The following is a 144179-nucleotide window of genomic DNA, read 5'->3' as shown; positions in this document are numbered from 1 at the left end:
TGGTATTATTTGAAAATAAGAGTGAGAGAGTGACAGGAACTGAAGCTCAAGTTAGGAGCCTGGCCACAGAGGGCTTTGTCTTGATGCTAATGGATTTAAAGATCATCCTGTAGGTGAGGTAATTCAAGATAAATAATCTGGGGAAAAGATAAAGATGGTAGAACAGAGACAAGTGGGCTGCAGAGATTATTTTAAGAGTCTAGATAAAGATGATAAAGGCCTGAATAGAGCAGGATTAAGAAGAGAAAACAAAATTCAGTAAGTAGCTAGAGGGTAAAATCTAAAGGGCTTGATAATGGTTTAGATTTAGGGAGAAGGGTCATTCTAATTCATTAAGTCAAGTATTTATTGACTATCTCCTATTTTTCAGCTACTGAACTAGATAGGAGAAATAGATGATAGACAAGCATTATCCCTGTTCTCAAGGGGCTTATAGTCTAGTGGGAGAGATTCTAGTGTGAAGCAGAACATGAGAATAAATATAACTTTTAAATCCATGGCTTGGATTACTGAATGGATGATAGTGCTATTAACTGTGAAAGAAAATACAGGAGAAGGAAGTAGAAAAACAGATATCAAATATTAAGAAATCGATTATAAGGCAATGCATAAGTAATATAAACTACAGTGATAGAATCTTATTTCTTTGAAATTAGTGCTTGAAACTAAATGATCTCCTAAAACTAATTTTCTATCATTCTACATTCTTTATTTATAAGAAAACTCAAAATCCAAAGCTTCAAAATAACAGAAAAAAATAATTTTTCTTCTTTAATATGGCCCCTTTAATTTCTAATAAAATAATTACTAAGAAAATTATTTCAAACATTGAGCTCCCTCTAGTGAACTAAAATTGTGATTTGCCTTGCCAATTTTAGAGCCTCACAATTATTTTCAGAAATTCAACCTGTCTTAGCTATTGCTAAATATTGAGGGAGCACAGTACAAGGAGATGATTAAAATGGAATGCACTGACCAGGACTGAGATTATGGAAAATGGAAACAAGTTAAAAAATTTAAGGAAACCGAGAGCTCATGGGCAATAACAATAATGAAATAGAATGGTCTACAGGATTCCTCTTGGGAGACAGCTCTAAGTGTAGACTGAAAAATTCAGATTTGATTTAAATATGAAAGAAGGCATTTCTATAATAATACAGAAAATTATCTAAGCATAATGTTGGAAAAAATTATGGCAGTTGTACACATCATAGAGTAGAATTTTGAGGAGTGAAGGCAGGGACATCGATGCTATGATAGGCAATTAGATGACAGGATCATGAAGTGACTAGATAGTGCAGCAGAGGCAGGTTCAGTGACTCATCTCACACAGGAAATATCATCTAGAAAAAATGGATAAGAAGGGAGTAACTTGTTCCAGAAATGTACTTATATTTTACAGGGCTCCAGTTACATTATTTGGAAAATGTCACACTTGAGAGATGCCCCTCCACAAAGAAGGCATAGCAAAATTGTGGGATGTAAAATGAACATGTAAAGCTTCACACACAGATCTCATCCAGAGAAGCAACACACATGTAAAAGGAAGAACAAATAATAAATCTTATATCTGAAAGTACTATGAGAGTATTGAAGACTTAGTAAGTGAGATTTAGTAAGAGTCATCTGGAATGACATCACATTCACTGCAGAAGTGTTGAGGAATTGGAAAACCATGATTATACTATCAACACAGAGTAATCACTTGCATCAAGAAATGCCAGGATTTCCAGATCATGAACAGAAGAAATGGAAACAAAAGCACAAAACATACCCTATAAGTGACAATATACTTCAATGGCAAAATGTCAAGACACTGAAGCTTATGAGGTTAAGTCAAGCCAAATTTCCTAATTCATTATGTTTGTTTTAAAAAATGGTGGTCTGGCACATAGGATTTTAGAAAAATATGTAATGTCAACTTAAATATGATTTGAGTTCTCAGTTTTAGAATTACTGTAGCCCAAAAAAGTTTTTTTTTAAGTTTCAATTTTCTTAATGGTGCAGAAGAAAATGTGGGTGATTTATGAGGTATCTATATGAAATCTGGTCAGCTTTTATATAACAAGAGTAATAAAGCCATGTTGACATTAGCTGTGCTGTTAAAAAAAACAAAGAAGTGAATTAGCTTTGTTGGCCTCAGCCCAGATTGCTTTTGTATTGGCCAAATTTATACAGTGAATAACACATGGCAAGATAAGAATGTATTTTATGACTAAATACAACATAAATACACTAGTAATAATCACACATTGGTAAAAGAGTTGTATCAGATTGTATCGTAGATAAGCATAGTGGCTCCCAAAAGCCAAGGTTATATTGACTGCATGGTCATTTGGGAACATTTTAAAAATCCAGATAATTTGGTCCTGCCCAAGATCCAGTAGTTCTGGAATAGGGCATGGAAATCTGTATTTTTTTTAAATCTCCTGCTCATTTTTATGCTCAGTCATGTCTGATAGTCACAGTAATAGAGACCTGACTGAATAAATCAATTAAAGCTCATTAGAAGTGGGCCTTGAGCAGCAGTTCACTCACACAATAGTGTATCAAATATTGTTTACTAAAGATTAACTATTTGCCAGGATCTAGAAATATAAAACTAAAAGGGCTGTATAGTTTACATAAAAGAGGTATATACCAGATGCCAGAGAACTCATGAAAGAAACATTTATATCAAAGAGGATAATCAGAATCATTTCCTGGAGGAAATAAGGCTGCAACTGAAGTTTGAAAAATAGAGTAAAGGCTTTAGATAAAAGAAAGGAAATTGTCCAAATGAGAAACCTTGCCATTATGGTTTACTATTATTCAGGGCAACCAATAGTCCATATAGAAGCTTTGTGTGATTTAGAAAAGCTCTTCCTTCCTCCTGGCATACCATGCCAAGCACACAATCAGGTGAGCTGAGCTCTCTTTAGTCGTCAGCATCCATTCATCTCCTAGGATGTCACTCTAGTGCAAGGTGCAACTTGCAGAACTGAGCACAGCATTCCTGTTCTTTTGCCTCAATGTCACATTCCACCACTCCCCCTAGTAGTCTTTTATTTTTTTTTCTAAAGTTGCTTTGAGCCTATACACTTTTTGCTATATCCCCAAAGCCAACATACAAACCCCTAATACATGGATCATTTTCACAGCATCCTCACTACCTTTCCTCTTGTATCTTCTGTAACCTACAATGCATCCAGACTGAAACTTGTCAAAGTCAAATACAATCAATCCTCTATCTCTCTACTAAAAACCAGACGATGGCTTCCTATCACCATAGGAAAAAGTGGAAGGCACTTTCATGGATATCTCTTCAAGAGTATACAAGGCCTGTCATTACTGGCTGGCTCTCTGCTTAATTCTCTAGACTCCTTTATCGTTAAGTCCCCCTTTACTACAAATGTTTGCCAGCTTCATAAAAATTGTTCTGATTCCTCTGCTTCTTTGTGCATGCTCTTCCTTCTCTGAAACCTTCAATTTCTTAACGTGGCCAACCTCCGCTTATATTTCAGGTTTCAGCTTAGATATCACTTTTCCTGGTAAACTTTCCCTCCCCCACACAGTGGGTTAGGGCCTTCCTTCTGTGTCCTTCTTTGCCCAACACTACATTTTTCTTTCTATAATATGGCATTTATGCTATACTGAAATTTAACATAACTATTTGTCTTCCTGATGAGGCAATAGTGCCAAATGGATAGGCAATGTGCCTAACTTACCAACTGTTGTGGTGCGGTTCACCACATGCCCAGGGCACAGAGGCTATTTCATAAATATTTATTAAATTGTATTAAATTAATCATTAGTAAAGCAATTAACATGGTGTCTGCCACATAGTAAGGGCCTCATAAATGGTAGCTATTATTATATTTTTATTTAAAAGACATCGTTTGGGGTGCCTGGATGGTTCAGGCCACTGAATGAGACAAGGATACTAAGAACTACCTCAAGCTGCCACCCACCTCCCCTTCTACTACCCTTTGTTCAATTCCCAGAGTTAGAAGTCTCTCATGTTTTGTCTCCATCTCTAATTTTGGGGTGCACGTGTCCTGGCATCTGTATCATTGGGGTAAATCCCCAGTAGTGCAATTGCTGGGTCATAGGACAGCTCTAGTTTTAACTCTTTGAGGAACCTCCACACAGTTGTCCAGAGTGGCTGTACCAGTTCACATTCCCACCAACAGTCCAAGAGGCTCCCCTTTCACCACATCTTCTCCAACATTTGTTGTTTCCTGTCTTGTTTAATTTTCGCCAAACTTACTGGTGTGAGATGGGATCTTATTGTGGTTTTGATTAGTATTTCCCTGATGGCAAGTGGCAAGTGATGTGGAACATTTTCTTATGTGCTTGTCGGCCATGTGTGTGTCTACTTTGGAGAAATTTCTGTTCATGTCTTCTGGCCATTTCATAATTGGATTGTTTGTTTCTTTGGTATTGAGTTTAATAAGTTCTTTATAGATCTTGGATACTAGCCATTTATCTGATACGTCATTTGCAAATATCTTCTCCCATTCTGCAGGTTGTCTTTTAGTTTTGATGACTGTTTCTTTTGCTGTACAGAAGCTTTTTATCTTGATTAAGTCCCAATAGTTCCTTGTTGCTTTTGTTTCCCTAGCCTTCATAGATGTATCGTGGAAGAAGTTGCTGTGGCCAAGTTTGAAAAGGCTGTTGCCTGTGTTCTCCTCTAAATTTGGATGCATTCTTGTCTCACGTTTAAATCTTCCATCCATTTTGAGTTTATCTTTGTGTCTGGAGTAAGAGAACGGTCCAGTTTCATTCTTCTGCACATGGCTGTCCAATTTTCCCAGCACCATTTATTGAAGAGACTGTTCTTTTTTGAGTGGATACTCTTTCCTGCTTTGTCGAATATTTGTGGACCATAGGGTTGAGGGCACATTCCTGAGTTCTCTATTCTGCTCCATTGATCTATGTATCTGTTTTTGTGCCAGAACCACACTGTCTTGATGATCACAGCTTTGTAGTACAACCTGAAATCTGGCATTGTGATGCCCCCAGCTTGGGTTTTCTTTCTTTCTTTTTTATAATAAATTTATTTTTTATTGGTGTTCATTTGCCAACATACAGAATAACACCCAGTGCTCATCCCGTCAAGTGCTCCCCTCAGTGCCCGTCACACATTCACCCCCACATCCCACCCACCTCCCCTTCCACCACCCCTAGTTCGTTTCCCAGAGTTAGGAGTCTTTATGTTCTGTCTCCCTTTCTGATATTTCCCACACACTTCTTCTCCCTTCCCTTATATTCCCTTTCACGATTATTTATATTCCCCAAGTGAATGAGAACATATAATGTTTGTCCTTCTCCGATTGACTTACTTCACTCAGCATAATACCCTCCAGTTCCATCCACGTTGAAGAAAATGGTGGGTATTTGTCGTTTCTAATGGCTGAGGAATATTCCATTGTATACATAAACCACATCTTCTTTATCCATTCATCTTTCAATGGACACCAAGCCTCCTTCCACATTTTGGCTATCGTGGACATTGTTGCTAGAAACATCGGGGTACAGGTGTCCCGGCGTTTCATTGCATCTGTATCTTTGGGGTAAATCCCCAGCAGTACAATTGCTGGGTCGTAGGACAGGTCTAGTTTTAACTCTTTCAGGAACCTCCACACAGTTTTCCAGAGTGGCTGCACCAGTTCACATTCCCACCAACAGTGCAGGAGGGTTCCCTTTTCTCCGCATCCTCTACAACATTTGTGGTTTCCTGCCTTGTCAATGTTCCCCATTTTCACTGGTGTGAGGTGGTATCTCATTGTGGTTTTGATTTCTATTTCCCTGATGGCAAGTGATGCAGAGCATTTTCTCATGTGCGTGTTGGCCATGTCTATGTCTTCCTCTGTGAGATTTCTGTTCATGTCTTTTGCCCATTTCATGATTGGGTTGTTTGTTTCTTTGTTGTTGAGTTTAATACGTTCTTTATAGATCTTGGAAACTAGCCCTTTATCTGATTCGTCATTTGCAAATGTCTTCTCCCATTCTGTAGGTTGTCTTTTAGTTTTGTTGACTGTACCCTTTGCTGTGCAAAAGCTTCTTATCTTGCGGAAGTCCCAATAGTTCATTGGGTTTTCTTTTTCAATATTCCTCTGGCTATTCGGGGTCTTTACTGATTCCACACAAATCTTGAGATGATTTGTTCCAACTCCCTGAAGGAAGTCCGTGGTATTTTGAAAGGGATTGCATTGAATGTGTAAATTGCCTTGAGTTGCATAGACATTTTCACAGTATTTATCCTTCCAATCCATGAGCATGGAAAGTTTTTCCATCTCTTTGTGTTATCCTCAATTTCTTTCAGAAGTGTTCTGTCATTTTGAGGGTATAGATCCTCTACCTCTTATGCTTTTGGGTGCAACTGTAAATGGGATTAACTCTTTAATTTATCTTTCTTCAGTCTCATTAGTAGTGTATCGAAATGCAACTGATTTCTGGGCATTTCTGATTTTGTATCCTGCCACGTTGCCTCATTGCTATATGAGTTCTAGCAATCTTGGGGTTGAATTTTTTGCGTTTTCTATGTACAGTATCATGTCATTTGCAAAGAGGGAGAGTTTGCCAATTTCAATGCCTTTTATTTCTTTTTGTTGTCTGATTGCTGAGGCTAGGACTTCTAGTACTATGTTGAATAGCAGTGGTGAGAGTGGACATCCCTGTCTTGTTCCTGATCTCAGGGGAAAGGCTCCCAGTGTTTCCCCATTGAGAATGATATTTGCTGTGGACTTTTCATGGATGGCTTTTAAGATGCTGAGGCATGTTCCCTCTATCCCTACACTTTGGAGAGTTTTGGTCAGGAATGGATGTTTTACTTTGTTAAATGCTTTCTCTGCATCTATTGAGAGGATCCTATGGTTCTTGTTTTTTCTCTTGTTGATGTGATCTATCACGTTGATTGTTTTATTTGTGTTGAATCAACCTTGCATCCTGGGGATAAATCCCACTTGGTCATGGTGAATATCTTCTTAATGTATTGTTGGATCCTGTTGGCTAGTATCTTGTTGACAATTTTTGCATCCATGTTCATCAGGGATATTGGTCTATAATTCTCCTTTTTGGTGGGGTCTTTGTCTGGTTTTGGAATTAAGGTGATGCTGGCCTCATACAATGAATGTGGAAGTACTCCATCTCTTTCTATCTTTCCAAACAGCTTTAGTAGAATAGGTATGGTTTCTTCTTGAAACGTTTGATAGAATTCCTCAGGGAAGCCATCTGGCCCTGGACTTTTGTGTCTTGGAAGGTTTTTGATGACTGCTTCAATTTCCTCACTGGTTATTGGCCTGTTCAGGTTTTCTATTTCTTCCTGTTCCAGTTTTGGTAGTTTGTGGTTTTCCAGAAATGCGTCCGTTTCTTCTAGATTTCCTATTTATTGGCGTATAGCTGTTCATAATATGTTTTTAAAATTGTTTGTATTTCCTTGGTGTTGGTAGTGATCTCTCCTTTTTCATTCATGATTTTATTAATTTGAGTCTTCTCTCTCTTCATTTTAATAAGGCTGGCTGATGGTTTATCTATCTTATTAATTCTTTCAGAGAACCAACTCCTGGTTGTGTTAACCTGTTCCACAGCTCTTCTGGTCTCAATTTCATTGAGTTTTGTTCGAATCTTTATTAACTCTCTTCTTCTGCTGGGTGTGGGATCTATTTGCTGTTTTTTTCTCTAGCTCCTTTAGGTGTAAGGTTAGCCTTTGTATTTGAGTTCTTTCCAGTTTTTGGTTGGATGCTTGTATTGCGATGTATTTCCCCCCCTCCCAGGACTGTTTTTGCTGTATCCCAAGGATTTTGAACGGTTGTATCTTCATTCTCATTAGTTTCCATGTATATTTTTAATTCTTCCTTAATTTCTTGGTTGACCCTTTCATCTTTAAGCAGGATGGTCCTTAACCTCCACGTGTTTGAAATCCTTCCAAACTTCTTGTTGTGATTTAGTTCTAATTTCAAGGCATTATGGTCTGAGGATACACAGAGGACAATCCTAATCTTTTGGTATCAGTTCAGACCAGATTTGTGACCCAGTATGTGGTCTATTCTGGAGAAAGTTCCATGTGCACTTGAGAAGAATGTGTATTCAGTTGAGTTTGGACGTAAAGTTCTGTAGATATCTGTGAAATCCATCTGGTCCAGTGTATCATTTAAAGCTCTCGTTTCTTTGGAGATGTTGTGCTTATAAGACCTATCGAGGGTAGAAAGCACTAGATTGAAGTCACCAAGTATAAGTGTATTATTATCTAAGTATGTCTTAACTTTGGTTATTAATTGATATATTTGGCAGCACCCACATTTGGGGCATATATACTGATGATTGTTAAGTCCTCTTGTTGGATAGATCCTTTAAGTATGATATAGTGTCCCTCTTCATCTCTCACAACAGTCTTCGGGGTAAATTTTAGTTTATCTGATATAAGGATGGCTATCCCTACTTTCTTTTGAGGACCATTAAAATGGTAAATGGTTCTGCAACCTTTTGTTTTCAGGCTGTCGGTGTCCTTATGTCTAAAATGAGTCTCTTGTAGACAGCAAATAGATGGATCCTGCTTTTTTATCCAGTCTGAAACCCTGCGCCTTTTGATGGGGTCATTAAGCCCATTCACATTCAGATTTACTATTGAAAGATATGAGTTTAGTGTCATCATGATATCTATTCAGTTCCTGTTTTTGTGGATTGTTCCATTGGACTTCTTCTTTTAAAGAAGAATTTTAAGAGTCCCCCTTAAAATTTCTTGCAGAGCTGGTTTGGTGTTCACATATTCTTTCAGTTCCTGCCTGTCTTGGAAGCTCTTTATCTCTCTTATTCTGAGTGAGAACCTTGCTGGATGAAGTATTCTTGGCTGCATGTTCTTCTCATTGAGGACCCTGAATATATCTTGCCAGCCCTTTCACCTGCCGGGTCTCTGTGGAGAGGTCTGCTGTTAATCTGATATTTCTCCCCATATACCTTAGGGATCTCTTGTGTCTTGCTGCTTTAAGGATCTTCTCTTTATTTATTTTTATTTTTATTTTTTGGATCTTCTCTTTATCTTTGGAATTGGCAAGCTTCACTATTAAATGTCAAGGTGTTGAACAGTTTTTATTGATTTCAGGGGGGCATCTCTCTTTTTCCTGGGTCTGAATGCCTGTTTCCCTTCCCAGATTAGGAAAATTTTCAGCTATGATTTGTTCAAATACATATTCTGGACCTCTGTCCCTTTCGGCGACCTCGGGAACTCCAGGTAAACATGGATTTTTCTTTCTCAGGCTGTCACTTATTTCCCTTAATTTATCCTGATGATCTTTTCATTGTTTGTCTCTTTTTTCCTCAGTTTCCCTCTTTGCCATCAACTTGTCTTCTACCTCATTCACTCGTTCTTCCAGCTTGTTAACCCTCATCTTTAGGACCTATAGTTTGGATTGCATCTCATTTAATTGATTTTTAATTTCTGCCTGATTAGATCTAAATTCTGCAGTCATGAAGTCTCTTGAGTACTTTATGCTTTTTTCTAGAGCCACCAGTAGCTTTATAATATTGCTTCTGAATTGGCTTTCTGACATTGAATTGTAATCCAAATTTTGTAACTCTGTGGGAGAGAGGACTGTTTCTGATTCTTTCTTTTGAGGTGAGGTTTTCCTTCTAGTCATTTTGCTCAGTGCAGAGTGGCCAAAAACAAATTGTATTGGGAAAAGAAGAAAAAGAGAGAAGAGAAAGAAGAAAAGAAAAAGAAAAAAGAAAAAAAGTAGAAAAAAGAGAAGAAAAGGGGGGGAAGCAAACAGAAATAAAAAAACAAACAAACAAAAAAAAAAAACAAAACAAGGGGGAGTATCCTCTGATTCTGTACACTGTAAATCCCTCGACTTCCCCTGGAACTTTTTTTTCAGTGCTTGGTCAATAATTTGTTTTTCCCCTGTCCGTCTAGCTGGTCTTCTGTGGCAGGGGCGGGGGCCGGCGGCTGCTGTGCTGATTTTCAGGTGTTAGCACTTCTGGGAGCTGCTCAGCCCCCCGCCTGGTGCAGGGCTCAGTGAAAGATGTTTAAGCTGTTTATCCGGTGCGGCCACTGTGAGGATCAGTGGGGGTTTTTACCCCGTGAGGCCCCAGGAGGAACAACCGCAGTGGCGGGGCCAGCTCTGCAGCCCTGGAGTCAGCCCCCGCAGTAGCTCCAGAGCTCTCTGTCTGCAGGGCCTGGAGGCTCCGGGCGGGGCCGCTGATCTGCTCAGCTGGGGCAGGAGCGTCCTCGCTGTCCTGGGCCCTCCCGGCCTCTGCCTGTCCCGGGGGAGGCCGGATCCGGGCTGTGTCCCGGCGCCCTGTGCTCCGGGGCCTGCGCTGTTGGATTCGCGCTCCCGCCCCCGCAGCCCCCTCCGCGGAGCCGCCCCCGAGCCCCCCGAGCTGCTCCGGGTCCCGCCGTGCGCGCTGCAGCCCTTAGGGAGCTCGGGGCGCTCTCCCGGGGCGCAGGTGCCTGTCAGTGTCCCCGGGAGCCCGAGGGCATCCCCGCCCTCCTGGGTCCTGCTCCACCTCCCCGCGAGCCCCTTTCCCCCGGGAAGGTCGGTGCAGCTCCTGCTCCTCCGGGACGGGGCTCTCCTGTCCTGGGGACACTCGCCCCGGCCTCAGCCCGGCTCCTCGCGGGCCCCTCCCCCTTGGAGGCCTTTTGTGTCTTTATTTCTTTTTTTCCCATCTTCTACCTTGATAGAAGCATGAACTCTTCTCACTGTAGCATTCCAGCTGTTCTCTCTTTACATTCAAAGTAATTATTGATAGACATGTATTTATTATCATTTTATTATTTGTTCTGTGAGTGGTTTTGAAGATTTTCTCTGATCCTTTCTTGTCTTGCTGTTTTTCATAGTTTACTGATTATCTTTAGTGGTGTATTGGGGGGATAGGTTAACAGAGCAAGATTCTGACTACCTCCACAGGAAAAGCAGCAAAGAACAGCCTGCATAAGCAAAGAACACCTAAGTGATTTTGAGGGGTCAGGCTTGGTGCCCTGCTAGACATACTTTCTGATGGAAAGTACAGGTGGGCCTCTTCACAAGCTGTTTGTTCTCTTTTCTCCTATGACCCTTTAGCTATCACCTCGAAACCTCTAACATGGGAAACCAAGAGATTTTAAAAAATCAGTATATTTATAAAAACACCTACTTCCCCAAACTAAAAATTAAAAGCCAGTAACAGCATTAAACAACTGCTTTCCAGAATCCTGCACATCCAGAAAGAGTCCACTGGCTTCATCCTGGAAGGGGTCATGATGGAGGTGGTAAGCATGTGCCTGCAGCAGATGGAGTCTGACCAGGTGTATGAAGGGATCACTTTCAATGACTTCCTGAAGATCTTGCAGGGGACAGATAATAGAGACCAAGATGCATGTTTGCTTCCTTAACATGGAAACCATTTCCCTTTGCCATTGACCCTCCTGTGCCCCAGAAGCTGCACTGTGCCCCACAGCCTCCCTCTGGCCCCAGGCCCCAGATATCCTTCTGCTATGGCTCTTGTAAAATAGCGGCTAATCCTGCACTGTCTAGTTTTCCCTAGGGCATGAGTACATGGGACTTTACTGTTTTTATCTCTAATAAAAAAGAAAATGGTTGGTTTGTAAAAAAACAAAACAAAAAATGAAACCTATGCTTTAGGTATATGTTATATTTTATATCTTTTTATTTGGTGAGTTTTGTGCCTAGTTTTAAAGAAATATTTATTTTTACTGCTTTTGTATTTCCTACCTTCATTACTATCCCTTTTGATTTCTCCTTTCCACTCAGAGTCCCTTCTAATATCTCTTACAAGCACTGGCTTAGTGATCGTAAATTTTTTCATTTTTTGTTTCTTTGGGAAACTATTTCTCCCTCCATTCTGAATGACAGCCTTTCTGGATAGGGTATTCCTGGTTGCAGATTTTTTTTCCCTCATTCACCATGTCACTTCCTTCTGGCTTGGAATATTTCTGCTGAAAAATCCCCACCTAGCCTTATGGGTTTTAAATATATTTTTTTCCTTAACATTATATTTTGCCAATTTAATTACAATTTGTCTTGGTGTGGCTCTGCTTTTGATTTTGATGGGAGTTCTCTGTGCCTCCTGGATCTGGATCCTGTTTTCATCCCCCAATTAGGGAAGTTTTCAGCTATTCTTCAAATAAATTTTCTTCCCCCTTTTCTCTCTTCTTCTCAGACTTTTGATGAAAACACTGACTTCCCTAAGTATATTCTTGTTTTACATAATCCTTTTCTCTTTTTAAAAAAGTTTTATTTGCTTATTTTAGAGAGGGGCAGGGACAGAGTGAGGGAGAGAAACTCAAGTAGACTCCCCACTCAGTGCAGAGCCCCACGTGGGGCTTGATCCTACAACCTGAGTTCATGACCTGAGCTGAAATCAAGAGCCAAATGCTTAACTGACTGAGCCAACCAGGCACCCCGATTCTTTTCTCTCTTTTGTTCAGCTTGATTACTTTCCATTACTCTGTTTTCCAAGTCATAAATTTGTCATTGTGTTTTCCAGCCTGCTCTTCATTCTGTCAAATGTGTTTTGCATTCATTTATTGAATTCTTTATTTCTATGTTATTCTTTATCTCTGTGTTAAGGGTCTCATTCACGTCCTCCATCCTGTTCTCAAGTCCAGTGACAATCTTTATGATCATTAATTTAAGTTCACTATCATCAGGAGGTGATGGAACAAAAACATGAATTAAAAATAAAACTGGGAGCAAACCAAAAAAATATATACAACTCAATTTCACATGAATAACATAATAATACTGGAAATAAGGTACAAATTCAAAAAATTTAACATGCTATTTAACTATATCTCTTCAATTGGGGGTAGGGAGATGAAAAGGAACACACACAAAGATTGGGGTTTTTTATAGGTATTTTTTATTGTTACATGGGTGAAACAATTCTGAGGTTATTTAGGTCTACATTTGAATTGAGAAAATGAAATGCTTTTAGTGCTCCAATGTTAGGATCAGTATTCTCACTGTGGAAGAGGAAAATATCAACATAGAATGTGGGAAGGCAAGGAAAACAATGGAGATGATTGGATTTGGAGATTCAGTAAGAATTAATGATGTCAGGCAGCCCTGGTGGCCCAGCGGCTTAGCGCTGCCTTCAGCCCGCAGTGTGATCCTGGACACCGGGATCGAGTCCCACGTCGGGCTCCCTACATGGAGCCTGCTTCTCCCTCTGCCTGTGTCTCTGCCTCTCTCTCTCTCATTCTCTCTCTCTCTGTATCTGTCATAAATAAATAAATAAAAAATCTTTTAAAAAAAGAACTAATGATGTCTAATATCCTCATAGATTGATTCTAGAAGTTATACATACATGTTATGCATATCATATATATGTATATATACAATACATATATATATATATATCTAGATTATAGGTGCACATACACACACAAATGCACGAATGCATACACATGAATGCACACATTTCTTTACTCTGTCTACTGAAAGGGCCTAGAAGCAAAGATGATACTCCAGTAGCAATGAGCACACTGAGTACCTAAGTATAGATTTCTAATTATATATTCCACTAAAATAAACCAAATTTCCTCAGCAAAAGAAATGATTCAATGGCTGAGGCAGGAAATGCAAAATGATCCTAGAACATATTAAGTCATATGTTAAAAAGTGTTAAAAGTGTTAAAGTGTTAAAAGTGTTAAAAACAAGTGATTAGAGCATGTTAAAAGGAAAAAGGAGCCAGTATATAGGAATTCTTACTGGACAAATCCAGTATACTTTGAGTCTGGAATAAAAATGGCATTGAAAAATGAATATTTTAAATTTAAAGAACTGAAATCCATGAATCCATCTTGTTAATGACTAGGTAAATACATACATACATACATACATACATATGTACATACATAAATGAGGTAGAACTTTTACTTATAGAAGTTTGCTGACTGATATAGGTGGAGGAAAAATTGAAGGAAAACAAAAATTTTCAACTATAAGAATAAAAATTAGAATGAGAAAGGAACAACAACATAATGGATTAACTGAACAATACCTTGAACTGCTGAATGAAATCATGGGAGTGTTTGTATACTCACTAAAATTTTTCTCTACATTTGAAATTATTTCCAAATAGAAAGCTTTTTTTTTTTTTTAAACTGGAAGAAAACAGAGGACATAGACACCAAAAATAGTATGTTGAATCGTATCCCTTCAAAACACACGTTTAAGTCCTAAACTCTGGCACATGTCAATATGATCTCATTTAGAAATAAGGTCTTTGAAAAAGTAATTAAGGATCTTGAGATGAAAAGCACACTGGATTAGGATAGGCCGTATATATAATGCCTGGTATCCCTATAAGAAAATGAAATAACACTGAGACACACAGAGAAAAAGTCCACATGAAAACAGAGGCAAAGATTGGAGTGAGGCAGATAAAAGTCAAAGAATACCAATGGCTCTGGGTGCCACCAGAAACTAGGAAGAGGGAAGGAACGATTCTATCCTAGAGTCTTCAGATGGAGCATAATCTTGCTGACACCTTGATTTTAGACTCTTGGCCTCCAGAACTTTGAGAGAATAAATTTGTTGTTTTGGGACAAGAAGTTTGTTATAGTAGCCTTAGGAAATTAATATATCATGAAAAATACTAGGGCTATAGAAGATAAATATCAAAAAGAAAAATAATTAGAAAGAAAATAAATATATAAAGCAGGCAAAGAGAACCAATCCCTGCACTAATGAAGTCTCCAAAGAGGAAGATAAAAATGGAACAGAATGAATATTTTAAACTATAATTCAAAACAGAAAATAATTGAATCTATACATGGAAACAGCATATCATACACCACAAAATCTGATTCAGAATAGTTAACATTGATATTTATGTTCAAAAATTTTTACGTTTCAATGATAAAGAAAGGTTCTTTCAGCAGCCAGACAAAAATTTACAATGGAAAAAGACGATGGAACAAGCATCTCTATGGTCAGGAAATAAAGGAGCAACACTTATAAGATACACAGGATAGCTAAGTTCCCAAAGCTGATTTTATATTCAGCTAAGCATTTCTTTGAGTATAAAGAGAGAATACCAACAATTTTGAACATGTAAGAACTTAGTAAAAGTTTTTTGGAAATTACTAAAGAAACAAGGACATGGACATGGAACTTAAGCAGTGTTAGATATTTTTAACCAATGAAAATCTAAAATGAAAACAAACATTGGGATAAGGGACAGAATATTATAGTTATGAATGATACAGGGGTGCTTGGATGGCTCAATCAATTGAGTGTCTTCAGCTCATGTCATGATCCCAGGGTTCTGGGATGGAGACCCGCCATTGAGCTCCCTCCTCAGCAGGGAGTCTGCTTCTCCCTTTCCCTCTGCCCCTCCATCTGCTTGTGCTCTCACTCTCTCACTCTAATAAATAAATAATCTTTAAAAAAAAAAACAAAAAAATAATGGGAAATATTAGGGAAGACATTACTGATTAATATTGATTTGTGGAGGAAAGGAGAGACAGCAAAAGAAGATACAACCATCTTGAATTAATACATTATTTGAATTCTAAAATTAAAATTAGTTTTCTTATAATTAATTTTATTACCATTACCTCATACAAAAAAGATAAGACTTAAAGAAACTCTGTGGCCATATCTATGATTACAGTATTTCTAATTCTTTAAAATTTTTTATTATAAAAAATATAAAAAGAATCCAGGGGGGAGCCCCCCCCGGGGAGCCCCCCCCCGGGGAGCCCCCCCCCCCCCCCGCAGAAGCCAGGCTAAGGTGGGGCTGCGAAAGCCTCCACGACAGGAAAGCCCAGTCCTGGAGAAGCAGTAACTTTAAAAATCCGCACCAGATTCTTCCTGGACGGAAAGGCACTTACCAGGGAAATATAGCAGATTCACAGCAAGGGTAGTGGAGCCTCCAGTCTTCCGGAGTCCCTAACAGAGTAAGAGCACCCTGGGGGAGAGCGCGACACAGACTGTGGGCCAGCTCGGTAAAGGGCTGGAATGCACACCCAGTGAGGCTTCGGGAGAAGCTCAGGCGGATGCTCCGGGTGGAGGGGGCTGCGCCCTGCTGCCTTTGGGAGCTGTGCCCCAGGAGTGCAATTCCAGCAGCACAGGCTTTGGATCCCCGGGTGCCGGGGGACACAGCCCAGGATCCTGCGCTTCCCTGGGACAGGCGGAGGTAGGGAGGGCACAGGACAGCCAGGACTCTCCTGCCGCTGGGCACCCCCAAGCTGTGCAGATCAGCACGCCCGCTGCCCCAGGAGAATCCAGGCCAGTGTGCACTGGGACACTGAAGTAATTACTGTGGGAGCTAACTCCAGAGCTGGAGAGCTGGCTGCTGCAAGTGTTGTTGTTCCTCCCGGTGTCACCCTGTGCCTGGGACGGATCCAGGCCACCAGGGAACAGGGGACTCACAGGATAAACAGTTCCCACTGAATCATGCACCTAGCAGGGGGTGGGGCAACTCCCACATGTACACACACCTGAGAATCAGCACAGGAGGCCCCTCCCCCAGAAGACCAGCTGGAAGGACAGGGGAAGAGCAAGTTCTTGAACAAGCAGTGCTAGAAAGCTCCAGGGGAAGTCGAGAGATTTACAGTATATAGATCCAGAAGATACCCCTACTTTTTTTTTTTCATTTTTCTTCTTTTCTTCCCTTTTCCAGTACAACTTGTTTTAAGCCACTCTGCACTGAGCAAAATGACTAGAAGGAAGAATTCCCCACAAAAGAAAGAATCAGAAACAGTACTCTGCCACAGAGTTACAGAATTTGGATTACAAAACGATGCCAGAAAGCCAATTCAGAAGCACAATTATAAAGCTACTGGTGGCTCTGGAAAAAAGCATAAAGGAGTCAAGAGACTTCATGAATGATGTATTGCGATGTATTTCCCTCTCAGGACTGCTTTTGCTACATCCCAAAGATTTTGAACAGTTGTATCTTCATTCTCATTAGTTTCCATGAATCTTTTTAATTCTTCTGTAATTTCCTGGTTGACCCTTTCATCTTTTAGCAGGTTGGTCTTTAACCTCCATGTGTTTGAGCTTCTTCCAAATTTCTTCTTGTGATTGAGTTCAGGTTTCAAAGCATTGTGTTCTGAAAATATGCAGGGGACAATCCCAGTCTTCTGGTATTGGTTGAGACCTCATTTGTGACCCAGTATGTGGTCTATTCTGAAGAAAGTTCCATGTGCACTTGAGAAGAATGTGTATTCAGTTGCGTTCAGATGCAAAGTTCTGTGCATATCTGTGAAATCCATCTGTTCCAGTGTATCATTTAAAGCCCTTGTTTCTTTCATGATGTTGTTCTTAGAATATCTGTCATTTGCAGAAAGTGCTGTGCTGAAGTCTCCCAGTATTAGTGTATTATCTAAGCACATCTTTACTTTGGTTATTAATTGATTGATATCCTTGGCAGCTCCCACATTAGGGGCATAAATATTCATGAATCTCGAATGAAAAAGGAGAGATCAGAAGCAATACCAAAGAAATACAAATGATCTTAAAAATGTATTATGAGCAACTATACGCCAATAAATTAGGCAACCTAGGAGAAATGGACGCATTTCTGGAAAACCACAAACTACCAAAACTGGAACAGGAAGAAATAGAAAACCTGAACAGGCCGATAACCAGGGAGGAAATTGAAGCAGTCATCAAAAAACTCCCAAGACACAAAAGTCCAGGGCCAAATGGCTTCTTCCCAGGGGAATTCTATCAAACGTTTAAAGAAGAAACAATACCTATTCTACTAAAGCTGATCTGAAAGAATGGGATGGAATACTTCCAAACTCGTTTTTATGAGGCCAGCATCACCTTAATTCCAAAACCAGACAACATCCCCACCAAAAAGGAGAATTATAGACCAATATCCCTGATGAACACACATGCAAAAATTCTCACCAAGATACTAGCCAACAGGATCCAACAATACATTAAGAAGATTATTCACTATGACCAAGTGGGATTTATCCACGAGATGCAAGGCTGCTTCAACACTCGTAAAGCAATCAACATGACAGATCATATCAACAAGAGAAAAAATAAGAACCATATGACCCTTTCAATAGATGCAGAGAAAGCATTTGACAAAATACAGACTCCATTCCTGATCAAGACTCTTTAGAGTGTAGGGATAGAGGGAACATTCCTCAGCATCTTAAAAGCCCTCTATGAAAAGCCCAGAGCAAATGTCATTCTCAATGGGGAAAAACTCAGAGCCTTTCCTCTAAGACCTGGAACATGACGGGGATGTCTGCTCTCACCACTGCTGTTCAACATAATACTAGAAGTCCTAGTCTCAGTAATCAGACAACAAAAATAAATAAAAGGCATTCAAATTGGCAAAGAAGTCAAACTATCCCTCTTTGCAGATGACATGATACTATACGTAGAGAACCCAAAAGATTCTACCCCAAGATAGCTAGAACTCAATCAGCAATTTGGCAGTGTGGCCGGATGCAAAATCAATGCCCAGAATTCAGTGGCATTTCTATACACTAACAGTGAGACTGAAGAAAGAGAAATTAAGGAGTCAATCCCATTTACAAATGCACCCAAATGCATAAGATACCTAGGAATAAACCTCACCAAAGGGATATAGGCCCTATACCCTAAAAACTACAGAACACTCTGAAAGAAATTGAGGAAGACACAAAGAGATGGAAACATATTCCATGCTCATGGATTGGAAGAATTAACATTATGAAAATGTCAAATGTTACTGAGGGAAATTTACATGTTCAATGCAATCCCTATCAAAATACCATGGACTTTCTTCAGAGAGTTGGAACAAATCATCTTAAGAATTGTGTGGAATCAGAAAAGACCCCGAATAGCCAGGGAATATTGAAAAAGAAAACCAGAGCTGGGGCATCACAATGCTGGATTTCAAGTTGTGCTGTGATCATCAAGACAGTGTGGTACTGGCACAAAAAACAGACACATAGATCAATGGAACAGAATAGAGAACCCAGAAATGGGCCCTCAACTCTATGGTCGGCTAATATTCGACAAAGCAGGAAAGACTATCCACTGCAAAAAGGACAATCTATTCAGTAAGTGGTGCTGGGAAAATTGGACAGCCACGTGCAGAATAATGAAACTAGACTGTTCTCTTACATCATACACAAAGATAAACTCCAAATGGATGAAAGATCTAAACATGAGACAAGAATCCATCAAAATCCTAGAGGAGGGCAGCCCCGTAGGTGCAGTTTAACACTGCCTGCAGCCTGGGGTGTGATCCTGGAGACCCGGGATCGAGTCCCACGTCAGGCTTCCTGTATGGAGCCTGCTTCTCCCTCTGCCTGTGTCTCTGCCTCTCTCTCTCTCTCTGTGTCTCTATGAATAAATAAACAAAATCTTAAAAAAAAATGCTAGAGGAGAAGACAGTCAACACCTTTTTCAAACTTGGCCACAGCAACTTCTTGCAAGATCTATCTATGAAGGCTAGGGAAACAAAAGCAACAATGAACTAACTATTGGGACTTAATCAAGATAAAAACCTTCTGCACAGCAAAAGAAACAGTCAACAAAACTAAAAGACAACCTACAGAATGGGAGAAGATATTTAAATGACATATCAGATGAAAGGCTAGTATCCAAGATCTATAAAGAACTTATTAAACTCAACAGCAAAGAAACAAACAATCCAATCATGAAATGGGCAAAAGACATGAACAGAAATTTCACCAAAGAAGACATAGACATGGCCATCAAGCACATGAGAAAATGCTGCACATCACTTGCCATCAGGGAAATACAAATCAAAACCACAATAAGATACCACCTCACACTAGTGAGAACGGTGAAAATTAACAAGACAGGAGACCACAAATGTTGGAGAGAATGTGGAGAAAAGGGAACCCTCTTGCGCTGTTGGTGGGAATGTGAACTGGTACAGCCACTCTGGAAAACTGTGTGGAGGTTCCCGAAAGAGTTAAAAATAGAACTGCCCTATGACCCAGCAATTGCACTGCTGGGGATTTACCCCAAAGATACAGATGCAGTGAAATGCGGGGACACCTACACCCCGATGTTTCTAGCAGCAATGTCCACAATAGCCAAACTGTGGAAGGAGCCTCGTGTCCATCAAAAGATGAATGGATAAAGACGATGTGGTCTATGTTTACAATGGAGTATTACTCAGCCATTAGATATAACAAATACCCACCATTGCTTCGACGTGGATGGAATTGGAGGGTATTATGCTGGGTGAAGTAAGTCAATCGGAGAAGGACAAACATTATAGGGTCTCATTCATTTGGGGAATATAAAAAATAGTGAAAGGGAACAAAGGGGAAAGGAGAGAAAATGAGTGGGAAATATCAGTGAGGGTGACAAAACATGAGATACACCTAACTCTGGGAAACGAACAAGGGGTGTTGGAAGGGGAAGTGGGCGGAGGGATGTGGTGACTGGGTGACAGGCACTGATTGGGGCATTTGATGGAATAAGCACTGGGTGTTATGTGTTATGCTATATGTTGGCAAATCGAAGTTGAGGAAAAAATATATAAAAGAAACAAAAAAAGAAGTGGAGGTAGCACTCACTGCCAGGGATTTAATCAATACAGATATAAGTAATATAGCTAAACTGGAATTTACAACAACAATTAGCTCATTTCTGCCTGGAACCATGGAGGGTGCAGAAGAGAAGAAGAAGAAGGTTCCTGTTGTGCCAGAAACCCTTAAGAAAAAGCAAAGGAATTTCGCAGAGTTGAAGATCAAGGATCTGAGAAAGAAGTTTGCCCAAAAGATGCTTCTAAAGACAAGGAGGAAGCTTATCTATGAAAAAGCTAAGCATTACCACAAGGAATACAGGCAGATATACAGAACTGAGATTCACATGGCAAGAATGGGGAGAAAAGCTGACAAGTTCTATGTCCCTGCAGAACCCAATTTGGCATTTGTCATCAGGATCAGAGGTATCAATGGTGTGGGCCCAAAGGTTTGAAAGGTGTTGCAGCTTCTTCGCCTTCGCCAGATCTTCAATGGAACCTTTGTTAAACTCAACAAGGCTTCAGTTAACATGCTAAGGATTGTGGAACCATATATAGCATGGGTGTACCCAAATCTGATGTCAGTGAATGAATTGATCTACAAGCGTGGTTATGGCAAGATGAACAAGAAGTGAATTGCCCTGACAGATAACACATTGATTGCCCGATCTCTTGGTAAATATGGCATCATGTGCCTGGAGGATCTGATTCATGAGATCTATACTGTTGGAAAACGTTTCAAAGAAGTGAACAACTTTTTATGGCCCTTCAAATTATCTTCTCCACGTGGCAGAATGAAGAAAAAGACCACCCATTTTGTAGAAGGTGGAGATGCTGGCAACAGGGAATACCAGATCAATAGACTTTATAGAAGGATGAACTAAGGTATCTGCCATGATTATTTTTGTAATCTGGTCAGTTAATAAATGACTACTTTCAAATGGAAAAATAAATAAATAAATAAAATAAAACAAGATACTAGCTGAGCTTGAAAAGAGCATAGAAGATCTAGAGATTCATTTTCTGGATAAATAAGAGAACTAAAAATCTAATCAGGCCAAAAATAAAAAAAACTATTACTGAGATGCAGTCAAATATGGAGGCACTAACAGCAAGGATAAAGAAGACCGAAGGGAGAATCAATGACATAGGAGACAAAATGATGGAGAATGAGGAAGCTGAAGAGAGAAAGGTAACTAATGGATCATGAAGGGGGACATCATGATGTCAGTGATTCCATAAAGCAACATAATATCCAGATAATAGGGGTGACAGAGGATGAAGAGAGGGGGAGGCAAAAGGTTTATTTGAACAAATTATAGGGGAGAACTTCTGTAATCTGGGGAAGGAAACAGGTATTCAAATCCAGGAGGCACAGCGAATCCCCCTCAAAATCAATAAAAATAGGTCAACATCTCAATATATAATAGTAAAGCTTACAAATTTCAGTGACAAAGAGAAAAGCAGCTAGTGGCAAGAGATCCTTAACCTAAAAGGGTAGAAACAGAAGGTTGGCAGCAGACCTATCCACAGACCTAGCAAGCCATAAAGGACTGGCATGATATATTCAAAGTGCTAAGTTGCGAAAAATATGCAGCCAAGAATACTTTATCTGGTAAGCCTGTCATTCAGAATAGAATGAGAGATAAAAAGAGTTCCCAGGACAAACAAAAACTAAAGGAATTTGAATCCTAAACCAGCCCTGCAAGAAATATTAAAAGGGATCCTTTGAGCAAAGAGACATACCAAAAGTAACAAGAAGAGAAAGAAAGAGAGACAATCTACAGAAACAGCAACTTTAGAGGTAATACAATGGCACTAAATCCTTATCGTTCAATAATTACTCTGAATGTAAATGGACTAAATGAGCCTATCAAAGGAGAGAGGGTATCAGATTGAAAAAAAAAAAAAAGCAAGACCGATCAATATGCTGTCTATAAGAGACTCATTTTAGACCCAAAGACACTTCCAGAATGAAAGTGAGCCATTTAGCATACTAATGGGCATCAAAAGAAAGCTGGGAGCCATGCTTATCTTGGACAAATTAGATTTTAAACAAAAGACTGTAATAAGACAGGAAAAAGGACACTATATCATAATCAAAGGGTCTACCCAAGAAGAATATCTAACAATTATAAAAATTTATGCCCCTAAACTGGGAGCAGCCAATTATATAAACAAATTAATAACAAAAATAAACACAATAATACAATAGCACCAGGGGACTTTAACACCGAACTCACAGTAATGGACAGACCACTTAAGCTGAAGATCAAGAAATAAACAACGGCTTTGAATGACACCCGGGACCTAATGGATTTCACAGGTATATTCAGAGCATTTCATCCTAAAGCAACAGAATACACATTCTTCTCTAGTGCAGACAGAACATTCTCCAGAGAGGTCATATACTGGGTCACAAATCAGCTCTCAAATGGTACAAAAAGACTGAGAATATTCCATGCATATTTTTAGACCATAGTGCTTTAAAACTTGAACTCAACTACAAGACAAAATTTGGAAGAACCACAAATACTTGGAGGAGTAGGAGGAGAATCCTATTAAAGAATGGATGGGTAAGCCAGGAAATGAAAGAAGAATTTAAAAAATAAATGGAAACTAATTAAAGTAAAAATATGACAGTTCAGAACCCTTGGGATACAGCAAAGGTGGTCCTAAGAGGGAAGTATATGATAATACATGCCTTTCTCAAGAAACAAGAGAAGTTTCAAATACACAATTTAATGTTATACATAAGGAGCTGGGAAAAGAACTGGACATAGAGCCTAAATTCATCAGGAGAAGAGAAATAATAAATATTATTGCAGAAATCAATGATACAGAAATTAAGAAAAAAAAACAGTAGAACAGATCAATGAAATTAGAAGCTGGTTCTTTGAGAGAAATAATAAGATCGATAAACCACCAGCCAGACTTATAAAAAAGAGAGATAAAGGATCCAAATTAAAAAAAAAAAATAATGAAAGGGGTGCCTGGGTGGCTCAGTGATTGAGTATCTGCCTTTGGCTAAGTTCATGATCCCAGGGTCCTGGGATCGAGTCCTTCATCAGGCTCCCTGGAGGGAGCCAGTTTTTCCCTCTGCCTATGTCTCTACCTCTCTCTGTGTGTCTCTCATGAAAAAATAAATAAAATCTTTTAAAAAATCATGAACAAAAGAGGAGAGATCACAACCAACACCAAACAATTGCAAATAATTATGACCAACTATATTACCATATACTGCTTAAAAACTTAAACAATCTAAAAGAAATGGATACATTCCTAGAAACATATAAACTACCAAAACTGAAACAGGAAGAAAAATAGGATCTGAACAAACAAAGAAATTGAGTCAGTAATCAAAAATCTCTCAACAAACAAGAGTCCAGGGCCAGATGGTTTCCTGGGGGCAATTCTACCAAACATTTAAGGAACGAGTTACCTATTTTTCTGAAGCTGTTTCAAAAAAAAGAAAGAAAGAAAGAAAGAAAGAAAGAAAGAAAGAAAGAAAGAAAGAAAGAAAGAAAGAAAGAAAGAAAGAAAAGGAAAAGGAAAAGGAAAAGGAAAAAGAAAAAAAATAAAAAGAAAAAGAAAAAGAAAGAAATGTAAGGAAAACTTCCAAACTCATTCTATGAGGGCAGCATTACCTTGATCCCAAAACCAAAGACCCCACCAAAAAGGAGAATTATAGACCAAAATACCTGATGGATATGGATGCCAAAATTCTCACCAAGATATTGGCCTATAGTACCCAACAGTACATTAAAATGATTACTCACCACAACCAAGTGGGATTTATTCCTGGGCTGCAAGGGTGGTTCAACATTTGCAAATCAATCAACATGATATATCACATTAATAAAAGAAAGAAGAACCATGAGATCCTCCCAACTGATGCAGAAAAAGCATTTGACAGAATACAGCATCATTTCCTGATTAAAACTCTCCACAGTGTAGGATAGAGGGAGTATACCTCACTATCATAAAAGCCATATATGAAAAGCCCACAGCAAATATCATTCTCAATGGGGAAAAACTGAGAGCTTTTCCCCTAAGATCAGGAACACGACAGGGATGTCCACTCTCACCACTGTTGTTCAACATAGAACTAGAAGTCCTCGCCTCAGCAATCAAACAAAACAAATAAAAGGCATTCCAATTGGCCAAGAAGAAGTCAAACTCTTAACTTCACAGATGACACAATACTCTGTGTAGAAAAGCCAAAAGACTCCACCAAAAAATTACTAGTACCATTAAACAAATTCAGTAGAGTCATGAGACATAAAATCACCACGCAGAAATGACTTGCATTTCTATACACTAACAATGAGGCAGAAGAAAGAGAAATTAAGGAATCAATCCCATTTACAGTTGCACCAAAAAACCATAAGATACCTAGGAATAAACCTAACCAAAGAGGTAAAGATCTGTTCTATGAAAATTATAGAACACTCATGAAAGAAATTGAGGAAGACATAAAGAAATGGAAAAATATCCATGCTCATGGATTGGAAGAATATAAATTGTTAAAATGTCTGTGCAAAGCAATCTACATATTCAATGCTATCCCTATCAAAATACCATCAGCATTTTTCATAGAGCTAGAACAAGCAATCCTAAAATTTGTATGGAACCACAAAAGACCCCAAATAGCCACAGTGATGTTGAAAAAGAAAACCAAAGCTGGAGGCATCACAGTTCTGTACTTCAAGTTGTATTACAAAACTGTAGTCATCAAGACAGTATGGTACTGGCACAGAAACAGACACATGGGACCAATGGAACGGAATAGAGAACTCAGAAATGGATCCACAACTACATGGTCAACCAATCTTCAACAAACCAGGAAAGAATATCCAATGGGGTGGGGGGACTCAGTCTCCCCAACAAATGGTGCAGGGAAAACTGGACAGCAACATGCAAAAGAATGAAATTGGACCATTTTCTTACACCATACACAAAAATAAACTCAAAATGGAATAAAGACCTACATATGAGACAGGAATCCATCAAAATCTTAGAGGAGCACACAGGCAGCAACCTCTTTAGCCTGGGCTGAAGCAACTTCTTGCTAGATACCTCTCCAACGGCAAGGGAAACATAAGCAAATATGAACCATTGGGACTTTATCAAGATAAAAATCTTCTGCACAGTGGAGGAAAGAATCAAAAAAAAACTAAAAGGCAACCTTCAGAATGAGAGAAGATATTTGCAATTGACATATTTGACCATTTAGGTTAGTATCCAAAATCTATAAAGAACTTACCAAACTTGGGCGCCTTGGTGGCTCCATCAGTTGAGTGTCTGACTCTTGATTTTGGCTCAGGTCATGATCTCAGGGTGGTGAGATGGAGCCCATATAGGATTCCATGCTCAGTGTAGTCTGTTTGAGATTCTCCCTCTCCCTCTTCCTCTGCCCCTACCCTTGCTTTCTCTATCTCATAAATAAATAAATAAATAAATAAATAAATAAATAAATAAAAATAAATAAATAAATAAATATTTTATAAATAAAAATTTTTTAAAGACCTTATCAAATAAAAAATAATAATAATCCAGCTAAGAAATGGGCAGAAGATACGAATAGACATTTTTTCCAAGGAAGACATTCAGATGGCTGAGAGACATGAAAAGATGCTTAACATCACTCATCATCAGGGAAATATAAATCAAAACTACAATGAGATATGACCTCACACCTGTCTAAATGGCTAAAATGAGCAACACAGGAAACAACAGATGTTGACTAGGATGTTGATAAAGGGGAACCCTCTTACACTTTGGTGGGAATGCAAATTGGTGCAGCCACTTTTAAAAGTATGGAAGGTCCTCAAAAAGTTAAAAATTAGAACTACTCTGCAACCAGCAATCATACTACTAGATGTTCTCTTTTCTTGTGATAACTTTGCCTGGCTTTTGTATCATGAATTACAAGAAATAAATGGCTTATTTTAATATTAATTGAAAAAAATGGAAAGTACAATACAATTTAGGGCTTTCACAGATACATGTATTTTGGCATGAGCTGTTCTTTGGTGTTGTCTCTCCACTATGGCAGTGGGCATAGCATGCAAAGTAAACCATAACATTCCCTTAAATTTGAAAGGATTAACTTTTTTCAAGTCTTCTCATTTTTTATAGTGAATAAAGGAATCATTCATTCACTCATTTTACAAATATCTGCCTGCAATATGTCATTAAACAGTTGGTTTGTATGTTATTTTATAATATATACATTTTATACTATCTCATATACTGTTCATAAAAAATCATAAATATTATTATCTCAATTTTGCAGATGAAAATTGAAGCTTAAAGTCTTAGACGTATTAATTGGTAGAGCCAGAACTCACTACTAAGGCTTCTGGTTTCAAATCTCGAGCTATTTTCACTTTACAGGTTGTGTTGCTCTATTTTTTTTTTTTTTTTTTTTTACAATTTAAAGTGTTCAGTAATTGACAAGATTTACGGAATAGTGTAGAAACATTTACTTGATCTGAGACAGTACAAATATGAGGACTTTTCAGAAATGCATGTTGGACCATTCAGACCTATGATTGATTAGTTTGGATTTTTTAAAAAAATTATTTGTAAAACTTTGAGAACTGGAATTCTTCTGTATTTACAAAATGATAATTATAAGTGCAAGCTGGTATTTAATGTGAGTATAAAAACATCACTCTCTGATCTGCTTGACACATTCCCTGGGTTCTGAATACTGTGTTCCATACAACTTTTGGATTATTTAGGTCCCTCCACAGATGCACTGACTACCCACAAATGAATACTGCTTTTTAAATTTTTAATTTAAATTCCAGGTCGTTTATATATAGTGTAATATTAGTTTCAGGCATACAATACAGTGATTCAGTGATTCCATACAACACCTGGTGCTCATCAAAACAAGTGCACTTATTCCCCCTATCATCGATATAACCCGTCCTCCACCAGCCTCCCTAGTGGTAACTATCCATTAGTTCTCTGTATCTAACAGTCTGTTTCTTGGTTTGGCACTCTGTTTTTTCTTCCCTTTGCTCATTTTTATTGTTGTTGTTTCTTAAATTTCACATATGAGTGAAATCATATGGTATATGTCTTTGTCTAATGGACTCATTTCAATCAGCATAATTCTCTCTGGCTCCATCCATACCATTGGAAATGGCAAGAGTTCATTCTTTATTATGGCTGGTAATATTTAATGGAATATCAGTGGATATATATATACCGTATTTTTTTTTCTCAAATATTGGATTAGTATTAAGGTTCATGTTAGGTTTGGGGTTAGGGTTGAAGTTAGAGTGTGTGGCCTGCCATCCTACAGTTCAGAGACCTCTCCAGATAATAAATCCCCAAACTTCTGCTGGGATGACAATAGAATATATCGAATATAATAGAATATGGTAGCCATCTACTGAGCTGAGATAGGGATGGGACTTTGAGCTCTACATAATCTTTAAATAAATATTCAACAGTTTCTTCTGCTTTTATCTCTACTTTCACACATTATTAGAAATATTACCAATACTTAAATGCTTGGGGTCATCTCCAGAATAAATAGGCTGCTTCTCAGCTTTTATTATCATCATGTGTTCATGAACACACTCTCTCCCATCGAGGTTGGGTTTAGCCCTAGACTTAAGGTTAGGGTGATGGTATGTGCCTGGCAGTTCAGAGACCTCTCTAAAGGGTAGGGTTAGGGGTTAATGGTATGGTTAGGGTTAGGGTTAGGTTATGTGCCTGGCCATGTACTAATTTTTTTTCTTTTTAATTAGTTTCAGAGGTAGAATTTAATGATTCATCAGTTGCATATAATACCCAGTGTTCATTACACCAAGTGCCCTCCTTAATGCCTGACACCCAATTATTCCTTTGTCCCACCCACCTCCCCTCCCGCCACCCTCAGTTTCTTTCCTAGAGTCTGTGTCTCTTATAGTGTATGTACGTCCTTCTCAATTTTCATCTTGTTTATTTTTCCTTCCCTTCCTCTATGTTCATCTGTTTTGTTTCTTACATTCAACATAGTGAGAACATGGTATTTGTCTTTCTCTGACTGACGTATTTCACTTAGCATAATATGCTCTAGTTCCATCCATATTGTTGCATATGGCAGGACTTAATTCTTTTTATGGCTAAGTAATATTCCATTATATATATCCATCCCACAACTTCTTTATCCATTCATCTGTTGATAGACATCTGGGGTCTTTTCATCATTTGGCCTTTGTGGACACTACTACTATGAACATTGGGGTGCAGGTGCCCCTTCAAATCACTACGTTTGTATCCTTTGGATAAATACCCAGTAGTGCAATTGCTGGTTCATAGGGTAGCTCTATTTTTAAAACTCTGAGGTTCCTTCATGCTGTTTTCCAGAGTGGCTGTTCCAGTTTGCATTCCCACCAACAATGTAAGAAGGTTCCTGTTTCTTCTCCCATCATCTGTTGCTGAGTTGTTAATTTTAGGCATACTGATTGATGTGAAGTGGTATCTCATTGTTATTTTGATTTGTTTTTCCCTGATGATGAGAGATGTGGAGCATCTTTTCATGTGTTTCTTGGCCATTTATATATCTTCTTTGGAAAAATGTCTATTCATGTTTTCTATCCATTTTGTGACTGTATGTTTTTTAGGTATTGAGTTTGAGAAGTTCTTTCTAGATTTTGGAAACAAGCTCTTTACCTGATAAAATATTTGCAAATCTTCTCTCATCCCGTAGATTGCCTTTTAGCATTGTTGATGGTTTCCTTTGCTGTGTGAAAGATTTTTCTCTTTTCGGTTTGTTTCCCTTGCCGTTGGAGAGGTATCTAGCAAGAAGTTGCTTCAGCCCAGGCTAAAGAGGTGCTGCCTGTGTGCTCCTCTAAGATTTTGATGGATTCCTGTCTCATATGTAGGTCTTTTCTTCCATTTTGAGTTTATTTTTGTGTATGGTGTAAGAAAATGGTCCAATTTCATTCTTTTGCATGTTGCTGTCCAGTTTTCCCTGCACCATTTGTTGGGGAGACTGAGTCCCCCCACCCCATTGGATATTCTTTCCTGGTTTGTTGAAGATTGGTTGACCATGTAGTTGTGGATCCATTTCTGAGTTCTCTATTCCGTTCCATTGGTCCCATGTGTCTGTTTCTGTGCCAGTACCATACTGTCTTGATGACTACAGTTTTGTAATACAACTTGAAGTACAGAACTGTGATGCCTCCAGCTTTGGTTTTCTTTTTCAACATCACTGTGGCTATTTGGGGTCTTTTGTGGTTCCATACAAATTTTAGGATTGCTTGTTCTAGCTCTATGAAAAATGCTGATGGTATTTTGATAGGGATAGCATTGAATATGTAGATTGCTTTGCACAGACATTTTAACAATTTATATTCTTCCAATCCATGAGCATGGATATTTTTCCATTTCTTTATGTCTTCCTCAATTTCTTTCATGAGTGTTCTATAATTTTCATAGAACAGATCTTTACCTCTTTGGTTAGGTTTACTCCTAGGTATCTTATGGTTTTTTGGTGCAACTGTAAATGGGATTGATTCCTTAATTTCTCTTTCTTCTGCCTCATTGTTAGTGTATAGAAATGCAAGTCATTTCTGCGTGGTGATTTTATGTCTCATGACTCTACTGAATCTGTTTAATGGTACTAGTAATTTTTTGGTGGAGTCTTATGGGTCTTCTATATAGAGTATCATGTCCTCTGCAAATAGTGAAAGCTTGACTCCTTCTTTGCTGATTTGGATGTCTTTTATTTTTTTTGTGTTGTCTGCTGGGGCTAGGGCTTCCAGTACGATGTTAAATAACAGTGGTGAGAGCAGACTTCCCTGTTTTCATTCCCGATCATAGAGGAAAAACTCTTAGTTTTTGCCCATTGAGGATGATATTACCTATGGGTTTTTCATAAATGGCCTTTATCATGTTGAGGTTTGTTCCCTCTATCCCTCCTTTGGTGAGAACAGATCAATATTCCTCATGAATGGAGATTTAAAATTGTAAGCAAGTAACTAATAAAACAAAAGTGATATATAAAAGGTCATATGAGGTTTATCAGAAAGTTAAAATCAGAACTACCCTACAACCCAGCAACTACACTATTAGGTATTTATCAGGAGGATACAAAAATACTGATTCAAAAGGTTACATGCACCCCAATGTTTATCAATAATATCAATGTATCAGCAATATCAACAATAGCCAAATACGGAAAAAGCCGAAATATCTATCAACTGACAAATGGATAAAGAAGATGTGATATATACGTGTGTGTGCATATTCCTGCATGTACATATACATATGCATACATGTACACATGTATATTTTCATATATACATATGCACAATGGAATATTAGTCATCAAGAAGAATGAAATCTTGCTATTTGCAACAATGTGGATGGAACTAGAGGGTATTCTGCTAAGTAAAATATGTCAGAGAAAAGACAAATACCATATGAATTCACTCATATGTTGAGAGTAAGAAACACAACAGATGAAGATACGTGAGGGAAGGAAAAATAAAATAAGATAAAAATAGAGAAGGAAGCAAACCATAAGAGGCTCAACTATAGAGAACAAACTGAGGGTTACTGGAGGGAAAGTAGGAGGGGGAATGTTCTAAATGGGTGATGGGAATTAAGGAGGGCGCATGGGATGAGAGCTGGGTGTTGTATATAAGTGATGAATCACTAAATTCAATTCTTAAAATCAATACTACTGTATAGGTTAACTAACTTGAATGTAAACAAAATATTTCAGAGAAAAAAAATAGTTACGTGAGGACTAAGTAGGTTTACCCCAAGAATTCAAGCTTGGTTTAATATTAAACACTCAATTAATGTAATTCACTATGTTAACAAAGTAAAAAAGAAAAACCATATAATAATTTCAAAAGGCGCATCATGTTTATTTGACAAAAACCCACATCTACACCTAATAAATGTCTCAGCAAACTAGGAATCAAGAGTACTTCTTCAATCTGATAAGGAGTATCTAGGGAAAAAAAATCTGCAGCTGACATCATACTTAAGGATAAAAGACTGAATGTTTTCCTTCCTAATATTAGAAAACCAGCAAGGACCGCTGCTCTTATCATTCCAATTAAAAAATCAATTGCATTTATAAACACTAAAAATGTAGAATATAAAACAAAAATTAGGCATAAGATGGTCTTCAAAATTCTTTCCCCATAGTGTACATGATCTGTATAATTTCTTTTCCTTGAAGGTGAATGAGATTGTCAAAATTTTAGTGATGGATTTTACTACCATGATTATCTTACATTTATGGTAAAAGGAAATGTGCAGATGTAGTTAAGATCCTAACAGAGATTATTTTGAATTAATCAAAATGGGTATTATCTGGGTAGATGTGACTAAATTGAGCAGCCCTAAAAAATTTTACCATGAGTAAATTTCTCCTGCGAACTCAAAGATGAAAATTACCACGAATACAAAAGCTTCAAGGAATTGATTCCTGCCACCAACCTGCATGAACCTGAAAGAGCACCCTGAAGCCTCGGATGGGAATGCAGACCTGGCAGAGCCATAGATTATAGCCTTTAGAGAGGCCTAAGCACTAGATACAACCAGGTCATGCAGGAAGGGATCAAAAAATGGTGTGAAGGAACTTCTGATGCAAAAGAGTGTATTTATCATCTTGTTTTTGGCGAATGTTTCACAAGCACACAAATATGTCAAAACTTTACAAAATTTTAAATATATGCAGCTTACTGTATGACAATTATGCCTTAATACAGTTTTTTTTCCCCCAAAGCATAAACAAACAAACTTCCAAATTTGAATTCTCTTCTCCACAAATAGTCTCTAAGAATATTTGGAGTTAGCCTTCTCACATTTGGACTTAAGCAGTAAATTTTGTTTCACTAAAAAATTCATACATTTAGAAATTCCTGTGCCAACAATGCTAAAGGTTAATGCTAGTATTAAATTTCATGGCATAATGGTGATTTAGGATGTGCTGGGCACCTTTATTGCTGTTTTCCCACCGCAAGATTTTAAATCTCATGGAAGCAGCCTAGTCAGTTTGTTAGCTTGAGGGGATTTTATAACCAATCAGAATAGAGTGAAATATAGTTTATCATTTAAAATGAAGCCTAGTGCCAATTTTATGGCTATAGCAATCTGAAAATCAAATTCCAAGACATCTGCTATTTAAAAATCACAGGGCCCTAAGAAAACTGAGATTTGATTGCCTGGGTTCAAATCTGGCTATGCTACTATCTTTATCATTTTAGTCTACTCTATGCCTCAATTTTCTCAACTATGAAATGGAGATAATATTATCTACTTTATAGCACTGTTGAAGGATTAAATAAATTAACACATGTAAAGGTCTTAGAAGACTACCTGGTAATGCTCTCCAGATTGTACAAAATCTACAGATTCTACGGCATTAACCATCAGGGAAATATAAGTTAAAACCACAGTGAGATACCACCTCAGACACACTATGAAGGCTATAATAAAAAGACATAACAGGTGTTGCCAAGAATGTGGAGTAATTGGAATCCTCATACACTCCTGGTGGGAATATAAAATGAGCAGTGTCTTTGGAAAACAGTCTGGCAGTTCTTCGGAGGGTGAAACCTAGAGTTACCATGGGACCCAGCAATTCTACGTCTAGGTATATCCAAGAGAAATGAAAATACGTTTGCACAAAAACTTATACATGAATGTTCACAGCAGCATTATTCATACTAACCTAAAGTAGAAACAACCCAAATGTCCCAAAACTGGTAAATTGATAAATAAAATATGGTACATCCACAGAATGAAATATTATTTAGAAAAGAATGAAGTACTGATACATGCTACATGGGTAAACCTTGAAAACATCATGCTAAGTGAAAGAAGCCAGCAAAATAAGACCATATACAGTATGATTCCATTTGTATGATATGAAATGCTCAGAATGGGTAAATTCACAGAGAAGGAAGGTAGATTGTGGCTGCTGGTAGATTTGGCGTGAGGGACTGAGGAATGACTGCTAATAGGTATGAGGTTTATTCTGGGAGTAATGTAATGTTCTAAAATTGATAGTGATGATGTTTATACAACTGTGAGTATCCTTAAAAACCATGAGATTATATGCTTTGAAATGGGGGAGCTATATGGTATGTGAATTACATCTCAATAAAGCATGTTAATTGGTTTAAAATAATTTGGAAAGAGAAAAGCCTGAAAGCAACAATGACAGCATTAATAATAAATTGGTTCTCCTCTCTAGTTTCATCCCCTTCTATTCACATTTTTACTCTATGCTCTATCCATAATGAATGGACGGACCCCTTGCAGTTCCCATATTATGTCCTCCTTTATAACCTGGATTTGTCAGAATAAGCTAATTGCTAGAACCATCAATTCCAAAATCCAGTGGTCTACATCATATAGCTTTATTTCTCACTCATGTAGACCTAACCGGGTGATTTAGGGATTCAAGATCCTTATCTCTAGTGGTTCTGCCCATCCTGAAGTCTTGGGAGTCTTCCACTGTATTCTCTATATCTGGCTGCGAGAACCTGTGGGGCATCAGCACAGACAGAATCTTGAGAAACTTTCTAGTGATTAATTCAGTTTTGAATTCAAGATACCCAATGTATGTTGGTCTTGGGTTTAGCAGAGATTGTTAGGTTATGATTCTGTACCTCAAATATTTTGCAATAGTGTCTCTGCCATATCTTCTGAAATAAGAGGCGATTTACTTAAAAAACAAACCTCAAAGGTAATTATTTTTAAGAATAAATATGTTCGGAGAAAGTACTGTTCACCATCTCTATTGAGGGACTTATGATATACCACAGAATAGAAGCTGGAATTATGAGAAACTTTCCTTAAAGTGCTAATTATTAAGAGTTGGAATAAATTCCTTAGACAAAGTATGACACACAGCATCTAAACTTCCAGAACCAGTGAAGAGATGTTATCAACTATGTTCCACTCCCAAATTTCTCTGCCACACTGAGGAGTGTTCCAGAGAAGCAGGACACCTTGGCTGTATTGAGAGAAATCTGAAAGTACTCACTTTTATGGAAGTCCTAAGACAGAGAATCTCTTTCATATTTTTTGGGATCATCCTCGATACATTCATTCGATAACATCGCCAGCTATCTCCTCAAAGAATCCATCTGCCTTTGCAGTCAGATTGAGCACAAATCTCAACTGGTAGCAGAACATCTTAATACGTGTAGGAAGTTCCATCCCACAGCACCTGCCATTCAGAGTGAAATTCTGACTAGGCCGGGGGTATCACGTTCCGAAGGTCCCATCAGGTCTGGCGGGCTTCGGTGGAGGCCGGGACTTGGGGCGGGGCGTCCCGACAGGGCGGAGGCCGCCGCGGGGAGCCGCGGGGAGCCGCGGGGGGCCGCGGGGCCAGGGTGCAGCTGCCGCCGCGCGGGCCCAGCTCTGTGCCGTCTGTGTGGGAGGACATACGACGTGCGCGCGACATCCTCCAGGCCACCCAGTTCCGCTCCGCACTGGAGTGAGAAACGGGAGCACGCGCGGTTCGTGGCCCTGGACCGCGGCGACGTGGGAGCGCAGCGGAGGTGTGCGGCGGCGGCGGCTCGCTGGGGGCGAGCGGGACCCCCGCTGCGCCTGAGCGCGCGCCGTGGCGAGAAGCCCGCGGCGTCCCGGGGTTTCAGGGGGGAGGCAAGGGTAAGGCGGCCGGGGGCTGGGAGCTGCCAGCTCGGGTTTGAGGCCCGGGAACGAGTCCGGACGCGGGCGGACGGCGCGCCTCGGGCCCTCGGGCCGGTCCGGGGAGCCTCGCGGCGCGGAGGCGGGGGCCGCGCCCGCGCCCGCGCCCGCGCCCGCGCCCTCTCCTGCTCCCGCACCGGACTCGGGGACGCAGCACCTGCCGCCCGAGGGAGGGCGAGCGCAGGGCTGAGCAGCACTGCCCGGTCCCGCCCGGGAGGTGGGCATCCTCGACCCCGCCCCACCGAGGCGAGGCCAGCCGAATTCCACCTGCTTTGTCTTCCCCCGCGGCTTCCAGCTTCTATATTGCCCACACCCCCTCCTCCCTGCCCGCTCCCTCCTCCCCGCAGACGGGGGAGGAGGAGAGGGGAGTCCCGGTCGTCATGACGGAGCGGACGGGAAAGGATGCCCGGGCTCCCCACGTGGCGGGAGGCGCGCCCTCCCCCGCGCCGGCCGCAGAGCCCGAGTCCCGACGTCGAGACGGCGGCCGCCTCCGGGCGAGTCAGACCTCGGACGCCCCGCGGGTCGCCGCAGCCGCAGCCGCAGCCGCAGCCGCAGCCTCAGCCGCGCCCTCCGCGCCCTCGGACCGGCTGCTCTTCTCCCGGCGCGGCCAGGGCGCGGACCCTGGCGGGAAGGCGCAGGACGCGCAGCCGCGGCCGGACGTGGCCCGGGCGGATCCGAGACTCGAAGCCGCGAGCGGGGCGGGAGCCGACAGCCCCGGGCCCCCGCGCCAGGACCGAGGGCCGCTGCACGGCGCTCCGAGCACAGCGCTGCGCCCCGCCGGCCCGGGGCAGGGCCGCAGCTCTCCGGCCTGGGAGCCCCGCAGCCCGCGGTGCCCGTCTGGCCCCGAGCCGCCCGAAGATCCCCGGGGCGCCCGCAGCAGCCAGGGCGCGGCGTGCCCGCTCATGAGCCGGCCGGAGGGCAAGGCTGGCGACGGCTGCGGGACGGCAGGTGCCCACAAGGGGCCGCCCAGGGGCCTGTCCCCGTCCCGGCAGCCGCTGCCCCTGTGCCCCGGGGCCCACGCCTGGCCCGGGGCCGCGGGGAAAGCCGCCACGCAGCCCGCTGCGCTGGGCGTGGAGGAGGAGGGCGGCTTCGCGGCCGAGGGCTCCCCGGGCCCGCTCCTCAAGGGCAAGCCCCGGCCCCCCGCGGGCCCGGCGGCCGCAGCCGGCGCCGCTCCCGCTGCGCCGGGGACGGCCCCCGGGGGCACCGCCCCGGTCCCCAAGGAGGACTCCCGCCTCCCCGCGCCCAAGGGCTCCCTGGCCGAGCAGGACGCGCCGGCGCCCGGGTGCTCCCCGCTGGCCACCACGATGATGGACTTTATCCACGTGCCCATTCTGCCCCTCGGCTCGGCCTTCCTGGCGGCGCGCACCCGGCAGCTGCTGGAAGCGGAGACCTACGACGCCGGCGCCTTCGCTCCGCCGCGGGGCTCGCCCTCCGCGCCCTGCGCCCCGCTGGCGGCCGGCGACTTCCCCGACTGTGCGTACCCGTCCGACGCCGAGCCCAAGGACGACGCGTTCCCGCTCTACGGCGACTTCCAGCCGCCGGCCCTGAAGATCAAGGAGGAGGAGGAGGGCGCCGAGGCGGCTGCGCGCTCCCCGCGGCCGTACCTGGCGGCGGGGCCTCACTCCTGCGTCTTCGCGGACGCGCCGCCGGCGCTGCCGGCGCTGCCCCCGCTCCCCCCGCGAGCGCCGTCGTCCAGGCCCGGGGAAGGCGCGCCCGCGGCCGCCGCGGCCGCCGGCTGCTCCGCGTCGTCGGCGTCCTCGCCGGGGCCCGCCCTGGAGTGCGTCCTGTACAAGGCGGAGGGCGCGCCGCCGCCGCAGGGCCCGTTCGCCGCCGCGCCCTGCAGGGTTCCGGGCGCCGGCGCCTGCCTGCTGCCCCGGGACGGCGCGGCCGCCGCTGCCTCGGCGGGGGCCGCGGGGGCCAGCCCCGCGCTCTACCAGCCGCTCGGCCTCGGCGCCCTTCCGCAGCTCGGCTACCAGGCGGCCGTGCTCAAGGAGGGCTTGCCGCAGGTGTACCAGCCGTACCTCAACTACCTGAGGTGAGGGCCCGGGGGACGGGGGCGGGGGGCGCCTGCGAGAGCATTGGTCGGCCGGGGCGGGGGGCGCCCGCGGGCACGGCGGTCGGGCCGCGGAGGGAGGGCGCCTGCGGGCACGGCGGCCGGGCGGGAGGGGAGGGGAGGGAGGGGAGCACCCGCGGGCACGGCGGCCGGGCGGGAGGGGAGGGGGGAAGGGAGGGGAGCACCTGCGGGCACGGCGGTCGGGCGGGAGGGGAGCACCCGCGGGCACGGCGGTCGGGCGGGAGGGGAGGGGGGGAGGGAGGGGAGCACCTGCAGGAACAGAGATCCCGCGCGGGGGGGGGGGGGGGGTGGCGTCTGCTGGAACAGCGGCCCGGCCTAGGGGGCTGGGAGCCTGCGGGAACCGGGGTCCGGCGGTGGGGGGGTCCCGCTGGTCGGAGTGGCCGGGGCGGGGCACGAGAGTGCTGTGGTGTCCCTTCTTTCCTCTCCCCTCCTAACTACTTTGGGGACACAAAAGGGGCGCATAATAGGCCTGTTTTGGAGCGTGCCTTCCCAAAAGTATTTCCTAGACTTTACAAATCTGCAAGATTGCCAGACAAAAGTAGCCCTGCTTTGAAGCGTGCAGCGTCGCTCTAGGTGCCCGGTAGTCCAGTGCAGTGGAAAATGCTCAGCGGCTTGGGGAGTTACGAGGTGGCGATTTCCGTAGAAGGATATTTGCTGGTTCCCAGGCTTTCTTGAAGAGGCCTTAGCGCAGAGCCCCCGGGGAGCGGTCCCGATGGGCCCCCGCTGGCCGCAGCCTAAAGCAGAACCTCGGGTTTGCACGTGTGACGCCTCAATCTTCTCACGAGTCTCAGGACTGAAGTGGCGTGTGCTGTGTCCACATCATGGATCCAAACATCGATCACTGCACTGCGCTGTGTTCTAGTATTGTTTTGGATTGGATACGACTTTTTTCGCACAGGTTTTCAAGAACATTTTCATTTACGCACTGAAGTGAAATGTTGAAGGATGTTCACTTTAAATCTTATGTGCTGTGTAGGAGCAAAACTGTCAATATATTGAACAATTCTTTAAAATGGCAAACACATATGCGTCTAAGTAAACAGTCATTAGCGGTTGTTTTAAAAACTCGAAACAAAGGCATCGCTAAGTATGATTGAACCCTTAAAACAAAACCATGTTCGTTGTTACCCAGGGTACAGTTTCGTTTGTCAAAGAGTAAATTGATTATTCTATATAAGGAGTTTTGTACAAAGATTTTTTTTTAAAGATTTTATTTTATTTATTCATGAGACACAGAGAGAGAGAGAGGCAGAGGCACAGGCAGAGGGAGAAGCAGGCTCCATGCGGGGAGCCCGACGCGGGACTCGATCCCGGGACTTGATCCCGGGACTCCAGGACCACGCCCTGGGCTGAAGGCACGCACCAAACCGCTGAGCCATCCAGGGATCCCCTGTACAAAGATTTTTTTTTTTTTTTGACAAAACCAACGGACCTTAGCTTTCCTGCACATAAACTTATATATTATCCTTTTATGTTGGTGCTGCTGATGCATAATAATTTGCAAATGTGGCGAATCCAGTAACAGTGCACCAAGTTTAATTTGCATGTCTTTTATACATTCAGTTCTATTTTAAATCCCCTTTCATTGTGTCAATTCTGTTAAGAAAACTTTAGTATTAGCTAGTGGTACACCTAAAAATAAATGGAGTACTTTGTTCTGCATTTCAAGGCCTGATTCAGATGCCAGCCAGAGCCCACAGTACAGCTTCGAGTCATTACCTCAGAAGATTTGTTTAATCTGTGGGGATGAAGCATCAGGCTGTCATTATGGTGTCCTAACTTGTGGGAGCTGTAAGGTCTTCTTTAAAAGGGCAATGGAAGGTAAGCTCCTTTCCCCTGATCCTTTATTTTTTTGCTTAATTGTAAACTGAGACCATCTATTATTTTCCCTTGCTTCTAAGAAATGATATTTCCATATAACTTAAAATAATATGTTTTAGCAATATGTTTTTATTTATGATACTCAAAATTAAATGTGGTGGATATTACAATTGCATATTCTTTGATTAGCACTTTCAATATTAGACTAAAGTTATACTAATCTTTGGGACAATGCTGCTATTGTTCACTACCTATTTAACTTTAAAGAAACAGCTTGGAAAAAAAAGAAAGAAACAGCTTGGCTCTAAGTGTATTTTTATATTCCTATCATATATGTAATATATATTACACATATTGTATTACATATATGTACATTACATATGTGTATTATATATTACATATATATTACATAAATATCTAAAATCTTGATCAAGAGAAAATGGTAAAAGTGATTGAAATTATGTATATGTACTTCTATGTGTGCATATGTATGTGACGCAGTTACAAATTTTCTACACAATTTTGTCTTTTCTCTACATACATATTTATGTAATACTTATATAATGGTAATTCTAAACAAGTTTTTAAAATTCTCTTTGGTATATTTTTATAAGTGGGTAAGAGTAAACAGTTTAAAGCAAATGAAAAATTTGGGTGTCACAGTAACACTTTCTGAAGTATTTTGCTACAAGACTTTCATATTTTTAAAATCATCTAAATTACATATTTATCTAATGATTTTGGATTGACTTACATAATGTATTTTGCCCTTGAACTTTAGTAGAAGATATTTTTGAATTTTTGCATCAACACTAAATTCTAAGCAGCCAACTACTTTTATATTTGAAGATAAAAATGCATTTAAAATGATTTCATATTGAAATTCTAACAATAAGTGCATCTTGTAGTGAACTAAATGAGTTTAGGGTTCCCTCTGAAGTGTGGAGATCACACCTAGACAAGGAACTAAAGATCTGTACACCTGCTTTTTTCCTTCTTGTTTGTGAGGTTTTTGATTTCAAGAGCCCTCTATTTGATAAGTAGGAAAGGAAGGAATGAGGAATTTTTACCTTAAGGGAACTTTCAAAGGAGTTTGATACACATATTTAATATGCACCAAAAGAATATAATCTAAAAGACATTTTAAAAAAAAGATTTTATTTATTCATGAGAGACACAGAGACAGAAGCAGGCTCCCCAGTGCGGGACTGGATCCCCAGACCCTAGGATCACACTCTGAGCCGAAGGCACATGCTCAACTGCTGAGTTGCCCAGGCATCCCTCTAAAAGACATTTATTTATTTATTTTTTAAATTTGTTTTTATTGAAGTTCGATTTGTCAAGATACAGTATAACACCCAGTGCTCATCCCATTAAATTTACTATTCTTGTAGATGCCTAACAGGTGATTATACATTTTTGATAAAAATGAAACCATTTATTAGTAGTATTTGTAATAATCCTATTTAAATTAATTCTTCTTAAAGAATATTTGCTTTGTATATTTCTAGAATATGATTTTTTTGAATGTTGAATATATTTAACTGATATTAAACATATGTATTCAGCCTCAGAAGGTTTTAATTACATTTTAAATTAATTGAAGCCCTGTATGAAAAGAGGCTACATGAGAAAATGGGACACAACTTAGGGTGATCCTAACTTTCCTATCGGTGTTATTTAATCATAGTTACAAGCAGAAGTTCTTTGTGTAGAAGGGTTGATTCTCCAGCTCATAATTTGAGTTACTGTTTCCATCTGACTTTAGTTCTGGCTTTTTGAGCATTCCTTTTGCCATAAATAGAATTTCCTTCATTCTCATAGTCTTCTTAGAGTAGTCTAATTTTATAAGTGAATGACCTCCGTAGAATCCCCTGCCTGAAGGCCAATTTTTCTCTTTAAAAAGCCCCAACTCTTTATAGATAAACAAGTCCCAAAGACATAACTTTGAGCTTCCAAAGAGCACACCACTAGCTAGTAACCAATTGTTAGTCACCGTAAGTTAGATACTATTTCATTGCAGTGCTTATAAATCAGAAATGGTGTGCACAAGTAGGTATATGATAAATGCTACTTAATTTGCAGAAGTTACTTCAAAGTGTGCATATAGAACCAAGAGCACCCTATCTAAAATATAAATGCTTTTTATAGTATTAAAATAGCATCCAGGACCACATAAAATATCTTCCTAAATTTACTCTTCGCATTTGTTGGACTACTCCTATTGGCATGATCCTGTGTTAGTCCTGAGTAGTAGAAATGAAGCACCTTTATTTGACAAAATTTACAAAGAGGAACTTTAGATCTTTATAAGTCATTCATGAAACTAGAGCAAGATTACAAAACTATACAAGTAAGTTCATTATTTTATACCTCTTAAATTTAGATTTGAGCCAAAGGTATTCTTCCCTTCATCTCTCTCTGCCTTAGATATAAAATGAGGATAACATTCGGTACTCCTGGGATATCTGGGTGGCTCAGTGGTTGAGCGTCTGCCTTTGGCTCAGGTCATGATCCAGGGATCCTGGGATCCAGCCCCACATCAGGCTCTCTGCAGGGTGCCTGCTTCTCCCTCCACCTGTGTCTCTGTGTCTCTCATGAATAAATAAATAAAATCTTTTTAAAAAAGTTAGGTACTCCTCAGAGTAGTTATAAATATTAAATGAATTAATACATGCAAAGCTTTGAAATAAATGCCTAGCATACTGTCAACTTCAATTGGTGTTGCTTCTGTTGAAAGAGCTTACAGTAGAGTTGAAGTAACGTATTTGCATGTTAGACCTTTTTGCATGTAAAAAAGAGATTCTCACTAAATATCCAGATAAACAAATCTGTAAAGTAGTTGTGTGGTTTGTGAGTTGGTGTAGGTGGAAGTTGGTTTTAGGATGGAATGTGCATATTCAATGTTGATAGGAGAAGACTTTATGAAAAATATGAACTTCATTGGTTACTAAAGGACAAGTAAGATTACTGATCTCTGGGCATTGAGGTGCGCTTTTAAGTGTATATGTCCAAAGAAAAGTGAAAAGATCAAGATTAAACTAAGACTTGAAGAGTTATATTAGGAAATCATTAAACTGAAAGGTTGGGAAGTTTAATTGCCTGTGTTTGAATGAATTGGGATAAAATCAGTGATTTAAGACAAGATAATAGTAGTTTCCGGGAATTTTTATGAGTTAGAAAGGTGTAGAAGGACTTTAACAGTTGGAGAGACATAGGTGTGAAATCTAAAGTAAGGGTAGTTTGGGACGCCTGGATGGCTCAGCAGTTGAGCGGCTGCCTTTGGCTCAGGGTGTGATCCCGGGGTCCTGAATCAAGTCCCACATCGGACTCCCTGTGAGGAGCCTGCTCCTTCCTCTGCTTGTGTCTCTGCCTCTCTTTGTGAGTAGGAGTAGTTCAAGGTAAAACTGGGGGTGGATACCAGTATGTCCAGAAGTCAAAAGTCAGTGGTTAAAATATAGATGTTGTTACCAAGGATAATAATGTTTTAACATTTTATAGAGCTTTCTATGTACCAGTGACTAAGTGTTTTATGTTTGTTTTAATTCTTTTAATCCTTATAATAGTTATATTTTCATTTTACCAATAAGGGTACTAAGGCCCAGAGATGTTAAATTGCCTTAATCACAGTTAGGAAGTGGTAGAATCAGGATTCAAACCCAAGTGGTGGGACTCCAGAATCTGTGCTACATCTGCTCTTAATTATACTACATTTCTCTTAATAGGAAATTATGTTTAAATTTCAAAGAAAAACAATAGAGGGTTTTAAAAAAAGAAAAAGTGAGCCAAATGATAAAACATCTAGGAAGGTAAAAGTGACTCCTAAAAAAGATTGCAAGATGAAGGGCGATCCAGTGTGTGATATAAATGGATGGATGATACTAACTTCACATTTAGGGATAGCTGTGAGAAGACGTAGTCAGGGGCCAAGAACCAGTTTCCTTACCTCGAGAGCCTCCAAGTTGGGAGAGGCAGTAAAATCTGTAAAGAAGTCACCTAAGAAGACTGGGTTTGTCTTGGTATGAGACAGGAGAGAAAAGAGGCAGGAAAAGAAAGAAAGAGAGAAGGAGAGAAAGAGAAGCAAACAAACCACTCAGGAAGTGAATGTATGGGGGTGGGAAGGGATGACTTCTCTTAACCTAAGAGAATGAATTAGCCAAAAAGCAATTGATTGAACAGCCCATTGCATTCCTTTACTAAGACTTGGAATGAAGCAGGAAGTGGTTAGGAATTGCCTTAATACCTTCCAAGGAGATGAAGTCATAATGACCCAACCAGTTTTATAAATGTGGGCCATGACTTTGTAAGTAAGAAAAGATCATTTCTTTTTTTTTTTTTAATGATTTTATTTATTTATTCATGAGAGACACAGAGAGAGAGAGAGAGGCAGTGACACAGGCAGAGGGGCAGGCTCCATGCAGGGAGCCCGACAGAGGACTTGATTCTGGCTCTCCAGGATCACGCTCTGGGCTGAAGGCAGCGCTAAACCGCTGAGCCACCCGGGCTGCCCAAGAAAAATTCATTTCTCATTGGCTTACCTGTGTATGTACTATGACTAGCTTAGTGCTAGGAATATGCTAGATATTTAGTAAATTTGTTCTGAATGAACCAATCATCATAAGTGATGGTGTCAAGCTCTTCTTCGGATGCTTTTTACTGTGACAGCATCTGTAGTGAATAAATTTGATGGAATATGGGTGGGCAAATATTGTAATACAGTGAAACATTGTTTAGAAGACACTAGTCTAAGTAAGTATTAATAGATTATATTACATTATTATCCTCATTTTTATTCTAAGTATATTGAGGTATAATTGATAAATAAATAAAAGTGTGAGACATTTAAAGTGTACAAAATGATGATTTGACAGATATGGTGAAAAGATTCCCCTATCAAGTTAATTAACACATTCATCACCTGATATATTAATCTTTTTTTTTTTTTTGGCAAGAACATTTAAATTCTACTCTTTTAGCAAATTTCAGTCATATAATACAATGTTCTCAACTAGTCACCATGTTATATATTACATCCTCAGACCTTATTCATCTTAAAAGTTTGTACCCTTTTACTCACCTCCCAGTCCCAGCCCCTGGTGACCATTTTTCTATTCTTTCTATAAATTTGATTCCTTTATTCCATGTGTAAATGATACCATGTGGTATTTGTCTTTCCCTGTCTGGTTCATTTCATGCATAATGTCCTCTAGATTAATCTAATTTGTTTTGTTCATGTATTAATAACCAAGTATTTATCAAGCACCTGCCATATGCTAGGCATTATGCTAGGTACTAGTTGAAAAAACAGTAAAACATGACAGACCTGGCTGGCTGCAGCCCTAGTGGAGTTTATAGTATAGTGAAGCAAGAAACATTCTATCAATTAGCATTTATATAATGAATTATAGGTGTGCTAAGTGAATAGTTTAAGGAATGCCTAAAAAACTAGAGAATTGACCCCTGTCAGAAGCTGGGGATGATGGAAAGTACCTTTTAGATTTAGAGAGACACCATCATAAGTAGACCACAGAGAAAACCGGGCAGAAATGAAATATTTTTGTGAGTAATATATTTCAAAATTTGATTAGAGTTGGTGTCAGAGTCTAAAAATGAAACTGATTTGGTAGCGTATTTTTCCTGCTATGGCTCCCAAGAGAGAAATAATGAATATTCAAAATCATTTAAAGATTTTATTATTTTTAAGAGCAAAATCAAGAGAGAGGTACAGAGATTTCCCATATACTTCTTGTCCTAGAAGCCTCCCCTATTATTAACATCCTTCATGAGAATGGTACATTTTTTGTTACAATTGGTGAACATACTTCACTTGTGAATATTTCATAATCATCCAAAATCCATAGTTTACATTATGGGTTTGTTCTTGGCATTGTACATTCTACGGGTTTGAAGAAATGTACAATAAAATGTATCCGTAGTTATGGTATGTACAGAGTAGTTTCACTACACTAAAAATCCTCTGTGTTCCATTTATTCATGCGTCTCCTCCCCTGAATCCCTGGCAACCACTGATCTTTCTACTGTCTCCATAGTTTTGCCTTTTGCAGAATACCATACAGTTTCACTTAGTAATGTGCATTTAAGTTTCCTCTATGTCTTTTTATGGCTTGATATCCCATTTCCTTTTAGTGATGAATAATATTCCACTGTCTGGATATAACACAGTCTATCTATTCACCTGCTAAAGTGTATTTTGGTTGCTTTCAAGTTTTAACAATTATGAAGAAAGCTGCTATAATGATCCATAGCAGGTTTTTGTGTGGGCATACATTTTTTTTTTATTTCTTTGGGTAAATACCAAGTAGTATGGTTGCTGCATTGTATGAGTGTTTAGCTTTGTAAGAGATCTCTAAACTGTCTTCCAAAGTGGCTATGTTATTTTGCATTTCCACCATCAATGAATGAAAAAATGGTTACATTTTTCATTTGGTTACATTTTACAAATTTTCCTTGTTGCTCTGCATCTTTGCTTGCATTTGGTATTGTCTGTGTTCTGGATTTTGGCCATTCTTTTTTTTTTTAAGATTTTTATTTATTTATTCATGAGACACACACACACACACACAGACACACAGGCAGAGGGAGAAGCAGGCTCCACACAGGGAGCCCGATGTGGGACTCGATCCTGGGACCACGCCCTGGGCCGAAGGCAGGCACTAAACTGCCAAGCCACCCAGGGTGTCCCCATGGTTTTGGCCATCCTAATGGGTGGATAGTAGTTTCTCATTGCTTTAATTTGCATTTCCCTGATGACATATGATGTGGTGCATGTTTTCATATACTTATTTGCCATCCATGTATCTTTGGTGAGATGCCTGTTAAGATATTTGACCCATTTTTTAATCTGATTGTTTTCCTTTTGTATTTTAACAGCTCTTATATTTTGGATAGCAGTGCTTTATTAAATCTGTCTTTTGCGAATATTTCCTCCCACTCTATGTCTTTTTATTCTCTGACAATTTTTTTTTTACATGGCAGAAAATTTTACTTTTAATGAAATCCGGTTTTCAGTTCTTTTTATCATGAATCATCACTTTGATGTTGTATCTAAAAATCATTAACGATATTCAAGGTCATCTAGATTTGCTCCTACGTTAATATTTAGGACTTTTATAATTTTGCGTCTTGTATTTGAGTCTGTTATCCATTTTGATTTGATGTTTATGAAGAGTGCAAGATCTATGTCTAGATTGACATTTGCAGGTGGATGTCCAGTTGTTTCAGCACTACTTGTTGAAGAGATAGTTTTTGCTCCACTGTATTCTCTTTACTACTTTGTCAAAGATTAGTTGACTATATTTATGTGGGTCTATTTCTAGGGCTTTCTATTCTGATAGATTGATCTATTTGTTCTTTTACCAGTGCCACACTATTTTGATTATTATAGGCTTATAGGTCTTGAAGTCAAGTACTGTCAGTCCTCCAACTTCAATATTGTGTTAAATATTCTGAGTCTTTTGCCTCTACATATACACTTTACATTAGTTTTTCAATAACCACGAAATAATTTTCTGGTGTTTTAATTGCAATTGCATTGGGAAGAACTCATGTCTTGACAAAATTGAATCTACTCATCCACGAACATGGAATAAATATTGTCCCATTTATTTAGTTATTTTATTTCATTAATCAAAGTTTTGTGATTTTCCTCCTGTAGATCTAGTACATATTTGGTTACATTTTTACTTAAGTACTTCATTTTGGGGGGGGCTAATGTAAATGATAGTGTTTTAAATTTCAAATGCCAGTTGTTCATCGCTAGTATATAAGAAAATGACTGATGTTTTTATATTAGCCTTACATCGTGCAACCTTGCTAGTAACAGCTCCAGGAGTTGTTTTGTCTGTTCTTTTGAATTTTCTACATAGAAGATCATGTCATCTGCCAACAAAGACAGTTTTATTTCTTTCTTCCCAATGAGTATACCTTTTATTTCCTCTTTTTGTCCTATTGCATTAGTAGGACTTCCACTACAGTGTTGAAAATCAGTGGTGAGTTGTCTTATTCCTGATCAAATAGGAAAGCTTCCAGTTTCTCACCATTAAATGGTGAGAACGCCAGTTGTAGGGTTTTTGTAGATATTTTTAAAAGTCGAGGAGGATCACTTCTATTTCTAGTTCATGAATGAGTGCTGTATTTTTCAAGTGCTTTTTCCTGCATCTATTGACAAAATAATGTGATATTGCTTTTTTTTAGCTTATTAATGTGATGGAATACATTAATTTTCAATGTTGAACCATTCTTGCATACCTAGGATAAATCCCATTTGTTCGTGTTGTAGACTTCTTTTTAAAGTTTTTTGGATTTGATTTTCTAAGATTTTGTTGAGGATTTTTGCATCTATGTTCATGAGAGATATCGGCTGTAGTTTTCTGGTGCTGTCTTTGGTTTTATATGAGGGTAGTGCTGGCCTCATTGAATGAGTTAGAAAGCATTCCCTCTGTTTCTATCTCAAAGAGATTGTGGTGAATTGATATAATTTCTTCCTTAAATTTTGGCAGAATTCACCAGTTAACTCATCTGGGCATGGTGCTTTCTATGTTGGAAAATTATTAATTCCTGATTCAATTTCATTAATAGATATAGGCCTGTTCAGATTGTCTATTTCTTCTTGTGTGAGTTTGGCAGATTGTGATCTCAAGGCATTGGTCCATTTCATTTAGGCTATCAGATTTGTGGGTATAAAGTTGTTCATATTATTCCTTTATTATCTTTTTAATGTCTGTAGGATCTATAGTTATATCCCTCTTTCATTTCTGAGATTAATAATTTGTGTTCTCTTTCTTAATTAGCCTACCTGGAGGCTTATGTTGATTTTATTGATCTTTTCAAAGAACCAGCTTTTGGTTTTGTTTTTTTCTGTTACTGACTTCCTGCTTTCAATGTCAATGATTTCTGACCTAATTTTTATTATTTCTTTTCTGCTGTAAGTGACTTAATGTGCTCTTCATTTTCTAGTTTGCTTAAGTGAAGGCTTCAATGATGGTAAAGTTTAGATCTTCTTTTCTAAAATACACGCTTAATGCTATATTTATAAATGCTATGTTTCCCTGTAAGCACTGCTTACATATAAGTATATATCACATATTTTGCTAATTTGTGTTTTCATTTTTATTAAATTCAATTTTTAAAAAATTTCTCAAGATTTTTTTCTTTGAATCATGTGTTACTTAAAAGTGTGTTGTAAGGGCAGCCTGGGTGGCTCAGCGGTTTAGCACCGCCTTCGGCCTAGAGCATAATCCTGGAGTCCCAGGATCAAGTCCCACAGAGGGCTCCCTGCACGGAGCCTGCTTCTCCCTCTGCCTGTGTCTCTGCCTCTCTCTCTCTCTCTCTCTCTCTCTCTCTGTATCTCATGAGTAAATAAATAAAATCTTTAAAAAAAAGTGTGTTGTAAAATCTCCATGTTTTATAATTTTCTAATTGTCTTTCTGTTGAAAGTTCAATTTCATTGCAGTCTAAAAGTAGATCATTGTATAATTTCTATTCTTCAAATTTGTTAAGGATTGTTTTTATGACCCGGAATATGGTTCATCTTGGTGAATGTTCCATGTGGGCTTAAGAACGTGTAATCTGCTGCTTTTGAGTGAAGTAGTCTACATGTGTCAATTATATCCAGTTGAATGATATTGTTGATTTCATCTAGCTTTCTTTTCTTTTCTTTTCTCTTTTCTTTTCTTTTCTTTTCTTTCTTTTCTCTTTTCTTTCTTTTTTCTTTTTTCTTTCTTTCTCTTTCTTTCTTTCTTTCTTTCTTTCTTTCTTTCTTTCTTTCTTTTCTTTCTTTCTTTCTTTCTTTCTTTCTTTCTTTCTTTCTTTTCTTTCTTTTCTTTCTTTTCTTTCTTTCTTTTCTTCTTTTTCTTTCTTTCTTTCCTTTTGCCCGGTGGATCGCTCCATTTCTGATAGAGAGATGTTGAAAGGTCTAAATACAATAGTGGATTCATCTATTTCTCCTTGAAATTCTATCAGCTTTTGCCTCATAATATTTTAATGCTCTGTTGTTAGATACATATACATTAATGATTGTTATATATTCTTGGAGAATCAACTCCTTTATAATTATGTAATGTTCCTCTTTATCCCTAATAACTTTCCTTGTTTTGAAGCCTGCCCAATTATACGTTCAAATTTTCATTGACCAATTCATGGATTATTTTGACTTTAGAGCTCTATAATGTTTTCTCTGTCTTTTGTAGTCCAGATAATTATCCAACAATCTCTCTCACCTTAATTTCTTCGATTAAAATTTGGGCTTTTGGGAAGATAATTTGCCAATAATCTTATTTAATTTTCTCTCCAGTAGAATCTACACTGTGGCAGTTTTTCTGTTATCCTAAAAATAAACATGAAGTAATTCACTGGACTTCTAAATTATGTAAATAATAATAAATATTCTTAATAGTAAATCCTTGAATAATTTATCTTTATGCTACATGTTTCTCAGTATAATAGTGTGAGTACTAAGATGGTTTTAAGCACAATTTTGCACTATGATCCAGTAAAGTCTCCACTTTACTGAAAAAGAAATAGTAGAAAATTGTACTGGGGATCATCTGCTTAATATTTCGCTATTTAGGGTTGCCAAATTATTAATGCTCCTTCAGAACCTGCATCTTAGCACCACTGCAAGAATCTGAGGAGGAAGGCATTGTTATCAAGATATACATGCTAATTCTAACAGCTAGTGCTTCTGCTTCAGCCTTTATTATACTTTAATTACTCAAGTAACACAATAATGCATTCTCCTCCAAAAGGTAAAACATTACCAGTAAGTTTCAAGTCCTCTTTGATCAATACCTTTAATTTGTTCCCTTCTCTACCATTCTTCTCTGCCTTAGTTTTTTTTAACGTGTGTGTATGTGTATATAATGTTTTTATGAAATACTAATACATAAAAGGTATTCTATATCTAATAATCCTTCATCATTTTTTCATGTAACAATTTGAAGCTCTGTATGTTTATTTATAGTCCTAGCTTGTTCTTTGAACTATTGCATAATACTTCATAATATGAAAATCCTTTTATTTTTAAAAATTCAATTAGCCAACATATAGTACATTACCAGTTTCGGGTGTAGATTTCACACCCGAAACTGGTGTTGTATATAACACCCAGTGCTCATTACATCACATGACCTCCTTAATGCCCTTTACCCAGTTACCCCATCCCCTACCCACCTCCCCTCCAGCAACTGTGTTTGTTTCCTAGAGTTAAGAGTCTCCCATGGTTTGTCTCCCTAACTTCTTCCCTTTTAGTTTTCCCTCCTTTCCCCATGATCCTCTGCACTGTTTCTCTTATTCCACATATGAATGAGACAAAATGATAATTGTCTTTCTCTGATGGATTTATTTGCTCAGCACAATACCCTCCAGTTCCATACACATCAGTGTAAATGGTAAGATTTCATCCTCTTTTTGATGGCTGAGAAATATTCCATTGAGCATGATACAGACCACATCTTCTTTATCCATTCACCTCTTGATGGACACCGAGGCTCCCTCCACGGTTTGGCTCTTGGGGACATTGCTGCTGTGAACATTGGGGTGCAGGTGCTCCTTCAGATCACTATATTTGTGTCTTTGGGGTAAATCCTAGTAGGGATTTACCCTAGTATGGGTAAATCCATACTGTTTTTCAGAGTGGCTGGCACCAGCTTGCAATATGAAAACGCCCTGAGCCGAAGGCAGACCCCAACCACTGAGCCACCCAGGTGTCCTGACACAGGCAGTATTCTAAGTGCTTTACTATATTAAGTCATTTAATCCTCCTAAGAGTCCTATGAGATAGACATACTGTTATTATCTGTATTTCACAGATGAGTAGGTCGCTACAAATTATAGAGGTCAAGATTCAAATCCAGGGCATCTGACTGAAACTTCTGTGTTTTGCATGTCTCTATGCTATTTCTCTAGAATGTTTTGTGTTTGAATAGATGTAAATTACTTTATAATTCTTCAGACAAAAACATGATTTCATCCAGGAGATTGGTTTTCAAATTGCGCTCCTCAATTCAGTTCCATTCCTTTTTCAAACCAGCTCTGCTTTTGTCTATTTATATGGCTTATTCTTTTATATATATATAAACATGAAGTAATTCACTGGAATTAATATATATATATATATATATGGTTTATTCTTCCACTTAAAATTATATATATGTATATATATATATGGTTTATTCTTCCACTTAAAATTTTATTTGAACAAAGGATTCTCTGCCAACATTTTCTTTTTAAATATCATTTCTCCAAGCAAGAGACCGTTAGGCCTCAAACAAATGTTTGTTCAGTACTTGAGTGAATCCTAAACAGTTCCTTGACTATTTGCTGATACCTTTTTGACATCTGTACAAAGGCAGGATGAACATTTGATCAAGATTTCAACTTCAACTGTTTAATATTTGAACAGAATATGAACTTATCATCTGAAAATCACATCTGAATTTTAGAGCTCTGTCTTTGTCAGCAAAACAAAGTAACTCCAGGGAATCTTTTATCAATCACTTCTTTAAAGGACTGATTAAAATAATTGATACTTAAGACAATCACTCTAATCTTTTACTTCCCTGGATTTTTAAACTTTATCTTCATTTAGAATGTTAGAAAAACACTCTTTCGATCTTCCATATCTGCCTAATTTGCAGAAGGGTAAATAAACACAATATCCTTCTTGTTCCTGGATGACCTTCATATTATAAACACATAGTGCATATGTCACATAATTTGTCAGCCTATTGTATTTTCCTTTTTACTCTAACTATTACAAGATAAAGAAGTAAATCTTCATGCTCAATTTTTAAAATGTAATTAGTTGTTTGGTTCTCAACTGCTGCTATAGGCTTTGGTGTGATGTATTTTATATAAAATTTTAAGGAACCATAATTTTTTGTAGCATTGTACTCAACAGTAATCATTTCTTCAGAAAAAAAATATTTTCAGTGTTATTTTCTCTTCTGTGGCAAAGTGATTTATGAGATTGGATAAGCAATTGGTGAGTGTGGACCATGAATAATTTCCTTTGAAAATATCATGAAAGCAATCACCCCAAAAGAACACAAAAATATTATATATATATGAGATATTCTTGGATCCTGGACCATGTTCCATGCTCTAGCTAAATTGTATGTTTGTTTATTGCATACTTTTCAGTTATAACAGCCATTATTATAATACTTGCTTTAAAATCATGCATTCTCAGCAGTCCATGTAACATGTTACCTTTCACACAAAAACATTCATTGTTTTGGTCTCTGTAGTTGATATGATTTTTTACCCTCAGATCCAAACCACATTTAGTTTTTATCACCTGTGTTATACTTACAGTTTTTTCTTACCTCCCTGATGGAATCTAAAACTCTTTGAATTTAGGCATTATAGCTTATTTATCTTTCGTAACCTTCTGCAGAACCCAACATGGTAGTAAAAGTACAGATAGTAAAAGTACATTGTTTTATAAACATTTATTATAATTTTCAGGGCTTCTCCATTGCAAAACTATAGCAGGCACCACTTTCAATACAGTCTGTAAGTTTATTTCTTAATACATGTACAAAATCTCTAAGCTAAAATCTTTTAGGCCAGATGTGTTTCACAATTCATATGATCTAGAATAAAACTTCATAATGAAACACATTAATATCATACAGCAAAATGTATGAACACAGCCTATAAAATGTGAGTTTGGGCCAGGTTCTGCTGCCAAATGGAAGTCAGGTCATGTGAAGTATAAATAACTAAAGCAAACACTTTTGTTAACAAGTCTTTTTGTATTTTGAAATCATAAATGAGGAATTATGACCATTTGTCAGTTCTTGGCTTTATGTAGTCAGGCTGGATTCCTTAATTCATGATGCAGGGTAACCTTAAGCTTTGTCCTGAATTATTCCTCTGAAAATGTCATTCTTTGTTGGTCCGTTTTAACTTCCTAGGATACTTGAAGGTCAAAAATGGTGTACTAAGGCCATTAGACCACACTAAGGATCAGAGGCTAGCTCAGACAATGCAGCGCTAGTGTGGGGGGAAATCAGACACTAGGTTGATGTGTAATAGTGGCCTCTTTAGAATATTCCTATGCATTCCTATGCTTGAAAACAAAGCATATCATCATATTATATCCTGTCAGTAAGCAGTTTGGTGTTTATTTTTTCAGATAATTTTCTATACATAGTAATATCAAATGGATGAAATCATTTAAACCCAAATGATATTATAGCTTTCTTTTTTACACAAGAGCCTATATTATAGATACCTTTTCACATCTGTAATATAAACAGCTAGCTCAGTCTTTTCAGATGTCACAGAGTATTTCATTGTAAGTATGTATCATAATTTATAAATCTCCTATTAACAGACGTTTGAGCTATTTCCATTTTCACAAATACTGTAGTAATAAATATCCACCTAGAGGTTACTACACATTTCTAGAGTTCTATTTTGGTATTTGGTGTTTGTTTTTTTGAGAGCTAGTTTCTAGAAATGTAATTGTTGAGGCAAGTAATGAATACTTTACATAACACCAAATTGCCCTTAACTCTCAAATGGTCATTATTCATTGTTTTATCAACCTGATTGCTAGAATGATCATTATTATTTTAATCAGTAATAGTTATTGTGCATTGAACATTTTTCATATTTCTGTAGACTGTATTTTATGAATTGTTTCATGTTTCTTGTCCTTTTTTTGGTCTTTTTTTCTTAGTGGTTTGTAAGAATATCTTGCATATTAGTAATAACATTCTTTTGACTTACACATGTATTACAAATAGTTTCCCAATTTGTCCTTTTTTTTGTCTTAAGAAAAAGTTTAGAAATGTATTTATGTAATAAAATCAACCAAATTTGGTTTGAATTCTAGATTTCATGTCAGTATTAGAAAACTTACCACTCAAGATTATAAAATATATACCTCCATCTTCCCATGCTTTTATTTTTTTACTTAAAATACTTAAATTTTTGACTTCCCTGAAATATTTTTTTTTTGTATAATAAGCCAGTAGTCCCAGGATCATTTGTTGAATACTCCAAGTGAAAATAAAAGCTTAACTCTTCTTATTTTTTTTAAAGATTTGAAGTAAGTCCTACTATTTCCAAGAAAGAATCTTTTCTTACTACTATGAGACTAAATAACCTCTTCCAGCTATTATTTTTGGTAAGTTGTGAGTTTTTGCTCACACACTTAAAAAGTTGGAATGAAAACAAAGATAATGAACATAAAACATTTAGCGTGGCTGCAGCAAATAAGTTGAAAACTTAACCGTTACTACGGCTGATTTTTAACGCAGGGCCCTTATAATACAGTAGAATCTTAATTATATTTTACAACATAGTGAGGCATAACTATGCAAGTCCTTTTTACAATACAATGTTTTTCTGCCTGCACAGTACTTAAAGAGTTCAAATTTAAACTACGTTTTTTAAATAAAAGGATATATATTGCAAATTGCTGATGTTTCCTCTGTTAAGTGTCACAGTGATATGCTACTTAGAAGATATTTAGCAGAAGGGACACTGCATCTGCCTTTTCAAGCTAAAGGCAAAATTTTTGTTAGAAAAATGAAGTAACTCATTTTTGCAAGACATCCCTTTGTGATGTAAAGATCATCTTGAAAAATAGACATCTGCAGGTGGTTCTGTTGTTATTTAATTTTTAGCCTTCCAATACTCTCCCACCCTCATTTTCAACTGATGACCGTGATTCCTAATTTTCTGATAAAACTTTCTGAAAATGCATCCACCACATGTACTCATGTAGCATCCAACCTATAATCAACTTTTCTTTTCTTCCTGTTACTAGAGATCTGCATTGCTGGTCAGGGCCAGCACTCTCCCCTCGTGCCCCAGGTCCATGTTCTGCTGTGGATGCAGGCCCCAGCAATTTTCCCCTTCCCCCTCCTTAAATCACAATTTCCCCCCCTTCTCTGGTGGAACATTTCTATCAGCATGTAAACATGCCATTATTTCTCCCATATTAAAATAGAGGCAAAATATTTCTGCTGGATTTACTTATCCTTCAACTGCCTACTATTTTTCTACTCCTTTTGCAGCCAGATTCCTCCAAAGAATTTTCTCCCATTCTTCCTTAAACCCATCCAATCAGTCTTTTGGACTGCTACTCATTCCACCAAAACTTCCCTTGTCAAGGTTACCACATGGCAAAAATCTGATGGGCAATTCTCAGTCCCATTTTACTTGATCTATCCGTAGCATTTGAAAGTTGATTGCTCCAGCTTCCTGGAAATCCTTTTCTCTTGGCCTTCAGGACACCACACTCTCTTGATTTTTCCCTACTGGCCTGTATTTGGTCTCCTCTCCTCCTTTAGCTTTTCCTATTAAAGGGCCCAGTGCTCAGTATTTGGACCCTTTACCTTTTTTATATATGCTTACTTCCTTAGAGATCAAATCTAGTCTCATGGCTTTAGATAAATCATCCTGATCTCTCTCAAAGTTTTTTTTATCTTCAGCCCAGACTACTCCCCTGAATTCCAAACTCATATATCCAACTGCTGACTTGATATCTTCATAGATGACTACTGAACATCTCAACTAACAAGTCGAAAGTTAGCTCCTATTCTACTGCATTTTAATGACGTAATCAGCTCTTTCTTATGCACAATAAAGTACTGCTTTACTCAGAGGGAGCCAGCCTTTAAGCTGAGAAGTAACATGGTCAACTTTGTTTTTGAGAAAGTTAACTCTAAAAGCAAAAAAGAAAATGGGCAGAAGGTGATGCTAGGGAGCCAGTATTAAGATTATTTAAAATACTGTTCCATCTAGATTATCGACCTTCAGTCATTTGCTGAGGAGAAACTACTTTTCATTCCCTAAAGTAGTAAAGTTAAACTGTAGAAGGCATATAGGAATTGCCCTGACCAAGAATGCTCTCCTCTCCAGGGAGAATTCTAAAAATTGTGAGAGGGGAGGGAGGGAGGATCAAGACTCTCTTTTTGTATTTTTATTATATGCCAGGTACTATAGTAGACACATGATGGTGCTCTATTCATTATCTCCTTTAGTTCTCAGGAATTGCTGGAGGAGTTATTACCATTTCTGCAAATGTAAAAATTTAGACATCAAGGGAAGATAACTTGCCTAAAGTCACACAGCCAGTTAATAGGGGAGCTGGTAATCAAACCCAGTTCTGCCAAACTCCAAAGACTAAATTGCTTTTACTAAACCACACCATTTGGCACTGTGTTTGAAGTAAAACATGCTAAAAATAGCAACTGGTTAAGACATTTATCATAAAAGCCTTAAAAATCTGACAATTGTACAGTCTTATATAACACATAAAGGATCCTAGGCTTAATGAGTAAGAAAATGCTTATTAATTAGCCACATAATTCTAGTTTTTCACAAGGCCAATTTCAGATGAAGCCAGAGTGACTCTGGAGAATTATAACAGGATCTTGTCACCTGACATGCTAAAACAGAAGTTTGAACAAAATAATGAAATTGAACATTGATAAATTCAGGAGTACAATACTTAAACAATAAACTCAGAGATGTGAGTGAAAGTACCATTTACACGTGTAAAAAGTCAGTGTTGCAGCAGAGTAGCATAATCTTGCATCAGAGTACCACAATGATTTAAGCAACCTTGTTGACAAATAGTTTTGTATTTTTTTCATATTTTTGTAGATATATACCCTGTTTCTCAATATTATGTGAAATTTTCTTAAGATAACATAATTGTGTGGGTTTTAAACTTTTGTATGCAGTTTCTTCTCTAAATGCCTACTGCTGGGCAGCCCGGGTGGCTCAGCAGTTTAGCGCTGCTTTCGGCCTGGGGCCTGATCCTGTAGTCCCTGGATGGAGTCCCACATCAGGCTCCCTGCATGGATCCTGCTTCTCTCTCTGCCTGTGTCTCTTCCTCTTTCTCTCTCTGTGTCTCTCATGAATAAATAAATAAAATCTTTAAAATAAATAAATAAATAAAAATAAATGCCTACTGATTAGCTAAATACATAATTGAGAATATCCCCTGTAACTAGTTAGATGCTGCATACAATTTGGTGTTTTGTTTTGTTTTGTTTTGTTTTCAGTTTGGTGTTTTGAAACTTAAAATATATGTAAGTAATTAGAAGAGAGGTCAGAATAGATCCAGAGGCATTGTTTTGTTTATAAGGAGAACAGCAAGACTAGCCTCAGGAAGGAGAAACTGATCCACAGTCAGAAAGAAATTAAAAGGAAATGAAGAGAAGAAGAGGGCCAAATTTTTAACAGACTTAAAAAAAGTTAAATATCACAATATCACCTGTAAGATTCTGTAAACTACTTAGTTCCTCCTTTAGAATATATCTAGAATATGACCTCTTATCACCATGATTTAGTCTTCTTTGGGTTTATTATGATAGCCTCTTAACTGTTCTATTTCCACCCTTGTGTTTTTGTGTTTTTATTATATGCCAGGTACTATAATAGACACATGATGGTGCACTATTCATTATCTCCTTTAGTTCTCAGGAATTGCTGGAGGAGTTATTCCCTTTTCTGCAAATGTAAGAACTTAGACATCGAGGTCTATAATTTAGACATTAATTTAGGCATCTAAGTCTATACTCAAACTAGAAGCCAAAATATGATGCTATTAAAATATAAGCCAGATTATGCCACTCAACTCAAAACTCTGCAATGGCACTATATTTCCTTCAGAGAAAAATCAAAGTTCTTACAGTGGTCTCCAAGGCCCAATTTGGTCTTGCCCTGTTATACTCTGACCTTCCTTTTCACTACCATTCCCTCTGGCTCAGTCAGCTCTAACCTTACCAGTATAACCAAACCCAAGTTCATATGCCAGATGTGTAAACAAAGCCAATCACTTATACATGGAGTATGCAGCAAAGAAAATGTTTATTCAAGAAGCAGCCAAACAAGAAAATAGAAGTCTGGCTCAAATATATCTCCTTGAAGGGGAAGAATCAGAGATATTTAATGACAAATGGGGAAGGATGTGCATAGAAGAGAGGAACAATGTGACTTCAAAGTCAGATAAAGGAGGAGAAGTGAGGAAGATGGCAGAGGAATAGGGAACCCTAGTTTCATTTGATCCTTGAAATTCAGCTAGATAGCTGTCAAATCATTCTGAACACCTGCAAACTCAACCAGATATTTAAGAGAGAAAAGCTGCAATTCTACAAATAGAAAAATGACCACTTTTTGCAAGCAAATTTCTTATTTTATCAACTCTTTTTTTAGTATTTTTAAATTTTCATTTTTTACATTTATATTTTTGGCATATATATATATATATATATATATATATATATATATATAGGCTTCCCTTCATTGTATTCAATGTTATTTTTGTATATATATAAAATATTTTTTCTTTACAAATTTGGGATCTAGTTTCTTCTAACAAACCAAAATACACCCAGGATCTAGTTTAATATTTTGTTCTGTTCACCTGTTTGATTTTATTCTCTTTTTTCTTTGTCTTTTTGGTTTCTAATCTCTTCTGATTAGTTTAGTGTATTTTTTCTGGGGTCATCATTGCTATTTTTGTATTTTGTTCTCCCATTCATCTATTCTTCTTCTCTGGACAGAATGATAAGATAGAAGAACTCACACCAAAAAAAGAGAAAAAGAGGCAGCTAGATGTCAAAACTAGAATTGAGAATAATGATTATAAAGATACTAGCTGGGCTTGAAAAAAACATAGAAAACACTAGAGAAACCTTTCCTAGAGAAATAAAAGAACTAAAATCTCATTGTGTCAAAACAAAACAAAAGGCAATTACAGAGATGTAATTTTAAAAAATGGAGACTCTAATTGTTAGGATAAATGAGACAGAAGAAGGAGTCAGTGATATAAAAGACAAAATGATGAGGAACAATGAAACTGAGAAAAAAGAGAGATAAACAACTACTGATTCATGAGGGGAGAATTCAAGAGATAAGTGATACCATAAAGCAAATATTAGAAAAGTTGGGGTCCCAGGGGAAGAAGAAAGAGAGGGACAAAAGGTATATTTGATCAAATCATAGCTGAGAACTTTCCTAATCTGGGGAAGGAAACAAGCATTCAAGTCCAGGAGGCACAAAGAACCCCATTCATAAAAATATATAGCTGGAAAAATAATAGTGAAACTTGCAAATTTCAGAGACAAAGAGGAAATTCTGAAATCAGCTCAGGACAGGAGGACCTTAACCTACAAGTGTAGAAACATGAGGTGGTCAGCAGATCTATCCACAGACCTGGCAGGCCAGAAAGGACTAACATGGTATATTCAGTGTGCTAAATGAGAAAAATATGCAGCCAAGAATATTTTATCCAGCAAGGCTGTCATTCAGAATAGAAGGAGAGATAAAGAGTTCCCCAGGATAAACAAAAATAAAAGAATTTGTGATCACTAAACCAGCCCTGCAAGAAATATTAAAGGGGAAACCATAAAGCAAATAGAGACCCCAAAAGTAACATAAACCAGAAAGGAACAGAGACAATCTACAGAAACAGTGAATTACTAGGTAATACAACAATACTAAATTCATATCTTTCAAAAGCTACTTGAATGCAAATGGTCTAAATGCTCCAATCAAAAGATATGGAGTGTATAATTGGAAAAAAAATCAAGACCAATCAATATGGTGCTACAACAGAATCATTATAGACCCAAAGACATATCCAGATTTAATGTGAGGGGAATGGAGAATCATTTATCATAGCAATGGGAATCAAAAAATAGATGAGGGTAGCAATGCTTATAGCAGGCAAATTAAATCTTAAAGAGGCAAATTTTAATAAGAGGTAAAGAGGGACACTATATCATAATAAAAAGATCTATCCAGCAAGAAGATCTAACAGTTGTAAATATATATGTCCCTAATATGGCAGCGGCAAATTATATAAGCCAATTCAACTCTGTAATCATAGCAATGAACAGATCATCTAAGCAGAGGATCAACAAATAAGCAAGGCCTTTGAATTACACACTGGACCAAATGGACCTCACAGATATACTCAGAGCATTCCATCCTAAAGCAACAGAATACACTTTCTTCTCAAATGCACATGGATAATTCTCTAGAATATATCACATACTCAGTCACAAATGAGGTCTCAACTAGTACCAAAAGATTGAAATTATTCCTGCATATTTTCAGACCACAATGCTTTAAAACTTGAGCTCAATCACAAGACAAAATTTTGAAGGACCACAAGTACTTGGAAGTTAAAGAATGAATGGGTCAATAATGAATTTAAAGAAGAATTTTTAAAAACTGATGGAAACAAATGAAAATGAAAACACAGTGGTTCAAAACCTTTGGGATGCAGCAAAGGCAGTCCTAAGAAGGAAGTATATAGCAACACAAGGCTTTCTCAAGAACCAAGAAAAGGGGTAGCCCCGGTGGCCCAGCGGTTTAGCGCCGCCTTCAGCCTAGGGTGTGATCCTGGAGACCTGGGATCGAGTCTCAACATCCAGCTTCCTACATGGAGCCTGCTTCTCCCTCTACCTGTGTCTCTGCCTCTCTCTCTCTCTCTCTGTCTGTCATGAATAAATAAATAAAATCTTTAAAAAAAAAAAACCAAGAAAAGTTTCAAATACCATTCCTTTTACATAAAGAGCTGGAAAAAGAACAGCAAATAAAGCCTTAACCCAGCAGGAGAAGAGAATAAAAATTAGAGCAGAAATCCATGAAATAGAAACCAAAAGAACAGAACAAATCAAGGAAACTAGGAGCTGGTTTTTTGAAAGAATTAATAAGATTGATAAATTCCCAGCCACACTTATGAAAAATGAAAGAGGAAGGAAACAAATAAATAAAATCATGAATGAAAGAGGAGAGATCACAACCAACATTGAAAAATCACAATTATAATAACATATTATGACCAACTATATGCCAAAAATTAGGCAATCTGGAAGAGATGGATGCATTCCTAGAAACATATAGACTACCAAAACTGAAACAGGAAGAAATAAAACACTTAGACCCACAACCAAAAAGGAAATTTATTCTATAATGAAAACATCTCTCGACAAACAAGAGTCCAGGGCCATATGGCTTTCTGGGGGAATTCTACCAAACATTTAAAGAAGAACTAGGGGGATTCCCTGGGTGGCTCAGTGGTTTGGCGCCTGCCTTTGGCCCAGGATGCAATCCTGGAGTCCTGGGATCGGGTCCCGCATCAGGCTCCATGCAGGGACAGCCTCTGCCCGTGTCTCTGCCTCTCTCTCTCTCTCTCTCTCTCTCTCTGTCTATCATGAATAAACAAATAAATCTTTAAAAAATAAAAAGAAATAAAGAACTAGTACCTATTTTTCTGAAGCTGTTTTAAAATAAAGAAATATAAGGAAAATACTTCCAAACTCATTCTATGAGGCCAGCATTACCTTGATCCCAAAACCAAAGACCCCACCAAAAAGGAGAATTATAGACCAAAATACCTGATGGATATGGATGCCAAAATTCTCACCAAGATATTGGCCTATAGTACCCAACAGTACATTAAAATGATTACTCACCACAACCAAGTGGGATTTATTCCTGGGCTGCAAGGGTGGTTCAACATTTGCAAATCAATCAACATGATATATCACATTAATAAAAGAAAGAAGAACCATGAGATCCTCCCAACTGATGCAGAAAAAGCATTTGACAGAATACAGCATCGTTTCCTGATTAAAAATCTCCACAGTGTAGGAATAGACAGAGTATACCTCACTATCATAAAAGCCATATATGAAAAGCCCACAGCAAATATCATTCTCAATGGGGAAAAACTGAGAGCTTTTCCCCTAAGATCAGGAACACGACAGGGATGTCCACTCTCACCACTGTTGTTCAACATAGTACTAGAAGTCCTCGCCTCAGCAATCAAACAAAATAAACAAAAGGTATTCCAATTGGCCAAGAAGAAGTCAAACTCTTAACTTCACAGATGACACAATACTCTGTGTAGAAAAGCCAAAAGACTCCACCAAAAAATTACTAGTACCAATAAACAAGTTCAGTAGCGTCATGAGACATAAAATCACCACGCAGAAATGACTTGCATTTCTATACACTAACAATGAGGCAGAAGAAAGAGAAATTAAGGAATCAATCCCATTTACAGTTGCACCAAAAAACCATAAGATACCTAGGAATAAACATAACCGAAGAGGTGAAGATCTGTACTATGAAAATTATAGAACACTCATGAAAGAAATTGAGGAAGACATAAAAAAAATGGAAAAATTTTCCATGCTCATAGATTGGAAGAACATAAGTTATTAAAATGTCTGTGCTACACAAAGCAATCTACACATTCAATGCAATCCCTATCAAAAACCATCAGCATGTTTTATGGAGCCAGAACAAGCAATCCTAAGATTTGTATGGAACAAAAACAAAAAACAAAAAAGATCCCAAATAGCAAAGGAATGTTGAAAGAGAAAACCAAAGCTGGGGGCATCACAATGCCTGACTTCAAGTTCTATTACAAAGCTGTAATCATTAAGACAGTGTGGTACTGGCACAGAAACAGGCACATGCGTCAATGAAACAGAATAGAGAATCCAGAAATGGACCCTCAACTCAATAGTCACCTAATCTTTGACAAAGCGGGAAAGAATAACCAATGGAAAAAAGACAGTCTCTTCAACAAATGGTGTTGTGAAACTTGGACAGGCACATGCAGAATAATGAAACTGGACCATTTTCTTATACCATACACAAAAATAAACTCAAAATGGATGAAAGACCTAAATATAAGATAGGTTCCACCAAAACCTTAGAGGAGAACACAGACAGCAGCCCCTTGACATCAGCTGTAGCAACTTCTTAGTAGACACATCTCCTGAGGCAAGGACAACAAAAGCAAAAATAAACTGTTGGGACTTCATCAAGATTAAAGCTTCTGCACAGTGAAGGAAACCGTCGACAAAACCAAAAGACAACCTATAGAATGGGAGAAGATATTTGCAAATGACATATCAAATAAAGGGCTATTATCCAAGATCTGTAAATAATTTATCAAACTCAACACCCAAGAACAAATAAGCCAGTCAAGAAAGAATGAAGACATGAACAGACATTTCTCCCAAAAAGACATGCAAATGGCCAAGAGACACATGAAAAAATATTCAACATCACTGGGCCTCGGTGAAATACAAATCAAAATAACAATGAGATGCCACCTCACACCAGTCAGAATAGCTGAAATGAACAAGTCAGGAAACAACAAATGTTGGAGAGAATGTGGAGATGGAGGAACCCTCTTGCACTGTTTGTGGGAATGTGAACTGGTACAGGCACTCTGGAAAACAGTGTGGATGTTCCTCAGAGTTAAAAATAGAGCTACCCTATGACCCAGCAATTGCACTACTGGATATTTACCCCAACAATGCAAACATCGTGATCTGAAGGAGCAACTGCTCCCTGATGTCCATAGCATCAATGTCCACATTAGCCACACTATGGAAAATGCCCATGTGTCCATCGACAGATGAATGGATAAAGAAAATGTGAGATATATCTATATCTCATTTATATATATATATATATATATATATATATCAGCGATCAAAGGATGAATACTTATCAATTACATCAACATGGATGCAACAGTAGGGTGTTATGCTGTGTGAAATAAGTCAATCAGAGACGGACAATTATCATTTGGTTTCACTCATGTAGAATATAAGAAATAATGCAGAAAATCATAGAGGAAGGGAGGGAAAACTGAATGGGAAGTCATCAGCAAGGGAGACAAATCACAAGAAACTCTTTAGGAAAAAACTGAGAGTTGCTGGAGGGGAGGTGGGAAGGGGGTTAGGGTAACTGAGTGATGAGCTCATCATCAGGCGGGCAAGTGATGTTATAAGCACTGGGTGTTATATACAGCTGATGAGTCACCAAACTCTAATCTCTGAAACTAATAATACCTATATGTTAATTAATTGTATTTAAATAAAAATAAATTTTTCAAAAGCAGTTAAAGGAAATTAATAAGTAGGGAAGAATGAAGTCATTTTGTTGTCTGTGCCTGCACAGTTCATCGTCTTACACCTTTGCAGGACCCATGACCAGAAAAATGACATCCTTAGCATGATCCATGGGTACAATTTTAGGTCCTTCTACGTGAGAAGGTCATTCATCAGATACTTGTGCACAGAGGTCAGTGGTTTTGACCGGCTCTGGCAGTGTCCTGTTTAAGACTTGAGTCTCTGCAAAATAACTATATCAACATTTTGTTAACATGTTCTCAAAAAAGAATATTATCTATAGAAGCATGGTGGCAGGCTGCATTCCAAGAACAAGTATACTTAGGCAAAAAGTTGCAGTTCTACTTATTAGTCCTATTAACCCTCAAGTTACTGGTTTCACTACTTTCCTGACAATCTAGGCCATCTCTCAGGGTCTTTGCAATTGGATTTCCCCTATAATTCCATTTCCTAATATTTCTCACTCACCCAACTCATTCTAGCTTCCAGCTTTGGTGAATTCCTAAATATACCAAACTTTGGTGACTGCCAGTCTCCCACTGAACAGTTACATTCTGCCACTAGAGTCTTCTCAAATTGATCGAACACCTCATTAATAGATCTGATTTAGGAAAATGCATACTTAAAATTGATTTGCTAAAAGAAACAGAAGAAATGTTTGGGTTAGAATCTGCTTTGAGTTATTAAGATAAAAGATGACGGCCTCTGTGACACAAGAACATGTGTCATAAGAAAGAACTAGATTAGATGAAAACATAGCTGGATGAGATAAGAAAATACTACAGTAAGATCCAAAAATATAATAGCTGAGTTAAAATCTATACTGGGAACCATAAATAGAATAAGTTGTGTAGAGTTCATATTTAAGGCATTACTTCACAATGAAGAAAAAGACACAGTAATGAAAATTTTAAGCCATGGCTCACTGTGGTACCAATGTGCTAAGTATTTTATCTAACTTAATTCATTTAATCCATATAACAGCCTTATATTGTGTTTATCTTCATTTCCACTTTAAAAGTGAAAAAACTAAGACTTAGATGATTTTATCAATGTATAGCTAGTGGAAGAACTAGAATTTGAGTCACAATCTATCTTACTATAAAGCGTGTGGTCCTATCACTGTGCTGTTAGATAAGGGATATGAATAGAGGGAAGATATTCAGCACATAAATAATCAATGTTTCTGAAGACTAAACTAAAAAACAAGTTAAGCAAGAGTATTAACTGATTATGGAAAGTAAGCTCCTGGGATCTTATCATGAACACCTAGAACAATGTTAGGACATAGAAGATAGTAAGTATTTATTGGACTGTATTAATTTCCACCTACTAAGCATTTATTCTGTGTCTAGTGCTACATATCTTTAAAATATTTATTTATTTATTTTAGAGAGAGAGTGTGTGTGGGGGGGTGGGGCAGGGCAGAAGAAGAGAGAGAGGGAGAGAAGCAGACTTCCTGCTGAGCCCAGAGCTCAACTGGAGGAGGGAGGAGGGAGGAGGGAGGAGGGAGGAGGGAGGTCTCCATCCCACAAACCCAACATCATGACCTAAGCCAAAATCAACAAGAGTTGGTGCTGAAATGACTGAGCCACGCAGGCGCCCCATATATTTTAACAAATTATTTTATTTAACTCCCAAACTATTATTTTATAGATCAGGAAAATAAAACTCAAGAAGTTGAATGATTTATTCAAGGTCTTATAGTTAATAGATGGTAACAGAAGTAAATTTAAAAGTTCAATAAAAAGGGCAGCCCCGGTGGTGCAGCGGTTTAGCGCCGCCTGCAGCCCAGGGCGTGATCCTGGAGACCCTGGATCGAGTCCCACGTCAGGCTCTCTGCATGGAACCTGTTTCTCCCTCTGCCTATATCTCTGCCTCTCTCTCTCTCTCTCTCTCTGCATCTCTATGAATAAATAAATAAAAAATCTATAAAAAAAGGTTCAATAAAAATTTTACTCTGTATATCAAAAGCTCTCACTGTGTCCCAAAAAATATAATGAAAAAATCTATACCTTTGCATATATTGAACACTGTTTTAACTTTACATTGAAAAGATTATACATGAGTTAAAACAGGGGAGAAAAAAACTGGATCATTACCAAGAAATAAAAATTAGGCTGACATTAGATTTCCTCTTCGAAGCACTAAATGTTGGGAATGGCAAGAATTCTATCAGGATGAGTTATTATTCTTAGATGAAAGTAACACATATTCTCACTTTTGTGTAAGGGCTTAGGAATATGTTCAACTTCTACTGAAGGACATGTTTGCCTGATACTTGGGAGAAATTGGATTCTTAGGGTGGCCTCTGGTTCAGGATGAAGTTTGGCAGTATTCTTGTATAAGAGATGGGAGGTGCCGTTATCATTCTCTCTACCCTTGCTTCCTGCCAGTGATGTAACTCTCAAGCAGTCCCTTTCAAGAGTCACATGTCCATGTCTGATGCCCAGGGCCCATGTCTCTGTTCTTAAGGGATGTATTCTGTTTCCTCCTTGTTCTCAGCCCAAGACTTTATGTCTACTTTATATTTAGGTAATTCCATGTACCTTGCTTGTCATTTTCCCCTTGGAAAAGTTAAATACCTATGTAGTAACTATCTGTTTTGTTATAAGGATTATATGAAATGAGCCATTTAAATTCCTAACATATTGACTCATACTATACTCAAAAATTTTTTTCTGGAGCACCTGAATGGCTCAGTTGGTTAAGCGTCCAACTCTTGATCTCAGCTCAGGTTTTGCTCTCAGGGTCGTGAATGTAAACCCTGTATTGGGCTCCACACTGGGTGTGGAGTTTAGTAAAAAATTGTTTTCTTTCTTCTCCCCCTCCCCACCTACCTTTTCCTTCACTTCAAACCAAACTAAAACCAAAACAAACAAAAAAAACCCCTGGGATCTTGCATGAAGATACCTTAAAACTTAGTGCTTCATTATTGTCCATCTCCCTTTCACCTTGTCAAATAATCAGTGTTCCCCTCTGACTTCTTTCCAGTTTTACCTAACCAGCCCTAGATTGGCTAATGTGAAAAACTAGTCCAAGCCTTTACCTCATTCTGCTCTTGTCTTCAGAAAACTTCAGATTCTAGAAAATATCCATAAAATTTGAAAGAATAGTATAATGAATATCTATAAATAACTATATGAAAGTAAATTGCAGGCATCATATTTTACCTTTCTAAATTTCAGAACGTATCTCCTAAGGGCAAAAACAATTTGCAATATAACCCTGATATCACACCAGAAAATTTAATATTGATAAAATAATATTATCTAATATATACTCAATATTCAGATTTCCTCAATTGTTCTCAAGGTGTGCTGTATAGGTTGTTTTTTTCATAAAGGATCTATCAAGAACTATGTATTTCCTTTGGTGAACAAGTCTCTTTCATCTCCTTTAATCTAAAAAGATACTCCCACTTTTTTTGTCTTTCAGGACATTGACAATTTTGAAGAGTCCAGGCCAGCCATTTTGTAGAAATTCACACAATCCGGATTTTTCTGTTTTGTGTTTTTTTCAGTTAGATTCAGGTTAAACATTTTGATAAGGATCATGTGCAGGCCAGTGGTTCTTAAACATTCTGGTCTTATGACCTCTTTTCTTTACATGCTTAAAAAGTATTGAGAGCCTGAAGAGTTTTTGATTATGTGGATTATATCTGTCAATATTTATCATATTATAAATTTAAAATAATTTTTTGGAACTTAGTCATTTAAAAAATAGCAAACCCATTGGATGTTAATTTTCTCTCTGCATCTCAGCATGTCAGCAGTGCCAACATTGAGAAACCTTTAGTGTAAACTCATGATTGCCTCACTTTTTTAAAAAAGATGTGTTAAAAACACATTTTGGTCTTTTAAAAAAGACCAAAAGTTATAATGAAAAGTATGACATTGTTATACATTTTTACAAGTCATTTTAATGTCTGCCTTAATAGAATGCAGCTGCATCTCGTATCTGTGCCTGCAGTCAGCCTGTTGCAATATGTTGTTTTGGTTGAAGCATATGAAGAAAATGTGGCATCATGCAGATATGCAGTTGAAAATCAGAGTATTTTAATTGTCTTTTCAGACTTGACAAGCAGTCATCATTTCCTTAGGGATGGCAAAAGGGTGATTTTCTACTTCTCTTATTCCTTCTGATTTTATCATGTGTAAATCTTTTTTATAGTTCTTTCTCTCTTCCAAAAGATAATTTAGTAATCTTAAAATATTGGAAAGCCTGGAAGATGCTTGATTATTTCCCTTTGATTATCAATTTTCAGAGTAATGAATTTGTGCCTTAGTATCCTCCAGTACTTTCCAGTGAGTATGTTTTGTTTCTTACTCTTCTTCTTTCCTTTCTTACATGTCATTGTGTACTAATGGCTTTTTATATAGACAGTATGTTTTAATCACTAGAAATAAATTCTTTTTGATGTTCAAATTGTTTTTGGTCAATGTGGCTTTAACACCGTTTCATTACCCTTCAATAACATCCAACTCTATTACAACAAAGTATCACAGGTTCAATTTGTACACTTCTTGCCACAGTCCTAGATAGCCATTCCTCCAAGGAGCTCTGGTTCCTTTCAGATCAAAATGATATTAGACAGCACTCTGGATACCACTGTTTATTACTGCTGTGGTTGTGTTTGCTTCTAGGCATTTTTAGTGGACCAACCTGGAAAACACATCTTTTTTAAAAAAGTGAGGCAATCATGAGTTTACACTAAGGTTTCTCAATGTTGGCACTGCTGACATTTGGGGCCCATTAATTCTTTGTTGTTAGAACTTTCTTGTGCATTGTGGGAGCTTCAGAGCATCCCATCCCTGGCCTGTCCTCAGTAGCACCTGCCCCTAGTTGTGTGAAGCAAAATGGTCCCCAGGCATTGCAGAACATTCCAGAGGTGGTTCGCCCTGTATGGGAACACGGCAATAATGCCTCTAGTTGAGAAGCACTAGTTTCCAATTTTATTTGTAACAGTATTAAAATAACTCTGTTATTGTTTTTATATGTATGTTTCATATTTGTGTGTGTGTATGTGTGTGTGTGTGTATTTCACAATGCCAACGTCAGCATGACCTCTAACAACAGCACACCTATGGTCTAGGTGTTGTTTCATCTTCTCTATGAAATCTTGGTCTGTTCCCATAGTTTTTAACAAAAGCACAGTCTCATTTCAGTGATCAAAATACACAGCACAGCATGAAAATCCAAATCCCAAATTCTCACCTAATTTAGTTTCTTCTTTGCTAGAGCTTAGGCCCACTGGTTAGGGCCTAAAGTTGCAAGAACCAACAAGATCACCTTCTTCTGTATTTACCATACTCACATTCCTAAAATCCCTTAATAGCTAATTTTGACCTTTTCGATATCAAGGCATAGGAAGAAAGTCCAGGTTAAAAGGAGGAACACATTTGTATTTGGCAGGTGCATATGTGACTATCACTGGACTTCTCTATGTTTGGTGGATGATTATAACTGGCTATTTCTCTAGCAGGATGCTTGGTGGGATTCATGGGATATTTCACTGGAAAGCTTCAACTGTAATCCTATAATGCAGGTGATATCTCTCTTCTTTCTGGACACTCCTTACTTCTATGCTCAGTCTCTGAACTTCAAATGATTGGCCCTACACAGAACTCCCTTTGTTGGATCAGTGTCCTCTAGTCTATCCTTTCAGGTGGAACTATTTTTAAAAAGAAATAAAAAAACCTTTTTGGGATGCCTGGGTGGCTCAGCAGTTGAGCGTCTGCCTTGGGCTCAGCGTCTGCCTTGGGCTCCTAGGATCAAGTCCCACATCAGGCTCCCTGCATGGGGCCTGCTACTCCCTCTGGCTATGTCTCTGCCTCCCTCTCTCTGTGTTTCTCATGAATAAATAAATAAAATATTTTTTAAAAAGCTTTTTATTGGCATAATTTTAGGAAAGTGCTCAAAGAGAAGTGTAAAGCTTCATGAATTATCATTAAGTAAATGAAACTATACTATTATTATTCAGGTCAAACAATTTACAAATCATTAGCTTCCCAGAAAACCTCTTGCACCCTCCAGTCATTCCCCATATGTAACTACCATCTCAATCTCTAACATTATAAATGGTTTTCACTGTCTGGGAACTTTATATCAATGGAATCATGCAGTGTTTTTCTCCATTTATTATTTTACATATTATATTTATGGACCCAGCCACGTTTTTGCATAGGCTAGATATTCTCATTGCTGTATAATAATGCATTGAATCAATAAAAGAGTTTGTTTATACATTATGCTATAGATTATTGTTTGAGTTTTCAATTTGGGACTATTATAAATACTGTTTCTTTTTTTAAAGATTTTATTTATTTATTCACAAGAGACAGGGAGATAGGCAGAGACATAGGCTGAGGGAGAAGCAGGCTTCCTCCAGGGATCCCGATGCAGGACTTGATCCCAGGACCCCAGGATCACACCTTGAGCCAAAGGCAGACGCTCAATCACTGAGTCATCCAGGTGCCCCACAAATACTGTTTCTATAGATATTCTCATACAGATCTCTCTTTTTTTTTGCATATGTACATACCTGAGTTTTGCATTTGGCTTTCCCAGGATTCTAGGAATTTTATTGGTCCCAGACCAGTATTTATTACTTGGCACAGATTCATACACCATGTGGTAGTAAAAATCACCTCTCATAGAGGCCAAGATTTTTTTGTTTAGCATATTTTGTTTTTAGTCATGGGTGGCTCTTCTCCCCACCCAAAATTTTGGGCAGATTCCTGGCTTTATCAGCATAGTCTGGATAGTGTTTTCTAGCTCAATTTTCACGAAAAGACAGCCTTTTGAGATTCTCCATTTTATATAAAGTTCAGTTCCCATGCTGTCCCCCAGTGGGACTGAGGCCACAAATTCTGGCCCCTTGTGAGTGTTGAAGCCCAGGTCTTGGCTCCTAGGTCCTGTATCTGATCTGAAACTTTTTTTGGCCACTGTACAGTCCATTCCAGTTTACCCTTCTGCCTTTCTTTTTAATTTCTGGCTTATTGAGATTTCCTACACACACACTTTTTTGTTCTAGACTGTAAGTAAACAACATGCTTTTGTCATATTTTATTCAACATTTATGTGTTTGTGGTGGAAGGGATGCCTCCATGAGCACCAGCTCATGTTGCCTCAAGCCTGTGCTTCATGAGTCATACCATACCAACTTTTTCTTGTTTGTTCTTTATCTGTTAGACATATATATTCATTTCTTCTGCCATTTTACTACCTTTCCCCCTCCCTTTCAAAGAAAGGCATGCAAAAGTGACTTCTCTCAAACCTAAGTGAAATGTGTTTACTTGGGCTTATAAGGCAACGTAAATAATATAGAATTCTTATCTTAAAGGTAAATCTCTTTGTAGGTAATAATAGATTTCATTTCAAACAAAATGAAACTTTTTTCCTGTATCTAAAATTTTAATAAATCATTAGGGATATAAAATGATCTAGTCACATTTTAATAGTGCTTTTATTTTCACAAAATATGATTCCTTTAACATAACTTGAAGTTATATTAATATATTAAATACAGAGAACAGTTGGAAATACTATTTAAGTATAGCCATTCAATAATCTCTTTTCAGGTAATTAAATACAAATTTTTCATAAATAATAACTTCTGTCTTTGCAAAGGTAGATGTTAAATATGAGCTTGCTATAGATGAACAAAGGGAAAAAGAGATAGACTCTTAAATATAGGGAACAAACCGGTGATTACCAGAAGGGAAGTGGGAAGGCGGATGGATGAAATAGATAAAGGGGGATTAAAAATACGCTATCATGATGAGTACTGGGTAATGTATTGAATCATTGAACTACTATATTGTGCACCTGAAACTAATATAACACAATGTTAATTATACTGGAATTTTAAGAATTGTAATAAAAAATAAAACTATAAAAAATAAGCTTGTTAAAGACTAACTCATGGTCTATTAATATAAGAAGGCAAGAAACTTGTTGAATTAACAAGTATTCTGTATAAAAACATTGAAAGTTGGTAAATAAAAATCTGGAGCAAGAGATTTTTTAAAAATTTACTATATGTGACAATAAGTGAAATATTACTATCGAGTTTATATTGTTGAGTAAATCATGGTTATAGCTATAGGTGAAGCACGAAGTATAATTAAGTACACATATATTCAACAAATATATATTGAACTGTTATTTAACACAAGATTTACAAAAGACCTAGTTTTTAACTTCACAAAACTTAGGCGAAACAGAAAAGCAGTATTTACAATAGTAAATTAAACATTATTAAACATTGAGTGTTTATTTGGCTACACAGAAGAAGTGTCTAGGCCTTTCTGGGATCAGTTAAGACCAGTTTGAAACATGACCAAGAGCTTGGCAAACAGATGTATTTAGAAAAGGGAGGAGAGTCATAAAGGCATGAAAGAGTTTGTGGGAAATATAAGGATGTTAGTACAGCTAGAACATCAAATAAAAGAGAATATGTAATTTAAAGGAAAAGACATAATAAATAATTACCCTTTGCTTTTTCTGCCCTAATATATATACAAAATTTTCCAAGGAGAAAAAGAAAAATGTGGTGTTCTATTAAAGATCTTTGGTAATATTGCCCCATGTTTCAAAAAGGGCAGATGACATATTCTTTCCCCTGCTTGATTAAGCAAATGTTTAAGGTACCTCTGTGTTCCTTTACCACAAAATTTGGCCAAAAGAGTGAATCTGATTTTAATGTTGAGTAATACAAAATATTAAAGGGAATTCCATAATCTTTAAAATCACCTTTCATACCTAAATATAAGGAAGCTACAAATGTTAAAAGATTCAGTCTGTGTTACAAGAATTTACTGGAAAATAAAGAGTGCCAAAATTTTTTTCCAGTTAATTAAGGTTTATATGTTTAAGCTGAGATTTGTTTTTTTTTTTTTGTTCAATCCAAGTAAATTAGATTGTTCCATGCTTTATTAAATGGAACACATTTGTGGTTCAAAATCATCATGGTTAAATAGTAAATTCATATTCCAGACCTTTTGAAGAATATGTTATTTCTCCTGCACGTATGATCCCAGAGTCACACATTTATGCACATTTCTTCTATAATTCTTGTCCCCTTTCATTCAATACTTCTCATTGTTTTAAATTGTTCTACCTTTATTATTATTTCTATTTATTGTGTTTTCTAATTTGCAGCCAAAATAAACCAGGCAGTGAAGTCAGTACAATCAGTAACATCTTTTTTCATGTGTTAGGCCCTTTAAAAGTAAGATAGTTCCAGGATTTTCCAACAGAATGAAGTGAATAGATTTTATAAAAGGTCTATTTTAGAGACTTTTAAAATTCTTTAGTCTGTATCTGTTTTCTTGAAGGTTTAGATGTCAGAAAGAAAAAAGTTTACTACAGTTTGACTGTTTTACATGACTAATACTTCTCAAAAACATGTAGTTAATCTTGAAATGATAGAAAGGTCTAAGGGCAGTCTGATATTGACATCATTAAGAAGATGCACAGAAATATTGTGCAAAAGATTTTTAAAGGAGCCCTCAAATCGATTTATAAATTGCGTTCATCTCATTAAGGCTCCTGAAGACACAAGTAAAGTTTTTTTTTATCTCTTCTTTTTTTTTAATTTATTTTTATTGGTGTTCAATTTACCAGCATACAGAATAACCCCCAGTGCCCGTCACCCATTCACTCCCACCCCCCGCCCTCCTCCCCTTCTACCACCCCTAGTTCATTTCCCAGTTAGCAGTCTTTATGTTCTGTCTCCCTTTCTGATATTTCCCACACATTTCTTCTCCCTTCCCTTATATGCCCTTTCACTATTATTTATATTCCCCACATGAATGAGAACATATAATGTTTGTCCTTCTCCGATTGACTTATTTCACTCAGCATAACGCCCTCCAGTTCCATCCACGTGGAAGCAAATGGTGGGTATTTGTCGTTTCTAATGGCTGAGGAATATTCCATTGTATACAGAGACCACAGCTTCTTTATCCATTCATCTTTCGATGGACACCGAGGCTCCTTGCACAGTTTGGCTATTGTGGCCATTGCTGCTAGAAACATCGGGGTGCAGGTGTCCCGGCGTTTCATTGCATCTGTATCTTTGGGGTAAATCCCCAACAGTGCAATTGCTGGGTCATAGGGCAGGTATATTTTTAACTCTTTGAAGAACCTCCACACAGTTTTCCAGAGTGGCTGCAGTTTTAAATAGATTTGGAGCATCACCAGCTTTTACTTATGGCAAGCAAGAGGCTGGCTGAGACATTAATGCACTTGATGTGCATTTGTTGTTTTTTTTTTTTTTTTAAGGTGTCAGTGCATAAAATTTCCAATGGTCTTTAGATATCATAGATAACTTTTATTTGTGTTTTGTTTTTTAGGGCAGCATAACTATTTATGTGCTGGAAGAAATGACTGCATTGTTGATAAAATCCGCAGAAAAAACTGCCCAGCATGTCGCCTTAGAAAGTGCTGTCAGGCTGGCATGGTCCTTGGAGGTAATGCTTATGTTTTCATCATGAATATACTGTTGAATATTTATACTCTAAAATAGTGAGTCAGAAAAATCCTAGTTTTCTTATTCACCTTTGTTCTGGCTTTGCTTTTTCTGTCATGATTATTGGTGTCTGAATGAAGCAACCATCAGTATCTTAACTACAGATTTTCATCATTTTGAGATCTGTTATGAGAAGTAATAAGACTTCATTTGTCTGTACTGCCTAGAAATTGGTGTTCTGAGAAGTTCACCAACCTCTTATTAAATTACATGGGTTGGATCTAGGCTCTGACATGACTGCCAGTGTGGCTTGATAATTCTCTAGCCCTTTCTGGGCATTAGTATCCTTATCTGTAAAATGAGAGCACTGAGATTCTTTCCAGCTCAAAAATTGATTCTGTGAATTGGTCAAATACATTGATCTTCATCTCTCCCTCTCTCTGTCAATCCCTCCCATCCTATGTCCCTTCCTCATTCTCTTTAAGTAACTATGTGTTGAGCTCTTACTACTTACCAGATACTATTCTAAGATTCTAAGTTGTGGGAGTACAGCAGCCATAAATTTTATATATATATATATACACACACACACACACACACACACACACACACACGCATAAATACATACATAAATACATAAATAACAACCAACCATCTACCCTAATGGAGCTTACATTCTGGGGAGAGGAGCAATAAATACTTATGTCAAATTATGACAAGTCCTATCAAAAGTATTATGCAGTGTGAGTAAATAGGAAGTATTAAGAAGAAGAGTCACTCTTAAATCCTTTAATATTTTCATTTCACTTAGCCATTTCTTTTATTCCCCCTTCAAAAAATATTTTCTTTTGGTTCTTCCCCTCCCCACTTTTGAAAGTTTTTGTCTTTTTTCAAGTATTCTGTTTTTTTCCTTTCTCCAAATTTTTATTTAAATTCCAGTTAAGATACAGTGTAATATTAGTTTCAGATGTAGAATCTAGTGATTCATCACTTAGAACACCCAGTAGTCATCACAATGCCCTCCTTACTCCCCATCACCTATTTTGCCCATTCCCCTACTCACCTCCCCTCTACTAAACATCAGTCTGTTTCTTGGTTTGTGTGTCTTTCTGCTTTTCTCACTCCTATGTTCATTTGTTTTATTTCTTAAGTCCCACATATGAGTGAAATCATATGATATTTGTCTTTCTCTGATTGACTTTTTTTTTTTTTGCTTAACATAATACAGTTTAGCTCCATTCACATTGTTGCAAATAGCAAGAGCTCTTTCTTTATTTAGGCTGAGTAATATTCCATTTTATAAACATACCACATCTTCTTTATCCATTCAAAAGTTGATGAACATTCGGGCTCTTTCCATAATTTGACTATTGTTTATAATAAACATTGGGGTGCACGTATCCCTTCAAGTTAGTATTATTGTATCCTTTGCATAAATACCTAGTAGCACAATTGCTGGATAATAGGGTACTTCTATTTTTAATTTTTTGAGACAACTCCATACTGTTTTCCGGAGTGGCTGCACCAGTTTGCATTCCCAATAACAGTGTAAGAAGGTTTCCCTTTCTCTGGATCCTTGCCAACACCTTTTGTTTCCTGTGTTCATTTTAGCCATTCTGACAGGTATGAGATGGTATCTTACTGGGGTTTTGATTTGTATTTCCCTGATGATGAGTGATGTTGAACATCATTTCATGTGTCTGTTGGCCATCTGTATGTCTTCTTTAGAAAATTGTCTATTTCATGTCTTCTGCACATTTCTTAACTGGATTATTTGTTTTTTTTGGATGTTTAGTTTGATAAGTTCTCTATAGATTTTACATATTAACCCTTTATCTGTCATTTGCAAACATCTTCTCCCATTCCATAGGCTGCCTTTTACTTTTATAGATTGTTTTCTTCACTGTGCAGAAGTTTTTTATTTCGATGTAGTCCCAGTAGTTTATTTTTGCTTTTGTTTCCTTTGCCTCAGGAGACATATATAGTAAAAAGTTGCTTTGGCTGATGTTAAAGAGGTTACTGCCTATGTTCTCTAAGATTTTGATGGTTTCCTGGCTCACATTTAGGTCTTTCATCCATTTTGAATTTTTGCGTGTGTTTGTGGTGTAAGAAAGGGTACAGTTTCATTCTTTCGCATATTACTGTCCAGTTTTCCCAACACAATTTGTTGAAGAGACTGCATTTTTTCCATTGGATATTATTTCTTATTTTATCACAGATTAATTTATCATTATGGGTTGTGGGTTCATTTCTGGGTTTTCTATCTGTTATACTGAGCTGTTTGTCTGTTTCTTTTTTTGTTGTTGTTTTATTTGTTTGTTTTGGTTTTTTTTGTTTGTCTATTTCTGTGCCAGTACCATACTGTCTTGATCACTACAGCTTTGTAATATAACTTGAAGCCTGGAATTGTGATACTTCCATAACTTAGCCATTTCTTAAGCAATATCTCTGATATCGTGTATTTGATATAACAGTTATAATTTTTAAAAACACATTAAAATGAACTCATAAGCTTTTTAAAGTTTTTTTTCATATATGTATATGAGGTATAGTTGACATACAAGTTACCTTAGTTTCAGGTGAAAATGTAGTCGTTTGACAACTCTATACATTATGCTATGCTCATCATAAGTATAGCTATTATAATACTATTGATTTAATTCCCTATGCTGTAGCTTTCACCTCCATGACTTATTCCTTTCACGAAGAGATAACATGTACTTCTCACTCACTTTCACCTATTTTGTAGATTGTTCCAGCTCTCTCCACTCTGGAATCCGTGTTTGGCTTATGTATTTATGGGTCATTTCTGCCTTTTTTATTTGTTTAGATTTCACATATAAGTCAAATCATATGATGTTTGACTTTGTCTGATGAATTTCACTTAGCATAATACCCTCAAAATCCTTATGTTCTGCAAGTGGCAAGATCACATTCTTCTTTGTGACTGAATCCATTGCACATATATACCACACCTTCTTTATTCATCTATTAATGGACATCTAGTAATGGGTTGCTTCATATATTGGTTGTTATTTATAATACTGCAGTAAACATAGGAGTGCATATATCTTTTCAAATTAGCATTTTGTTTTCTTTGAGACTCAGTTGTGGAATTAATGAATCATGTCATATTTCTATTTTAAAATTTTGGAGGAACCTCCATACTGTTTTCCACAGTGGCTGCACCAATTTTCATTTCCACCAGTAGAGCACAAGCCTTCCTTTTTCTTCACATCCTTGTGAACACTTGGTACTTATTGTCTTTTTTATTCTTGTCATTCTGACAGGTGTAAGATGGTATCTCATCGTGGTTTTGGTTTTCATTTCCCTGATGATTCGTGATGTTAAATATATTTCCTGTGTCGATTGGCCATCTAAAATGTCTTTTTTGGAAAAGTATCTATTCAGGTCATCTGCCTATTTTTAATCAAGTTTTGTGTGTGTGTGTGTGTGTGTGTGTGTGTGTTGATTCTTGTAAGTTCTTTATATATTTTGGATATTAACACCTTATCAGATATATCATTTGCAAATATCTTCTTCCATTCAGTAGGCTGCATTTTGCTTTGTTGATAGTTTCCTTCACTGTGCAAAAGTTTCTCGTTTTGCTATAGTCCTAATCATTTAATTTGCTTTTATTTCCCTTGCCTGAGGAGACATATCTAGACATATCTAGGCCAATGTGCAAGAGATTACTGTCTGTGTTTTCTTCTGGGAGTTTTATGGTTTCCAAATTGGTATTTAGGTCCTTAATCCATTTAGAGTTTATTTTTTGTATATGGTATAAGAAAGTGATCCATATTCATTCCTTTGCACATACCTGTCCAGTTTTCACAGCACTATTGAAGAGACTTATCATTACATATTGTTGCCTCCTTTGTCATAGATTAATTGACCATATAAGCATTGATTTATTTCTGGGTCTCTATCCTGTTACATTGATCTATGTGTCTATTTTTGTGCTAGTACCATATTGTTTTGATTACTACAGCTTCATAGTATATCTTGAAAGTTTGTTTCTAGGTATTTTATTCTTTTTGGTACAATTGTGAATGATATTGTTTTCTTATTTCTGACTCTGATACCTTGTTATTCATATATAGAAGCACAACAGATTTCTGTATATTAATTTTGCATCCTGAAACTTTCCTCAATTTGTTTATTACTTCTAATAGTTTTTTGGTGGTGTTTTTAGGGTTTTCTGTGTATAATATTGTATAATATCATGTCATCTGCATAGTGACAGTTTCACTTCTTCCTTAATAATTTTGATACCTTTTATTTCTTTTTCTTGTCTGATTGCTATGGCTAGGAAACCCAGTACTATTTTGAATACAAGTGGCAAGAGTGGGCATCCTTGTTTTGTTCCTGATCTTAAAGGAAAAGCTTTTAGTTTTTCACCATTGAGTATGATGTTAGCTGTGGGGCTGTTATACTGCCTTTATAAAATTCACAATAACTTAAATATGTAATTAAGATACCACCTAAATATAGCTTATGTTCCATAAATGACATGTGTTGCACTCTGGGGAAGAGTGTATTAGACCAATATTTTTTGAGTGTCCACTGTGTTAAGCACCTTGCTTAGTTCTGTCACTGCTAACCTTGAGCACAGTATAGCCTAATCCCTCGTAAAAATAAGTATCAAACAGAAGAGTAATTGGTTTAAGAAAGGTACATTACATTGCTATACAAATAGAGAAAAGGAAAGAATTAATTCTATCTGAGGGAGTTGGCCAAAGCTTTTCAAAGAGGAGGTTTTCAAAGAATAAACAAACTTTAAAGTGGAAAAGGAGAAAAGTGTTTACAATGAAAATACTGTGTATCTAAAAAAACATGATGTATTTTAGTGATAAATTTTCAGAAAAGTTGATTATTAAGTGGGAACAGGAAGAAATGAAGCTTGAAAGTTACTTTGGGCTAGCTGGTATTGAGAGTTTGACTATTTTGTAGGCAGTGGAAGCAATGATTTTTGTAACTATTCATGGACTGTCCATGGAATAAAGGCCAAATTTCTAAATGCAGCACATGGAGGTTTTCCTCACCCAGCAGCTAATCTCTCTTTTTCTAAGCCCTTCTCCTGTCAATCCTTTGGGAACCTATGCTATAGTCACAGGCTCTCATCTGTGCTTTCATGTGTTACTTTTACCTGTACCATTCTGCCTTTACTCCTCATGACTCTTACTTGTCCTTCATATAAAGTGTGACTTTCTTCTGTAATCTTCCCATCTCTTCAGTCACTGAGGGGAAAGGGATTTTGTGGGAACATAGTTTAATGTAGTTGTTTTCATATCTGGAGAGGTTGAAAGCCCTTGCATGAGCCTGGATTGGAGTTTGCCCTCATTTGACTTGCTTCAGCATTTCTACTCTTATAATGGAAGATGGAGCAAATTGACCAAAGCAGAAGTGATAGGATACACAACCATCAAGAAATGGGATCATTCAGAGAAGAGACTTCTCTCCCTCTGTAGACAGAGAAATTGGGGTTCATTCAGAAGAGAGACATTGGTTCTAGTCAACAACACAGATCTCAGTGAGAAATAGAATAACAAAAAGAAGAGATCTTTAGAAAAGACTCAGAACTGGGAAGAAAGAAGATACCATTCCAGAGGCATAGACTAATTTAGCACCAGAGAAGGGTGGACAGCAAGACCATATTGGTGCAAAGCTGCTGCAGTTGACTTCCTTATATTTTTTCTGCTTAACGGAAGAATCGGTTCCATATAGGGCAGAGCTTATTAGTTCAGAAGCAAATAGCCCTAACCTCAAGATTATAGTAAGAAATAGGCAGAAATGTGAGCACATAGTTATCATTGCCCAGGTATAGTACCCTCAATTTTGTTTTCCCAAGTTTTCCTGTGTCCTAGTCTCCCTGAAATCTTATGGATTTTTCTCCTTTTTGCATAATTTACTTTAATCAGCACATTACCTAATATGACCAGTAACCATAAAAGTCATCATCCAAACTACGACAACTCTGAGGATGAAGTGGATCATAATCAATAACTAAACTGGAGTAACAGGGATAAACTGAGACTGTCCGAGGGCAAGTCCCCTATTTTCCCACTTAAAAGATGCAAATGTATTCTGGTCAAAATGAATACATAAACTTCTGAAAATGTAGATGAAATAGTCAAACATTTACTTATATATTGTGCTAATTTAAACACAAATATTTAAGTCACATGCAAATATCTACTGATTTAGAAGTATTGCATATCTAGTCTCACATTTCATGAGTAATTTTATTCAAACTATTTTCACAAACCTTTGCCAGCAGGATCTTTTACTTCTTAATACAGTCACTCTGTAAGTCAGCTAATCATTTACCAGAATTCATCATCATTTTATCTAAAATATTTAATAATTTAATATGTAGACTTTTTGTCTGTGTATAGTCATGTAATTGGGAATCTATCCCAAACCAAATACAGTCATTCAAATCATATAACCATTTTAATATTTTTCCCATAAGTTTTTAAATGACTCCCCATAATATAACAATTTGCTGTATTGTTTGATCATAAAATATATTAAGCCTACAAATTTAACAAAAAATAAATACTTTAAAAATAAATAAGTAGATATATGTGTCTATCACTCAGTTTTTAATATCAGATCATCTTTTATTTTTTTCTTCATTTTTGTTGTAAGGAGTAAACAGTAACAGATATTTTGAAGCTTTTTTTTTTTTCTTCTTTTTTTTGGTATGTTCTTCCCTAATCTCATTAGGTTAATTGCTTATCAAATTTCTTTGCTTTTTTTTTTTTTTTTTTGAATCAGATACTGTCTACAAATCTTCCCAGCTGCCTTTGATTGAAGTTATTTCAGATTAATTTGTCTTTGGTAGCATATTGTCATTCAGAATAATTTAGAGGGGATCCCTGGGTGGCTCAGTGGTTTAGAGCCTGCCTTTGGCCCAGGGCGTGATCCTGGAATCCTGGGATCGAGTCCCACGTCAGGCTCCATGCATGGAGTCTGCTTCTTCCTCTGGCTGTGTCTCTGCCTCTCTCTCTCTGTGTGTCTCTTGTGAATAAATAAATTAAACCTTAAAAAAAAATTAGAGTTTCATAATGTTAGATTGCTCATAAGGCTATTATATAGTGTAGTACCTTTGTTTTCTTTTTATAAATTTATTTTTTATTGGTGTTCAATTTGCCAACATATAGAATAACACCCAGTGCTCATCCCATCAAGTGCCCCCCTCAGTGTCTGTCACCCAGTCACCCCCACCCCCCGCCCACCTCCCTTTCTACCACCCCTAGTTCGTTTCCCAGAGTTAGGAGTCTCTCATGTTCTGTCTCCCTTTCTGATATTTCCCACTCATTTTTTCTCCTTTCCCCTTTATTCCCTTTCACTATTTTTTATATTCCCCAAATGAATGAGACCATATAATGTTTGTCCTTCTCCGATTGACTTATTTCACTCAGCATAACGCCCTCCAGTTCCATCCACGTTGAAGCAAATGGTGGGTATTTGTCATTTCTAATGGCTGAGTAGTATTCCATTGTATACATAAACCACATCTTCTTTATCCATTCATCTTTCGATGGACACCGAGGCTCCTAGTACCTTTGTTTCTGAGGGATAATTCTGAGATTTAAAAAAAGGGAAAAAGCCTTACTGTATTTCAGCCATATGTAAAAGAGAGATCAATTGAATGCTAATGTTCTCTTGTGGTCAGCATTGCAAACTGAGAAATACAATATTGGTGCATTTAATTATTTCATGAGTAGATTTGCACAGAGGTTTATTAGTTAGAAAGAACCTGACAACACACTCTAATATGTCATAGTCCTGATATTGTTCCGCCTGGGAGAGTTAGTAGCAAAAATATGTAGAGTCAACAACCCAGCTCTTATAAATCAGAAGGGTACTCAATTTCTGGATTAGATTCTAATTACTAGTCCTGTATTAAATTTCTGGAGTAAAGGGAAGTATACTTGTGGTGTACTAAGATTGTGACAGCTTCCTTTTGAATGATCATCAGGGTTGCTCCTGGTTGGATTCTTCCATAATTAGAAGGAATTAATTATTCCTTCTAAAGTAATAATTGTCTACACACTACTGGAAATGGAGAGACATCTTTTTCCTTCCTTCCCTCTCTCCTTCCTTCCTCCTTTTCTTCTTTTCTTCATGGTTATCACTCCTTCTTGAGGTTTTTCATTTCTGGTATAGAGACTATTTGAATAACAAAAGATGGAACAAAGAGAGAACATTGAAACATTTTTAAAGATATAATAAACTATACAGTAGAATATCAGAAGTCAGAAGTATTCATGTTTTGATGTATTGTGACCTAGATGTTACAGGTTGCCCTGACCAGCTTCAGCGACTCTGTTTTGATTATAAGAATTGTGTTTGAGTTATTGGGTCTCTTAGTTGCATGTAATTTTTATTTTTAATGAATCACTTCCTTGCCTTCACCAGGTCACAGTGAACTCTTGCATTTTTCTCATTGCTGTACAGGACTGAGTAAGAAAGATAGTTACATGCTGAAGGATGGTGATATAGCTTCACATTTAGATATTCTGCTTCTAACTTATTTCCTTTGGAAAATATGTTTGTGTAATGACTCACAAAAAAGTTCTAAATGACTGCAACTCTGTATTTTGCATTTGTGGTATAAATGCTAAATTATTAAGGTAATTAGCTCTTACAAAAGTAAGTAGCTTTCTGTGGAAAGGAATGATTAAATGCATAATGTTAATGTTAAATGCATAATTTTTTTAAAGCTGGAGACTTTTATAAGTTACTTATCTATTCAAGTATTTATTATTTATTTATTTATTTATTTAGACTCTTCTTTAGATTTAAAAGGGTTATGTTAGAAAAACTAGTTTCTCTCCTACCTCCTCCCCCACTTCTCTTGGCAAAGAGAATAACTTTCTGGGCTACAGAATATGGGTTGTGCATTAAAACTGTGTTGTTCTTTTTTTCTTCTCCTACACTTGAAGTCAATAAGCCTCAGTTTTTTTCTGAAGAATTCCAAAGCTCCTAAACAGTACCTTTTATGGAGGTATAGAAACTTATTCTATGTCCTTAATTACTATAAATACTGAAATCCTCTGCCCTCTCTTTGCTGCAGAAATTGTTTTGGGTGATGCCCCCCACCTACATCTTTAGACCTCTCCTGGTCTTCCTCTTACGAGTATTTTCTTTTCTTCTCAAACCTTGGTTTTGAATCAGTAACCCCTATCCCAAGACAGTACTTTACACTGTTTACCCAGTTCATTGAATTGAAACCTGCAACCAAGTGTCTTCCAGTCACTGCCTGATTGTTCACGCTGGATGAGGACACTCCTTAGAGTATTCATTCTCATTTCTTTTTCTTTGTTTGTTTTTGTTTTGTTTGTTTGTGGGTATTTTTTGGTGGTGTTTGTTTGTTTTTGCATTTTTGGGGACTGCTTTTATCGTTGCCAGCTAGAACTGTTCAATAGTATCTAGCAGTATCTCCTATTTCTAGACCCAGTAAAAAGTCAGGATTGAGGGGTACAAAGATTCTTCTCCATTTGTGGTCTGAATTTATTTGGATGATTTAAAACAATTCTAGGGCAGCCTAGGTGGCTCAGCGGTTTAGCACTGCCTTCAGCCCAGGGCCTGATTCTGGACCAGGGATTGAGTCCCACATCAGGCTCCCTGCATGGAGCCTGCTTCTCCCTCTGCCTGTGTCTCTCTCTCTCTCTCTCTGTCTCTCATGAATAAATACATAAAATATTTTTTAAAAAATAAATAAAAAATAAAACAATTCTAATATAGTTTTTTTCTGGCAAATACCTATTTTAATTTCCTATTTTCTATTTCATATATATATAGAAATATATATATCAGATGTAACTATATATAGTTACAAACATTTAATATCAGTTCTTCATTATAAATATCTTTTGTTTCTGGTTAAATTTAATTTGCCAACATACAGTACGTCAGAGGGCCATAAGGGAAGGAGGGGAAACTAAATGGGAAAATATCAGAGGAGAGGCTCTTAACTCTGGGAAACAAACTGAGGTTTGCTGATGGGGAAGAGGGCAAGGAGGATGAGGTAAGTGGGTGAGGGGTATTAAGAAGGGCACATGATGTGATGAGCACTGGGCGTTATACATAACTGATGAATTATTGAAAACCACTGCAGAAAATAATGATGTACTATTTATATTTTTCTAAGTATAAATACAGGCATGTTGTTTTAATCTGGAAGTAGAGGTGGAACCTGAAAAAGGAAAAGCAAACTAAATCAGTGCCAAAAGGTGTTGTTACAGCATAGTCCCAGTGTACCGATCCCAGTAACATCATCTTTTTGCTAATCCAAAGTAAAAGCATATATCTAGACATGATTTCTTGCAGCTGTGATTAGGATAATTGCCTATAAATCCACCCAAACTACAGCAAAGCTTATTCTGATCCTCATAATATTAAAAGATTTGATTTGCACCATTCCCTGTCTGCTGTCTGTTATGCTCTATTTTCTCATCCAATTCCCAAAAATCTTTCTGGCTGCCATAAAACATACATCTTAATATCCATTATAATTCTTCATTTGCCTCCATGCAACAGGCCTGACACTATCACACGAAAACCTTATGTCATCCACTCAGTATAAAATTTATTTTTGCCCAAAATAAAAAAATACAAATAGTAGAGAGTCCATGGCAAAGTAAGCAACATTAATTTCAGGGCATGATCCAGAATTAGTAATCGTTATTACTTTATTCAGTCTAAAAGATTTACCTATATATGTTTACCTATTTGTTTTTCTTAACTCAGTCTTTCATTCAGTTTATTTATTGATTTATATATTTTTTAAATATTTTATTCATTTATTCATGACAGAGAGAGAGAGAGAGAGAGAGGCAGAGACGCAGGCAGAGGGAGAAGCAGGCTCCATGCAAGGAGGCCCATGTGGGACTCGATCCCGGGTCTCCAGGATCACTGCCCTGGGCTGAAGGCGGCGCTAAACCGCTGAGCTAACCGGGCTGCCCCAGTTTATTTATTTTAGAAATAAAATTTTTATAAGTTCTTTCTATGGGAAGTCGTTAATGAAAAACTCATTTGCTTTCGCTTAAAAATATCTTTATTTAATCTTCATTTTTAATTTTTTTTAATTTATTTTTTATTGGTGTTCAATTTACTAACATACAGAATAACCCCCAGTGCCGTCACCCATTCACTCCCACCCCCCACCCTCCTCCCCTTCCACCACCCCTAGTTCGTTTCCCAGAGTTAGCAGTCTTTACGTTCTGTCTCCCTTTCTGATATTTCCCACACATTTCTTCTCCCTTCCCTTACATTCCCTTTCATTTTTGAATGGTGATTTTGGAAATTTAAAAATTTTAGATTGACTTTTTTTCCTCCACACCTTAAAGATGTTCCTCTACTATTATCTGGCATGTATGTTTTTTGTTTGAGAATTCTTCCATTGATCTGACAGTTTCTTTGAGTAAATAGTTTCTCTATATTTATATAAAATGTTTTTATACTTGGTTCTCCAAATTCATTCTAATAACCAGTTATAAATTAATTTCATTTTTCCAATTGTAAATCATAATTTCTAAATCTGAGAATATGTCTTTCATAAATACCAGGAGGAGCAACACCATCCCAGTATTCTTAAATATTGCCTCCCTCCACATTGCCTTTTCCTACCTCTAGAACACTTACTAGACATATATTAGCCCGTTCTATATGCTATATATCTTTATCCTATTTAATATTTCCCATATTATTATATACCTGTGCTATATTCTGTGTAATTTAGTCAGTTGTCTTCAAGTTTACTATCTCTTCATTTTAGTGATGGTACTTTTTAAAGACATTATACTTGATATATATCTTATTTTTACTATCTTTTCCTTTTTTAGTGTTTCCATTCCTTTTCATATAACTTTAATTATTGTTAACAAACTTGTTGCAAATATTTGTAGTAATTCCAAATTCCCATAACTCCAGATCTAATTATGCCACTTAGCGTTGTGGTTTAAAATAAAGCCATTGTTATTTAGAGAAATTCCCCGTGATTATAGTATAAAACTCCTTGATAGCAAATTTCAGGCTACCAGTGTTTTAAAATCTGGCTCTCAGTATTCCCAAATACTTCATAAATTTTCATAGGCTGTTGTGAGCCAATTCCAGCATCTTGTTTATTATCTCTGCTACTTGCCACTGATTGTGGTTTTTGTAATTTTGGATTATAAACTCATGTTTGGCACTGTTTATTTATTTATTTATTTTTTGAAATCCTATGTGGTCTTACTTGAGGGAGTTTCTCTCCAGAGAATTTTTATTTTATTCTCCTAGACACCTTAAGGATTTCATTGATAAAGGAACACTTCCCATATTTACTTTTTGCTTCTAGTATTCCCATACCATGCAGATAGGATAATTTCAAGCTGCCAGTTTGGGTGAAGAAGGCCTTCAATTACGAATGATCAAAGGAAAGGCTTGGTTCTTTTTTCCATATGGAGCAAGAATGAAGCACACATGCTTTCTTCTCATGTCTCTGTTAGATCAGTGGGAGAATTCTCAGAAAAAAATGATACATGCCAAAAGACAATAGAGAAACATCCTTGAGGTGTGGAGGAAAAAGTAAACCTAAAATTTTTAAATTCCTGAAATCATTCAAAAATGAAGATTAAATAAAGGTTTTTTTTTTTTCTATGATAGTCACACAGAGAGAGAGAGAGAGAGAGAGAGAGGCAGAGACACAGGTAGAGGGAGAAGCAGGCTCCATGCACCGGGACCCCGATGTGGGATTCGATCCCAGGTCTCCAGGATTGCGCCCTGGGCCAAAGGCAGGTGCCAAACCGCTGCGCCACCCAGGGATCCCAAATAAAGATATTTTAAGTGGAAGCAAATGAGTTTATCATTAATTTCCCACAGAAAGAACTTTAAAAAAATTTATTTCAAAAATAAACTGGAAAAAAGAAATAGATAAACATATAGGTAAATCTTTTAGTCTAAATAAAGTGGAGATAGATTTCATTTTGGACTCTTTGATACTTTGTTGAATATTTGAGAAGTTTAGCTATGCACTTAAAAATATGTTAGTTATAATTTATCCATCATATTAGGTGTTCTGGAGAAGATTAATAAGCTACCTAATATTCTACATTGCTAGTAAGAGGAGTTTACCTAGAATTTTATGCCAATTTCAATCTAATATATTAACCCTGCTTTAAAATTTTATCAATAGGTTAAAAAGAAATTTTTAAAACACCTCTGTAGGAAATGGTATAGCATTGTAATAAGAATAAGGATGTTGAGTCAGAACAAGTAGGGTTTGATTTAAATTTCTCAACTAAATCCAACAGTTGAAGTGTTAAGATATTTATTCAAAGGATACAAAGATAGTGTTTCAAACATAATCACCCCAATGTTTTTAGCAGCAATGTCCAAAATTGTCAAAACACAGTAAGAGCTCAAATGTTGTCCATCAGCAAATGAATGGATAAAAAGATGTGTAGAGAGGGTCAAGATGATGGGAGAGTAGGGGTCCTCAACTCACCCGGCTCTACAAATTTACCCCTAGATAACTTTCAAATCATCCTGAACACCTACAAATTCAACCTGAGATGTAAATAGAGAATAGCTGGAATGCTACAGAGAGAAACAGTTTTCACTTCTAAAAGTCAGGAAGGGGAAAAAAAGCAAATAAATCAAGTGGGGAAAGGGAACTATGACATGTGGGACAAAAGCAGGTGGAGAAAGCCTCCTGGGCATGAAAGCCCAGCCCTGGACAAGCAGGAACTTTAAAAACCAGCGCCTGAGTTTTCCCTGACGGAAAAGTGCTTAGCAGGGAAATAGGGCAGATTCACAGTAGGGACAGTGAAGCCTCAAGATTCCCAGAGACACAACAAAGAGTAGGGCTGCACCAAGGAAAGCTCACCTGAAACAACAATCTGATCTCCGTAAAGGGCTGGAGCGTCACAGACCACTGGGGCATTTGGGAGAAGCCAGTTGGTGACTTGGGCTTACTCCAGAGTTCCTTTTATCCTAGAACCCAGAAACGGAGGGAGGCAGCTGTCTTCCGTTCCCTTTGAGAGATACATTCCCCAGGAGTGCAGGTCCAGCGGCACATGGCCCTGGATCCGAAGGCGCAGAAGTAGACAAGGCCGGCAATCCTGCATTCCCCCTGGGACAGGAGGAAGCAGGGAGGGCACAGGACAGTGACAAGTCTCCAGCCGCTGGGTGCCCCCCAAGGTCAGTGAGGACTGGGAGAGTGCAGTTAGGTACTCACGGGGAGCTTGACTCTAGAGCTGGAGATCTGGCTGCTACCATTGTTTTTCCTCCTTGTTTCACCATGTGCCTGGGAGAGGAGGGGCCCCCTTGTAACAGGCCTCACAGGATAAACTGGTCACACTGAACCTGGCACCCGGCAGGGGATGGGACATCTCTGTCCAGGTACACACACCTGAGAATAGCACAGCAGACCCTCCCCCAGATGAAGTGCTGGAAGTACAAGGGAAAAGCAAGTTTGCTGAATAAGCAGCAAGGGAAAGATCCAGGACTGAAGAAAAGAGGGTCTTTTTTTTTTTCCCTCATTATGACTTGTTTTTATATCAGGTTAAAAATTTCCAATATTTTTTCTCTTTTCCCACTTTAACCACAATATTTTACTAAATCTTCATTTTTATTTTTATTTATTTTATTTTATTTTTTTTAAAGATTTTTTATTTTATTATTTATTCATGATAGTCACAGAGAGAGAGAGAGGCAGAGACACAGGCAGAGGGAGAAGCAGGCTCCACGCAGGGAGCCCGACATGGGATTCGATCCCGGGTCTCCAGGGTCGCGCCCTGGGCGAAAGGCAGGCGCCAAACCGCTGCGCCACCCAGGGATCCCCTAAATCTTCATTTTTAAGCTTTTTCCTTTTTGACTTTAGTATTTCTACAATTGCATGTCTTAGATGTTTTTCACTTCTGGATTCCCTTCAACATACTCAATTTAATTTTGAAAGTTATAAGAGATACGGGGTTTTGTTTTTTGTTTTTTCTGTCTCATTTTGTTTTACAATGGTGGAAGTTAGTACCTTCTACACACGACCAAAATACACCCAGAACCAAGTGAAACACCATATAGGTTCATTTTGTGAGACTATATTCTCTCATCCTTCCCATTCTACCCCCCTTTTATATTGTTTATATTTTTGTGATCAATGTTGGGTCTCTATATAAGTATTGCTGGTTTATATAAATTTAGGATTCAGCATCCTCTAACATAAAGAACAAAATATACTCAGAACCAAGAGGATCACCTTCTGGGACCTCTCAGGGAGACTATATTCTCTCTCCACCACCACTTCCTCACTGCCACCATCACATTGCCCCTTTTTTTTCCTTTTGTTTCTTGTTTTTGATTTTTTTATTTTTACTATTTTGTTTTAAAAATTGTTTTTCACATTAATGGTCCTTTGCTTTGTTTTATTCTCCTTTTTCTTTTATTTTCTGATCTCTGACCTCTTAGGAATCATAGGGGATATTTTACTGAGGTCATGGTTGATATTTTTGACTCAGCTCACTAATACAGCCACTGTTCACTGGACAAAATAACTAGAAGGAAGAATTCACCACAAAAGAAAGAACTGGAAACAATACTCTATGCCATAGAGTTACAGAATTTGGATTTAAATACAATGTCAGAATATCAATACAGAAGTACAATTATAAAGCTACTGGTGTCTCTGGAAAAAGGCATAAAGGAGAGACTTCATTACTGCAGAATTTAGATCTAATCAGGCCGAAATGAAAAATCAATTAAATGAGATGCAATTCAAACTGGGTGTCCTAACTGCTAGGATTAATGAGGTGGAAGAGAGAGAGTGAGTGATATAGAAGACAAGTTGATGGTAAGGAAGGAAGCTGAGGAAAAAGAGGAAAATAAGAGTCAATGAGGAACACTTAGCAAAATAAATGATAACTTGAGAAGGAAGAATATATGTCTAATTGGGATTCCAAAAGAGGCTGAGAGAGAGAGGACCACAAAGTAAATTTGAAGAAATCATACCTGAGAACTTCTCTAATCTGGGGATGAAACCAGGCATTGAAATCCAAGAGATAGAGAGGACCCCCCCCAAAATCAATAGAAACCAACACCTCGACATTTAATAGTGAAAACCGCAAATTTCAAAGATATAGAAAATCCTTAAAGCAGTGAGAGACAAGATATTCTTAACTTATATGGGGAGAAATATCAGATTAACAGCAGACCTCTCTATGACACCTGGCAGGCCAGAGGGCTGGCAGGATATATTCAGGGTACTAAATGAGAAGAACTTGCAGCCAAGACTACCCTATCCAGCAGGGCTCTCATTCAGAAAAGAAGGACAGATAAAGAGCTTCCAGGATAGGCAGAAACTGAAAGAATATGTGACCACCAAACCAGCTCTGAAAGAAAAATTAAGGGAGACCCTGTAAAGGAAACAGAAACACCAAAGAAATAATCCACAAAAACAGGGACTAAATAGGTATTATGATGACACTAAATTCATATCTTTCAATAGTTACTCTGAACATGAATGGGCTAAATGATCCCATCAAAAGATGCGGGGTATTGGACTAGATAAAAAAGCAAGACCCATCTGTTTGCTGTCTACAACAGGGAAATACATTGCAATACAACTGTCCCTCCAAAAATTGGGAAAAACTCAAATACACAAGCTAACCTCACACTTAAAAGGAATGGAGAAAGAACAGCAAGTAAAACCTACACCAAGCAGAAGAAGAGAATTAATAAAGATTCGAGCAGAACTCAATGAAATAGAGACCAGAAGAACTTAGATCAACAAAACCAGGAGTTGATTCTTTGAAAGAATTAATAAGATCAAGAAACCCCTAGTCAACCTTATTAAAAACAAAAGAGAAAAGACTCAAATTAATAAAATCATGAATGAAAGAGAAGATATCACAACCAATACCAAGGAAATACAAGTGATTTTTAAAACGTATTATGAGCAACTATATGCCAACTAGGCAATCTAGAAGAAAGGGATGTATTTCTAGAAAACCACAAATTACCAAAACTGGAACAGGAAGAAATAGAAAACCTGAACAGGCCAATAACCAGCGAGGAAATTGAAGCAGTCATCAAAAACCTCCCAAGACACCAAAGTCCAGGAGCAGATGGCCTCCCAGGGGAATTCTATCAAATGTTTAAAGAAGAAATAATACCTATCCTACTAAAGCTATTTCAAAGGATAGAAAGGGAGGGAGTATTTCCAAATTCTATTTATGTGGCCACGATCACCTTGATTCCAAAACCAAAGACCCCACCAAAAAGGTGAATTATAGACCAATATCCCTGATGAACACAGATGCAAAAAATCTGAACAAGATACTAGCCAATAGGATCCAACAGTACATTAAGAGAATTATTCACTATGACCAGGTGGGGTTTGTCCCTATATTGCAAGGAAGGGTTCAACATTCATAAAACAATCAACGTGATAGATCACACCAACAAGAGAAAAAACAAGAACCAAATGATCCTCTCAATAGATGCAGAGAAAGCATTTGACAAAATACAGCATCCATTCCTGATAAAAACTCTTCAGAGTGTAGGGATAGAGGGAGCATCATTCAATATCTTAAAAGCCATTTATGAAAAGCCCACAGTGAATATCATTCTCAATTGGGAAAAACTAAGAGCCTTTCCCCTAAGATCAGGAACATGACAGGGATGTTTACTCTCACCACTGCTATTCAACATAGTACTAGAAGTCCTAGCCTCAGCAATCAGACAATAAAAAGAAATAAAAGGCCTTCAAATTAACAAAGAAGAAGTCAATGTCCTTTTTCACAGATAACATGATACTGTACATAGAAAACCCAAAAGACTCCACCCCAAGATTGCTAGAACTCCTATAGCAATTCAGCAATGTGGCAGGATACAAAATCAATGCCCAGAAATCAGTGGCATTTCTATACACTAACAATGAGGCTGAAGAAAGACAAATCAAGAAATCAGTCCCATTTACAATTGCACCCAAAAACCATAAGATACCTAGGAATAAACCTCATCAAAATGTTAAAGGATCTATACCCTAAAAACTACATAATACTTCTAAAGGAAAGTGAGGAAGACAGAAATAGTTGGAAAAACATTCCATGTTCATGGATTGGAAGAATAAATTTTGTGAAAATGTCTATGGTATGTAGGGTAATTTACATGTGCAGTGTAATCCCTATCAAAATACCATGGACTTTCTTCACAGAATTGGAACAAATAATCTTAATATTTTTGTGGAATCAGAAAAGGCCCGAATAACCAGGAGAATATTGAAAAGGAAAACCAATGCCAGGGCCATCACAATGCCAGATTTCAAGCTATATTACAAACCTGTGATCATCAAGACAGTGTGGTACTGGCACAAAAACAGACACATAGATCAATGGAACAGAATAGAGAACCCAGGAATGTGCCCTCAACTCTATGGTCAAATAATATTTGACAAAGCAGGAAAGACTATTCACTGGAAAATGTACAGTTTCTTCAATAAATTGTGCTGAGAAAATTGGACAGCCACGTGCAGAAGAATGAAACTGGACCATTCTCTTATACGAGACACAAAGATACACCCAAAATGGTTGAAAGATCCAAATCTTAGACAAAAATCCATCAAAATCCTAGAGGAGAACACAGTTGACACCTTTTTTGTATTTGGCCACAGCAACTTCTTGCAAGATACATCTATGAAGGCAAGGGAAACAAAAGCAACAATGAACTATTGGGACTTAATCAAGATAAAAGTTTCTTCTGCACAGCAAAGGAAACAGTCAACATAACTAAAAGACAACCTACAGAATGGGAGAAGATATTTGCATATGACAAATCAGATAAAGGTAAAAGTAAAGGTCATATTTGCATATGACAAATCAGATATAGATCCACGATCTATAAAGAACTTATTAAACTCAGCACCCAAGAAACAAAATCCAATCATGAAATGAGCAGAAGTCATGAACATAATTGTCTCCAAAGAAGACCTACACATGGCCAACAAGCACATGAGTAAATGCTCCGTATCACTTGCAGTCAGGGAAATACAAAATCGAAACCACAGTGAGATCCCACCTCACACCAGTGAGAATGGAGAAAATAACAAGACAGGAAACAACAAATGTTGGAGAGGATGTGGAGAACGGGGAGCCCTCTTGCACTGTTGGTGGGAATGTGAACTGGTACAGCCACTCTGGAAAACAGTGTCGAGGTTCCTCAAAGAGCTAAACATAGAGCTACCCTATGACCCAGCAATTGTGCTACTGGGGATTTACCCCAATGATACAAATGCAGTGAAACACCAGGACACCTGCCCCCCAGCATTCACTGCAGCAATGTCCACAATAGCCAAACTGTGTATGGAGTCTCAATGTCTATGACAGATGAATGGGTAAAGAAGATGTGGTCTATATATATAATGGAATATTACTCAGCCATCAGAAATGATGAATACCCACCATTTGCTTCGACGTGGATGGAACTGAAGGGTATCATGCTGAGTGAAGTAGGTCAATTGGAGAAGGACAATCATATGATTTCACTCATGCGGGGAATATAAGAAATAGTGAAAGAGATTATAGGGGAAAGGAGAGAAAATGAGTGGGAAAAATTAGAGTAAGAGACAAAACATGAGAGATTCCTAACTTTGTGAAATGAACGAGGGGTAGTGGAATGGAAGGTGGGCTGTGGTACCTGGGTGATGGATACTGAGGAGGGCACTTGATGGGATGAGCACTGGGTTATATACTTATATGTTGTCAAATTTAATTTGAATAAACGTAAAAAACTAAATTTAAAAAAATGTGTATGTATGTGGTGGAATATTACCTAGCCATCAAAAAGCATGAAATCTTGCCATTTGCAAGGATGAGGATGGAACTGGAGAGTATTATGCTAAACAAAATAAGTCAATTAGAGAAAGACAAATACCATTTAATCTCACTGGTATGCGGAATTTAAGAAACAAAACAGATGAACATAGGGAAAGGAAGGAAAAATAAAATAAGATAAAAACAGAGAGAAGCTAACCATAGAGACTTTTTTAACTATAGAGAACAAACAGGGTTGCTAGATGGGAGGTAGGCAGGGGAAATGGGGTAACTGAATGATGGACATTAAGGAGGACACCTGATGTTATGAGTACTGGGTGTCATATGCAACTGATGAATCACTAAATTCTACTCTGAAACTAATAACATGCTATATTTTAACTAACTTGAATTTAAATAATAAAAAAACACGTAGATTTCACCACTAATAGCTGTAGGACCTCAGGAACACACTACAACCTTGACATATTTCTATTTTCTTTTCCATTATGATCATATAGTGAGAGTTATTATGAGGGCAAATAAAATGATACATCTAAAATATGTAGCACAGTGCCTGACTTATAAAAAACTTAGTAAATTGTGGCTTCAAATATCTTTTATGTCTTGGATCCACTTATGTAGATATTATCATTGGCAAAATAAATATTTAACTGTAATGCAAAATATATTCGTATATCTTCTAAAAGTTTTTAATTATTTTTTTGTCAGAACCATTGAAAATTCAATGCAGGTATCTTAAAATTGACATTAATTTGTGGAATCATAGATAGTAGAGGTATTTAATTAATGTAATAGTTATTGAATATTGTTATTATATATATTTATGTTCCCAAGCCATATGCTTCACATGGAAACATAATCTGAATGAAAATATATATATTTTTCATGGTAGGGAAATTTTATAAATGATTGAAAATATTTGTTGATTCTTTTTTACCTTTGTAGAAGAATGTCTTACTTGTTTTGATTTTTAGAAGTGTTTTTGATAACTGTTTTGGATAGAGCCTGTGACTCCAGGAGCATGCTGAAATTACAAAAGACATTTACCAATCTGACATACCAAAGACAAAAAGAAGAATTAATGTTGCTTAGGATGGGACTGAGGGCAGTAGTAGTGAGATGGAAAAAGAAGTGAGTGAGATGTGTGTGTTCTACTTCCCTTGGCCAATGAAATCTTTACTAAAATTCTGTTAAAACATGGAAAATGTGTGGTGTGGGCCCCTCCCCACTCAAATCCGTATACATTGCCTTTCTTTATAGGCATCTGGTGTAAATGAAGAGAAAATGACCTTCTAATGTTTTTCATTTCTTGATGACCTCAGTCTTCCACCTGTGTTTCTTAATTATTGAATTTTAGTAATTTTATCAATACTTAACACTATCTTACTGGGTATTATGCTATATGTTGGCAAATTGGACTCCAATTAAAGAATAAAGAAATTTAAAAAAAAAACTTAGCTCTATCTTAATGCATTATATTTTCCAGAAACAGATTAAGCCATTTTTTATTTGAAACTACAAGTCTGCTTATATGTTAGCAAAGTATTTTCTATTACCTTCAGAGATTTTTTGTTTTACATTTCCTGTCTGTTTCTTATGGTCCCCAATAATAATTGATATCTTAGCTCTCTGGTCTCAGTCTTCCATACCTACCATCCTTTCTCTGCTTACTTTAATTTTAGTTCCTTTGTACTTCATTTGGTGATTTTTCTCAAAATTTCAACATCATGTCTCTGGTTGCTTTTTTTATACTGGCAGTTCTCCTTTTTCATTATTCTAATAATATTCTAATAATATTCTATTTTTCATCTATAATGGCTTTCTTTATTTCTTTAATTTTTTTAATTTTTTTATTTTCCAGGTCCCATTTTCAATTATTCTGTTTTGTAATCTTTTATTTGATGTTATATCTCTCTCCTTTGAATTATTGAAGCTTAGATGTCATTTTATTTTTGAAATATAGTGAAAGTTTTGACTACGTCCATTTCCTGGAGTAATTCTTCCTCCAACTTGTATTCATCTGATTCTTAATTTTAACATTCTCCTTTTATCATTTCTAAAAATAGTTTTGCTTAAATTCTTTATGGTACATCTGCTACTTACTACACATTTAAGTTTATATATCTTGGCCTGCTATTTGACTGAGTAATTTTTAGCCATTTCCCTTTGGCTTTGTTTTTGTTTTGAGCTTATAGTTTGAGCTAGAAGACTTGAAATCTTAGCTATTTGGTTTGGTATAGAAGGCTGGGAAACAGTGGTTGAGGACATAAAGATATGATAGAATAATGTGCAAGCACATGTGAACCCCAGACATTCTATGAAATATGCTACACCCTCTGCCCTAGATTGTTTCTTTTACTGGAGGGAAATTCCCCTTAGATTTCTTCTCATTTTTCACAGAGCAAAAGTTATATGGCAGGAAGCCAGATTATTGTTGACATCCTTGTAGCAAAAATGTTTTTGTTGCTGTGCAATTATTGATTTATTCAACAAAATCTTGACTGTTATGATGTACAAAGTACTGTGGTATCATCAGAGAGTTTATGTTTTAGTTGAGGACAGAAACAATGTTTAAAACCACACAAAATAAACAAAATATTGTAGCCTGACAGAACCTGATAGATGGTAAGGGGGAAAAAAGACACAGGATAGAAAGTGTTAGGGGTTAGTGTGCATTTACCTCTACTCAGTAAAATATGATCAATAATTCCAAAAATAATTCCCAGTTTTCCATTACTTTTCTGTATTATACCTTTTGTCTGGGTTGCCTCTCTTTAGACTTAGGAGACCAAGTTATGGGGGAAAAGTAGTTAATGTAACTATATGGTCCCTGTTTGGATGTCCTTTACCATTCTGTTATGAAAATGGATGCTGAGAACCTACGTTCTCAGCTTTCCCTGTAGCTTTCATATGCCCTGATTAAAACTCTTCTCTCCCACCACTTTTAACATACATTAAGATATTACATATATTTGGCATATGTTCCTAGGTTCTGTATCCTATCCTGTTGGTCTCTGTGTCCATTCATGCAAATATTAATATAACACCATCATGTTGGGTTGTGGTGGTAGTACTAGGAGGAGACTAGGACTCTGTCTGGTTTTGGTATCACAGTAATGCTGGTCTCATAGAATTTGTGAGGCCATTTTCCTCTGGACTTTGTTTATTGGGAGCTTTTTGATTACTAATTCAGTTTTATTACTAGCAGTCAATTTGTTCAAATTTTCTTTCTTCCTGATTCAGTTTTGGAAGACTGAGTATTTCTAGGAATTTATCCACTTCTTCTAGGTTGTCCAATCTGTGTTGGTATATACTTTTTCATTATATTCTCTTATAATCCTTTGTATTTCTGTGGTGTTGGTTGTTATTTCTCCTCTTTCACTTCTGATTTTATTTGAGTCCTCTCTCTTTTTTTTCTTAATAATATGCTAAAAAGTTTATCAATTTTGCCTATTTTTTCAAAGAATTACTTTCCAGTTTCATTGATCTTTCCTATTGTTTTTTAAGTCTCAGTTTAATTTATTTTTGCTCTAATCTTTATTATTTTCTTCCTTCTACTAGATTTGGCTTTGTTTCTTTCTTCTTTTTCTATCCTTTTAAAGTGGAAGGTTAGGTTACTTATTTGAGACTTTTCACTTGAGGTAAGCAGGCATTGCTCTAAATTTTTCCCTAAGAAACTGCTTTTGCTGCTTCTGAAAGATTTGGGACTGTTGTGTTTTGTTTTCAATTGTGTGAAGGTATATTTTTATTTCATCTGATTTCTTGGTTGATTCATTTATTGTTTAGTAGCATTTGCTTACCCTCCATATGTTTGTGGTCTTTCTAGATTTTTTTCTCATAATTGATTTCTAGTTTCATAACATTGTGGTCAGAAATGCATGGTATATTTTCTGTCTTCTTGAATTTATTACGGCTTGTTTTGTGATCTGTTAAGGAGATTGTTCTATTGTGCACGTGAAAAAGATGTGTATTCTGCTGTTTGAGGATAGAATGTTTTGCATGTGTCTGTTAGATCTGTCTGATCTAATGTGTCATCTAAGTCAGTTTTTCCTAATTGATTTTCTGTCTGGATGATCTGCCCATTAGTATAATAAGATGTAGTAATAAGTACAATAAGTATTAATAAGTAATAACCCCCTATTATTTTTGTAGTATTATTAGTTTCTCTCTTTATGTTTGTTTATATTTGCTTTATGTATTTGGATGCTTCTATGCTAGATGCCTAGATATTTACAATTGTTTATATCCCCTTGTTAGGTTATTCTGTCATTATGTAGTGACCTTCTTTGGCTCTTGTTATTCTTTGTTTTAAAGTCTATTTTGTCTAATATAAACAAATGTATTACTACCCCAGCTATTTTTTGCTTCCATTTGCATGGTATATACTTTTTCATCCCTTCACTTTCTATTTTTTTCTATTTAGTAAAATCCCTTTTTTGGCGGAATATGGTTATTATTTTTTAATTTCAATTTTGTTATTTAATATGTAGTGCAATATTGGTTTCTGGAGTAGAATTCAGTGATTCATCACTTACATTTAACACACAATGCTCATCACAACACCCATCACCCATCTAAGCCCATCCCTTACCCAACTCTGTCCATCAGTCTTCATTTTGTTCTCTGTCATTAAGTCACTTATGCCTCGTTCCCCTCTCTCCTTTTCTTCTTTTCTCCCTTCCCATATATCTGTTTTCTTTCTTAAATTACACATGAGTGAGATCATATGGCATTTGTCTTTCTCTGACTTATTTCACTTAGCATAATACACACTAGCTCCATCCACATTCCTGCAAATGGCAAGATTTCATTCTTTTTGATGGTTGAGTAATGTATATGTATATTGATCTTATACACACACACACACATACACACACGCTTCATCATCCCTTCACTTTCAATCTGTACATGTCTCATGTGTCTGTAGGTGTGAAATGAGTCTCTTGTATGCAGCATATAGATAGGTCTTATTTTTTTTATCCATTCAGTCACCCCATGTCTTTTGATTGAAGCATCTCATCCATTTACATTTAAAATAATTATTGGTAGGTATACACTTTTTGCCATTTGCAATTAATTGTTTTCTGGTTGTTTTTCTAGTTTTTCTTTGTTCTTTCCTTCCTTCTCACGCTCTTTCCCCTGTGGTTTGAAGGCTTTCTTTAGCATTATACTTGGATTCCTTGCTCTTTATCTTTCAGGCATCTATTACAGATTTTTGATTTGTGGTTAACATTGGTTTCAGATATAAAATCTTGTGTATGTTGCAGGCTATACTTAGTTGATGATCTCTTAAGTTCAAACACATTCTAAAAGCACTAATTTTTAATATACCTTCCTTATTTTATGTATATAATATCCTATTTTACATCTTTTTCTTTGGTGATTCCTTTGATTTTTGGAGATCTAATTGATTTTGCTACTTTTGTGTTTTAACCCTTCATACTGGCTTTATAAGTGATTAATCTGCTGCCTCCAATTATTCAAAGTGATAAATCTAGAGATATTTATAGCTTCTGACCATATAATTAAATTATCTCAATACTTTGTTAGAATTATTTTATAATCCCTTAAGGTTTCTAGATATAATATTATTTGCAAATAAACTAATTATTAATGTTTACTATTGTGTTTTGGTAAATAGTGTTTATATCTTTCTACCTTTATTTTTTTATTTTTTATTTTAGATTTTATTTATTTATTGATGAGAGACAGAGAGAGAGAAAGAGGCAGAGACACAGGCAGAGGGAGAAGCAGGCACCATGCAGGGAGCCCGATGTGGGACTCGATCCCGGGACTCCAGGATCACGCCCTGAGCCGAAGGCAGGCGCTAAACCGCTGAGTCACCCAGGGATCCCTCAACCTTTATTTTGAGTGTTTTTTTGTTCATTTGTTTAAGTAATGACCCTTGGATTTTAACAAAAAGCCTATACATTGGTTTCCTATTGCTGCTGTAATGAAGTACCAAAATTTAGTATTTTAAAAAATACACATTTATTATCTGGTGGTCAGAAATCTGAAATAGGTTTTAGTGGGCTCAAATCAAGATATTAGCAGTACTGCACTTCTTTTTTGGGCTCCAGGTGAAAATCTATATCCTTATATTTTTCAGCTTCTTAGAGGTTGCCCAAATTCTTTGGCTTGTGGTGCAAATCCATCTTTAAAGTGAGCAGTGGTCAAGTTTTTGTCAAGAAGTCATCTCTTTTGATTCTTCTGCCTCCCTTTCCCCCATTTAAATACCCTATGATACCCAGTATTACCAGAGTATCACAGAGTCCTAGCCCCACCTGGATAATCCAGGATACTCTTCTTAATGTCAACTGGTTAGCAGTCTTAATTCTATATGCAACTTTAATTCTTTGTTATTCCTGACATCTTTAGGAACCATGATTCTGCCTTTCAAAGCTTCTTATCATTTATTGATAAAAATTGTGTGATTTTCTCCTTTGATCTGATATGATAAATTATGGTGGCAGATTTTCCAGAATTGAGCCATCCTTTTCTTCTCAGAACAGGCTCTACTAGAATAAGTTATAGTGTTCTATTTTTAATGCTGCAGCATTCAAGTTGTTAGTTCATTTTTTTTGTTAGTTCATTTTAAAGCTTTATCTATATAATCATGATACCTTAATCTTTATTTCTGGTATGATGTTTTTCATATTGTTTGCTTTATGAAATATATAGGGAAAGTTTTAAGTTCTTTCTTTAAGATAGTATAAGGGAAATCTTCTGCCACTAAAGAAATTAAGACCTAGACTGTGACACTATCAGAATCAGTTTTGATAATTTATGTTCTATAAAAGTCTCCATTTTCTAAATTATCAAATTTATTTAAGAGCGTTTCATTTAATATTGTTTTCTAATTCTAATTATTTTAGTATGTGTAGTTAAAGTTCCTGCACCACACATCATATGAAACATTTTTCCTCTTTTTTTTATTGTTTGTCCTTCTCTTTTCTGCTTTTTGCTGAATGCTTCACTCATTTTTTCATTATTTTCGCACAAAAACTACATAATTCTTTACATATATATTTTTGCATTTAACTGTATCTCACGCATTTTTATTTGAAATGTTATCTTTTTTGTTAATGCCTAGATGATTAATAATTTTGTGTAATTTCCTGTTTGTCAAGGATTTAACCAGAAAAATGTGTTAAATGCCAAGTTAGCTTTAATTTTTAATAAAATGATGTTATGATGAAAAAATGTGTTAAAGATTCCTTGTCCTGTATCAATTTTAAGTTCTCTATCTGTACCTATTAATTGTGTACTTACTGTGTAAAATGTGAAACAGGAATATTCTCACTCTTTTTATCAAGTTTTTCTTTTTCTTTTTTTTTTGGAGGGGGTAGGGAGGATTCTGTTCTAAATGTTGTCTTCTGTATTATTTGTTTAATAAAGGCTTACGCTTTATGCTTCCTTTGAGAGGGAATACCTTTTATTCTTAATATCCTCATTTTGTCTCATTTTAATGTCTTTGACCTTGAATTCTGTTTTATCTGTTATTAATATTGATTGCTTCTCCTGCTTGCCACATGTATTTGCTTGGTTCACCTTTTCACATCTTTTCATTTTCCTCATATTTTCCTATCTTTTTGTTGTTTTTCATACAAACTACAAATAGAATGTTTTTAACCCCCAGCCTGACTTTCTCTAATGATGACATTTATTGAGGTAATCCATGTATAAGCTTTTTTCTTCCCATAAATTATATATATATATTTTATATATTTATTTAAGTATATTTGCTACTTCAATACTCCTTTCCTTTTCTTACTTTACTGAGTTAATCAACTTTTCCTTCATTTTCTTTTCCCCATTCAATAACGAGTCATCCATTGTTAATTTGTTTTTCCATTTGGCTCATGTTTATATTCTTGTTCTGAAGAGTCGTAATTAAACTATAATTAAACTATATTTCACTTTAATAGTATCAGAATTAAACAATAACTATGTCTAACATATTACCAAATTATTTTAATAACACATAATAAGTTCAGAACCTTTTTCCCTCCCCTCCCAATCCCTATAATTTTTTATAAGATAGTTCAGAATTTTTACTACTAGGCTATCTGCAAGCTATCATTTTTTCCCAGAAACTTTTATCTTAACTATTGGGTTTATCATTCCCTTACATTATTTTATAAATTTTCTGAATCTCTATAGCCATAAACAAATATTCGTTAGTTTTGAGGGTTGTTTTTTCCACTTTATAAAAATTGTATCATATGGCATATATATTTCTGCAATTTGACCTTACTTACCTTAGTGAAGTTCTTTATTCTGATATACATTATTTTACTTTATTCATTTTTACTGCATTATATTATTATATTCTATGACTATCATTTATCCATTCTTTTTTTTTTTTTAAGAGAGAGAGTGCATGTGAGTGGGGGTGAAGAGAGAAAGTCTTAAGGAGACTCCACCCACAGGATGGAGCCAGTCACAGGGCTGGATCCCAGGACCCTGAGATCATGACCTGAGCTGAAATCAAGAGTCAAATGCTTAACTGACTGAGCCACCCAGGTGCCCCTATTCTCATTTTGATAGACATTTGTTTACACTCTGAAGGCTATTACATACATTGCAGCTATGAAACTTTTGCGCATTCTATCCCTTGAAATAACATTCATCAGGATGAGTGAGAGATAACTATTAAGTCAGTCTTTCCATCTGCTTTCTAGTGCTCCCATGTCCACTTCCTAGTATCTGAGTCTTCCCTTTTTTTAGGGAATGCATGTATATTATCTCCTAAGGTTAGACACAGTAGTTGGGAGAACAGTACAGTGAAAGGTGGTTACTGTACCCCCACCAGTAGTCTCTACTTAGATTACCCAAACCTCCAGATGCTATTATTTTTCAGAAGTACATAAATAATATCATAATTAATGCAAAGTTATTCAATCTTGTTATTTAATTCTGTGTACTTTTTGCCATTGTCTATTTTCTCAACAAAATGCTAAAAGTACAATTATATGAAGTTCAATAGACTTGTATTTATTTTTTGTTCTTTGTTTTTATTGAAGGATAGCTGAATACAATGTTATATTAGCTTCAAGAGTACATCATAGTGATTTGACAATTCTATATATTACTCAATGTGCATAAGAATAAGTGTAGTCACTATTTCTCACCAAAGAAAGTTATTACAATATTATTTATGATATACCCCTTGCTGTACTTTTTATATCTGTGACTTATCTTATAACTGGATGTTTATACTTACTTATTTTGCCCAGGCCCCAACCCACTTCTTGCATTCTTCTTCTTCTTTTTAATTGAAATATAGTTGGCACACTGTGTTACCTCAAGTTCAGTTATATAAAATAGTAATTCCCCATTATGTTATACTCTGTTCACAAGTGTAACTACCATCTGTCATCATGCAGTGTTGTTAGAGTACTACTGATTGCATTCCCTATGCTGTAACTTTTACCCTGGTGAAATATTTGCTACAAAACTGGAATCCCATGTCTCTCCCTCTCCTTCACCCATTTTACTCTCCCGCATTCACCTTCCATCTAGCAACCATCAGTTTCTTCTGTGTATTTATGTCTGTTTCTGTTTCTTGATTGTTTAATTTTTTTTGTTTTTAGATTTCACACATGAGTGAAATCATACAATATTTGTCTTTCGTTTAGCATAATATGCTCCAGGTCCATCCATGTTATCATAAATGGTAAGATCTTATTATTTTTATGAGCATCGAGTAGTATTTCAGTGTGTGTGTGTGTGTGTGTGTGTATGTGCATGTGTGTGGTGTGTTTCACATTTTTTTATTCAGTCATCTATCACCAGACCCTTGGTTTGTTTCCATATCTTGGCTGTCATTAATAATGCTTCATTAAACATAGGGGTTTATAATGTCTTTCCAAAGTATTTTTTTTTTCATTTTCTTTGGGCAAACATTCAGTAGTGGAATTACTGGATCATATAGTATTTCTAATCTTTTGAGTAATCTCCATACTGTTTTCCATAGTGGTTGCACCAACTTACATTTCCACCAGCAGTGTATGAGGATTCCCTTTTCTCCACATCCCACAAACACTTGTTATTGCTTGTCTTTTTATTCTAGCTATTCTGATGTAAGGTGGAAGATTATATTTCCTTGTACTTTTGATTTGCATTTTCCTGATTACTGATGTTGAGCATCTTTTCATGATTCTGTTGACAATTTGTGTGTCCTTGAAAAGAACATGGTTCAGATTCTCTGCCCATTTTTAATCGCAGATTGCTTTTTTTTCTGAGTTGTAGAAATTCTTTATATTTTATATATATTAAACCTTTACTGGATATGTCATTTGCTAATATCCTCTCCCATTCAGTAAGTTGCCTTTTTGGTTTGTTGAGTTTCCTTCACTGTACAAAAGCCTTTTTTTTTACTTTGGTGTAGTCCCAATAGTTTAATTTGCTTTTGCTTCCCTTGCCTGAGGAGACATATCTAGAAAAATGATGCTAACGATGATGACAAAGAGATTACTGTCTATATTTTCTTTTAGAGGTTTTATGGTTTCATGTCTCCCATTTAGGTCTTTAATCCATTTTGAGTTTATTTTTGTATATTGTGTATGTGGTCAGTTTCATTCTTTTGCATGTGACTGTCCAATTTTCACAGCACCATTTTTGAAAAGACTGTCTTTCCCCCTTAAATATTTTTGCCCTTTATGTGGTAGATTAATTGACCTATAGGTGTGGGTTTATTCCTGTGCTCTCTATTGTGTTTCATTGATTGGTGTGTCTATTTATGTGCTGGTACCATAATGTTTTCATTACTGTAACTTTGTAGTATATCTTGAAATCTGGAATTGATATATCTCTAGCTTTGTTCTTTCTCAAGATTTCTTTGGCTATTCAGGGTATTTTGTGGTTCCATACAAATTATAAGATTATTTGTTGTAGTTCTGTGAAAAATACTATTGGCATTTTGATAGAAATTTCATCGGGATCCCTGGGTGGCGCAGCGGTTTGGCGCCTGCCTTTGGCCCAGGGCGCGATTCTGGAGACCCGGGATCGAGTCCCACATCGGGCTCCCGGTGCATGGAGCCTGCTTCTCCCTCTGCCTGCGTCTCTGCCTCTCTCTCTCTCCTCTCTGTGTATTCTCATAAATAAATAAAATCTTAAAAAAAAAAAAAAAAGAAATTTCATCAAATCTATAGATTGTTTTAGGTAGTTTGAACATTTTAACATCAATTTTTCCAATACATGACCATGGTTTATTTACCTATTTGTTTGTGTCATCGTTTTCTTTGAACAATGCCTTTAAGTTTCATAGTTCAGGTCTTTTACCTCCTTCATTAAATTTATTCATAGGTATTTTATTCTTTTTGGTTTGATTGTAGATGGAATTGTTTCTAAGTTTATCTTTCTGCTACTTCATTATTAGAGTATACAAATGTAACAGATTTTGTTATATTGATTTTATATCCTGAACCTGTACTGAATTCATTGATTACTTCTAATAGTTTTTAGTGGAACCTTAAGTATCTATTATCTATCTAACTATATGTATGTATATATATATATATATATATATATATATATATATATCATGTCATCTGAATTTGTGACAGTTTTACTTCTTCCTTACCAATATGAATCCCTTTTGCTCCTTTTTTTCTCATCCAGTTGCTGTGCTAAGATTTCCAGTAGAGTGTTGAATAACATTGATGAGAATGGACATGACATCCTTGTCTTGTTCCTGATTGTACAGGAAAGACCCCGTGTTTTTCACCTTTGGGTATGCTGTAAAACTCTGGGTTTTTCATATAAGGCCTTTATTATGTTGAGGCATATTCCTCCTAAATCCTCTCTTTTGAGAGTTTTTACTATGAATGGATGTTGTATTTTGTCAGATACTTTTTCTGCATCTTCCAAGGTGGTCATGCAATTTTTAATCCTTCTTCTTATTTATTTGATGCATCACTTTGATTGATTTGTGAATACTGAACCACTCTTGTATCCCCGGGAAGAAATCTCACTTGATTATGCTGCATAATTTTTAATGTATCATTGAATTCTATTGGCTAATATTTTGTTGAGGATTTTTGCATCTACAGTCATCAGAGAAATTGGCCTGTAGTATCTTTATTTGGTTTTAGTATCAGGTTAGACCTGGCTTCATTGGATGAATTTGAGATTTCCTCCTTTTTTAATTTTTGGAATAATTTGAAGATAATATGCATTAACTTTTCTTTAAATGTTTGACAGAATTCACTGGAGAGGCCATCTGGTCCTGGACTTTTGTTTGTTAGGAGCGTTAGATTGCTTATTCAATTTTATGCTAGTAATTGGTCTATTCAACTTCCCCTTTACTTCCTTATTCAGTTTGGAAGATTGTTTATGTTTTCAGGTATTTATCTCTTTCTTCTAGGTTGTCCAGTTTGTTGGTCTGTATTTTTGTGTAGTAGTCTCTTATACTCCATTGTATTTCTGTGGTGTCAATTATTTCTTCTCCTTTATTTCTGCTTTCATTTATTTGAATCCTCTCTATTATTCCTTGATGATTCTAACATTTTGTCAATTTTTTTTTTACTTTTTTAAAAATCAGCTCTTAGTTTTATTGTTTTTTTTCTATTGTTTTTAGTCTTTTTTTTTTTTTTTTTTTTTGCCATAATCATTATTTCTTTCTACTAGCTTAGGGATCAATTTGTTCTTTTTCTAGTTCCTTCAGATGTAAGATTGGATTCTTTATTTGAGATTTTCTTATTTCTTGAAGTAGGCCTATATTTCTATAAACTTTCCACTTAGAACTGCTTTTTCTACACCCCAAGGATTTTGGATCATTCTGTTTTCATTTTCATTTCTCTCCATGTATTTTTTTTATTCTGTCTGTGATTTCTTAGTTGACCTGATAAATTGTTTAGCCTCTGTGTGTTTGTGTTCTTTCCAATTCTTTTTCTTGTAACTGATTTCTTTCTTTCTTTCTTTCTTTCTTTCTTTCTTTCTTTCTTTCTTTCTTTCTTTCTTTCTTTCTTTTTTTTTTTTTTTTTTACTGATTTCCAGGTCTATATCATTGTGGTTCATCTGATTGGGGCTTTCTATTCTTCCTGGACTTGGATGTCTGTTCTCTTGCTCATATTAAGGAAGTTTTCAACTATTATTTCTTCAAATAACTTTTTTATTCCTTCTTTCTCTTGTCTCCCTCTGGGATCCTTAAAAGTCAAATACTATTACTCCTTATGATGCCATGGAGTTTCCTTAACCATTTTTCACTTTTTATTCTTTTTTCTCCTTCCCACTAAGCCTGGTTGCCTTCCATTACATTCTCTTCCGGATTCTGCATCCTCTAGTCTGTTACTGATTTCTCCAGTATATTTTTTAAAATTTCAGTTATTGAATTCTTCGTCTCTGACTCATTCTTTTTGTACTTTCCATTTCTTTATTGAAGATCTAACAGATTATCCACATTTTTCTCAAGTCCAGAGATTTTATGACTATTACTTTGAATTATTTATCATACATTGGTTATTTTCATTTTATTTAGCACTTTTGCTGTAATTTTGTCTTGTTCTTTCATTTGGGAAATATTTCTCTGTGTCTTCATTTTGCCTATCTCCTATGTTTGTTTATATATATTAGGTAGGACAGGTATGTTTCCTGGTATTGAAAGTAGTGACCTTGTGAAGAAGAGGTCTTGTGGTACACCACAGCACAATCCCCCCTGGTCACCAGAACCATGTGCTCCAGGGCTGCCCTTTTATTTGCTGTGTGTAGCTGCTGTTGTGGCTAATCTGCAGTTGCTTCCAGCCCAGCCAACTGCAATGACCCAGTTTGCCTGCTGTGGGCACACTGGACAAAGTTTGGTCTTTTGACACACGTTTGACGGTCTTTTCTGAGGTTACTGGGGGCTCATTTGTGGATGAGGTCAACAGTCAAACCAGATGTCTGCAATTAGACACTCTGCCAGTTTCGGATGCATGAAGTTGTTAAGGCTTGCTCCCTGCACAGGCAGCTAAGAGGCTATCTGCTGGAACCATGGGCATGCTGATGTATGAAGTTATCTCCCACCCCCTTTCCAGATTCAGAGTCACTTTGGAGAGATACCTACTGAGGTGGGTCGGTCCACTGGAGAATGCTGTTGGGCACACCATTTTAGCAAGGTAGATGGAGAGTATTTGTACTAGTTCCTACAAGAATAGGCATTTAGCCCACTGGTATTGAAATTAAGCCACACTGGTATTGAAAGCCCAGTGTTGTATGCCATTTTCCCAGTGCAGGTGCCCAGTGCTAGGAGTGCCCAGCTCAAGGGAGTCTGATTCTCCTGTTTTTCCATGCTTGTGATGCCTCTCCCTTTTGTGGTCAGTCCCACTAAAGGCTCAGTTCCCATTTGTGTCTCCACCCCTCTTACGCTTTTCAGTGTGCCCTCCTCTCCACAAATAACTGTGGAAGGTCTGTTCTGCCAGTCTTCAGGTCATTTTCAGAGTTGGTTGAATAGATGTAGCTGCTATCTCAGTATGCCTGTGGGACAGAGTGAGCTCAAGATTCTCCTACCCCATCATCTTACACTACTCTGGGCTAGCTCTCAACAAATTCCTAAAAAAATAAAACCCAAATAAAGATTCAACATTTACTGAAAGCTATGTTTTAAGTAATTTAATATGTAGTATTAGCTTTTGGGAGGCAGTTTAGTTGAGCTTAGATTCTACTAGATGCCATTTGTCTTTTCATACATGTTGCTTGCAAAGTTCCTTAATCCTCCATTTGATACTGGTTTAAATATTCACACCACACCAACCCAGGAAATGCTGGTATAATTAATCTTCAATCCAAGTCTGAAACCTAACATTTTACTTATTCAATTTCATTTTATTAGATTGATGCTAAGACCTACAATGCTATAATTCTAAGACTTAAGAAAAATAATAGTCTGCTGGAAGATTTAGTTGATATGTATTTACATGATCTTTTCTCTTTTTTTCTTTATAGGTCGAAAATTTAAAAAGTTCAATAAAGTCAGAGTTATGAGAACATTGGATGCTGTTGCTCTCCCACAACCTGTGGGCATTCCAAATGAAAGCCAAGCTCTAAGCCAAAGAATATCTTTTTCACCAAGTCAAGATATACAGTTAATTCCCCCATTGATTAACCTGCTAATGAGCATTGAACCAGATGTGATCTATGCAGGACATGACAACACCAAACCTGATACCTCCAGTTCTTTGCTGACGAGTCTTAATCAACTAGGCGAGAGACAACTTCTTTCAGTAGTCAAGTGGTCTAAATCATTGCCAGGTAATAATAATTTGTATATAAGATACAATGAAAATTTTACCATATTTCTTGTACTAGTAGATTGTTAAAGTCTGTATGGTAAATTAAACATTGTATAAACAGCATGTGATAGTATGCATTTCAGCAGTTCAAAATACTTGTCTAGGATCCTACTGTGTCCTGTGGAAATACCAAAGTCATATATAATACTTTGAGTCTTGAGATTCAAGAATTACATGCATGAAGCATTCAGGTAACAGCATAAGTTTATGTGTTCAAGCACAGATGTTATAGTAATTTAGAGAAAGACAAATTGACCATCTTAAAAATGTTTAGTTCATTCTAAGTGCTTATTTAACCAACCTCAAACAGCTGAAAATAAAACTGAATGTGTCTATTCATATAACACATTATATGAATAGTATAATAAAATTTATGGATAGTATTCAGAGTAGAGTGGGGTATTTAAAGTTATTTAAGAAACATAATTTACAGAGGCACCTGAGTGGCTCAGTGGTTGAGCGTCTGCCTTTGGCTCAGGTCATGATACTAGGGTCCTGGGATGGAGTCCCACATCAGGCTCTCCACGGGGTGCCTGCTTCTCCCTCTGCCTATGTCTCTGCCTCTCTTTCTGTGTCTCTCATGAATAAATAAATAAAATCTTTTAAAAAGAGAAACATAATTTACAAATATATTTAAATAATTTGGGTATAGGCAAATGAATTTCCTTCTAGTCACTATTTTCTCTAATTTATTTCAGACAAAGCAGGTAACAGTGAGAATCTGGCTTGTACCATCATGAAAGGATTTAAATCACTTTATTTAAAAATTAGTTTTGCTTCCTCAGCACAGAGCCATACAAGGATGCAGCTTTTACTTGGCTAAATCCGAGACTACAGAGCCAGGAGAATACATGGGTAGCCATTAATCCCATAATTAAAAATAGTGCATTTTTAAAAATTATATTCTCTTCACACCAAAGATATTCTTATACTTTTTTGGACCCGTTGATTTTTCCAGTATCTGATCAAGAATTAAACATATTGTGCCATTTAGTCTCCAGGTAAATTCAGTAGTCTTTCTTAAAGATTCTTTTCTCAATTTTCCTTAATATACTTTTGTTATTATTTTGCCTGAAGGATTTGAAATTCAATAGATCACTTGTTATTCAAAATTCAAGGTTATGTGAAACAGAAAGGAAAATAGATTCCTATTTGTTGGATCTTTTTTAAACAATACAGGTTGAGAAAAAATGTAATAAAATTCACTGCTCTATGGAGATAATAAGTAATTTTATAGAGAAATCCAAATACCCAAGTTCTTATTAGCTTCATTGTTGCTGAAAGTCTTGGGCAGGTAATTTTTTTAACATTAGAAAATTTCTGAATTTTTAAAACTTACTGTAAAGTGGTTATCAAATTTGATAAATCTTTATTAAATTAAGATATTAGAATAGGATTGATTTTTTTTCTGTTTAAAAGTAGGAGTATTTAAGCATGGGTTTAACTTTTCTTAGTTTTTATATTATTTAGAAAAGATGGTTTCTTTGGTTTTGATTGATATGGCTTACTTTTTTTACATTTTGGAGGTTCTTTACTGTTGAAAAAGATTCTACTATCAGTTGGTAAAGTTAGAAAAGAACCAGTTATAGCATAAAAGATAATGTATTCACTTTGGGTAAAAGCTAGTGAACATTTTAAGTTGGAATATTTACCTGTGAAGATTTTTCATTTTCTTTTTTTTTTAAGATTTTATTTATTCATTAATGAGAGACACACAGAGAGAGGCAGAGACACAGGCAGAGAGAGAACCAGGCTCCATGCAGGGAGCCCAATGCTGGGACTCCAGGATCACGTCCTGGGGCGAAGGCAGTTGCTCAACCACCGAGCCACCAATGCCTCCTACCTGTGAAGATTTTTTCATCCTCACATTCTCAAAAAGAATGAGAGGAAATTTTTACACTGAATTTAGAGGCAATCTTTTTAATGTTGCAAAAATGTAATTTGTATGTAAGTAAAAAAGAATGGTGGCATCCACCAGTATTATAGGTACCATTTCCATTAACTGTTACAATAAGAGAAGCTTACTCGATAATCTAATTTGATAATTTAAATGAGCAAATGACTGTGTGGCCCATGATCTACGTATGCATGGTCTGTGTACTGCATGAATGATGAAAATGGTCAATGAAACAGAGTGATTATATTTAACTCTTTGAAAGGACTCATACATGTAAAGTAATCTGGTATCATTAGCTACTCAAACTTTTCAATTGACTTTAAGCCAGAATACAGTTTTGACTCACTTGATTCAGTCAGTGTCTGTTGCATACCTGCTGTGTGCATGGCCTGATGATTAAACAATAGTGTTAGAAAGGAAATCCAGAAGTGTGGGCTCATAGTGTGAACACATTTTAGTGCAACACATCATAGCATTGGGTCATCAATTTTGCACATGAGAGAAACGTATTTTATCCATTCACTCTACATGTTGCTTGGCCTATGAAAGATAAAAATTTTGTTAAATGAGACCTATTAAGTCAGGATGTCATGAACAAGGGATAGTGGAAAGGGAAGTGCAGGGGGATGGGATGATTGGGTGATAGGCACTGAGTGGGGCACTTGATGGGATGAGCGCTGGGTGTTATGCTACATGTTGGCAAACTGAACTCCAATAAAAAATATACAAAAAAATTAAGTCAGAATGTCAGTTTACTTATTTATAGTGCAAAAGAGATGCTGCTAGTAAAACATGTTGACAGGTCAATACAATAGGAAAGTATATTTTGGAAGTCAGATTAAGATCAGATGCAAAATAATCATAACTAAGGTAACAATATGCCAGAAGGCTCAAAGGCGTATAAGTACATGTCCCCGAAGGGATGCTAGTTGCCTGGTCAAGGCCTCTTCATTTCTTCTTTGTCTGCGCTCTTCTATTATCTTGGCCCATTATAGTAATTGCAGCTTGTCTTACATCTCTCATGATATTTTAGAGATATCATTGCTCCTAATAATGGAGACTTGCAAGATGCTTTAGTCTCATAACACATTTAAAATGATCTCTTAGGGGATCCCTGGGTGGCTCAGTGGTTTGGCGTCTGCCTTTGGCCCAGGGCACGATCCTGGAGTCCCGGGATCGAGTCCCACATTGGGCTCCCGACATGGAGCCTGCTTCTCCCTCTGCCTGTGTCTCTGCCTCTCTCTCTCTCTCTCTCTATCATGAATCAATCAATCAATCAATCAATAAATAAATAAATAAATGTCTTAAAAAATGATCTCTTAGGATACGTTACATCTGACATATCTATTATGTGAATGATTTTTTACTTTTAGCTATAACTTTATTATTATAAACTAAATTCAGGAGAATGGAGGAGGTAGAGGATCTTGAGCTCACTTCATCCTAGGAATACACACTATATCTGTATAACTCACTCTGAAAATGACATGAAGCCCTGCAGAACATAGCTTCCACAGTTATTCATGGAGATGAGGCCACATTGAAAATAAGAAGAGGGCAGAAACATGGTTGAGATCCAAAGCCCCAGCAAGACTAGCCACAAATGGGAGAGACACTACAAGCACAGAGAAATGACAGGAACAGACCCCTACTGGACACCCTCAGCACTGAGGACAAGCACTGGGAAGATGAATCCTCATAACCTCTAGCTTTGAAAACCAACAGGGGTTAACTTGGCAAGCTTTGAAAATCAATTGGGCCTAACTCTGGATATATTAAAAATCAGTGGGCTTAGCTCTAGGAGGGCTAAAGGCGAATAAGAAACTAATCTTCCCTCCTTAAAGAGCTAATATAATAAATAACCCAACTGACCCAACACAGCATATAGCAGCAGTTTGAATAGTACCTGGGGTATATGTGGAGAGTATATTACTAATCTTAGAACATGGGCTAGAGGAACATAGATCTACAGGAGATTTCTTCAGGAACAAAAGTGCTGGCAGACACCATCTCTCTTCTCCTCCACCAGCCTCACTCTAGACTGCTAGATACTTTTGGATACCAGAAGGAGCACCATCTATCTTACTAGCAGCATGTACCCAATTTATGTTCCCAGGCAGACTCACCCCTTCCATCTTGCCCACTTCAGCAATCATTCCTCAAAAGGGATCCTGCCCTGACACACTGTGCAAGCAGCCCCAGTAAGGACTGACACCACTCCAAAGTAACTCCTGCCCTGGGGATTGTAGGAAATAACCCCATATCCAGCACATGGGCAGTTCCAGCAGCTGACCATTTTAGCTGGCCACACAGTGATAACACCGTTTACTTTGCCTGTAGCTGTGGCAGACATACTGAGTGGAAAAATCTGGTCTGACTGTCAGCCCCAACTACCACAGAAAGCTCCTCAGGGGGCCACATATGGAGAGCACTCTGCCAATTGATGTCCATTTAATTGCAGCACAGAGTGCAAACAGCTAGCCTGACTGCTGACATTGCCCACCAACAAGCCCATGGTTATCTCAGACACACCCCACAGAAGCACAGGGACCAAACCCTGTCCTATGAAACCACAACAGGTAAAGCCAGTAATTGCAGCTGACTGGACTGAGAACTAAGTCAGCTAGTGGCTCAGCCACAAATGTAGTGCTCACATAGCCCATATCCAGGAGACACCTCTGGAGCACATGGTTCTGGTGAACAGGGGACATTGACTACTAGACACCACAAGACCTCTTCCTCACAAGGCCACTACTTTTAATACCAGGAAACATAGCTAACCATCCTAATGCCTATAAACAAACAGAGTTAGACAGAATGTGGCAGAGGAATATGCCCCAAATGAAAGAACTGGACAAAATCACAGCAAAAGAACTAATTGAAATGGAAATAAGTATTATGCCTGTTAAAAAAATTCAGTAATGTCATAAAGCTATTCACTGGACTTGAAAAAAGTGTGGAAGGGAGTGCCTGGATGGCTCAGTCAGTTAAGCATCTGCCTTCAGCTCATGATCTTGGGTCCTGGGATTGAGCCCCATGTTGGGCTCCCTGCTCAGGGGGCAGTCTGCTTCTCTCTCTCCTTCTGTCCCTCCCCACTGCTCTTGTGCTCTCTCACTCTCTCTGCTCTCTCAAATGAATAAATAAAATCCTTTTTAAAATTAAAAAAAGAAAAAGATTGGAGGATCTCAGTGAGACCTTCAACAAAGAGATAGAAAATATAAAAAGAACCAATCAGAGATGAAGAATTCAATAACTGAAATAAAAAACACTCTAGACAGAATCAACAGCATATTAGACAATGCAGAAGAACAAATCAGCATCTGGAAGACAGACAAAGTAATGGAAAACAACTGTAAAAAGAAAAATGAGTAATAAAGAATTAAAATATGGTTAAGGGAACTCAGTGACATCATTAACTGTAATAGCATTCACGTTATAGGAAATCCAGAAGGAAAAAAGAGAAGACAAAGAAAACTTATTTGCAAAAATAATAGTAAATCGACCAATTACAAACCCAGTATGGACGTTAAGGCACAAGAACAGTAAAATCAATTATGTCTACAAAAATCTAGGAAGTCACAAAAGGATGTAAAATATGGCATGGCAGAAAATGGGGAAGGGAGTAAAAATATAGGACATAAATGTGTTCAAACTTAAGTAATCATCAAGTTAATGGAGATTGCAATACACATAGATGTTATATGTGAAACATGTGAAACCAATAGTAACCACAAATTTAAAACCTATAATATATACACACACGAAGAGAAAGGAATCCAAGCATAACACTAAAGAAAGCCATCAAATCATAAGGAAGGAAACAAAAGAAGAAAGAAACAGAGAACAAAAGCAACCAGAAAACAAGTAACAAAATGGCAATGAGTGCATACTTATCAATTATTACTTTAAATCAAATGGACTAAATAATCAAAAGACACAGGGTGATGGAATGGATTAAAAAGAAGGCCCATCTGTATGCTATCTACAAGAGACACTTCAGACATAAAGATAGATACAGATTGGAAGTTAAGGGATTAAAAAACATTTACCATGAAAATGGATACAAATAAAAAACTAGAGTAGTAAACAAGCTTTAACAGACATAAAGGGAGAGATTGACAGTAATACAATAATAATAAGGACTTTAACACCCTATTTACATCAAGGATAGATCAATCAACAAAGAAACAATGGCTTTGAGTGACACATTAGTCCAGATGGACCTTACAAATATATACATAATATTTCATCCCAAAACAGCAGAATACTCATTCTTTCAAGTATACATGTGACATTTTCTGTGATAAATCACTATAGGCCACAATACAATTCTCAGTATTCAAGAAGATTGAAATATGATGTCATTCATCTTCCCACCACAATAGTATAAAACTAGAAATCAGCTACCAAAAATTATCTGGAAAGAACATAAATACATGGAGGCTAAATAACATACTTCTAAATGATGAATGGTCAACCAAGAAATCAAAGAGGAAATTAAAAAAAAAAACCCGGAGTAAAAGAAATTAAAAACACAACTGTGTAAAATCTTTAGGACACAGCAAAACTTCGGGGGTGGGGAGGGGGGGAGCTGCAGATACAGACCTGCATGAAGAAACAAGAAAAATCTCACACTTTGCACCTAAAAAAGAGAGAAAGAACAGAGACCAAAACTAGCAAATAAATATTATGGCAGAAATAAATGAAATAGAGACTAAAAAAGTAATACAAAAGATCAATGAAACCCAGAGCTTTTTCTTTTGAAAATTAAGGAAAATTGGGGATCCCTGGGTGGCGCCGCGGTTTGGCACCTGCCTTTGGCCCAGGGTGCGATCCTGAAGACCCGGGATCGAGTCCCACATCGGGCTCCCGGTGCATGGAGCCTGCTTCTCCCTCTGCCTGTGTCTCTGCCTCTCTCTCTCTCTCTCTATCATAAATAAATTAAAAAAAAAATCATTTAAAAAAGAAAATTAAGGAAAATTGATAATCTTGAGCCATATTTACTAAGAAAAAAAGAGGACTCAAATAAAATCAGAAACAAAAGAGAAGTGACAACCAAAACCACAGAAATGTAAAGGACTGTAAGAGAGTATTGTGAAAACTTACATGCCAGCATATTGGATAACCTAGAAGAAATGAATAAACTCCTAGAAACATATAACTTTACAAAACTGAATGAGGAAGAAATAGAAAATTTGAACAGACTAATTACTAGTAAGGAAATTGAATCAGTAATAAAAAAAACTGAACAAACAGAAGTCCAGGACAAGATGGCTTCACAGGTGAATTCTAACTAGCATTTAAAAAAGAGTTAATACCTTTTGGTTTTCAATTTTTTTCCAAAAAATAAAGAGGAAAGAAACTTCCAAATTCATTCTACAAAACCAGCATTACCTTGATGCCAAAACCAAATAAAGGTGCTACAAAAAAGGTAACTGCAGGCCAATATCTCTGATAAATACATGTATACAAAAATCCATGACAAAATATTAACAAATTGAATTCAATAATACATTTAAAAATTATTCAACATGATCAAATAAAACTTATTTCAGGGATACAAGTTTGGTTCAATAATACAAAATTAATGTGATACATTACATTAATAAGAGAAAAGATAAAAACAATATCATCATCTTAATAGATGCAGAAAAAGCATTTAAGAAATTACAACATCTCTTCATCATAAACTCAACAGAAAAAGTTTGAAGGGAACATATTTCAATCTAATAAAGACATATATGAAAAACCCACAGGTAACATCTACTTAATAGTAAAAACTGAGAGCCTTTTTTCTAAGATCAGGAACAAGACAAGGAATTCCACTCTTACCACTGTTATGCAATATAGTACTAGAAGTCACAGCCTCAGCAATTCAGACAAGAAAAAGAAATACAAGACATCCAAATTGGTGAGGAAGAAAAAAAACTGTCATTTTACGCAGATGGCATGATATTATATATAGAAAAACTCTAAAACGTCTACCCAAAACTATTAGAACTGATAAAATATTTAATAAAGCTTCAAGATACAAAATTAATATATAGAAATCAGTTGCATTTCTATACAATCATAATGAAGTAGCAGAAAGAGAAATTAAGAAAACATCACCATTTACAACTGTACCAAAAAGAATAAGATATCTAGGAATAAGCATAACCAAGGAAGGTGATAACCTGTACTCTGAAAACTATAAAATACCAATGAAGGAACTTGAAGATGGCACAAATGAAAAGATATTCCATGCTCATGGATTGGATGTTCATATTACCCAAAGCAATCTACAGATTTAATGCAAACCCTATCCAAATAACGGCAGCATTTTCCACAGAACTAGAACAAACAGTCCTAAAATTTGTGTCCACAGATGAACCGAAATAACCAAAGCAATCTTGAGAAAGAAGAACAAAGCTGAAGAGTTCACAATCCCAGACTTTAAGAAATAGTACAAAATTGCAGCAATCTAAACAATCTAAGCAAGGTACTGCCATGGAATCATACACATAAATCAAAGGAACTGAATAGAAAGCCCAGGAGTAAACTCACAACTATATGACCAATTAATCTTCAACAAAGAGGGAAAGAATATATAATTGGAAAAAGTCTTTTCAACAAATGATGTTGGGAAAACTGGACATGCAGCAGCAGAATGAAACTGGACCACTTGCTAACACTATACACAAAAATAAATGCACAATGGATTAGGACCTAAATGTGAGAGCTGAAACCATAAAAATCTTAGAAGAGATACAGTAATTTCTCTGACATCAACCCTAATGACAATTTCTTAGATGTGTCTCCTGGGGCATGGGAAACAAAGGCAAAAAATAAACTATTGGGAGTACATCAAAATAAACTTCTGCACAAAAAAGGAAACCAACTAACAAAACTAAAACACAACCTACTGAATGAGAGAAGCTATTTGCAAATGACATATCTGGGGATCCCTGGGTGGCGCAGCGGTTTGGCGCCTGCCTTTGGCCCAGGGCACGATCCTGGAGACCCGGGATCAAGTCCCACATCGGGCTCCCGGTGCATGGAGCCTGCTTTTCCCTCTGCCTATGTCTTTGCCTCTCTCTGTCTCTCTCTCTGAGTGACTATCATAAATAAATTAAAAATAAATTAAAAAAATAAAAATAAATAAAAATAAAAAATGACATATCTGATAAAATATCAGTATCCAAAATATATAAAGAACTTATGCCAACTCAACATCAAAAAACCCAAATATCCCAATTTAAAAATTGGCAGAAGACATGAATGGACATTTACTTCTTCAAAGAAGACATCCAGTTGGCTAACAGACACATGTAAAGATGTTCAGCATCACTGGGAAATAGAAACCAAAATAATGATGAGATATCACTTCACATCTGTCAGAATGGCTAAAATAAAAAGGACAATAAATAACAAATGTTGGCAAGGATATGGAGAAAAAGGAACCCTCACATACTATTGGTGGGAATGTAAATTGATGCAATCACTGTAGAAAATAGTATGGAGTTTCCTCCAAAAGATAAAGATAGAAATATCATATGATCCAGTAATGATATTTCTGGGTATCTACCCAGAGAATGCAAAACACCTTTTCGAAAGGATATATACACCTCTATGTTTATTGCAGAAGTATTTACAATAGCCAAATTATGGAAGCAGGCTAAGCATCCATCGATAGATGAATGGATAAAGAATATTGGTATATATATGTATGTGTATATACACACACACACACACAATGGAATACTATTCAGCTATTAAAAAGAATGAAATCTTGCCATTTGCAACAACATGGATGGAGCTAAAGAGTATTATGCTAAGTGAAACGAATCAGTCAGAGAAAGACAAATGCCATGTGATTTCACTCATATTTGGAATTTAAGAAACAAAGAGCAAAGGAAAAAGAGAGAGAGAGAGACAAACCAAGAAATAGACTCTTAACTGTAGAGAACAAACCGAAGGTTACCAGAGGGGTGATGGATGGGGGGATAGGTGAAATAGGTGATGGGGATTAAAGAGTACATTTCTCATGAGAAGCACTGAATAATGTATGGAAGTGCTGCATCACTATATTGTACACTTGAAAGTATATAATACTGTATGTTAATTATACTGGATTAAAATTATACTGGATTTGAAAAGATATCTTTTCAAATTAGTGTTTTAATTTTCTTTTAAGTTTTTAATTAATTAAATAATGCTGCAGTAAACACAGGGATATATATCCCTGTGTTTACTGCAGCATTATTTACAATAGCAAAGACTGGAAGCAGCCCAAGTGCCCCATTAATAAATGAATAAATATAGAACATGTCATATATTTAAAAAGTGAGATTGTACCATTTGCAACAACATAGGTGGAACTAACAGGTATTATTCTAAGTGAAATATATCAGAAAAAGAAAAATACTATATGATTTCAGTTATATGTGGAATTAAAAAAAAAAAGGAAGAGACCAAAAAAAAAAAAAAAAAAAAAGACTCAAAATAGAGAACAAATTGGTGGTTGCCAGAGAGGAAGTTGCTAGAGCAACATGTGAAATAGAGGGCTCTAATAGGTACAATTTCCAGTTATGAAATAAAGAAGTCATGGAGATGAAAATTATAGTAAAGAGAATAAAGCCAGTAATAGTGTGTGAACATTGTTTGGTTACAGATGGTGACTATACTTAACAGTGGGGGAGCCTTGTATAATGTACAAAATTGTTAAATCATTATATTGTATACCTGAAACTAATATAACACTGTATGTTAGTTAAATTTTTTTAAAATATAAACTCTGTATGTTAGTTAAGATATATTTCTTCTCTGAAGGAACTTTCAATCCAGTGGAATAAATAAGATACTCAAACAACTATAGTGATGTGTGAATGTGACATAAGATACAAATATAAAGATAAGAGAGACAGAAGACACTTTTGGCTTCAGGGGACCAGAGAAGGCTTCAGAGACAAAGTGTTAATTACATTTCAACTTGAAGGAGAAATGAGACTTTGGAATAGTGTAACTTATAATGTAAAATAAGGAAACCATGATGTTTGGTGAAATAAGGAAACCATGATGTTTGGTGAATAGACTAGCGTAAGAGTGATTCTCCATCTTTTCAAGTATAAGGGTCCCTTTGTAACATAAAAAAGTATTATCATACCTTCCCCCAAAGCATAGTAATGAAAACATTTAATTGAGAAAATACATTTGTAAATATGTTTTCCCAAACACTACTACAGTAAGTATTGGCATCCTGGGGGTTTCGTCACCCAAGTATTAGGAAGTTACTGATAATAAATTTATGTTGGGGAGAGTAAGTGAAGGAAATTTAGAGGCATAAGTTATGGGTTGATCAAGGAGGATCTTGAAAGTCAAGGCCAGCTTTGGAAATTAAATTAATAAGTACTTATTCCCAATTCAATTTCATTTTGAAATATTCTTTATCCTTTATATCAGGATATTATAGCAGAATTTATGTGACAGGTTTGAGGGAAATATTTCCTTTTTATAAATTTTGTCCTGATTCTTGTTTATTCTAGTTTATTTTGTGAAAAACTCTATGAGGATCAATGCTTTAACATTTTTAAACATTGCATTTTTTAATACATATCTTACTTCTTCATCCTAGTTAGCCAGACTACTTGCAATCAACAGTATCAGAACACTGGAACAATCTTTTGCCTTGCTTCCTGCCTTCGAAGTATCCCAAAATAGCTTTTGAGTCAGGGACAGCCACCACATATGTGACAAAGAATATTTTCTTTCATCCCAAATAAAATGAATAAATCAAATTACTGCCCCCAAAAAAAGTGATGGGAAAGAAATGAAATTAGCCTATGAGTAAAGTCAAGCTTTGGTAATACTTTTATGAAGCCTCTCAAAGATGACTTTTTTTCTAGCCTCCTATTCCACTGAATTACTATTGCTGATGTCAACAAAATTTTTTATCAAATATAATGAATACCTTCAGCTTTTAACATGGTTTGCATGCCCTTGAAGCCTTGACAAAGTACCATTTCTTGCTGATACTCTTACTTTGGCATTTATCATTTCCCTTCAGGTAGATATGTTTCTCTCAATGTGCACATTTTGTTTCCTTTTTGGATTTGTTTTTCCATTCACATGATAAATTTGGCATTTACTCCAGTAGTTTCTAACTCTACACACACTAGATGAGCCCATTCACAACCTTGTCTTCAACTACCACTATATTCTGGTGATTCCTAAATATGTAAGTATCAACCTAGACCCTCTAATGAACTATTGAACCAGGTATTTCAATTATTTATTATATATTTCCACCTGGATGATTTCCAGGTCAGCATGGCCTTCTCCATAAACCTAAAACCTTTTTCTTTATCTTGAAATAGTGCATCAGATAGAATCTTGGGCAATGAGGGGGGCACTTGGCAGGATGAGCACTGGGGGTTATGCTATATGTTGGCAAATTGAACTCCAATAAAAATTTTTTTAAAAAAAGATAGAATCTTGGGTATCGTACTAGGCTCAATTTTCTCCTTCACCTCTTGTCCAATTAGTTATCAAATTCTGTCAACTCCACTTACTAAATATAAATTTATGATTGATTATATATACTACTTCCACTGCTACTTCCCTAAATTAGTTGAGGTTTCCTAGATTTCAACTGTAGCTCTTTTAGTAGCCCTATTGCTGGTTTCCCCCTACCACCAAACAGTCCTTTTCTGCCACCAGAATCATCTTTCTAAAAATAATTATAGTCAATTATATTATTATTCCCTTTCCTTTTCATAACAAAGTTCAAACTTCTTAACCTTAACATCCAAGATTCCTCTGTGAATTGGTTCCTGAATTTACAATATTATCTTTCATTCTTCCTCTCCACGCAGCTCTAAGTTTCAATACTCACAATGCTTTTTGCTCAGTATCTTGCCTCCTTTTGCCCATATTGTTTCCCAACCCAAAGATCCTCCTCATTCCCCACATTTTCATCCCTAGTTAGGGATGGCTGGTCAGTTGGCTGGTCCCTAACTAGCCTTCAGGATTATAATTACCTGTCACTTCCCCAAGGATGAGTTCCCTGTCCTTCCCAGACTGAGTCATTGGCCCCTTGGCTCAATCACATCACCTTTGCCTTTGTCAACCGTACTATCACTCTGAGTTGTAATTATGTTCTCATTTTCTGTCTCATCAGATTGCAAGTATTAAAGGTAGAAACATCTTTCTAATCTTTGTGCCTAGTTGAAACCATAATGCTTCATCCAGAGGGATGCTTAAATAGTGTTTATAGAAATTTAAATTATGGAATTGATACAAATGGAACTGTGCCCTCTTAAATCATTAGCCATCAAGTCTTTATTCATAAAAAAAATCATATACATGTTGGTGATTATACTTATGCTGTAGTTTATTTGCACTCCTCAAAGTTCACTCATACTTTGTGTTAGAAGGTGCTGAGATATTTAATGTTCCACCTTTGTTGTCGATTAAATGTTTCAGTACACGACAGTTTTTATAGCAGCATAACCTATATATTTTATCAAAACTCTGGAGGTAATACAGGAGAACTTAGGTCTTGCATGCCATGTGTTAGCATACACGTCTTTAAGCATTAAGGATTGAACAGCTTGTAACAGAGTTTTTGCCAGAAATTATCAGGTCAAGTCACTTAAAAGGAAAGGGTATTTTTCTTTATTACTTGTTAAACGCAATTAAGGATCATCCATCACTTTCTATGTGAAGTTTTTCATTTTGATCATCATTGCAAATGTACTGACTTTACCTGATCATTATCATCAATGGGAATTTGATCTTAGTGTTCCTGTCTTTGTTTCAGTATAAAGTAATGAATGATATTACAATTAATGGGGAAAAAAAATCACACTTCTGTACCAGGCATGTTCAAGTCAATTTAACAGTGTACATTTATCACAGATAAGCCCTCTAAGAGGTGGTTATTTTAAAAGCTATTTTTCTGAGTTGTTTTTCAATCTGTTAAATGGAAATAATATACTTTCTGCTATAAATATTGGTAAAATTTCAAAAGTTTTAAGCTATTTCAGCAAGATTTGCCTTTTATATTATAATCTACTAAAAATGTTCCTTTATTTTTATTTCTTATTAATCCCAGAATGCAAAAAAGAAAACAAGCAACCCCACCCCCAAAATAAAGGGTAGGGTAAAGTAGACACAAACATGTAAATGTAAGTAGAATATGTTTTTTAAAAAAAAAACAAATGAATTAAGTGTTATATTATGATGTAAAAATTTCAAATTAGAGATTAACATGAAACAAAAGCCTGGAGTGAAAATATATAGTAGGTCAAATATTTAAGTAGTATGAAAATTTCTTTAGAAAGTTATGAAATTGACTAAGAAAGGAATAAAGAATGAAAATCTGTTCCTGAAGATGATAGTGATAATTTATTTTTTTTAAAGATTTTATTTATTTATTCATGAGAGACACAGAGAGAGACAGGCAGAGACACAGGCAGAGGGAGAAGCAGGCTCCATGCAGGGAGCCCGACATGGGACTCGATCCTGGGTCTCCAGGATCACACCCTGGATGGAAGGCAGGCACTAAACCGCTGAGCCACCCAGGGATCCCGATAGTGATAATTTATTAATGTTTTAATACATCTGAATAATTTAATCTAGCTTTCAATGAGCTTGTTAGGTTTTTGTCCCTACCCTATTTACCCTATTTCTCTGCCTCTATTCTCAGTAATACTGTTATCATCCACCATTCCTGCAAAAATACTGAAACATCTGTGAGGCAACTTCTTCCTATTTACTTATAATCAATTGCCAAATCTCTTTGATTTTATACTTTAAATATTTCTCTGATGTAGTCCCTCCACTATAAATCTTCCTGTTGACTTATTTCAGACTTTTATCATCTCTCACATGGCCTTTGGCAATAGTTTCCAAATTTTTCTGTAACTCCCAATTTACTCCCTTGAATCTATCCTCTACATGGCTACCAAAAATCTCTCCATAACACAAATATTTAGGCTATGTCATATTGTTGTTCCTTAATAGACATATCTGATCACAGCCTCCCAACTCCAGATTTACCTCTTTGCTTCTCCCTCCTTTAAGTTCATCAGTGCTGGGCTGGTGATCTTCTGCAAAACAGGCAAAATGGGAATTGAAAAAAGGTGGATCCTTTGCTGTGCAAAAGCTTCTTATCTTGAAGTCCCAATAGTTCATTTTTGCTTTTGTTTCTTTTGCCTTCGTGGATGTATCTTGCAAGAAGTTACTGTGGCCGAGTTCAAAAAGGGTGTTGCCTGTGTTCTCCTCTAGGATTTTGATGGAATCTTGTCTCACATTTAGATCTTTCATCCATTTTGAGTTTATCTTTGTGTCTGGTGCAAGAGAGTGGTCTAGTTTCATTCTTCTGCATGTGGATGTCCAATTTTCCCAGCACCATTTATTGCTGCTCTGCTTGCCATCAGGGAAATACAAATCAAAACCACAATGAGATCCCACCTCACACCAGTGAGAATGGGGAAAATTAACAAGGCAGGAAACCACAAATGTTGGAGAGGATGCGGAGAAAAGGGAACCCTCCTACACTGTTGATGGGAATGTGAACTGGTGCAGCCACTCTGGAAAACTGTGTGGAGGTCCCTCAAAGAGTTAAAAATAGACCTGCCCTACGACCCAGCAATTGCACTGCTGGGGATTTACCCCAAAGATACAGATGCAATGAAATACCGGGACACCTTCCCCCCGATGTTTCTAGCAGCAATGTCCACAATAGCCAAACTGTGGAAGGAGCCTCGGTGTCCATCGAAAGATGAATGGATAAAGAAGATGTGGTTTATGTATACAATGGAATACTCCTCAGCCATTAGAAATGACAAATACCCACCATTTGCTTCGATGTGGATGGAACTGGAGGGTATTATGCTGAGTGAAATGAGCCAATCGGAGAAGGACAAACATTATATGGTCTCATTCATTTGGGGAATATAAATAATAGTGAAAGGGAATAGAAGGGAAGGGAGAAGAAATGGGTAGGAAATATCAGAAAGGGAGACAGAACATGAAGACTCCTGACTCTCGGAAACGAATTAGGGGTGGTGGAAGGGGAGGAGGGCGGGGTGTGGGGGTGAATGGATGTCGGGCACTGAGGGGGGCACTTGACGGGATGAGCACTGGGTGTTATTTTGTATGTTGGCAAATTGAACACCAATAAAAAATAAATTTATTATTAAAAAAAAAAGAGGTGGAGAGAATATTTTGACCATTGAGTCAGTGCATTTGCTCTCTCCCTACCATCCTCCCTCTATCTCCAACACTGGAACAGGGCCTAAAAGAGGTTGTAAAGGTATGAAAGATCAGAGGATTCCTCTCTCTCAACACACACACACACACACACACACACACACACACACTCTAAACCTCTTAAACCACATGGCCATTTAAAATGAGACTGAATTGTTCCAAAAAAAAGTGACCATAAAACTATGGAATCTACCTAAGGCATAATTAAAGGATATTAAATGCAAATCAAACAAAATTGAAAACAGTGGTTTTATAAGACAAAATCAGCTTATTTTTAAATCCCAAAGATTTAAGATTCTTCAACAATCTGAATACACTCTGCTTGAGGGTGATCTCCTCAGGAGTTATTCCTGACCTGCCTCCCAATTCCTGATGTATTCCCTGTTAACTTTCTGTATCACTGAATTTATGTGCTTGTCTTTCCTCTTGGCTTGTGAGTATCTTTTAAGGGCAAAGTTTCAGTCTTTCATCCTCTTAACCATTTTAACACAGTGCCTAGCGCACAAGTGAGTCTCAATAGATGAATGTTGTATGTGTCACTGATGGACGATGGTCAATTAGTGAATTCTCAGAAATGCTAAATAACAGTGACCAGTTTTATTTTATTATTTCTTAAAAGATTTTATTCATTGATAAAATGAATAGAGAGAGCACAAACGGGGAACAGCAGGCAGAGGCAGAGGGTAAGGGAGAAGCAGGCCTCTCAATGCAGGGTTTGATCCCAGGACCCTGGGATCATGACCTGTGCCCAAGGCAGATGCTTTACTGACTGGGCCACCCAGGTGCCCCCAAAGTGATTAATTTTAATTACTTCAAAGTTGTTCCTTTTTAATTTCTCAGGCACTACTATGTATTAATATTTCCTTATTTGTCGTATAAAATACATTGAAATTGAAAACAGTATATTACCTTACTTACATCTATTTTCAAATTTCTATGTATTTTCAACATTTTAGCACAAGTGATTTTGGAGATCATTTTATTTAATTTGTTTTGTAGGTTTTCGAAATTTACACATTGATGACCAAATAACTCTCATCCAGTATTCTTGGATGAGCTTAATGGTGTTTGGACTAGGATGGAGATCTTACAAACATGTCAGTGGGCAGATGCTATATTTTGCACCTGATCTAATACTAAATGAGTAAGTAGTAACTTGATTTTTCATTGTATTATCACATAAATGTATATGTAGGATAATCTTGAAAATTACATTCCAATAGAGGTTTATACATCTATAATAATAGAATAGATAGAATTTTCCTGTAAGGTTTACCAGAATTATCTCAGGATATAGCTTGATATAACAAAATAAATAAAATTGTATCATTATATCAGTAATTTGATATTTGGAGATTGCCCCTTTTGTTTCAATATATAGTAGTCATCTCAGATCCATTTTTTTAAACTTTAAAAATGTATCAAGAAATATACTTAAATATACTCAAAATGAAATATTTAGTTTACCAAATTAAAATTTTATACCTTGGTACTAATGAAGATAATGATGAAAATTAGAAGTATTTTTGGTTGAAAGTATCGACTTACCTTCAATGAGTAAAGATATTATCTTTCCTCCTAGAGGAAATATCAGACTGGTAAGTTATTTTAAAGATTGAAAGATAAATATTTCAATTTTATTGGCTATATTTAAATTACTATAACTAATTTTCTACATACAACCTTAAACTGAATAAGAATTTTTTCATGGAAATATTTATGCTATTCAAATGATGAATGCTGACTCAGAATTAATGACATATTAAGTTACTTTTGTCTTTATAGTTAACAAGTAATTTTCATATATTTTATTCCATTTAATCCCTTGAAACAGGGAAGGAATCAGTGTCCTTCATTTTACAGGTCAGGAAACAGGCTCAGAGAAATTACATGTCCTGCCAAAGAATATGAGTGAGAGTCAGGATTAATTTTAGCTCTTCTGAGCCAAAATCTAGTTTTCTTTTTACTAGCTGCATGTGACTAATGTGGGTATTGTAGAACAGCACATGGTTGAGAAAATACCTTTAAAAAAATTTCCTCAATCTTCACAATTAGTGTTCAACCTTGTCAATTATTTAATCCTTTGTAATGTTCTCTTTTCTTTGTCACCATACATTTCCCCTAGAATAGTTCTTAGTGTAACTTCTACCCTGAATACACTGAACTACTCTATGTTCTTCAGTTCCTGTGAATTGAATCCATTCTCCCTTTGGATTAGACACAAAAAAATATGTACTTTTTAACAGAAAAAAATAATCAATAAATTTATGATTCCCTGGGTGTTCCTCAGCTCCACATTCTCAACTCCTTAAGTTTTTAAAATATAATAATAAAAGTGAGAATATTAATTTTGGTCAATATGTATTTAATTGATTTCCTAACTTTAAAATTTCTTACCCTCAAAAATTCAGTATTGTGAATAGAATAAACTAATAAAAGTTTATTTTGATTACAAAAAGACATTTTCTGTAATATGTAAGTTACCATATTTCATTTTCTCTGATAAATTACACAAACTCGCTAAGACATTGTGTGTTTCTTTTTTCCTGTTGCTCTTTCCTTTGTGTGTTGTGTATGATACAAGACAGAGGATGAAGGAATCATCATTCTATTCATTATGCCTCACCATGTGGCAGATCCCACAGGAGTTTGTCAAGCTTCAAGTTAGCCAGGAAGAGTTCCTGTGTATGAAAGTATTGCTACTTCTTAATACAAGTGAGTACAAGCAACTTTTACAAGACATTTACTTTCTTAATTTTTAATTCATTGGAAGTCTCAAATGATAATATTGAAGTTTTGGAATATAGGTAAGGTCTGGAGCTGATGACCAAGAAAGAGTTCTTGAGAAGTTTTTGGTGCAAAATGGTGGTTTTATTAAAGCCCGAGGACAGGACCCGTGGGCAGGAAGAGCTACTGCCTGGGCCTGTGAGGGGTGACTGATTATATACCTGGGAGTTTGGAGGGGTCTGGGGATAGCACAAAATTAGAGATAAGGAATTTTGGAAGCAAGGTTTCCAGGACCTTGAGGGGCCTGGCTATTGTTGGGAAAAGGTCACTTGTTACCCTCTAATAACACCTGAATCATGAGACCCTTCAGAAGTCTGTTGGTGGGCCATGTACTTGGAAGATGATTGCCAACATATATCTTGGGGGATAGAGATAAAGGGAAATTTCTAAAGGAATTTTTATATGTTAAAGTAGACTTACAGGCTCCTGGGGGTCAGGCTAAGATTGCCTTTTGCCCTTAGCAAATATGGACATCAAGGCAGTTGGGTCCGTAGAGGAATGTCCTCTGCCAGTTTCAGGGACTTGTCAATGTGCTGCCCTGGGCTTGTGCTTTGTTCTCAGCTAGTCCTCTGTTCCCCCATCAATATGGTCAGATGATTATACATGAGGTATGAATCTTAGATTGTGGCTGCAAAGGAGAAACACCTAATACACTGTCACAGACATTGATAAAATTACCTTATATTTTTCAAGTTTTATATGATAGCAAAATAGCCCACCAGTTCAGCCAATTCTATTTTTCAGATAAAACATGATTAAGTTACTTTTTCACATTCACCTAATTTGGTATTATGAGCCAGTTAATACTGCATAAAGATAAATTATCTTCCTTCTCCTCCCACTCCACAAAGCGCTTACTGTATAATATACACAATTTTATTTGGAACTACTCTTTTTATATCAGAATAGGCAGTTATAACAAGTACCTTCAAAGATTAGAGGCATAATACAATAGCAGTTTATTTGTCACTCATATTCACAGTCCATTGAGTTAGCAAGAAAACCCATGTTCCTTCCGTATAGAACCTCCACCCATTCATAGCAGCTTGAAGTACCTGTTGGATCTAAGTAGAAGATAAGCAATAAGTGAGAAAAGATTTGGAAGTGAGGCCTGGCAGTGTCATATGTCACTTCTACCCACAGTCTTTGACCCATATTAATTGTAAGACAGTCTGGGAAATGCACTGTAGCTCTATACCCAGGAGAAACATGAAACATAGCATTGGTCACCAGAAGGACAGGTAGATATCCATTTCACTCTTTCTCATACACAAGGAACACACACACCTTTGCCTCAGTGGATACTCAAGAGTTTGGGTTGGAAAATTTTTAAAAACTGCTTTTGCTTTTCACCTTTTTCTGTGCCCTATCCATGCACAGATAGGCTCAGCCTTTGAATATCTGAATTGATCCTTCTTTCACTCAGTGCTTTGAAAGAGAATGTTAGGGAGCTAAGGTGAGCCAAGGGTCCTTCTTGGTAGTATCTTTTCAGGGACTTCTTCCAAGTAGCACAAATCTCAAATAGTGGAGGGGTGGGTCAGGAAAAAAGGCAAAAAAGCTAAATTCTTTAAAAGGAAGTTTTCCTCATGAAATCTGTATAAAGACAAGGACCAGTATAGGATCTAGGGATCCATAGCCCTATCCTCTTACCTTGGAGCAGAGACTCTCAAGCCTAATTTGATAAAAGAGCATAAAGTAGACTAAAGTATTGATATGGAACTAGCCAAGAAAGTCAACTAGAATAAACTTTATATGACAGTAGTTAAGTCCTGTCCTTTTCTTGGCAGTAATGAATCCTATAGCAGTTATGTTATAGATAATCCTAAATTCCTCAGACTAGTAGATATAATTAACATAATTATATATTTAGAGATAGGTTACATTATGCAGAAGGGCCATACAACCCCAAAATCTCAGTAGCTTAACAAAAAAAAATAAGTATGTATTTTCCCCACTATATGTCCAATGCAGATCAACAGGGAGGCTCTGCTCATTGCCATCACTCAGGTACTCAGGCACATGGAAGCTATATCTTGATATACACTTCTCACTAGAGCATTGGTAAGGAAGGAAGTGACATATATATATATTTTCTAGTCACATACTATAGAAAACAAAATTCTTAGCCACGTGCAGCCTCAAGAAAAGGGAAAAACAGCAATATTTAGTGAATAGTACTAATGATTTCTGCAAATTCTAATAAAAATCCTAATGGGATTTTTGAGGAGAGACTTAGCAAAGCTTTAAGGAATTCATCTTTAAATCTCAAAAAATAAGTAGATAAGCATTACAAAAATTTTCAGGTGAAGAAGGAAATTAGAAATGTGCCTAATTAATACACTGTAACAGGAATAGATACACTAAATTGTTAGTCAAGTCAGACTAGCATATATTAATATGCTGTTGGAAACACCGTAAGTCAATGAGTATGGAGCAAATTAATATTGTTAGGAAAAATAAATTTTACATTGGGGAAAACTTAGTTTGGATATTTAGCTCAAATTATGTCTTAAAATAAATACCAGATAGTTAAGTTAAATGTACAGTCTTAAAATGTTAAAAACACTTGAAAAGGAATATAAATGATTTTGAGATTACAAATAAGGAATACCTTTTTAAAAATAAATGCAATTGGAAAGTTGGTAAAGGAGAAGTTCAATGATTTGATACATAAGTATCAACCTCCAATTTGCCATTAAAAATTAAAATAAAGATCTTCAGGAAAATATGGCAAGTTGAACACACCATTGCTCCCTCTCAAACTACTTTAAATATTACTAAAGGGATTTTTTTTTTTAAGAAATAAAAGAGAATGAACTGGGTGGTGGGCACTGAGGTGGGCACTTGACGGGATGAGCACTGGGTGTTATTCTGTATGTTGGCAAATTGAACACCAATAAAAAATAAATTTATTATTAAAAAAAGAAATAAAAGAGAATGAGAGGAATGAATAAGAATAAAATTCTGCAAGCCAGTGAGCAGAGCCAATTTAGCATAACTAAGAAGGTTGAATTTTAAGCCACAAGAAAAGCCAAGAAGTACCTTGATTTGCAATGCCAAATCTCTGGCATGTTTCTCAGTTGGTGACAACAATGATTTTTTTTTTCTTTTTTTTTTTTTTTTTTGTATATTTTTTTACTGGAGTTTGATTTGCCAACATATAGTATAACACCCAGTGCTCATCCCATCAAGTGCCCCCCTCAGTGCCCATCACCCAATCACCCCATCCCCCCACCCACCTCCCCTTCCACTACACCTTGTTCGTTTCCCAGAGTTAGGAGTCTCTCATGGACAATGATTTTTTGAGATGAGAGTGAAGGTAGAGTTAACACAAAGTTCTTTTAAAAGTCTGTATCCAGAAATCACCCAACCATAAAATTGTCCCTCTCCAATTCAGAGAGCTTAGGTTTAGTTCCTGAAGAGGATATAACAGAGAGTAGTTGGATATAACAGGATATAACAGAGGTGAACTGTAGGCACTGTTGAGGATGAGGGGTCCTATGATGACAACAGATTAATAATGTGCCAACTGTTGAGACACCATCTTCCAGCATACTTACCTCACCCTCTCTATCAAAACATTGTCATCCAGATTTATATCCTCTAGACAGGAGACTGAAAGATTATTCTCTGCAAAATCTCTTTTCCAGAAAGAAAAGAAACTAATATGTTAAATAGCAGATGTTTCTCTTTGAAATAGCTCAGCCAGATTGCCCTGTACTAAAGCTTATAGTCAAGCACTACCCATTGAAACAGGACTGTGAATCAGCCTTATAGCTTTCCACTCTTGAATATAAATAACCAAGGCATCTGAGAGAATCCTTTGACATCAAAGACAATGAAATCAGAAAGAAAACAAAGTTGGAAGAAACAGATGATGTAGGAAGATGAAAACCTCAAAAAATTAAAAAGCTATCCCCTCTGTAGAAATATGAGAACATTTTGCACCCAAGGAACAAGTACTGAATACTGTGAGAAAGGAATAACACATTAAAAGCAAAGAGCTCTTAGATACTGAAAATTGAAAAGCAGAGTTTATATATATATGTGTGTGTGTGTATATATATCTATATATACCTATATACAGAATAAAGCAAAAAAAAAAGAATAAAGCAGAATTTAAGTCAGTACAGGCATTGGTAGACAAAGAAAACTTCTCAAAAGTAGAACTAAAAACCAAAAAACGTAGAAAATCTGAATCAAGGAGGCCCAACACCCAAATAGTTGGAGCACTCTCCTATGTATATAGGAAAAGAAATCATCAAGGAAACAATTAGTGTTTTAACAAAAAGTGTTTGGAAAACTTCATTAAAAAAATGAAGTTGGACTCTTATTAACTTAAAATAGATCAAAGGCCTAAATCTAAGAGCTGAAATTATAAAACAAACAAAACAAAAAAGCTTTATGATGTTGAATTTGGCAATGATATGACAATTTGTCTTGGATATGACACATAAAACTCAGGCAATAAAAGAAAAAAAGGAATTTCATCAAATTTAAAACTTTAGTGCATCAGAGGTCATGATCAACAAAATAAATGTCAACCCACTGAATGGGAGAAAAAAATTTGAAAATCATGTATCTGATAAAGAAAAGGAATAATAATATCCAGAATATATAAAGAACAATTTATTTAACAATTTAAACATTTTTTTAAATTGACAAGGGCCTGAATAGACAGTTCTCCAAAGAAGGTATACAAATAGACTATTAAACACATGAAAAGATGCTCAACAAATTATTAGGGAAATACAAATCAAAACCACAGTGAGATACCACTTCTTACACCCATTAAGATGATTATTTACTCTCAGTAAAACAAAAAGTTGTACTAGAAATCATAATGTATACTATGTGTGACTTGACTGTGATAGCATTTTACATAACAAGATAATAAATACTGAATACTAATTTAACCAATATTATGAAAATATTAGGAAGATGAGGATTAGGAAGGGGTGTGTGTGCACTTGTGCACTACTGGTGTGGAGGTGATGGTAAATCTGAAAGATGGAAATAGAGCTACAGTCTCATTTTCCACACTAGAAAATCACAAGTGAAAAAAAAAAAAAAAAAGAAAAGAAAATCACAAGTGAAAAATAAAAAAATCAAGAATCAGGACTACAATGTTGCTGTTTAATTCTGGGAAGGAGGGACGCCTGGGTGGCTCAGCAGTTAAGCATCTGCCTTCGGCTCAGGGCGTGATCCTGGGATCTTGGAGCAAGTCCCAGCATTGGTCTCCCTGCACGGAGCCTGCTTCTCCGCCCTCTTCCTGTGTCTCTGCCTCTCTCTTGATGTCTCTCATGAATAAATAAATAAAATCTTTAAAAAATAATGATAATTCTGTAGAAGGAAAAATTAAAATAAATAGATGAAAAAGTTGGAAGTGTTTACTTCTGGATCATGAGAAAAGTTGAGTTGCCTGGGCACTACTAGTTTTTTTGCCCTAAAAAGGTTGCAAAATTGTAACAAAGTATCTAAAAATTAAACAACAAACTTAGAAAAAAATTTGAAATATACCCTATAGATAACTGAGTACTAAATAGAAAAAAAAATGTAAGTCATTAATACACTTAAAATTGTTCAGCCTCACTAATAATTTGAGAAATGAAAATGAGATATTTTAATTTTCTGTGTGAAAAGCAAAGATTACCTAAAATGTAAATACTCAGTAGTTACCACAAAACAGTTAAATAGTAAGAAGTTTAGGAATGTATAAGAGTGGGCACCCCCGGTGGTGCAGTGGTTTAGCGCTGCCTGCAGCCGGGGGTCTGATCCTGGAGACCCAGGATTGAGTCCCGCATCAGGATCCCTGCATGGAGCCTGCTTCTCCCTCTGCCTGTGTCTCTGCCTCTCAGTCTCTTTCTCTCTCTGAATAAATAAATTAAAAAAAAAAACTTATTAAAAAAAAAGGAATGTATAAGAGTTAAGAAAGTTAATATCTTTTATTGCAATAATTGCACTTCTAAGGTATATACACTTTTAAAAAATCAAAAAATATATTCATAATAAATATTGTTTAGATTTAATAAAGTATTTCAAATAACAAATAAGACAAATAAGTTGTATTCTTACAATTTTGTGAAGTGAAACTAAATGTGAGAATTAAAACATTTATTTTTAAAGCATTTAAAGAGATATAATAAGTAAATGTTCTCAATATAATGTTGGGAAATATCCCAAAGTATTGGATGGTAGGATCTGGTGACTTATAATTTTTTATGTATTTTCTATGCTTTCTAAAATTTTTCCAATGAATATATGCTATTTTTAAGTTAGCTCAGTCAAAAGATAAAGATCCTTGTTTTTTTTAAAAGTATTCTTATCTAAAATAGCATCTGACTAACTGCCCATGACTCACCATCTCCCAATTTGCCACTAAGATATTTGCAAGAAGTCCTAAAACTCACTTGTGGAATCAAGAAGAACTGAGAGAAAATTCCCCAATCATATATTACTGGATGTAATAATTAAGGAAAAATGAATTAAGGAGCTCAAAGCAAATAGAAATATTTAGGAGAGCTGTTTCAGATGTATATACAGCAGTAAAATTTACAACCAAGTAAAAATCACATGTTGCCAAAATTACCCTTGAAAGACTTTTTTATATTTATTATATGAGCCCTTAAAAACTCAAAAGCAAAGAATTTCTTTTTGTAAATCTGTGGCCTTATTTTTTTTCTAAGGGGAGTGGAAGCCAAGGTCTGATTGGAGAACAAGGAATAAAAGTTTTTACAAAAGGATTTTTTTCTCTCCCTTTGCTAGGCATATACAGTTGATTTTGCTTAAATTAAATGTACTTTTCTATAGAAATATTGCTAAGGGTCAAGATCATAAATGTTTAGTTATATAAATCCAAGAGACTATGTAATTTTTTCTTTCAGCAGTCTAGAATAGCTGCAGGAAAAGGCAGCTGCTTCATTTAAGTTTGAAGGTTTGTTTGTAAGATAAATGCAACCAAAGAAAATGAAACAAGGAAATTGGGAGTTCTGGTGATACGTTGCTGAAGAAATCAACAGAGCATCTCAAACAAGTGATAACAGAAGGACCTAAAATATTAAGAAAAAAGATTGTAGGTAAAATTGACAACACAGTAAAAATAAGAGAAGCAGTAAGAATAGGAAGTTGTGCCTAAAATTTGGCTATCAGAATTAAAGATTACAGAGGTAAATACCTGAATTAGCAGTTAACATCAGATGGGAATAAGAGGGCAACCTGGGTGGCTCAGCGGTTTAGCGCCCTCTTCAGCCCAGCACCTGATCCTGGAGACCTGTGATAGAGTCCCACTCAGGCTCCCTGCAATGTACCCTGCTTCTTCCCCTGCCTGTGTCTCTACCTCTCTCTCTCTCTGTCTCTCATGAGTAAATAATAAACAAACAAACAAATAAATAAATAACAAATGGGAATAAGAAGCATTCCCTTAATGCTTATTTTAATAATAAGCAACAAAATAGGAATATGTGCCATTGTTATTATTTAATATTGTTCTGGAAGTCCTACTAAACAGTGCACTGAATCGTGAAGCAGAAATGAGAGCTACAACTATACAACTATTGGAAAGGGGGAAACGAATATATTTTTAATATAGTACTGTATACCAAAAAAAAGATAATCAAAACTATTTGAATTGAAAATAGAAATTAAAATAAATAAGTAAAAATAGAGTATAATGAAGTGGTGGTGTATAAGAGAAGTATTGAAATATCAATAGCTTTCTTTCATATCAGCAGGAAGGAGTTAGGATATTTAATGAAGCAATGCTAAAATCACAACAAAAATGGTAAGTTATCCATGAATAATCTCAATGACAAATACTTCAGATTTATATGAAGACAAACTTGACAGAGCGATCCAAGTATTTGTTCAAATACTTTTTCTTTAAAAAAGACCCACCGTGCATATAATTATAAACTAAATTCATTCCTGAGACAGGAATATAGAATGACGGATGCTCTTTTGAGTAAGTGCTAAGTTAGATGAATAATCCATTAATACAAATCTAAACTAGGTGAGCTAAAATGCCCTTTATTTAATTGTTCTTATATTCTTCAAGAGAAGTATAAGTTTATGTGTCCTAAAACTATCAATAACACTGTTTCAACATTTTCATATTAGAGTTGCATATCAAATTTTACACAGCTCAGAAATTTTTATTACGAACTGCTGCTGTTAATTTTTTAAGCATAACTGCCACTTGTAGTTATATTCTTACAGTTCCTTTGGAAGGACTAAGAAGTCAAAACCAGTTTGAAGAGATGAGATCAAGCTACATTAGAGAGCTCATCAAAGCAATTGGCTTGAGGCAAAAAGGAGTTGTCTCTAGCTCACAGCGTTTCTACCAACTCACAAAACTTCTTGATAACTTGCATGATGTAAGTATTTTGTGTTCTAGGATATCAGTGTTTATCTTCTGAATTTCTATAATCTTTTAAATGTTAATCTACATTTTACTTTATATAGTTTCTTCGAACTCATATTTGTACTATATTTTAAAAAAACAGTATTTGCATGACACTGCTCAGAACTTATATTGTGCTTTTTTCACTTTCAATGTATATCACCCAAATATCCTTTTACTAGTATTTGTATAACTTGAGAGTAATTTAATTGTATAGGAATTGTGATACATTTTCCTGAATATGCTCTAAAATATTTTGCCTATTAGAAAACATTTTATATACAGGAAACAAAGCACAAAGGTATAGATGTGGAAAATAAGACTCTCATATCATTTTGGATGGAATTACAAGTTAATAACAGTGCTAATAATAATGGACAATATAGTAATCTACTCACTGGGTCAAATTTGAGACCTTATTTCTGAAAATGAACAGATAGCCAAGGATTATTAGCCATATAGGTAAAGCCTGTATAATGAAAGCCAGAAATCAAATACACAGAAAAAAAGTAATGAAGGAAAAAGCATCAGAACAGAGAACAGAAAAAAGATTAAAAAAAAAAAAAGATATTCAGAGAACTAAAAATGATATTGCATCCATGAGACAAAAATAGAAAACATTTGGAAGGAACATTTAGAAAGCAAATGCTTTTGGATAATTAAATATAGAGAAACAAACATTTAAAATTTAACAGAAGGGCTAATATTTAAGTATCAGAAAAACTCAGAAGAAATAACAAAAAAGATAAATGAAAAATTAGAAGAGACAACAAATTTAGGGGATTAATCTAAGGAGGTTCATTCTCCAATAAAAGGAATTTCTAAAAGAACAGAGAAAATCAAGGTGAAGAAATTACATAATAAATCTTAAAATAAAAATTAGTAGACCAGAGGGCTTTGAATTTTCTGATTGTAAAAGTCCAGTGCACAGGTACAAAACAATTGAACAAAGGCACACTATTTTAGGAATTTTAAAATACCAGAAATAAAAAGACTATCCTAAAATAGAGTAAGGAGAAAAGAAACAACTCACATAAAAATTATCAGGATTCAAAATGATGGACTTCTGAACAGCAATTCTGGAACCCAGAAAACAGTGGAGCAATGGCTTCAGAATTTTGAAGGAAAGGAAAATCTTCAAAGAATTTTATACCTAGCCAAGTCATCAAACAAATATGATGGTATCTTAAAAAGGATTTTCAGACATGCAAGGTCTCAGAGAGCCTACCTCAAATACCATCTTCTCATGGACGTCTACAGAATGTTTTAATGATAAAACACTGAAATAAGACAATAAAGTAGAAGATCCAACCCAGGAGAGATACAAAAGGATATTCTAGCACATTAACTGTGCTAAGCAATTATTAGTCTAGATTGGAGCAGTAATGCACAGGGTTTCAGAATACTAGTACCAGGGAAAAAAAGATGGAACTAGGAAGTACCAGTATGTCTGAACATGCTCAGATGAGTTTTTAAAATTGTGTCAAAGAATTAGACTATGGCTTTGTGATAAATATAAAGGAAACAAAGCAAACAGAAACACAAAATGATTAGCTCTAGCAAAATAAAAATAAGTCATATATGAAAGGAACTGTAATCCAGCAGGAACAATAAAAATTTTTATAATATAATTACTGGATATTGATTTAGTAAAAAATTGAGATAAAGCTATATAGAGAATGAGGAGAAGAAAACTCGTACATAATTGGGAGCGGTATCTAGTATAGGAGAGCTGAAACCTCATGTTCCATAATAGAAACTAAATCAATAATATCAAATTTGAAAAACAAAATTTGTTAGAAATACAGAGATAAATACTTAAAGATATGGGCTAAAGAAGTTGAAAATGGTTGCATCTGGGGAACTGGAATAAGAATGGGAAGAACTCTATGAGAAAACTGCTGGATTTCATTGTTACTGTTGGGTTCTATTTGACTTTTAAAATTACTTACATTAAAAATAAATAAATAAAATAAAATAAAATTACATTAATTATTTGACAAAAATTAAAATGAAATATGTTAGGTTGTTTGTATTGACAGAGGAAGAGTCAATATATTGTTATGTAAAAAAGCCACCCTGTGGCGCAGCAGTTTAGCGCCTGCCTTTGGCCCAGGGCACGATCCTGGAGACCCGGGATCAAATCCCACGTTGGGCTCCCGGTGCATGGAGCCTGCTTCTCCCTCTGCCTATGTCTCTGCCTCTCTCTCTCTCTTTCTCTCTCTCTCTCTGTGACTACCATAAATAAATAAAAATTTTAAAAAAATAAAAATTAAAAAATAAAAAAAATTTTAAAAAAATAAATAAATTTAAAAAAAAGCCACCCTGTTAACAAATAGACTTTATTAAATAATTGCAATATATATATATATATATCATTGTGTATACTGTGTATATACCTGGGTATGTTTGCATACATGTATGAAAAGAAAAAAGAACTCAAAAGAAAGACACCAAAATGTTCATATCAGTTATCCTGTGGGATTATGAATGACTTTCATTTCTTTAAATCTTTCTGTGCTATCGGAATGTTTCATTGTATGTAATATTTTACATGTTATTTTAGAAAGTGAAGAGAGTTATTTTGGAAAGAAAACAACTTTATGAGTATTTATATTGTTAGAAAAATAAGTTGTCATGTTTTATTATATGAATGTATTAATTTTTTACATGTTTCTTATCCATTTGTAAAACTAACAGCTTGTCAAACAGCTTCATCTGTACTGCTTGAATACATTTATCCAGTCCCGGGCACTGAGTGTTGAGTTTCCAGAAATGATGTCTGAAGTTATTGCCGCACAGTTACCCAAGATCTTGGCAGGGATGGTGAAACCTCTGCTCTTTCATAAAAAGTGAATGCCATTTTTATCTTTAACAATTAAATTTTGTGGTATGTCTGTTTCTCTTTTGGTCAGGATTGTGAGGTCTTGGGATTTTACAATTTTCTTCTCAAAGCCTTACATTTATAACATATCACATTGTGTTAATTTCAGAAAAAAATGTGAAGTTTTGTTTTCTGTATAATGCATAATTAGAATTTTAAGGTGTTTCTGTGTGCCCATATATTCTTTAACAGTTCACAAGATTAAAAAAGTACTAAAATTGTTTGCCAAAGTAAACTTAGTCTTTTCCATGCTATTTCATATCATTTAAGTGAAGATTTTTAACTTTTGCATCTAACCAATCTTCTACTCTAGAGGAAAAAAAATCTTATATGTAAAAATAAAAAGTTATTTTATGTTCCTCCTAGGTAGTTCCCTTTGTCTTCTTGAGTTTATTTACAAAAATGAGTCTTTAAAATGGTATGCAAAATTTTCTCTACATGAGCGTATATAAATTTTTGTGAAGAGAAAATTCATAACCTTAGGTTTTCTAAAGGGTTTTTAATGAAAAAAATAGAAAGAGAGTTTAAAATTTCTGAAATAGACGAAGGGTGTGATATTAGGAAAAACAGCTCATATATTGACTGTTGCCCAAATTGGAAATCTCTAGGAGAGTTATTAAGGAGAGCCATATTATTATGACAACAGTATTAGGGGTTTTGTAGTTTTTTAGTAACCTTTTTGGGGACTTGTCTTTTAATAAAATATTGTGAATCGAAATAGCAGTCCAGAAGCATCTGTGGCCTAATGCCACACCTTTCCATCTGGCGCAAGTGGAAAATCACTTAACCTTACTGATTTTTTATTTCCTTACCTTTACCACTGCAAATGTTCCTTTTGGTCAGAGCTCCTTACTCCCTTCTTAATCAAAAAAGAAAGGAAGGGAAGGATGGAAGGAAAGGGATGGAGGAAGGGAAGAGAAAATAAGAAATACTATTCTCTTTCTTTACTCAGTGGGAGATAACGACAAATCGAAAGTTTTTGAGTGCCTCTGATCCAATTCTAAGAGAGAAATTTCAAGAAATACTAGATACTGTCTTAAAATAATACAGCCAATTACAATAACTAGAAAACACAATTCACACTGTTATATGAACTGAAAATATTACATTAGAAAATGGACAAGAGTTCTTTTCTGAGATGAGTCACTGGAGATCCATTTATTTTTTAAAGATCTATCTATATATCTGTATATGTAAATATAGATAGATATATTAAAAAATAACAGGAAAAACTAAGTTCATCCATTGATAAAATTCAATTAAAAGTATTGTTCTCTATATAATTTATACCATTTTAGGCATATATTATACATTTATGTCTTTATTGTACATAAATTAATATATATAATATTTTTAACAGCTCAGAGTAACTAGTAGACCAAATTCTTTTTCTAAATTTTTAAAAAATTGGACATTATCTCACAAATAAGACATACCACCTTATGTAAATTAATAGCTGTTAATGAGAAAACCAAAGTAACTGAAAACAATATAGAAAACATTTTTCTGACTTCTCCAATTTCTTAATACACTTTGGAGTACCCATTCCATTCAACTGATAAATCTTCTCTGTTTACCAAGGGACAGTAACATTTCTGAATGAATACTAATATAACCCCCAATAAAGATAAAGTGGTTTCATCTGATAAAAAAATGGCATGACAGAGTTACCATAACTGTTTCTTACCAGTAAATTCTCCATTTACAAAAAGAATGATGTATAGTGTATCTATAAATAGTGAATTCACATAAGGGACTTGAAACGGGGATTAAAATAAGCTCTATCCAATGCTCTTGGCTTAGGTCCATTAGAGCTAGGTGGCAAATATAATAAATCATATCCAAATTTTATAACATTTTGTTATAACATTCAGTTAGAGTTTAAACCACGTATTCCAAATAGTTTCAACATTAATATAAAATAGTCTCTTCCTTGGTATGTCTGACTACCTGTCTTTTTCTGTGAATACAATACCATAGACCACTGCTATTCAGTTATCTTTATACACATACAGACTCCTTCTCTTGCCACTCTCCAATCTGAAGTTAACTTCCTAAAAAGGATCTAATTTTACCATTTCTTCACTTTAAAATGTTCATTGACTTCCAGTCCCCTGTTATAGTGATTCTCAGCTATAGCTGCACATTAGCATCTCCAAAGTGAGCTTTTTAAAAATACGTTTACCTGGGCTCCATCCTCAGTGATTTTATTTTAATTGCTCCACTCTTATTATTGCAGGAACACAGTAGTTACTCTGAAATGGTGTTCAAGCGTCAATTTCTATAACCTTACTCTCTCTCTATCCTCCACTATCTTAAATTTAGCTTATGTTCCTGCCACACAAATCTTTTTTCCATCAGTTTTCTGCCTGAATTTTCCTCCTTTGAAACCAATCACATCCATATCTCAATCTTCAAGATTCAGCCAAGCCATTATTTTTGGAATGCTCTTTTCTGCATGTTCCAGATAGTGACTTGCTTCCTCCTAAGGTTCACCCGGTATTTTGTGCATATCTGAAATATAATAGTGTCTTGTTCTACAATTTTGACTGTATTAGGAGCCTGGGAGCCAGTTTGAGGTAGGACAGACACATTTTTCTTAACTGGAAATCGTATGGCATGTTCTCATTTTTGGTATCACCATGGATCTGTATCATTCTTCTATTACATCATTGCATCTCTGAATGCCTAACTTTATGATTTTCTCTTCCCATATTCCTTATCTACATCACTTAATTTCTCTTCATCTCTCTTAAATTTTCTACTTCTTCCTACTTTGTGAGATCTCTGTTCATACTGACTATACCATAGGAGAATAGAAGTACATGTTACATTTATTAAAAATAATTTATGCTCCCAGTTCTAAATTTCAAAACTGAATGGAGTATTATTTCCCTTCCTAAGAAAAATTCATTCCACAAATGCAAGTGTTTCTTATAGCTAAGTATCCCTAATTCAATATACAAGTTTTTTCGCATTTCTGATTCCATTTAACAAATATCAAATACCTGTGAAAGAAAATTACAGTCCAGTAGTAAGTATAAGTCACATGCTTGGTAAATGTAGTAAAATATCAACTTGAAAATAAATATCAAATAACTCCTTAATTTGTATCAGTGATTCATTTGCATTAAATCTGTGTGTAAAATTCAGTATCTTTCTTCCCCACAAATATCATCCCAATAAATACATTGTATTTTATTATTTTTTTATTTTTTAAAGATTCTATCTATTCATTCACGACAGACATAGAGAGAGAGAGGGAGGCAGAGACACAGGCAAAGGGAGAAGCAGGCTCCATGCAGGGAGCCTGATGCGGAACTCCAGGATCCCGCCCTGGGCCAAAGGCAGGCGCCAAAGCGCTGAGCCACCCAGGGATCCCCCAATAAATACATTTTAAATTTCTCCAGTATACAATAGAAGCAGTCTACCACTGTAGAGATAGTACCTCTCAGAATGGACTATGTAACATAAGTAAATGAATGTAGATGTATTCAAAAAGAGAAAACAAGTGTCATTAGCCTTTCACATTCAATAAAGAACAGTTGATGATAATATTTCATCTGGTTCTTGTTACTTTAAAACGATATTTTGATGACACAAATCCTGCACATATTTAATTTCCAACATATTTTTTTATTTCATTCAACTATGGGGGAACAGAATGTGGCGGCCAAAAGGTTTGGGTTTTGCTGTTATGGTTATTGTTGTTTTGCAACCTCCTAATAATAATGTTTGATACTCGATGTTGATCTTGATTTACAATGTAGATGTCTAAATATGAGAATTTAAAATTTTAGGCTAAACATTAAAAAAAGAAAAGAAGCTTTTGAAAAAGAACATAACATCACCAAATGGAAGATATCTAATTTCTAAATCTTTCTTTACAAATTCCTGCATACCAATGTCTCCATTCTTATGTGCAGTCATCATAACCTTTATCTTCATTTTACAGGTCATGTTCTTTCTGGTAGCTCTAGAGTGAAATTAATCATAAGAAGACAGGTTATATATCAGAAAATACTTGAAGTATTTTTGAGTTATAAATATTTCCTTTAAAAAGGCTTGAGAAAAAAAATAAAAAGGCTTGAGAAACCATTTGAGTCTCAATTATACCACTAATATCAGTTGTTATGTAGCAGTTTTTCTGTTTTTATTAAAAACATGTCACTTTTTAATTAGGCAGTACTATTACTTTTCATATTTAATATTAAAATATTACATAGATTATATGCAAATATGACAGATGATATGTTTTCTGCCAAAACAGTGCCTTTCAAATATCCTTGGCATGTCAACCTGTAACTTCTAAATTATCTATTACAGTGATATTTTGTAATCCACACTGTAGAAGAGCTGACCCATGCCCTTCTCTGTCATTTACTAATCAAATGAGCTCAAGCAAGTCA

At 36.5% G+C, this 144179-nt stretch overlaps 1 protein-coding gene and 1 pseudogene across 3 annotated transcripts; both read left to right on the top strand.

Annotated features, from left to right (window-relative positions):
- The first annotated feature begins 20586 nt into the window (after window positions 1–20586).
- LOC140615617 (large ribosomal subunit protein uL30 pseudogene) lies at window positions 20587–21390 on the top strand (annotated as a pseudogene).
- Window positions 21391–36027: 14637 nt separating this feature from the next.
- Window positions 36028–143325, top strand: PGR (progesterone receptor). Of its 3 annotated transcripts, none has more exons than XM_072795149.1 (8): window positions 36028–37175; window positions 38884–39035; window positions 74338–74454; window positions 109202–109507; window positions 126701–126845; window positions 128286–128416; window positions 136703–136860; window positions 139587–143325. In XM_072795149.1, the coding sequence occupies exons 1-8, from the start codon at window positions 36043–36045 to the stop codon at window positions 139740–139742; spliced, it is 2298 nt and encodes a 765-aa protein (XP_072651250.1). In that variant the 5' UTR covers window positions 36028–36042; the 3' UTR covers window positions 139743–143325. The 3 variants fall into 3 exon arrangements, with proteins under 3 accessions (XP_072651250.1, XP_072651251.1, XP_072651252.1); XM_072795151.1 differs by lacking the exon at window positions 36028–37175 and adding an exon at window positions 37643–38112; XM_072795150.1 differs by lacking the exon at window positions 139587–143325 and having other exon boundaries at window positions 36043–37175; window positions 136689–136852.
- Window positions 143326–144179: the final 854 nt, after the last annotated feature.

This window comes from Canis lupus, chromosome 23 (assembly GCF_048164855.1).
Source record: "Canis lupus baileyi chromosome 23, mCanLup2.hap1, whole genome shotgun sequence".
In the NCBI taxonomy this organism is placed as follows: Eukaryota; Metazoa; Chordata; class Mammalia; order Carnivora; family Canidae; genus Canis; species Canis lupus.
Note: the sequence above shows the minus strand (reverse complement) of the source record. Positions and strands in the feature narration are given on the sequence as shown.

What these genes read in the sequence shown, in the direction of transcription:
- PGR (XM_072795149.1), top strand. Translation starts at nt 36,043, where the DNA reads ATGAGCCGGCCGGAGGGCAAGGCTGGCGACGGCTGCGGGACGGCAGGT. An exon ending in CCGTACCTCAACTACCTGAG is followed by an intron (nt 37,176 to 38,883) that starts GTGAGGGCCCGG and finishes CTGCATTTCAAG; the next exon opens with GCCTGATTCAGATGCCAGCC. An exon ending in TTCTTGATAACTTGCATGAT is followed by an intron (nt 136,861 to 139,586) that starts GTAAGTATTTTG and finishes TAAAACTAACAG; the next exon opens with CTTGTCAAACAGCTTCATCT.